General features: G+C 28.0%; 3 protein-coding genes across 6 annotated transcripts in view; 2 read left to right on the forward strand and 1 right to left on the reverse strand.

Moving 5' to 3' along the window:
* Window positions 1-7,792: 7,792 nt before the first annotated feature.
* On the forward strand, window positions 7,793-101,884 carry LOC124806626 (receptor-type tyrosine-protein phosphatase S). Of its 4 annotated transcripts, XM_065801290.1 has the most exons (17): window positions 7,825-7,968; window positions 17,879-17,963; window positions 24,850-24,920; window positions 37,954-38,136; window positions 49,711-49,803; window positions 50,148-50,214; window positions 66,453-66,655; window positions 66,868-66,999; window positions 67,208-67,363; window positions 67,693-68,033; window positions 69,459-69,746; window positions 75,043-75,304; window positions 89,182-89,513; window positions 92,452-92,583; window positions 95,054-95,211; window positions 101,139-101,274; window positions 101,412-101,884. In XM_065801290.1, exons 3-17 carry the CDS (start codon window positions 24,875-24,877, stop codon window positions 101,754-101,756), a joined length of 2,874 nt encoding a protein of 957 aa, XP_065657362.1. In that variant the 5' UTR covers window positions 7,825-7,968; window positions 17,879-17,963; window positions 24,850-24,874; the 3' UTR covers window positions 101,757-101,884. The 4 variants fall into 4 exon arrangements, 3 of the variants coding, with proteins under 3 accessions (XP_065657363.1, XP_065657361.1, XP_065657362.1); XM_065801291.1 differs by lacking the exon at window positions 17,879-17,963 and having other exon boundaries at window positions 7,793-7,968; window positions 24,855-24,920; XM_065801289.1 differs by lacking the exon at window positions 17,879-17,963 and having other exon boundaries at window positions 7,809-7,968.
* Window positions 101,885-110,153: 8,269 nt separating this feature from the next.
* LOC136082611 (uncharacterized) lies at window positions 110,154-112,717 on the forward strand. Its single transcript, XM_065802026.1, has 3 exons — window positions 110,154-110,762; window positions 110,908-111,501; window positions 112,529-112,717. The coding sequence occupies exons 1-3, from the start codon at window positions 110,154-110,156 to the stop codon at window positions 112,715-112,717; spliced, it is 1,392 nt and encodes a 463-aa protein (XP_065658098.1).
* Window positions 112,718-140,650: 27,933 nt separating this feature from the next.
* The window catches only part of LOC136082337 (uncharacterized), a 4,014-nt gene continuing 485 nt past the window's right edge, over window positions 140,651-144,179 (reverse strand). The window contains exons 2-6 of the mRNA XM_065801292.1: window positions 143,288-144,179; window positions 142,915-143,127; window positions 141,697-142,724; window positions 140,972-141,234; window positions 140,651-140,815 (exon numbers count right to left, since the gene is read on the reverse strand). The exon at window positions 143,288-144,179 is cut by the window's right edge and continues 37 nt beyond it. Coding sequence (XP_065657364.1) covers window positions 141,727-142,724; window positions 142,915-143,127; window positions 143,288-144,179 — 2,103 coding nt within the window. The 3' untranslated portion in view covers window positions 140,651-140,815; window positions 140,972-141,234; window positions 141,697-141,726. The remainder of the gene's footprint in view (window positions 140,816-140,971; window positions 141,235-141,696; window positions 142,725-142,914; window positions 143,128-143,287) is intronic.

Below are 144,179 nucleotides of genomic sequence, written 5' to 3' on the forward strand. Positions count from 1 at the left end.
CATCAATAAAAATTTTATACTGAATTGTTTTTTAATTAGCTTATCATTTAAAACAAAGCAACTTAAGTGGTATGTGTAATTTTTTTGTTTTTTTTTAAACAAAGTATAGTTCGTTTTCTTAATATTAAGTGATAGTTTATTTTTTCTAAACCAATTATTTATTTTATTAAATACAATATTCACACCCGCACACAATCGGCTAATATTTTTATTGTAAAGAAATAGATTTGTATCGTCAGCAAACTTTTTTTGAATTCAGTTTTAATAAAACAATATAAAAGTTGGTAAAATAAGTTAAGAATACCAGCGATCAGTCCTTAGGGAAGCATAAGACATTTAGTATTCCGAATTGCACATTATGCACGTATCGTTTCTATTTGTGAAAAAATATCACGGTAACAAATGCTTTAGAAAATTTAATAAATAATCCTAAAATAAACTGGTTTTTGACAAAACCATCAGTTATTTGGTTGACTATTTCATTAATCCAAAGTTTAGCCAAATAGTTTTTTAAGTCCGATTTAAAAATACAGAAAGTTATGGTATTGGTCTAGAATTTGTCATTTCCGAATGATTATTCCATTTGTAAACTGGAATCGTTTTAGCTAATTTAAGACCATCAAGGAAAATACAATATTTTAATGATAGTTTCAGTATATGAAACAGAAACCTGCTTAAGCTAACTTTATTAAGAATAATTATACTGTAAGATACTTCATCATATTTTGGTGTTATATTTTTCTCTAAAGAAGAATATGCTCCTTAAAATTCTTTTAAACCATTCTAATGTTGTATTATTCTAAAAGCATGTTTTTAACCAACATTTACAAAATACTTGTTGAACTCTTTTGAGTTTTTTTTTGTGATAGAATGTATCAATCTTGTCGATATTAATTTTCTTAGGTTGTGAAAATGGATTTATTTTATATTTTCCCATTATGTTATTAATTAAAGACCATGTTTGTTTAAGGTTAGATCTGCTTTTTGAAATTAGCGTACTTTGACACATTTTTTCCTTCCAGATATATAGCAAACTCCATACGTTTATAAGTTTATACTTGTTGTATATTATTGTTATACTTATCAAAAAAAGATGTTTGCAAAATTTTACGATGATTTGAGCCTGGGAACAAAAAAATTCTAAAACTTTGACTTTAACTGCCCCAATCGTGAAAGCAAAAAGATAATAAAATATTTTTATTACTTCTCAACTTAATTTATACTTATCGATAAATTTGTACTTATCGATAAGTTTTAAAATTCATTTAACAAAACTCTTAGTGTTCAAAAATTATATTTAACTATTACCTTATAAAATATGTAGCCCTCTCATATTGAGGGGGTCGCTAACTTTAAATTGTATAGTTTTTGAACGCTAAGATATTATTTACTTTATTTACTTTTTCTTCGTAAGACTTTATTTTTTCATTGCATACGTCACAAATTTTTTTTAAACTTAACGACATAAAAAATAAAGGCAAATAATGAAATATTTGAGGAAATTTCTTGGAGAAAAGCAAAGTTTAAACAAAATACAATTACGTTTTCTTTTAACTCTCTAGGGACTCAAACCAATTTTATAAAGAATTCAATGATCAATTTAATTTTTTTAAAAAAATAAATAAAATAAGGTTTTACAATAAATTGTGAAAGCATAAACTGCCTGTCAACCTAGTTATATAATACTTGACAATTACATTGTTTAACTAATAGAAAATAAAATGTGGATTACTCGTAGAGAAGCCATTCATTTTTTAGATGATTGTCTAGAAGCAGCTTAAACGTTTTTAGAGATAACAATGTCATTAGGAAGAGAGTTCCATTTATTTATTATTCTTAGAGAAAAAAAGTTCAAATTTAATCGCGATGATTGTTTTTTGAGTTTATATATATGACCATGAGTAATAAATTGGCTATCTATTTCAAATAGACTTCTGTCACTATTGTTATCTTTGCACCATTTACAGACGTTGATTAGGTCTGCACGAAGTAGCCTTAATGATACTGGGCAATAAGAACAAAACTCACGATTCTTACTACTTTTCAAAGTATAGGGTGGCAAGCTAACTTGTAAAATTTACTAAGCTAAACCAAAGCTGGAATTTTTTAAGGCAAAACACGTTTCCAAAACACTGGGAAAGCAAAATGTCTTAGTACTACAAAACTACAATTAAAATCTTAGATAAATCTGGGTCCTTGTTTAACATCCCCCTAAAATCAACAAAAAACTTTTATTTATAAGTGGCAAAAAACAAAAAGACAGTCGTGCCAGCCGAACTTTTTTGGAACAGTTCAACAAAAACAACAATGCCGTGGACCCAGATTTGGAAAATAAATTTTACCTCCCACGCATACGGACCGACGCAAAACCCTACCTCGCAGCTGCTGTTGACAGTCACTCAAACCATTATGAGTGAAATATGGAACAGCAGATGGCACCATATGTTTAACAATTCAAATATTGACCCAACACACAGTGGGCCAGAATGCACTTTTACTGGACAAAATTCATAACTAATTTAATATTAGAGCTATATTCACTAAAATTAGTATGAGTACTAATATGATGTCTGCGCTTTTTATGAAGGTAGTATTTTTTTATTTCGTTGCTATGGATACCTTTATTTTGCTTAGCAACAACCTACTTTTGTTATCTGCAGATATTTTAAAAGTGCTATATTCACTATATTTGGCATAAGTACCAATATGAGATCACACTTCTTACAAAAGTGATAATTTTTTAAATTTAGTCGTTATGGATACTTATATTGCTTAGTTACCGGATACTTTCCTTAGTTACAAAGTGGTAAATTGATATTTGAATATCTTATCGGATTTTTGACCCACCTATATTGAATAACAATTGAGTATTTAGGTAAATAATGTTTTAGGAATAATAAAAGCAAAAAATAGTGCAAGAAAACGCTATCAATTTTAAATTACATCAAAAAATTATAAAACAATAATATCGTTTGAAGATTGTTTAAGTAATTGTAAAACATCTGAAGGAAATGCTTTATGATTTGTTTGGTGTGATGTTGATTTACGCAATGATGAAATAACAGGATCACTGGAAACTAGGAGTCTATTGATAAGATCAGTATTTGTTGCTTTTCTGGATGTTTTTCGGCTGAAATTTTCGCGATAAGATTTAAAGTCTTTATTTGTAGCCTCTTGAGCTTCCTCTGACATAAGTCCGATGGGTAATGTAAGGCTTTTAATTATGTCATGTCCATGTATCAATACTTTGTGAACTGATTGAGCCATGTAATACCATGGATAAAGGGACACATATAGTCTAAAAGTGTCAAAACAATAATCCTTGAACTTTAAGCAGTCTATTTCATATCTTGAAGAGAGCGTTACCAAGATAATGTAAAATCTGAATATAAGGTTTTGGTCAATACCCAGAATTTCAGCTGTTTGTTCATATGCTGCAAAAGCACGCCTTGAGGTATTGCCATCATTACTTGTTCCAGAACCACCACTTTTAGGGAAATCAACAACAAGTCCCATTTTGTTCATAAAATCAGTCTGAATCTTTTGTTTAGCTACAGATGCCTTTTCTTTGTGTTCTTTAGATCTTGCTTGCCACTTTCTTGTTTCTTTTTTATATGCAATGTGCAATAACATCTCAAAAAATCGAATCCATGCATGAAGACTGGAAGACCATATTTGAACTCTCTGTTAGTATAATCTATATTAAGGATATCAAGACTATTCATATTTTTGGAGAGACACCACACACTGAACAGCATTGGTATGAGTTATTTTTTTCAGATAATATTGTTTGAACCTTCCCATCAATCATTGTAAGTTCAATAACACAATTCACTTCAATAGAAGATCCGCAAACCTCTAATAAAATCACGTCCAAGCTTTCTATCTCACTTTTAATGTACTGATCTTCTTCAATCACAGATTCCTTGGATTCCATTTTGTATGCAAATCTTATGGGTCTACAATAGGCTGTGGAGGACGACTTTTTGATTTTTCCAAATAGGCACCTTTTCGTTGCTGTTGTTAAATCCAGTCAAATCCAATGGGACAAGACAAGTAATAAATAATGATTCTTAACGCTTTAAATCTCTGTTAATGTCGGGTTCTGATAAAACTTGTTTATAAATGCTTTGGCCAGTAGCACCATCGAAACCAGCCTTACACGTTAGTGTCATTGTTTTTATTGCTTTGTCGTTCAATATCAAGTGCCTTAGCACAGGTTCCTGAACTGCACAGATTCTTTGCAAAGTATGAGTCATTAAATCTTTTAAAGGAACTGAAGCTGAATAGTCCTCCACTGTTATGTTTGCAGGATAACATTTCAATTTTGCATCTCTGACATCATTGTAAGCGGGGTAGATGTTATATTCTTTCTCCAAGGCTCCGCTTCTAATCAATTGATAGGAAGCTTTTGTAAGACTTGCATCAGTTATTAAGGCCAGTGCTTCGTCTGCTGAATATTTAGTTGCTTTATCTGTATTTGATATATTTAAAACATTCTTGGCAGCAATAACAACAGATTCATCTCTAAATTTTTTATTAGCAGCAAAAAATAATTCATTGGATGAATGAGATTCAATTAAACAAGATACACGCCGTTTTTTAGTTTTATTAGAACTATTATCAAATGCAACTGGTTTTCGACCACGTCTACTTGCAGTTGGTTCATTGTCTTTTTTTCTGACAATTAAATATTCATTAAGCCAGTTCACAAACTTCTTTTCAAAATTTTTCACAGTATAGTTTGCAGATTTCCACTTTTTTTTATACAAGTAAACAAATCGTTGAACAGCATGTCTCAAATCAACGTCTTTAAAATCAGCAAATTTTGGCTGAATAAATTTTAATATATCTTCAGTAATATTTTGTTTTGAAATACTAAGATTGTTTTTTTGGAGAAAATTATGAATGTCTAAGTTTAACAAAACCATATCTAAATAATTATTGTAACAAGTATTTTGTATTTAAAAGTAAAATGTTATAATATATATGCCGCCTGGACTACTAATACTTGTTAGTAATTAAGTTACTACAAGTGTTAGTAATTAAAATTAAAAGTAATTAAATTACTGTCAGTGTTAGTAATTAAATTACTAACAACTACCGAAAATATGTTGTTGCTATGTTATGCAAAGTAAGGTATCCATAGTAACCAAAAAAGTTAACCTCATAAGAATTCTGAATCTCATTTTAATACATACCCCCAATATTGTGTATTTAGCGCAAGTAAAATACTGTTAAAACAACGTTAATGTAAAAATGAGTTGTTGCTATGCAAAATTTAGTACCATAGCAACCAAGTTAAAACATACATAAAATCTGAACGGGGATTTAAGGGGACGAGCAATCAATTAAAACTCGATTGAAGCATCATATAGCTCAAATAAATATAAGACAACACATGGCAAATTGTGGTAATTATTAGTTATTGTGCGGCAAAAAATAAGTTTCTTAAGAAATTTTTTTTTTAATCTGTGATTTTCAAAGTATAACTGAGATAACATGCTATGACAAATTAATTTCACACATTGGTTTTTCTTATCTCTAAATACTCTAGAATAACATGTACTAATTTTTTGTTTCAAAAACGTAGATGTAATTGAAATATAACACAACGTTGATGTCACCGTTAATTACTTATTTATAATTTTTATTTTTTTTATTTTATCTCAATATTCAAATGCTTAGAGTCCTGGTAACTAAGGGATTTAATATAAATAAATTATCAATAGATTTCTCCTAATATATGTAGATACTAAAATTAAATGGGTTTTCAAGATTAGACAACTAAAATTTTTCCCATTTTGTCCACCTACTGGCCCACTTTGCAACGGCAGTGATCAGGATAGTTACCAGAAACATCAGAAATATTATTACTTTAAAATATAAATATCATGTCTGTAGAAATACCACGGACATTTTCTGTCAACTTTTTTGTATTAAAAACGTTTTTTGTCAAATAGAGAATGGGAACCTGAAACTAAACATATGAGCTAAACTAATACACCAGTGTATTAGTTTAGCTGATATGAAATAGTACTCATAGAAAGAATTAAATGTTTAGTTAAGTGTTCCTGTTTCCTGCAAATATATTTTTCTTTTTACAACAAAAATATTGTTAAATATGATTAGACAATCACTGCCAGCCCTTAATTTATGATATATGTTTTATTATTTGAATGTTTTCTGTAGATTTCGTATCGTGATGATTTGTGTAAAAGTCCTGTATTATTTTTTTAGTATTAATTAACAAAATCTTTCCTCACTAATATATATATATATATATTTATTTTAGCAAAATTAAACTTTTACTACTTGCCTGATGATTGTGATAACAAATGAAACTCAGAGTTGCAATATTAAATTATATTATAAACATTAGCATTTAGCTAATTCCTGGTACTGCGGGTAACAGTAACATATATATATATATATATATATATATATATATATATATATATATATATATATATATATATATATATATATATATATATATATATATATATATATATATATATATATTTGTATATATCAAGTCACGAAACTGTTATAAAAATTTTTGGCATACAGGGTCTAGAATTTTTTTGAAAAGTTCGGCTTTAAATTTATGTAAAAAAATTTATTTTTGTCATTATTAAACGCTTATAATAAAAATATTTAAAAGTTCGAAAATATATAAAAAGAGGAGCATATGTAAAACTTATTGTAATTAGTATATAAGTATTTTTTATGCAGAGTTGAAATATATGTAAATAATTATTATTTTGTAATAAAAAAAAAAAAGCCTTAATGATTAAGAGTTTAATGGTTTACTTTTTTTTGACAGTGCAACAACACTGTTTATAATATTTATTTTATTTAACAGTACCTTACTTGTATTATTTAAGTTATTTATTCACATTATATTTAAAAAGTAAAGAATTGTAAAACTAATGTATACTAATACAACAAAATAGTCAAAATGATAGTAGTAACTACAAAATTTTCACGTCACAAAGAGTTATTACTTTATGACAAAAATTAATTTGGTGTTCTGTAGACGGGTTTGGCACCTTTACAATGAATTATTGTAAAGGTGCCAAACCCGTCTACAGAACGTGGACGGTTAGACAGTTTTTGTGGAATAAATATTAACAATAAAATTTATTATTCAATAATAAATTGTATTGTTTTATTGTTGAATCAGTAAAACAATCCAATTTATTATTATTCAATAATAAATTGTATTGTTTTACTGAATTTTTATAAGATTAGTAAATTTTATTAGCAAAAAAATGCCACATTATTATTATTTATTATTTATATATTACTATTTATAATATTTATTCCACGGTCACATGTGTGGCAACAAAAACTGTCTAATCGTCCAGTCTTGTAGACTTAAAGCTAGTAACAGGATTATATTTAAAAACAAATGGCTATTTAAGTAACATAAAAGGTTAAATCGCATTAAAATGACCATGTCACAATTAAAGCTACAAGCCTATTTGTGTTGCTTTGGCGTCCCTAGCTGTTGCCTTAGAAGGTAACGCAAACCGCACTCTTTCTTAATCAAGTCTTGAATTCATGATAAAATCAGAGCGATTTTGAACGGCTAGCAATAATGCAAGTTTGAGCCAATAAAATTGGTAGTTAAACAACCATTATTTTCTAAACGAATATAAACGAGTGTTACATAACAATGACGAAAGTAACATTAAACGGTAGGCTTAGTAATTTATAAAAAAAGTCATTAATTACTGGTTATTATATTTTTTATAACCAATCGCAATTATTTTGTTTTATAAAGCGCAATTACCTACGTCACTCAAAAAGCAATACAGAAGTCAAATATAGCATGTTATATAAATCATATAAACGTACAATATAATATAGAAAGTATATTATTCAACAATATATACTAGAAATACTATATTAAAAATTGAAAACTTGAGGTTTTTGGAGTAACTGTTTTCTAAATTTAAGGTAACGCTCATTTTTCTTGCAGTTGTTTTATCTTGTATTTTAGTTATTCTAATTCTAATAATTCTAAAATAATATTGTAACAATAATATTATTTTATAAAACTATAATTTTAAATATTATTATAAATACTCATCAAATAAAAACATGGTAAAAACTTTTTTGATGCAAATGTTTAACAAATTTAATTTAAATTCTAATACATTAAAAAAACAACAACGTATAGTTGTCATATTTCTATGAAACCTTTTACACTAAAAGAACTTATTTACACTAAAAGAATCCTGGACCTAAACCTCATAAAATGAATGATTATTATTTGTTGTATCAAAAAATGCTTAATATCTTAGTAAATAAGCTGAAAGAATTCCATTAATGATACACAATAACCCCAAACATGCATTTGTAGTATGTACTTAATTCAAATATAAGCAGTGGTTAAAGTTTCTGACTCAGAATTATGAGATCTGTGGTTTGTTGCAGGCTCTGGCCAGATAAGCGACATTGGTAAAGAAGAAGGCGTGAACTTTCTAGTTAAATTCTTTTCCGCGGCGCTTTGAAATAAGACTGTAAGGAGCACAATAAATACCATATTAAAAAAAAAGTATAATTATAAAAAAATTATTTTACAAATGAAAAAGGGTTCTTTTTCATTGAAATGTATCATTGAAATTGAATAACAGCCGCATTATTGAAGAATGTTACAATAATATGATAATTAACAGTAAAAATAATTTAACAGTAAATTTGTGAACAAAATGTAATTAAAAAAAAAAGGATATCACAAATCTTTTAATTCAAAATATATATTTAAAAAAATGATTTTATTTTGAATTTGATAAAAAATTTATTAAATTTATATATATATAAAAAAAATGATTTTATTTTGAATTTGATAAAAAATTTATTAAATTTATATAATTTTACCAATTAATGATATCAAAGTGATCTTAAAGATTTAAATACCTTGAAAAAAAAATCTTTTATACAAAAAAACTAAAGTACTTTTTGAAACTTTATATTGATACGTTTAATAATCTAATTGAAAAAGTTATATAATATATATATATATACATATATATATATATATATATATATATATATATATATATATATATATATATATATATATATATATATATATATATATATATATATATATATATATATATATATAATATAAAACTTTTTCAATTAGATTATTAAACATATCAATGTAAAGTTTTAAAAAGTACTTTAGTTTTTTTGTATAAAAGATTTTTTTTTCAAGGTATTTAAATCTTTAAGATCACTTTGATATCATTAATTGGTAAAATTATATAAATTTAATAAATTTTTTATCAAATGTATATATATATTTTTATATATAAATTTAATATAATTTTTTTTTTAATAATTATATTATTTTTTATGTTTTCTATAGTCTATTAAAAGCGAGGACAATTGTTTTACTTCGCTAAACATTTGTTTAGGGCAAACGTTTTCTTTAGCCATGGAGATTCCATAATGTTTTTAATAATTTAATGAACATAGTTATATCATAGTCATAATGGCAGTTTACAGATTGACAACGTATTTTGTGACTATGACAACAACAAAAACAATTATAAAGAGAGCTAGAAGATTGGTTTTTTATTTTTTACGTTTTAATTTGTAATTTTTTTTTCTCTTAATATTTTTATTTAATTTGCTAATTATATTTTTCCTTTTTCAACATGATATTTTTAATTATTTATTTATTGTTAATTATATTCACTTTAGTTCTAGTTAGATAAGTAAGATTTATCCTATTTCAGTTGTATCTCTTATTATTAAAAATTTTTGATATATATTTGTTATTGATTATTATTATTATCTTTTTATCGTTATTACATATTTTTATGCATTAATTCATTGTAGATTGATACTATTTTAACTTGATCTATTGTTTATTATCGTTGTTATTAATTAAAAGTATAAATCTTTACTTTTTATAATAATATATATAATATATAATATAATCAACTAACTATTTTGTTTACTATTACTGATTACTGTTGCTATTTACTGTTGATTGTTTGATTGTTTAATCTTTTTTGATTATCTTTACTTGCTATTCTATAAACGGTTTTACATCTAAACCATGAAAAAAATTTTACTATTGGAAATTTTGCTACAAAAAATAAAAAATGATCATAAAGCCATCCAATGCAACTGTTGCTCCTTTTGGATTCATGCAAAATGTATTCCAACTGAAAAATATACTTACAATCTGCTATACAATAACACTTCTGAATGGTTTTGCGCTAACTGCTTATCAAACAATACGCGGATTCAGCAAACTCTCTGATCTGGAACCTAAATTAACTCTTTCCTGCAAGAATTCCAATTATAAAATAAAATCTCATGAACATGAATTACCTGATTACCTCAAAAACTTATTTAGAAATATGAACAATCTGTTTAATCCTACAACCAAATGCAAATATCTTAACATTAATAAACTAAATGAATCTATTAGTTTTTGTACAGAGATCTCCATCTTAATCTTCTTTCCCATTTCACATCAATGATCTCTTCAGTCTTTAAGCACCATTAATACTCCTCCCATGGTGATAGAAACTACTGAGTCTAACTTATACGCAGAAGATTCTAATATAACTGACATTACCATAAAAGGATAAAACGAAATCATTTAGCGATAACATTTTCATGAATTCGTTTTCTTCTGACATATTCTCTGGTAATCTTACAATTTCAATCTCTGATCACATAGCACAATTTGTTTGTATTCCTTATCATCTAACCATTGAAAAAAAGGTAAGTTAAAACATTTAAAAGAAGCTTTAAAAAGTTTGATTCCGATTCTTTTATCCAAGAAATTTCTAATACTAACTGGGAACTTCTTATAAAAAAAAGATAATAACATAAATGAATCTATAATTTTTTTCCTTAAAACATTTGAAAAAGTATTAGATTGGTACGCTCCCTACAAAGAATCCCTACAAAAAAAAAAACTAAACTTCAATCTAAACCCAAAATCTAAATACCAAACATCTATTATTTACTAAGTTTAGGTTATACAGAAATAAAGTTAGAGATTTGTTAAGTTATTCTAAAATGTTATACTATGCATCTTATTTTAATAACAACATCAATAATGTAAAGAAAGGATAGGAATTAAGGAAATCATTAACATCAAACCTTCTACTAATACCAAGTCTTTTAGTCTTAAAATCAATGTTATCTCAGATCATACCAGTGTTGCTAATATATTTAATAACTATTTTGCTACTATTCAAGGCAAAATTTTTCATAAAAAATACCTAGAATTAATACTTTTTTCGTTGATACCGTGACTGAAGATGAGGTGTCGAACCTCATACAAAGTACTCTTAAAAATGATAAAACCCTTGGTCCCAATAGTCTTCCGTTATTTCTTCTAAAACTAGTATCTCACATTATGTCCGAACCTTAATGTGCGATGATAAATAATTCTTTCAAAAAAGGAATTTTTCCAGAAGCTTTTAAGGTAGTCAAATTAATTTCTATACACAAAATAGGTTCTCTTATGGACTGCTCCAATTATTCACCTATCTCTCTTTTTTCCAACCTAAGTAAACTGTTTGATGAAGTAATGTTCAAAAGACTCGATCAATTTTTGGAGAAACATAAATTTCTATACAAACATCAATATAGTTTTGGCAAATTAACTCAACAACTCATTCATTAATAGAAATAACAGAGAAATTTATACAAGCGATTGGTAATAAGCACTTTGCGTGTGGAGTGTTTATTGACATAAAAAAAACATTTGATACAGTTGAACACACAATCCTCCGAGAAAAAATACAACACTACGGTATAAGAGGTATTCCATTTCTCTGGCTTTCCTTTTATCTTTGTTATAGAACACAATTTTTTTTCAGCAAATGGTATTAACTCAGAACTAGCTAAACCTTTTAAAAGTGTTCTACAAGGCTCGGTTTTTTTTTACTTTTTTTATTTTTATCAATGATTTAAATGTTTCACTTAAATTTTCTACTGCGTATCACTTTGCGGATGACGCTAACTTGATCCTAATTAACAAGTCACTTAAATAACTTAACGCAAATATAAATCATGATCCAGTTAATAGTGTTCAATGGCTCCGTTCCAATAAATTATCCCTTAACTCCAAAAAAACAGAAATTATTATATTTAAATCTGTTCATACAAAAATAAGCTATTAAATTTAAGATTAAGAGGGCAGAAAATAAATCTAGTTAACTTTATTAAATATCTTGGAATCAAATAGACTCTAATTTATCTTTTGCATTGCATCTTCAAGACATAGCATTGAAATTAGGCAGATCGAACGGCACATTTAGCTAAAATCCGTCATTATGTTTATCATGAAAATTTGCTTAATATATACCATGCAATTTTTTACTCTCATCTCGGATATGCTTGTCAAGTTTGGGGACAATCTAAGTAGCTTGCAAGACTAACTCATATCCAAAATTAAGCTCTAAAGTTAATTTATTTCTAATATACTACTTTAAACTGTAGCAAACTCTATTTTTTATCTAAAATCCTTAAGTTGTGTGACCTTATTCAGCTACCGAATTGCCTACTTGTTTGGAACCAAAATCACAATAACCTACCTCTTACATTTATCAACTTTTTTAATTATAAGAAAAATTGTAACTATATTCTACGATCTGCTTGGCCTTTAAGTTATCTGTACCAAAATATTGAACTTATCATTACGGCTATGAATACATGCAACATACAAGCATACAAACATAAACAATCTCCCTTCCCAACTAAAATCTCTCAAATCGTTCTAAAAATCTAAAACTGCTTTCTTTAACTATTTTTTAGTAAAATATTGTTTATAAATCTTATACTTTTATAAATCTTATACTTTTATAAATCTTATACTTTTATAAATCTTATACTTTTATAAATCTTATACTTTTATAAATCTTATACTTTTATAAATCTTATACTTTTATAAATCTTATACCTTTCTTTAACTTATTATTTATAACCTTAACTCTGAGCAGCTATTTATCTACAGCAGTTTTCATAAATTTAGACGCACTCACATTTGAGAATAGAAATTTTTAGTTTTTTAACGATAAAACAATAATGAAAAAAGATTTCGGTTTAGTTTTTTTTCTATTTATTAGATAAATACATACAGAATACAAAATTTAAAAAAAATTTACAAAAAAAATACAAATACTGAGTAATAATTAGGTACAACTACATGGTATTAAAAAAATAGGACGAAAAAAAAATTATTCATAAATTTCGACGCACGATACATTAGGAGGCGTAATTTATGAACCAATCAATATTTTGTGTATCAGCCTTTTGCTTTAATACAACTAAGAACTCTTCTAGACATAGACTCAGCAAGATTTTTACACATCGCTTCTGGGACCCTATACCAGATCTCCTTAAGGACGTCCTTCAGCTGGCCAAGTGTGTAAATTTAAACCTTTACCAATTCGCGCTCAAATTCAAATTCAAATTCAAGCCCAAATGTTTTCAATCGAGTTCAAATCAGGTGAGTATGGATGCCACGGTATTGTCTTGATATTATTATCGTTGAACCACTCCTTTGTGGTTCAAACATTCACCGGAAGAATCAACTCCAGAATATACGTAGAAGTACTTGAAAACAACCTAATTCCATCAATTGACCTGCTTATGCTCAATGATAAACCATGGAAACAAGTTTCCATGGTTTATCATTGAGCATAAGCAGGTCAATTGTCCAACACATACCAACACTTTTGTATTTGAAGCATGACCAGATTCCTATTGAGCCTCCTCCACTTTGTACAGTCGGTCTAATGTACCTGGCGTAATACTTTTCGTGAGCCATTCTTTTGACTGTTATGTTAGATTTGCGATTGATAAGCTCAAAGTTACTCTCATCACTCCACATAATGTTTTTCCATTTTTCTATTGTCCAATACCTTCTTTCACGTCACCATTTTTGACTCCTTTGTTTATCATATGGACGCATGAGCGGTTTCTTTAAAGCAGAGTAGACTCCAATCTCGTATTTGATAAGTACTTGGCGTACCGTGCTTTGAGAAATAGATGTATTTCGCGTTGTATTGAATTCTATGTTTAATTCTTTGTAACTAATTCTTGGATTAGCTCTGGCAGCTTTAAAAAGGGCACTATCGTCCTTTCTGGTGGTTGACAAGGGTCTACCTGACCTCGTTTTCTCGCTGGCACCACTAGTGTGAAGAAAGTTTTGCTTCGTTGTCCGAACGCATTTCTCAGAAACTCCAAATAACCTGGCGATTTCTTTATTACTTTTAGTTCCTTCTTTGATGTGAGCAATAATTTGTCATCTTTCACCTTGAGTGATACGTCTTTTGCCCATTTTTCGCGTCTTTTTAGTGCAAAACTAACTTAACTTTTGTTTATTTATTAAATAATGATTAACTAATTCCAGGTAAGTCATATTTATATAAGGTTTTTTGACAAAATCAATTAATTTAAGCCTATTAATGAGAAATATGGGAAAAAAACTATCAAAACTATCAAAAACTATACTAATTAACTATCAATTAACAAGATATAAGACTTTTTTGATTGTGCGTCTAAATTTATGAATAAAATAAAATCAAGCTTATCAATTAACTTTTTTATGTTAATTGGTATAGAATGAGTAATAAACATCCTGTAAATAAAAATTAAGGTACTCTATAATAGAGTTCCACTTCCTCTATTAAATTATATATCAAACATAGCGGTAGCACTTTTATTTTATTTTTATTATAAGTATTTTCTTACATAAATGTTAAAAAAAATGAGTGCGTCTAAATTAATGAAAAACACTGTAATATTTTTTTTCTTTCCTATTGTGTTGTAAAACTGATTATAATACCTTTTGTTAAATTTATTATTTTAATCTTTCTTAAACTAAAATATTTTTATTAGTATTCTTTTTATCACTATTATTGTTATTGTTATTATTTAAAAACTATTATTTTTATTATTATTATTATTGTTATTATTACTATATTTTTATCATTATAAATATTATTATTCTTACTGTTGTTAATATTGTTATAATTTTTTTCTAAATTAATGTTTTTTTGAACACTCCCCATCAAGATGGTTTTTTTTAAGCTACATATACATATAATAATATATAACTACATACTGCAAAACTTAGTTTAACAGGAGTGCTTTTTGACTGATATTAGTCTCTTATGTGGAAGCTTTTTCCTTATTTTGTATTAAGTTATATTAAAATTGATTTTAATTTAGTTGAAATAAAATTTTTTTCAATGAATAAACAAGGAAATTAATAACAAGTAAAAGAAATTTATCAAGAAGAAATTTAGAAGTAATAACAAGTAAAAGAAATTTATCAAGAAGAGTAAAACGAAAATGGAATGGTGTTGTTGCAAATAAAAAATCTAGCATTTCATCATCTTGTGCAAATCAAACAGATAGTAGCTGTTCTAGCGAAAGAAAAATCAAATTAAATTGTTCGAATACATTTGACTCTGAAAAAGATAATCATTTTGTTTTTATTAACTTTTCATTTCTCAAAGAATTAACTTTCAGCCATTAACTTTATCAGATGTTGATTCCAGTAGAAAAGGATTTCACATTTGTTGCAGTTAAAATGTGAACAATGTGGTTATATCAAAAGATTTAATTCATTAACCTAATCAGTAAATGCTAAACTGGATAAAATAAATATTGTCACACCATGTGATGCTAATGTTTGTGCAATAATAGCCTTTCAAAAAATAGGCTGTGTTTACGGAGCTATAAAAACATTTTCATCTTGCATGCACTTAAAGACCATTTCTGAAAATGGTTCTCAAAAGTTAAACAACTGTTGTGGTAGCTTATAAAGATGCTGCAGAGAAAAATAAGTTATTGGCAACTAAAGACTCTAAAAAGATTGACATTGCTCAGGATATACCATGTCTAAGAGTTTCAATTGATGGTACATGGTAGAAACGTGGTCACAATTCATTGCTTGGTGAAGTTACAGCAATTTCTGGAGATAAATGCATAGATATTGAAGTTTTGTCTAAATACTGCATGGGTTGTAAAATATGGAACACTAAAAAGAAAACTCCAGAATATCAGTGCTGGAAATTTGATCATCAATGTGAAATAAATCACAAATTTTCATCGGAAAGTATGGAGTCTGCATGAGCGGTAACAATTTTTAATTGCTCAGTTAAAAAAAATAATCTAATTTATAAAGAGTTTCTTGGTGATGATGACACTTCTTCCTTCTATGGTGTAAACTCAAATCCGTACAATGATTTTGATATCGCTCCAATTAAAGTGTTGAATGTGTTGCTCATGTGCAAAAACGATTGGGCACATGACTTAGAAATTTAGTCAAAGCACACAAAGGCACTAAAACTCCCTTATCAGGCAGAGGTAACCTAACAGAAAAATGTATAAATTCTATGCAAAACTATTATAGCATGGCCATTCGTCAAAATGTCAACAACTTGTATGCTATGAAAAAAGTAGTTTATGCAATTTTATTTCATTTCACCAATTTTGAAAACCTGCAAATGCAACATCAGTTTTGTCCAAGAGGATTGAAAAGTTGGTGCAAATATTAAGCTCTCAATCATAAAAATTACAAACCAAAATCGTGTATACCTATCTGGTTTAAGAATCTTCTTTTACCAATCGTCAAAGATCTTCAAGCTGATGATCTTTTAATTAAATGTTTTCATGAAACAACACAAAATGCCAATGAAGCTTTGAATTCAATTATATGGTCTCACATACCAAAGCACACATTTGTTAGTAAGTCTACAATTGAAATGGGAATATACTCAGCAGTGCTACATTATAATGATGGTGCTAATGGTGTACTAGAAGTTTTCAAGTACTTTGGCCTGAATGGAATTGTCACATTAGCTTCATCATGTAAAATTGAGAAAACTAGAATTCGACAAATGAAGTCAAAGTTTTTTAAGTTTTTTTCTTATTTTTGCTTTTTTAGCAATAAGTCTTTTTTGAAACTTTGAAACACACATTTTCTCATTAACCAAATTCTGCCTAATTATAAAATTTTCAGGACTTGTTTATTACAATAGAATAATTATTTTGACCCTCAGATTTTTAATGCAGAGCTATAAAAGATGAAATGTTGTAGTTTAAAGTGGTAAAATTATTGATATTTTCTATAAATGTAAAGTGATTTTGTTAAAAATGCAATATTTTTTGAAATAATTTGAATAACAAAAATTCCCACAGTCAAGCAGGATAAAAAATGCTTAGGAAACTATGTACAAAATTTTAGTTTGAGTTATGAAGGCAAAATTAAGTTATCAGGTTTTGAAGTTTTGCTTACAACACAGCTTTTACAATGTATTTTCAGCCATTATTAATTTTTTTTTCAAAAAAAAAAGTTTTATATTCTTTTTTTTATTTAATTTTTTTAAGTTTTTTTTCCTCAAAAAAAATTTTAATTAAAAAAAACCCTGCTTTCAGTTGTGTGCCATCTAAATTTAAAGGAAAGCTTAAAATCTAGCATGATGTAATCTATAAATAAAAAGAACCGTTTAGATTCATTTAGTTATCTAGACTTATCTTTTTATTAGCAATCTGAAAATAATTTTCATAAATACTGCCTCCGATACTTAATCGAATATATAATTTTTAGTGAAAAGAAAAAAAAATTGTATAGGACAGAATCGCAAAAGAAATTGCGATAAAAATGAACTAGTTTTTTTTTTCAAGAAAAGAAAAAATTTAAATATTGAACAATCTTTATTAAAATTTTTAAATAAAATTGGCAGTTGAGTTCAACTCAAGCATACACTTTATTATCTATATAAATATAAATAATAAAGTGTATGCATATACATTGTATTATCTATATAAACATTTATTTATATTTGCATTCTAAAACTATTTTATTTAGGACGCTTTCAGTATAAATCTTATATAGGTGAGGCGATAGAATAGAACCTTGCCGCACTTCTTGTGAGAGACTAAATTGATTTATGGTAAGTCCTTAATATGTTTGCAGTACCGGGTAGATAAAGCGATGAAACCGTGTGTACTACGAGCATTAGAATTTTCTTTGGAATAAAGCTTCTCAAATAGCAGATTCTAATTGCAAGTATCGAAAGCTTTATTGGTATCTAAACTGCACTTATATAGAGGCGTATTATTATCTTAATAGTGCTGTGTAGTTTCACTCATTAGAAACTCTGCGAGAAGAGTAGAGCTTTTTTTTAAACCCAAACTGGTGGGAATGGCTATTTGTTATACTAGAACATATAAGTAAGATTAGATATTCTAGAAGTTTAGTAAAGGTAGGTAAAATACTTATTCCACTGTAATTATTTGGATCATTAAGAGATTTTTTATTTAGCTTTAGAAGTGGAATAATTGTTGAAGTTGATAAATCCTTTTGGACCTTCCCATTTGTTAGAATACTGTTATAAAATTCAAAGAGTCACAAAAGGAGACGGTTGTTATGAAATTTTTTATGGTGTTCAACACTTATCACAAAAGCTATCTGGTGACTTGTTATTATTTAGTAGTGAGATGCTATTTATAATATCAGCTGTCGTGATATTTTGTCCACCATGGTTTGGAAGATTACGTGTTGTTCTAAGCACTGTTTAAAAGCTATTTGAGCAGCATTTTTAATTTGTTTGCATGTTTGCATTCATTCTTTTTTTGAAGATGTAGTTATTGAAAGCTAAGAACAAATTTTGATTATACATTTTAATAAAATCTTTGTTATTCGATGCATATTTTTGGAGCATAACTGTATTTTTGTGTTATGTTATTTAACACGTTTGATAATTTAGTATGTTCATTGGTGATTCTCGCAGCCATTGGTAAGTGATCGCTTAAGTTAAATGGCAAGGAAAGAATAACTTTGTATTTATAAAGAATAGCGGTGGCTCTTTTTGGTGCTGCGATGTAATCAATATAAGATGAGTTAGAGAGAGTTTTATGCTGAAAGGTGTATGTTGGACCAGCGCTACTGATTATATCCATACGCGAAAGTTTCGTTGATTTAATGAAGTAGAGAGAGAGGCTTATTTTTGATTATTAAATGCTATAAAACATAATTAAATTTAATAATCAAAAATAAAGCTAATAACAATTATATCAGAAGGACGCAAATAAAAAATACCTTTTTTTATGAATTCATATACACAAAGTCACAAAAAATATTAATTAAAAAAAAAACTGTAAAAACTACATTGTGCATACTTTTTTGTTTTTAATTCTTCAATGACCATAGTTACATAGCGATCATACTTAGGCAACTTTTTGGTAATTCATTTAAACCTTTGATTTACTTTACCACATTATAAGTCTATTAACTTCCCTTATTTACTTTTAGATTTAAATGGATTGAAAATAGAACAAGATATTTAAATATAACATAATTTTAAAACCTTAAAATTTTTGCTCCTTCTTTATTCTTGTTGAAATCTTCATTTTCCAATTACATAACATATTGGTGAGTCCCACTTAATATATCTATTAGCGATATCTTTTAAATATTACTCGTACCATTTATATATTCTAAGGCAGCTGCTCTATTAGTTCTTAAAAAAATAGTATTTCTATAAAAGAGTGCACAATTTACATATGATTTTAACTACATAAGTATTTTCTTTTTCTGTAATGGTTTCAATTTGAAAATCCTTGATAAACTCCCAGCCTTTAAAAGTCTTCAAAGTTGCCTTTTGAAGTACTATCCATACTTTAACTTTAAAAAATTTGTAAAGAATAGGAATTGTAAACTTTTTTATACCCTAGTATGTCTTCATTTATATAGAAATATAAATAGTCATTAGTGAAGTATAACAATTAAAATGTGCCTTGTTATTAATTTCATGGAGTCTGCAAGGTGCACCTTCATAAGGAAATCTCCTTTTTGATGTATTAGAAGTGTTAAGTGGAAATTATACCTTACTCTTGATTTTTATAAATTTAATAAAAGGTAAGTTTTCTTAACTATTTTATTGTTTCGCTCGTTGAAGAAGAACATCAACAGAACGTCAATTAAATGTTGCGAATAACAGTTAGTTGTCAGCATCCTTTTTATTACTTCTTAAGCATTTGCAATTAAAAATTTGTAATATTTGAGGTAATACAAAACTTAAGGAAATAAACATATATTTTATTAAAAAAAAAATACTTATTTAAATATAAAATATAAACAACAGATAAAAATCACCTAGTTTGAGAGCTAACTTTATTGGAAAGTCTAATTTTTACGCATACCTTAAACATATTAAAAATGAACAGATTAATTTAAACAATTTTTTAATCAAATTTTTTTTAATTTTAAGGACACTTTAATAGAATACTATAATGAATAGCGCACAATCCGCTATTAATATAATGGTGCTGTTAAAAATAAATAAACCTCGAATAAATAAATGTTGAATATAAAGTATGAAATTGCAAGACCTTATGAGTTTGCGTTTGAGTTTATGTATTTCAGAAATCAATTATATTTGCATATATTACATTTATATATTTTGATGAGAATGTGCTACACCAGGCACTTCCATGCTGAATAAAAGTCGTGTGTCCGATCATTCATCTATATTGAATTTCAATTTGTAAACACTATCTATGAACGAGTTGACTGATTTAGCACTTACGGTGTCTAAAAGTAGCGTATTCCATACATTGACGATGCAATTAGTGAAGAAATTGAATCTTTCTTTGCAGTCAAAGATAATGTCCACGCAAATTATCTTGGAAATCGATGGTGCATAGACTTAAGAGTTTTTAAAAATGATTTGATCAATATATTTTGAAAGTTTAAACTGTTGAATCAGATCACCTCGAACTCTACTTTCCTTAAGTGCAGTTAAGCCAAAGTCTTTCTTCATATGTCAAGCGCTTTATTTCCGTGATTGTTTTAGTGGCTTTATGCTGTACTTGCTCCTGAATAGCAATATCTTTTTCCTTGTGCGGTGACCTAGCCTAGATAGCAAGTTTTAACTGGGGTCTTATATAGGTTTTGTGGAGTACTTTCCACAAAAAGAGTCCACGACTTCTAAATAATTTTTTTAGTCTACCAAGTTTACTGTTGGCTCTTGGTGCTGCTCGTTCGACTTGATAGCTTACTTTAAGATTGTCTGATAGAAGTACTCCTAGATCATGTTTGTGTTTAGTGACGTCTAGTTGAATTCTGTTTTCCCCCAAATCAAGCATCGAATAATTTTGAATAGATTTGGAATTATTACGCCTGACGAGCATAACTTTACACTTATCGAAATTGAGAAGCACATTCCATTTATGCGACCAATCTACTAGGTTATATAAGTCAATTTGCAAGATACTTTGGTCCTCCTTAAATTTTATAACGACAAGTGTTTTGGAATCGTAGGCTTGAATCTTTATGTGATAAGTAATATAGTCCGGCAGATTGTTTATATATAAGATAAAAAGAAGAGAACCAAGCACTGACCTCTGGGGTATTATATTTATGAAATTTTTTGTATTGGTTTGCTTCAAGCTTGTTTGCGTTCAATATTTACTTTTTTCAAGCCAAAAACAAATCATTACCTTAAAACAAAATAAAAAATAAAATAACATAAACAGTGATAAAATAAATTTTTTTTTATTATAATAACTTATATTATTATATTAAACTATAAAAACTTGTTTAAATAATTATACTTGTGCTTTTATCTGAATTTTTTTTATTTGTAAAAAGCACTTAATAGGAGGCCACTTAATAGTGGTTTATAACCCTCTCTCAACTCTATGACTCCGAAACACGAACCTTGACGAACAAGGCCGCTGCGCGGAGAAACTGCGGTACTACCAGGGATGTGGTGGGGATCGAACTCGGAACCTCTCTGAAGCGAGCGCTCTACCACTACACCACTACCGCATTTATACCACATACCACAAACTTATATCTAACATAATTGTTATTCAAACTTTGTAACTAACTTTTTTACATAATCAGTGTGTTTTTTTTTTTTTTTTTTTTGTAAAATTGATTATTTCTATTATCTTGCTGCTTATAGAATAATTGAAAAAGTTAAAAAATGATAAAAAGTTGTTTAAACAAAAATAGCTTAAAGTGTACGCAAAAAAAGCGTAAGTAAATTGCCGCCAGCATAACGCTTTAAAACAATGTGCGTTAAAAAATATATATTTTTAAAATTTTAATATATAATATGTAATATATGTTACATATTTTATAGATAAAAAGGGTGAAAGAGCATAACTTATATTATGAGCATAATATAAGTTAAGTTATGAGCTTGAATTCAAAAACTTTTGTTAATCTGATACAGGATTATGAAGAAATTTCAAAGAAGCACAAGCTACTGGATTTCTTTAAATAAAATTCCGGATCAAAATATTGCAGACAAAGATTTTAAAAAATAGAAAAAAATGATAAAAACATATTTAAGGTACTGCTCTCTGAACTATGTTTCTTTCAAGTTGAAAAATGGTGAAATTGAAAAATATTTATTTATTCACCATCCACTAGAAAAATGTTTTGTTTCTTCTGCTGCTGTTTCAAGATTCAGATGAAAACTTCAGAACTGGATTCAATGACTGGTAACATTGCGAACAGTCTATACAGAGGCATGAACAAAACAAACAGCTTACTGATGCAGTCCAGTGCTACTTCGGAAAAATCACAATAAAAGGAAATATTAACGCTTATTAGAAACAGCAGTTAAACGATGAGTTTAACCATTGCAACCGAGGTAATGGCAAAAAAGAGTCGCTGCACTTAATGTTATTCCTTGCGTTCCGAAGTACATTTGACGAAGTAATTCCAAAGAAATTTGGCGTTCTTGCTAGTCTTATATATTATTGTTGAACTTAGTAGTAGTAATGCCCACTCATGCGGGTTTGACACGAAGCTTATGGCAGCCATTAAAGCCGAGATAATGGCGAGAAAACATCTCTTAGCACTTTTTATCAAGAAGTATAAGAAATTTATATACAGATATGTAAATACACAAATATAAAAATTCTATTAAAACTACACAAATGTAAAAATTCCATTTGTATAGCGTTGCATAAAAACTTCTGTAAGCGTAAACGATTTTAGCATAAGTTAAGTTTGTGAATGGTATATGGAACGATCGGGTATAACATACGTATAGAAAATAAAATAAAAAAAGTTAACAATCTTTTTTGCTATACATTTTTTTGTTTACCATAAATATTTTATTTTTACGCTTATTTAATATTTACTAATGCTTTCTAAATTTTTAATGACTTCAAATATGCAACTTGACATACTAGTCACAAGGTTTTGATTAGCTTCTCTAGATATTTCATTCCAAGCCTCTTATTCGAGTTCTCAGCTCCAATGTGGATTCAAATTGTTTACCATTTTCATAAACCTTTCTAGAAAGTATTTTCCTATAGATTTTCAATTGGGTTTAGATCTGGACTGCATGCAGATCATTCCATTACGTAAATATTTTTTTCTCTAAACCAAGCTTTTGTAAAATTTGAATTATGGATAGCAGCGTTGTCTTGTTGAAAAGTGAAGTTTTCACCCATCAGTTCTTCACCAATGTTACGACTCATGAGTTTCTTCCTCTTTTTAAAGATCGTGCTAGTTATATTGATAGCCATCAGGACCCAGGGCAGTCCTATTGAGGTCCTCCATGGGGGAGGGGGTGTTGTATGTATTTTTTGCCAACTAGTGACACCAAACAAAGAAAAAAAAAAAGGTGCTCAATATTTGCAATTTGCCAACTATAGTTCAAAACTTGCACAAATGATATATGACATCTTTGGGGGAGGGGGGGGTGGAACACCGCCTACGACCCCCGTTCGGGATGGCCCTGTCAGGACCATCTAGATTGAACTTTTTTTCATCACTAAGGAAAACTTAACGCCACTCTTCCTGCCATGAAATGTGTTCTTTTACAAATTGTAACCTAGCTTCTTTATGACGAACAGTAAGTTTTAGTTTTGGTTTACGCTTTTTCCAAACTGTATTTAGATCTTCATGTAAGATTTGTCTCACACGTTGAACAGTTACAGGTAATTGTAAATCGGCAGGAATTTGAGATGCAGTCATGTGCTGAGCAGCAGTAGGATGTACAATAGCTTGTTTAGCTCAATTATCAATTTTACGTTTTCTATCACTTCCCTTATAAGCTCCATAAATAAAGCCCATCTTAAAGTAGTTATTAACCACTTCTGGAGATCTTTAATTTTCTTTGCAATTTCTAGATTAAATAAGCCTCTATCTTTGTATCCATTAATTACAGCTTATTCTTCATTGGTTAAACACTTACCACGTCCCATTTCAAATTCATGTATCAAAAACCAAATGTTTAAAACTTTATGAGCACTGATTTCACAGACTTTGTTTAACTTAAAAATAATAATAAAAGAATAAATCACAAATGTGTATCACCAGATCAAAATATACAAGTAAACTGAAAATAGTTATTGATGAGGCTAATTCTATTTGTTACCGAAAATATCAAGTATTATACATTTTATGGTTTTTTGAAATGAACCACAATTTAATTATGCTATATTATAATCTTAAAAGTTGTTGCTTGTAACAATAATTATATGTGTGTGGATACAAAAGATGCATCGCGCAAATTTGCTAACAGATTTACAAAGTATTGGGTTAAAACATGGTGGAGGCTAATTCTATTTTTCTTCTGTATACGGAAAGATTGGAAAAATTTTAAAATATTGAAGTAAAAATGACAGCTAGTATATAATAATAATTATAATGATGATATACTAATATATATATATATATATATATATATATATATATATATATATATATATATATATATATATATATATATATATATATATATATATATATATATATATATATATATATATATATATATATAATGCATAGATAATTTTTTTTTAAAGAGTAGAAGTTGGACAAGAGTATAAAATGTCTAAAAGATACACAGTTTATTTGGTTATATTAATCGGTATCGGTATGTACATTATATTTATTATTCACATATGTTATTAATTACATAAGTCTCAATGAAAACTGCATTATAAGTTATCAGCTGTATTTTCCGTTTATTTGAAATGAAAACCTGATGATTTTTTTTATAAAAACATTAAAAAAAGAATAACTACAGTTGAAAATGGTCTCTAATAATTTCAAAGGTTGTCTCTATTATTTTTAAGTGAGTTATTAAGACTAACTAGTATTAAAAGTTATTTAATTTGACGAGAGGTGAAATTGTAGAGTTAAACCAATCAAGATTACTGAAAAACAACATTTTTTTTTAGATATTAGAAAGCAAATTTGATCACAATTATAAACTATAAAAATATTTTTTTTTAAATCTCCGGCGTTCAGCATTGTGTAATTTTGTAAGTTTCTAAAGTGTCAGATAACTTAATGAAATCTTTGTAATATGCGACCATGTATTGATGTTTTTCCATAATATGATGGCACCATGTAAAATACACACATGATGGCACCATGTAAAATATTTTTAGCGTGTTTACTACTGCCTTTTATTTAAATTTTAGTTTTTTGTTTTCACGTAAAAGACTTAAAAGGGTTACACGCTAAAGAGTTAAAAAAAAGTTAAAAAAAAAAGTAAATGGGCTGAAGCACCCTACCATCCCTGTTGAATATAAGTAAACCATATTTTGAATTGTGATTAATTTGTTCGTTTTTACTCTTTATGCAACCGTGTTAACAAGGTTGGCGCAAGTAGGTGTTAAGTGGGGTGGTGTCTTACGACAAAAAGACTTGCTTGAAATTTTTCAATTTTCGGACTATTTTTAAAGGATTATTTATAAAAAGGGTTCCAATTGGCCGACTGAGGCTACAAAAAGGTCCAAATTTGCCGACTAATAGTGCAAACATTTATTGAATGGGAGTGGGTCACATATATCATACACCCTTCACGCCAGCCTTACGTGTCAATTATTTTTAAAGTTTTTAAATCAAAAGAATATTGTTTTTTTTTTATTTATCGAAAATCAATTTTATTAGAAATATTACGTAATTAATGTTTTATACCTAAATAAAAATAAATAAAACAAAAATAAGCAAAAAAAAAAGGACATTACATACTACTTGTTAAGAACAGTTTAATATTTGTTTAAGATTTTCCGTTTTAAATTACGTCTCTATTTCTCCGTGTCACTTATTCGATCTACAAAAACTTCAACCTACTAAATTGATCTACAAAATTAAGCATCTACTAAAAAGTGAAAGTTATTCTCCGATATCCTACTGAGGCTTAATTTATTTTCAACCGATTAATATTTTTTTAAATTTCGACCAATTTATGACATTCTCGTTTTTGACCGATTTATTTTTCAACCGATTTTAGAGATTTTTATGTTCAGCTATTTGAAATAATTTAATTTTCAATCGATTATAGGCAATATTCATTTTAACATACTAGTTTGTGTTTTTTAGCCTTTTTTCTTTTCGCTTTTAAGGTTTTTTTATATAAAAAAGCAGGACTGGAAATGAAGGGGGAGGGATGCGTGGGGGTGACACCCTCAAACACTAAACCCTAGTCGGCAAAGAATCCGAGTTCGTTTCTCTTTTTGAAGATCGTGCCAGTAATATTGATAGCCATTAGGACCATCAGGATTGAACTTTTTTTCATCACTATGGTGAACTTGATGCCACTCTTCCTGCAAAGACGTGTTCTTTTGCAAATTGTAATTTAACTTCTTTATGACGCGCAGTAAGTTTTGGTTTTGGTTTACGTTTTTTTCAAACTGTGTTTGGATCTTCATATAAGATTTGTCTCACACGTTGAACAGATACAGATAATTGTAAACCAGCACGAAATTGAGATGCAGTCATGTGCTGAGCAGAAGCACGACGTACAATAACTCGTTTAGTACGATTATCAATTTTACGTTTGCCACCACATTCCTTATAAGCTCCATAACTAATGCCAATCTTGAAGTAATTATTAACCATTTTTGGAGATCTTTAAATTTTCTTTGCAATTTTCCGATTAGATGAGCCTGTATCTTTATATGCTTTGATTACTGCTAATTCTTCATTCGTTAAACGCTTACCACATCCCATTTCAAATTAAGGTATCAAAAACCAAATGTTAAAAACTATTTGAGCACTGATTTCACAGTCTTTGTTTAACTTACAGATATTAATAATAAAGTCGCAAATGCGTTTCACCGAATAAAAATATGTAAGTAAACTGAAAATAATCATTGATTAGGCTAATATGCGGTAGTGGTGTAGTGGTAGAGCGCTCGCTTCATAAGCGAGAGGTTCCGAGTTCGATCCTCACTACGTCCCTGGTAGTACCGCGCTCAACTTGTTTCTCCGCGCAGCGGCCTTGTTCGTCAAGGTTCGTGTTTCGGAGTTAAAGAGTTGAGAGAGGGTTATAACCACAATTAAGTAGCCTCCTTATCTGTAGTGGCCTTCTGGGCCTTGGGGAGGTGAAGTAACAAAAAAAAAAAAATTATATTTGCTACCGCAAATATCAAGTATTATACATTTTATGGTTTTATCAAATGTACCTCAATTTAGTTATGCTATATTATGATCTAAAAAGTTGTTGTTTGTAACAATACTTATGTGTGCGTGGATACAAAAGATGCACCGCACAAACTTGCTTACAGATTTACAAAATATTGGATCAGTACATGGTGAGGCTAATTCTATTTTCTCCACTGTAAATAAAAATTATAACTTTAATCTAACAAAAAAAACTATTTCTACTAATCAACGCAAATGAAAACCAAGAAATCATGAAAAATTACTTTATACTTCCTTATGTTAGTAATATATCTGATCAAACGAAAGTGAGTTTAAACTCTATCATTAAAAAACATTGTAAACCTATAAACTTTAATTTAATTTTTACCTCCTCTAAAATTTCTAATATGATTTAACCAAAGGATCCTCTTTCTGTAGAATTCAAACCATCCGTGGTTTATAACTTTGTATGCTTAGGATGTAATTCCTGTTATATAGGCGAAACTTCTCGCCACCTTAAAACACGAATGATTAAAAACTACAGGAAAGACAAAAACTATACAACACACATATACAAACACATATGCTAACAACAGTTGTTTTAATAATTATAATAATAACTGTTTCTCGTTATTGAGTTCTACCTCCAATAAATTTGAGCTTATGATTAAGGAAAGTTTGTTGATTGAATGGAAAAATCTAGACATGAAAAAACAGTTAAACCATCATAAAGTATCACTTTTCTTATGAAAGTTACCATTTTAATAGTCGTTAACCTTTTGTTAAATAATTTAATAACTTTTTTATTGTATTTTTGCTATTGCCTATTTTGTCGCAATTGATAATAAAAAAAATTGTAGTTTATATTTTATTACCTTATATATTATAATATTAGCATATATCTAGGTGATGACATCCATCATACATCAGTACATCAAGAGCCCTTTTGGCATCCTCAGGTTAATTAAAATCTTTGTCTTTTCCCTGACTCCTGCTCATTCTGGTCACCTTAGTATCTTAGCTGAAAAGCATTTTCATCATAAGACTATAGTTTTTTTGGGACCTGGAGAATTTCATTGTGTAATGCTCTCTGTTATTAAAAAAAAAATAATTATTGGGTGTATGAAATGACTATTTTTCACAAATATTTTACAGTTTTTTATTTTTTGGGGCGTTATTTAAATGAACAAAAAATATTTGTCCCATTTAAAGCACAATTTTCTAGATGAAAATGACATTAAGAAAAATTATTTAGACGACATTGAAACGAAAAGTACTAGATGATGTAGTTGTCTCGCTTTCAACACAACGAAAAATAAAAATCCTTTTTTCTCGTAAACAAACTAATTTCTTTTTACTAAACTATACTCTTCTTTTTACATAAATAAAAACTTTTTGCATACATAAATACTAGTAATAAATTTTCTTTTCCATAAATCATCACTTTACATATGTTCACATAAAGTAAATACCATAAAACAATATACAAAAAATGTACATTAAAAAACCGCTTAAACATAACAATAATGATAACTAACAAAAAAAAAATTAAACTTAAATCACTAATCGTCATAGAATGTTCCATAACTTTCCACAACAACATTAAAAGTGCTATTTAAAATAGATTTTAACAAGATTTAAATGATTAAAAATGCAAAACCGTTCTTTATGCGTTTTTTTTCAGTTTTTTTTTAAAACAAAATCTACGATTGGATATCATTTATAATAAAAAGCCTCCCAGTGGGCGCGGTAATGTTAGGAAAACGTTTTTTAAACGTCTATTAAAAACGTTTATTTTTGTTGCTTTCTCAGTCTCAGAAAAAGGTTATGGGACGGTTTAAAAAAACGTTCAGAAGGCGTTTTTTAGACGTTTATTTTAGATGATTTTTCAGTGTTAAGGAAATGGCGATGGGGCGATTTTAATAAACCTTCATAAAACGGTTTTTGGACGTGTATTGGATGCGTTTATTTTAGGAACTTTTCCCGCCCAAATGTAACGGTTTGACAGTATCAAACCATTTGTTTTTAACCCATTGTTTCTTATTGCCTTAGTAAATATGAAATACAGGTTTGAAAATAAATGGTTTGAAACTGTCAAACCGTTACATTTGGATGAAATATAGTTCTTAAATAGGAAAAATATTTATAACTTAATTTTTATAGTAAAGTTTAATAAGTTTTGCAAATAAAATCGATGTTTTAATTGCAAAGTTTAATAAATTTTACTAAACAGACAAATTTATTATTTAAATCATAATAGCATTATAAACGAATCGCAAATTTAAAAGAATACAACATTTATTTAAATTACATATTTTATGTTAATGAGAATTACGAAATGCTTTTTTTTATATCTCAAAAGAATTAGACAAATAAGAGTTTTTGAAACACCTAGAAATAGTTACAGAAAAAGGATAACCTTAATTGAATGACGTGTTACACACTGATAAATGAACTTTAGTAGAGGGCACAAGAGACGCTAGCTCTTTAGAGCAGTGCCCGTTGTAGTATTTGTAGAAAAGAAAAAGAGAAGCAACATCACGACGATGTGATAAAGATTGGAGGTTGGGTGCAAGAGAAGACCCAACTAAGTTTACAATGCGTTTTTGCACCTTGTCTAAAAGAGAAAGGACATCATTAGAAGATCCGCCGCAGATATGGCAACAGTATTCCATTCAACGCCGGATTTGAGATTTATAGAGATTAGGAATAGAATCCGAAGTATGAAAGTGTCAAGCACGATAAAGAGATACAACCTTAGCAGATGCTAGATTTGATTTATGGTTTCCAAGGAAGATTGAAAGTGAGAGTTTATCCTAGAAGATAAAGAGCAGATGACTTGTCGAGTACATCACCATTCATAAATATAGGAAGATCTAAATTATTGCAGAAACGATTGGCTGAAAAAAATTGGATTTTATCTGAATTAAAGTTCATTAGCCACTGTGAGCCCCATGCTGTAGCAAAAGTAAGATCTTTTTTAAAGTTCATAAACCCCCTCCAAGCTATCAGAGAGTGTTGGCTTCTTATCATGGTAAAAATAAATGGGAGTATCATCAGCAGATAATGCCACCTTAGATGTGAGAAAATCTGGAAGATCGTTAATGTAAATTAAAAAGAGTGTAGGGGGAAGGATAGAACCTTGAGGAACCACTGAAGGACAACTTTTATTTAACCCGTCGAGGTACAACTTTTATATTACGATTGGAAAGAAAGGATTCAATAATCTTAAAGATATTATCTAATACACCGTAAGAAGAAAACTAACGGAGAGCTGGAGTAATACAAATACCAAGCAATGGATCAACCTGTTTGTCAGCAATATCAGGTAAAACGCAACTAGTGGAATCAAGAAATGATATTGATGAAAAGTTCTTAGCAAACAATTCAGCTTTGTCTTTAGGTGAGGTGACAAAATCTGAACCGTACAACAGAGTTGGAATAACAGATTTGCTCTTATTACTAATACTGTCAAAGGTTCTCCAGAAGTTACAAGTGCTTAATATTTTAGATAAAATACGAGATTTCATGACCTGAGAAGTGGGCTTCGGCGTAATACAAAACCTTTTTACAATGGTTTCTAGCAATAGCAAACAGTTTTTACGAGAATTATTTTGCTTATAGATATGGAAGAAATAGTTTTGATTGGAAATTGCAGCAGCACAATGCAAGGAAAACCAAGGGAAAGAGTGAGGTTTGACTTGGAATCCAGAGAGAATAAAAAATTCCATGCAAGCCTGAATCTAATAGGTTATGTAAGTAGTACATTTGTCAGCAGGTAGACGTAAGATTTCTACCCAAGGGCCATCACAAAGAAAATCACGGAAAGTGTCCCAGTCAGCTTTCAGGTAGTTGTAAGAGGTACGGTTATAGAGAGATTCTCATGATGAATAAGAATGAGATAATAGTTTTAAAAAGATCAAACCGTGATCAGAAGCACCTAAGAGTAAATGTGGAGAAACTGAGCACTGACTAGGATCAGAAACAAGACATAAGTCGAGTAGCGAAGGTAAATGTTTCAGGTTGACTGGAAAGCAAGTTGGAAAGTTGACTATTTGAGTTAGAGATTGAGAAATGCAAAAGTTGTGACTCTAACGCCTGCAGATTCTCTGACACTAGAACAAAGCCATTCAGTGTGATGAGCATTAAAGCCACCAGCAATTTTTGGTCAATTTAATCAAAAATAACATCAAAAAGAGCGCAGTCTTAAGATGAACTAGAGCGATATAGAACAAAGAGAAAAGTGATAGAGTGAAGTAGTGCTAAACAAAGTTACATACAAACAACCTAGTTTCCAGACAAATGGGTGAATTTTTACGAATGTATATGCCCAGGCCAAGCATGTGACTATTGAAGTCTTTTAAAATTAAAGGAAGATAACCATCAACACTAAGATCACAGGATGAGACAGCCAACCTCAAATTAGTCTCACAAAGAGCAAGTAGGTCTGGTAAACTTTGCAAGAGATAAAACTCAACAGAAGTGTTACTTCGAAGACCACGAATATTAGTAAAATATAGGTTTAAAGAACTCAGTGATGACGATGGTTTTTTGTGTTTTTTAGCTTTTGGTATTTTTTTCATTTTTAAATTTAATAAAGAACTTGACTCAAAGCATAGATAGAACTTAGTATATTATTTAATAGTGTACTGAGCAAGCAGTTGCCTTATTACTATTAATAAACCCTAGGTCGTAACAAAGGGCTCCAAATAAGGCCTCGACAATGCACAACAAAAGTATGAACAGAGATACCATCCATGCGCAACATGGCACTGTTAGTACTCTGATATTTTACAGCTGTTGATGGAATCAGCCTCTCTGAGAGCTACCATAGAGTTTAGTAAACCTGACTACCAGCCGGCCTCAGAACCATAAAACTGAGTTTTAAAGCTGTACTCTCATAAGGAGATAATAAAATGAGTTGCCTAGTCATAAAAATAGAGACACAAGCAAAACCCATGCATTGAGTCAAGAAGATCCAGCATTCAACATCCTAAAATGAAAACAATGTGTTATAGATACATCTGTGCCAGCCTAATAGATGAAGAAGGGGTGCAAGGCTGGTCAACAAATAGAATCTGTTTACCCCATCAGTCTTTGGCTAGAATGTATTCTACAAGACAGTAGCCGGATACATTTAACGTCTGCCCAAGATGAGTATTTTTATGGAGACACCATCTCTAGCCTTTACTCTACCAAGACCCCCAAAGCAGGGGATGTTTTAAGTCAAAGTTGGCAACGTATCCTACAAGGCAGCAAGACATGAAGCAGGTTGTACTGGGTTACATGTTACCAGTAGCAGGATAACCTGACCTGACGTTAATTTGAGCCTAAACATTCTTGACATTGTCTCAACTAAAGCCTTATTTATAATTGGTGCTGGTATATTGCTACAAACCTGTTTCAGTCGAATGAACTAAAAAATTACAGTAAAGCAAAATTAAAATAAAAATGTGATTAGTAAGTCACCGGGGCCCCGGCCCCGCCCCCGGCTGAAAATAAGACTTTTTGCAAATCCGGCTCCGACCCCGGCCCCGGCAAATTTATAGGATTTAGCAGGGGTTGATAGCAGGGGCTAGAAAAAAATTTTATAATACTTTATATATTATAATTTTATGCTTACTATTTATTTTACATTTACTATTTATTAAATACTGGCATATATTTATATATTTTTAAACTTTTATTTACTTCCAACAAGATTGCAAGCAACCACTATTAAGTTATGAGTTACTTTAAATAGAGATTAAAAAGAAGTTAAAATACTAGGAAACGGTTAACTGAAGACTTATATAGTTGTAGATTGTATAAAATAGGAAAATAGGTTAGAGTTATAAATAGGTTAGAGTTATAGGGTTTTTTTGATGTGCAAGGAAAAAAACTGGATTAATAAAAGTTTTTATAGCATGAAGGGGCAGGTACTATAAAAAGATGCAACTTGTTGAATAAAAAGCCAAATAACAATGAGTTTTGGTTTATGGTAATAGCTTATTTGACATTGACCATGATTACTGTAAATACGCCACGAGCGTACAAACCTGTTGTTGGGACAGGATATAAAAAACACAGTCTTAAAGCTATTAAGAATGTCATATATGACAGCTTACAAAAAACCGCGGAAAAAAACGTTATACATCATCGCATATTATATAGACAATAAAAAAGAGACTCGAATATGAAAAACAAGGTAAAAAAAAACAAACTGTATTAAGTTCCGAAGTAGAAAAATTAATGAAAACTTGCCTAGTCGTGGTTTTGCATATGGTTTTTTTAAAACAACACAAAGACATGTTGGTTGTCAAAATGTGCCAAAATATTAAGCAGTCAAGAAACAATCAATGCTTACATTGATAACTTACATTGTTTCTACTCACTTCGCATTCTGCGGGGTGAGTAAAGACTGGGGGTTATTTGCATTCTCTTTTTTTCGAAGAAAGGTAGCAAAGCAAGAGCTATACCTGCTTAGCTTGAGCTATTATCTCATCATTTTAAGATTGCATCTCTTTCCTTTTGATACAAATACTAACATGATTGCTGCTCAAGTAAGCTATTATATTTAGTTCGATCAACCAAAACTCCATCTCTCAAAGTCATTCAGCTAACTGTATCTGTCCTTTGTTGTACTGTATCTGTTCCTCCATGCTATAAAGTTTTATTTATTTAGTTTTTTTTCTTGTACATCAACAAACTCTCAAAACTTTCACCCATCTTCATGTTTACCTGACTCATACAACCTACAACTTTTTAAGTCTTCAGTTAACCGTTTACCTTCTTTTTACTCTTACCTTTGTTTTCTAGTACCTCATAACTTGATAGTGGTTGCTTGCAACCTTTTTATAAAAAAATTATAAATATATGCCAGTATATAATAAATAGTAAATGTATACATAAATTTATAATAAATAAAGTATTATAAATTTTTTCCTAGCCCCAGCTGTTGACCCCTGCTAAATCTTATAGTTTTACCAGGGCCGGGTTTGTAAAAAGTCATATTTTTAGCCTGGACTGGGGCCAGGGCCGTAACCCTGGTCACTTACATTAATGTAGTCTTTTTTACCTGGCATTGTATTTGTCATCTTTGTCGTAGTATTTGTCATTGTATTTGTTGTCTTTGTCATAGTATTTGTTGTCTTTATAAAAACCTTGATTAGATTTGGTTCAATTTGTTTTCTAATTTTGTTTGATGAGAGTGAAAGTATACCACTGTCACATTTAAGTTGACTAACTTTCCAAATAACATTTAAACTTACTTCAAAGTAGTTAGAAGCATACTCTCTTGACCAAGATTCAAGAGTTAATGTGAGAATTTGTAATTTATTTTCGCATTCTTGAACACATCTTTTCTTTCATTAATAGTGTCAATGTATCCAGATCAGAGGCTTTATTTTGCTCTGTTTTTTAATAAGACTGTGTTGTCATCTATAATATGCGAGTTACTTATTTCATAATAGTCTGCTAAATTTTGGCTAATCTTTTTTATTGATTTTTTTTCGGCAAAGCTAATGCATTGATGCGATGCAACACTATGCAAATTAATTGAAGGTTCTCCTAAGCTCTCCAGGATTAAATTAATGTGAATAGCTGGCTCATCTTCTTTTGCCAATTTTTGCCTGCTTCATTTTCACTTGTGTATTTTACTAGTACATCTGTTTTTGCTATTACATAACTTACACTCATAGAAAACTCTTACACCTAATAACTCTTGAATATTTAATTCCAACATTCAAGATATCATAAACCTGCCTAAAAATAAAAATGCATGTTTAAGATATTGGACATTTTTGCATCTAGTACTTATATATATGTACAATTAACTTACTTTTACTTTTTTTTAAAAAAACATCACAACAATTGTCTTTTTTTTTCAAATCATTTTTCAAAGTAATGAAAATAGTGATTCATATGCTGAATAATTCTTTGCAAGCATGCAACTCAGATCTCCATTTAATTGTTTGATGATTATTAGTGTCTGTGTCACGTAATAAAAAAAATTTCTTTACTACTAGCAAAAGAGGTTTTATGGCACTCTGACTTCAAAACTCAACTAACATCACATGAAGACATTTTCAATATCATTAATGTTTTTTCTTATAGCAGATCGCAAGTCAACCAACATGTATAGAGACCAACTAAAAATAGAAATATAAAGCTGGAGTCCTTTTGGGACTCTTATATTTCCTTGTCTAGGTTATTTAGTAAATGTAATAGTACTGTATTGGTAAAATCAACTCAAAAATATATATTTTATTTATAAAAAAAGAAAATTTTAATATGATAATATCTTTTTTATTACATCTTATATAAGTTTTAAAAGTTTAAAATAAATTTTTTTTTTCTGTGGCACTAATGAAATAACTCATTTACTTTTTTCTTAACGCCGTTTATTAATTGTTTGTGAATCAGACAATTGAACCTGTCATTCAAAAAGGAAAGTCCAAAAAAATGATTTTTTTATTAAAAAAATGTATATGGTGCAAAAGAAACTAAACTTAGAGGTAGAAAAATAAAAAAACATGAATCATTCAGAGGTTTTTTATACTTACATCTTTTTCAAAATGTCAGGTTCAATTATTTAAAATGGCCATATGTCAGTAAATTTTTTTCACCAAATTTTTTCACTGGATCCAGCGAAATAATGGGCAAAAACTATGAGGTCCAGCAAAAGGAAAGGTGACCTTTTTCTAAAGGTCAAATGGTTCTTAGTTACTTGCAAATCAAACTTCATTTATTTTTACACAGGGAGTTGCGGGAAACAGGGAACACCAAAAAGTTACAATCTTAATTAGAGCAAAATATTTAAAAACGTTGAAAATACAAACTAGTTGGTTGAAATTAAAATTGCTTATAATCCATTGAAAATAAATGCAGTGATGTTAACAAGGTTTTCAAAACCTTTTGTCTTTAGTATTATTTTTGTTTATACTTTCTTACTTGATTCTTTGAGCCAAAGAAAGTAATAAGTTAAACTTATTTAGCTTGATGATTTAAAATAAAAATTCAAAAAAATTATCTGTAAAACTTTATTTAAAATCTGCCTTTAACCTAAAGTTCTTTGAAAAACTTTTCAAGCATTTTTTAAAGACTTTATGTGTTTAAATGTGTTCTTTTTAAAGTTTTAAACAGACTTTATGAACTTAAATCAAAATCATTTAAAAAAAACAACCCGCCTTTTTCATTAAAATTGTCCCAATTAGGCAAATAAGAATATTCCAGTTATTCCAGAGCTAGATGTAAACAAGTTTGGTGAATTTAATGTTGAAAGGGATATAATTTTTTGATAGACTTTTTGCTTATATTGACTTTTCAGCTCATTGACATAAAACGCACCAGTATTTTAATTCTCTAATTAATATTTGTGCATTCAAGAAGCTAAATTTGATGTTAGCTTATTGAAATTCAGGTTACCTAGTGCATTTACAATTTCAATTAACAAGTTTTCTAGTGCAAAACAATTATTTAATTCTATTTTGTTTTCTAATTACATACTACAATTTTATATTTATATGTTGCCCTCGTACTTAGAAAAACATTTTGCTGACCTTGTTTACATTTACACCTATCCCTATCAGTTGATTTAACGCATTATTTCTTTTTATATATATTATATATAATATTGAATCCATTAGACAGCAATAAACCAATAGCACCATTACATCTGTTGAAACAGACCAATTTTAACAGAATATTTTTTATATGTTTGGAATTTATATGTTTCTGTAAGTAATCAAGATATTTAAGTTTAAGATCCAGGCAAGACAAGTGTTTGATACTGCTTCAAATATTATAACAACATCAAGACCAAGATTAAGAATAAATTTTAGGACTGACAAAAATATTATGATCAAATTAATAACCATTAAATTAACTTTGAAAACAAAAAAGATATTAAAAAAAAAATTATCGTTTTAAAAGATTGTTTTATATATAATATGATAAAAGTGTTTTGTTATAAATAGTATTACTACTTATATATATATATAAAAAAGCGCTTGATATATGTTCACTTTTATTGTAAAAATTTTAATTGTAATAATTCTTAAAATGCCTACATTCTATTACAATAAGAAAATATAAAATATTTTTATAAGCAGTAAAAACTTTTATAGCTATTTGTCAAATTTTTTCATCAAACAAGTAATGTTGTAAATAAATAAATGGATAGGTAGTGTGAAAACCCAAAGAAAAAACTTGTCTAAAAAATATTTTTGCAGCGCAATAAATGACGCTTGTTATCTAAATTTTCTTGTAACGTTGTTGAGATTTTTACTATTGCTATAAGTATTATTACTTCTAAAAAGTAATAAAATAAATTTTTTGTTCACGAACTCAAGTTTCATGAATTTTATGATTAAATGCTTATATACTATATATTGGTATGGAGCAAACCATTTTAAGCAAAGATTTAAGTCAAAACCCAAAGTTTTTGACTTTTTATTTTTATGCTTTTCCTTTGCGCATCAAAAATGACTGTTTTTTAACAATCCCAAAAATAACAAATGTATATAAAAAATGTTTTACTTTTTATACTTTAGTTAAAGCAGAAAATATTGAGTTTATTTTAAATCCATTATCAAAGCCTATTGCAGTAATCAATTGGAATGTGACCGCTGACTTTTACACAGTTTATTTTAATCAGTCAAGATCTTACTATACTAATGGAGGAAATACTGAGTTTAAAACAAATACAAATCAATCCGAAACAACTATCACTCTGGGTATCATTTTAGCATGTTTATTTATATATATTTCGATTTTTGTATATGTGTGTGTGTGTGTGTGTGTGTGTGTGTGTGTGTGTGTGTGTGTGTGTGTGTGTTTATATATATATATATATATATATATATAATATATATATATATATATATATATATATATATATATATATATAATATATATATATATATATATATATATATATATATATATATATACACACACACACACACACACACACACACACACACACACACACACACACACACACACACACACACACACACACACATTCATATATATATATATATATATATATATATATATATATATATATATATATATATATATATATATATATATATATATATATATATATATATATATATATATATATATATAAATATATATATATATATATTATTTATATGTGTGTGTATGTGTTTGTGTGTGTGTGTTTTGTTTGCCTTTTTAAAAAAGTGCTATTTTTTATTTAACTATTTTTTATGTTTATTTTTGCACTATTAGGTAATATAAAAAACATAAAAGTATTTTAATTAAAATGCTTTGATAAAAATCATGAGAATAATAAAAATGCTAAAGTGGGTAAAACTACATAAAAAGTGGATCATCAATGACTCCAAATGTGGATCGGTTTGTCGAAGTTTTAAATCTTTCATTTCAAAAAAATAATTGTTGAATGTCCATGACAATTGCGAACAGGAAGAGACTCAGGACTGATCCCTGATGTAGTCCTACCTCCACTTTAAACCTGTCTGTCATTCCTACTGCACATCTCATTGCTGTCACACTGTTCTTATACATATCCTGCACCACCCTCACATACCTTTCCGCTACTCCTGACCTCCTCATACAATATTAAAGTTCCTGTCTCGGAACTCTATCATAAGCTTTCTCTAAGTCCACAAACACACAATGTAACTCCTTCTGTCCTTCCCTATACTTCTCCATTAACACTCTCAGAGCATACATAGCATCTGTGGTGCACTTAGCTGGCATGAAACCATTTTGCTGCTCACAGATCTCTATTTTCCTCTAAGCCGAGCTTCCACTACTCTTTCCCAGATTTTCAGGCTGTGACTGATCAACTTTATTCCCCTGTAATTACTACAACTCTGAATGTCGCCCTTATTCTTGAAAATTGGCACCATTATGCTATGTCTCCACTCCTCAGGCAACTTCTGGCCTTCCAAGATTCTGTTAAATAACCCTGTCAAAAACTCCACCGCTAACTCTCCCAAACATTTCCATGCCTCCACTGAAATATCGTCCGGTCCAACTGCCTTACCATACTTCATTCTCCGAATTGCAGCCCTTACTTCCTCCTTGCTCACCTGTGGAACCTCCTGATTCACAACCTCTGTCTCTTCTAACCTTCCTTCCCTATCATTCTCTTGATTCATCAGTTCCTCAAAATACTCCTTCCACCTTCCCAAGACACTCTCCTCACTAGACAACACATTTCCATCTTTATCCTTAATCATCCTAACCTGCTGCACATCCTGCCCATCACGGTTTCTCTGTCTGGCCAATCTGACAGATCCTTTTCCCCTTCCTTAGTGTTCAACTTCTCATACAGATTACTATATGCCTTTTCTTTAGCTTTTACCACTGCTCTCTTTGTCTTGCCACACATCTCCTTGTACTTCTGTCTTCTTTCTTCATCTTGCTGGAGATGCCAATTCTTTTTAGCGAACCGCTTTCCTCTTAAACTTTCCTGAACTTCCTCATTCCACCACCACGTCTCCTTGTCTATCTTCTTCTGTCCTAATGTCACACCAAGTATCTTCCTAGCCACATCCCTCACTGTATTTGACGTCTCATCTCAGGTATCCAGAACACCACCACCCAGTGCTTGTCTCACCTCATCCCTGAACTTTACACAACAGTCCTCATCCTTTAACTTCCACCACCTGATCTTAGGTTCTGTTCTCACTCTCTGCTTCTTCTTCACCTCCAAAACCATCATACATATCACCATCCTATGCTGTTTAGCTACACTCTCTCCTGGTCCCACCTTGCAATCACTAACCTCTTTCAGGTTTCTTCTCCTACAGAGGATATAGTCGACCTGTGTGCTTCTTCCCCCACTCTTATACATCACCCTGTGCTCTTCCTTTTTCATAGAATAAGTGTTAACTACAGTCATCTTTATCCTTTTAGCAAAATCTACCACCATTTATCCTTCTGTATTCCTTTCTTTAACCCCATACCTACCCATCATCTCCTCATCGCCACTGTTCCCTTCACCAACATGTCCATTAAAATCTGCTCCAAGAATCATTCTCTCTTCTATAAGAACCTGCAGAACAACTTCATCTAACTCTCTCCAGAATTCTTCTTTCTCCTCCATATCACAACCTACCTTAGGAGCATAAGCACTGATGACATTCGTCACCACCCCATCAATCTCTCTTTACCTCCACTACACTTTTACTAAACTCCTCTTTCAGAATTACCCCTACTCCATTTCTCTTCCTGTCGACATCATGGTAGAAGAGTTTGAAGCCACCGCCAATGCTCCTGGCTATGTTTCCCTTCCACCTGGTCTCCTGTACACACAGTATGTCTAACTTTCTCCTCTCCATCGCATCAGCTAGCTCTCTCCCTTTACCGGTCATAGAGCCCACATTCTACGTACCAAATTTAACCTCCACCTTCCTGCTCATCCTCTTCTCTTTCAGCTTCAGAGCTCTCTTCCCCTCTTCTCTCCCCTCTTTTTCCTTGTCCCAACAGTAGCCCAATTTCCACTAATGCCCTGTTGGGCAACAGCACTAGAGGCGGTTGTTGTTAACCCGGGCCCAAACCAATCTGGTTTGAAATTCCTATTGTTGATCCGCATCATTTGATTTGGCGCAGTTTTTACACCGAATGCCCTTCCTGACCCAACCCTCCCATTTTATCCGGGCTTGGGACCGGCACTAAAATACACTGGTGTGTGCATCCTAGTGGCTAGGTTAAACAAGTAACATAATATTAAACAATAAATATGTTTGTATGGAACTTATTATTATTAAGAAACAAATAATATAGTCATAAGTAATGGTAAAAGTGATCAGATACACAGAATGTTGTCTTTTCAATCAGCTTTTACATATGATATTAGTACTGTTAGTATTAATAGTTCAGAAACGGGAGGTTCTTGTTCAAAAACACAAGCATTTGCACTCGTTCCGGAGTTAACCGGCTTCTTTTCCGATTGCAGATAAAACCCGCAGTACTAAACAACCGCTCCGAAAACACTGTACATAGAGGCGTCCCTAAATATTTCTGTGCTAGTTTTTTGATGTTATGAAATTTGGATTTCCTCCAGTATTCAAAGACGTCCTCGTGACTTGCAAGTAGAGGTTCTTTCAAGTACACTGCTATTTTGTCTGACATTGTGCAATGCGCAGTATAAATCTAAAACATTAAAACAATTTATAGGCTTGCAATATTTAAAGTACAATACTAATATAGAAGCACAATACTTACTACAGAATTTGTGTTGATTAATTGGTTATATAATTTTCAGCAGTTTTAATTTCATGACCCTCGTCTATGTCCAATGCATTTAACTCGCCAATTGATAAAGTAACAGCTTTCTCAGCCATCTTCCTGCTCCTAAAAATCTTGTTTTTAAATCTGGGATTTAGTATTGTTGCAAAAGCATATATAGGTTCGTTCTCGCAGTCTCTGTAATGTCGATGCAAAGCTTGACACAGAGATTCTTTAAAATTTCCGTAGTCCTTGATGCCATCAATTGACATGTTAACTGCATTTATTATTGGGATAACTTCTGATGTGGTTACTTTTGATGAACTTGCAGTAAGCGTGACCTCTTCAAACACTTTTAAAGCAGCAACGAGAGGAACCAAACTATCCCATTCTCCGGTTGACAACTCCTTGTTTTGCCGAGTAGCTTTTGGGAAATGTGGCGTTACCAACAGAATCGCATCTTTTTGTTTAATTAAATGGTTCAGCATGTGGAAGGTGCTATTCCATCTAGTTGGCTCATCTTGAATAATGCTGTGTTTAGGCAGTCCCAGAATCTCCTGAGATTGTCTCAAAAGTTTGTATGACTCAAAAGTTTGTATGACTTAACCGAATGTTTAAAGTGTCCTACTATTCTTCTACAGGTAGCAGTTAGTAAAGATATGCGTTCATTGTCGAGGCAGCCGTCTTTGACAACCAACTGAAGTGTATGGGCAAGACAAGGAATATTTGTAAACTTCCCGACTTTCATAGCAGAAACAATATTTCTTGCATTATCTCTTACTACTACATTGAGTTTTTCAAGTAGTCCCCAACGCTCAAGTGATTCATTTATAAAGTTAACAAGATTGGTTGCGGTGTGGGACTCATAAGGAAAAGGTACCATGTCAAGACAAATGTGAATTTGTTTCATATCTTCTGTGAGGAAATGTGCTGTTAGGCTCATGTAATCAATATTGGCTGTTGAGCTCCACATGTCGGTAGTTATACTACCGACATGTGGAGCTCAACATGATTAGCTTTTTTTGTCAAGAACTGAATTTTTTTTGATACCTTCTGATAAATGCTGGGAATTTTAATAGTCGATAAGTATTTTCTGCTTGGTATCGTATACTTTGGCTCCAAAAACTGTTTGTTACAAAAGTTTGAAAGAAGTTACATAAAAAATAATTGTTGTAACTTTTTATCACGATAATACTTCTTATCTTTTTATAACATTTGTATTCAATGTAATTTTACGCTAAACTTTTTATCTAAGTAATTAGCAACATGAAAAAAGTTCGTCAATCTTTAACTACAAATTGTTTGCAGATGTTTTTAATAAAAATTCTGTAAAAAGCTCTATAAAAATCTATATTACAAAAAATATTTATATTCTGTAATCTTTGATAACAAAAATATTAAGACATTATTTTGAGATATTAAAAAAAATGTGCCAATATATGAACAATTTATTTTTATTGTACTAAAAATTACTTCTTCATTAGTTATTACTCTTTGCTTTTCTTATTAGTTAAAGGTATATGGATATCTTTAACTTTAAGATATATGGGGGGAGGGGGGCTGGAGCAGAAGAAAAAAAGTTACCTGTTACTTGCAAATTTTGATTAAAGATAATTTGTTAAATTTCTTCTGCGTGCTATTCAATAAATTTTTTTTATAAAGCAAGTTATATTATAAAGTTAAAGAAATCACGAGTACACTATATCATCCGCTGATGCCAATAATATTACATTAAAATTTATATATATAGGAGATTTCATTTTGCACGCGCACGTTACAGACTCTATTAAATTAATACTAAGGCACATTTTAGTTTAATGACAATCTTTAATCTTTACTAATGACTATGTATTTTTCTATATAAATAAGACAAACTAGTATATAAAAAGCTAGAATATTTCTATTCTTTCCAAATTGTTTAAAGTTCGAATATTGATTAAATTTTGAAGGACAAAAGAGTTACTACTTTGAAAACTTTTAAATCCTGGGACTTTGCCGATGCTTTTCGAATTGAAACTATCACAGAAAAAGAGGAGACTTATGTTATTAAAATATATGTAATTTGTGTGATCTTCATCAAAATAAAATTTTATCCAAAACCAATGACACCGTAAGGGCAACTGCCCTACGGTTTAGAAATGACACTTTTTTAAGTTTGTACACTTAAAATATTGTGTAGAAGTATTTAAAAAGTTTTTTGTTTTAAGAATAATTAACAAAAGAGATGCATAATTAAGACTTTTATATGCAATTTAAGTTTCTTTTTTAATAATAATAAAATTCAAAAAAAATTAAATTAAATTAAAAATCTAATCGTTAAAAATGATTCTTCTCTATAGCTCTGTGTTTCTTTGTGATTTGTTTAAATATAAAACATTTTTACGATAACGTAAAACATTAATGCATTAAATTCCTGGCGAACGCGTTCTAACTATGTATCGAAAATATGCTCAAAACTGGCATTAAACTTTTAAATATTTTTATATAACACAAGCGAAAACGCTAAGCAACATAAATTTGAAAAATACTTAAAAACCTAAATTAGTCTTTGGTAGTAAAAATTTAAAAAATAAAAAATCTTTTTTTTTTTTTTTCAATAACGATTCAATAACAATAATTGTTCAAAAACAAATTTTATAAATAATGAAAAATATATATTTTTTTTTACTAAGTAAAATTGAACTAAAGTTAATATTAGAATAACAATTGAAAACATAACAAACTTTTCATAATATATACACATTTACAATATTTATACATTGTTTTAGTTATTTGAGTCAATTGTTGGATTGAACTAGTTTGCAGTTATTTATTTATTGCGGTAGTTAAAACACTTTATGCCTATAAAAAAAAAAAAAGATAATTTTATGGCATCAAATATCTCATTAGGCTAATGTATTAAGTATTTTTTATTTAAAATAAGGCCTTATATATATATATATATATATATATATATATATATATATATATATATATATATATATATATATATATATATATATATATATATATATATATATATATATATATATATATATATGTTTATATATATATGAACTTCAATATAATAAACTCCAATGTAATAAGCTCAAGAACCAAATATATACAAACTTAAATGCAATAAATTTAACTTAAAAAATATACATATAAACTCTAACATACTCTCAAGTAACAACCAATATTCTTGTCTTTTTCCTTCTGACTTTACAGTTTTTTCACTCGCATTTATACATCAAATGTTTCTTCTTACTGAATGTTCTTTTGTTTTCCGCAACGGACTATTGCATACATTTGCACTGGCTAATGGATTTACAGAATGTTTTGGAACATTTGACAATGCAGTTACAAATGCATAAAGCAAACTGAGAAAGAAGTAACAAGTTTATGGCAAAAAAAAAATTAAATTTTCAGTTCAAATCGTACATGCAAAACTGGATCAAGTGCTGAAGACGATATAATAAATGTGTAAACCAAAGAAAAAACAATAGAATAAAGTTTTTGACACCACAAAAAAAAGGTGAATTGCTCTGCAGTGAGGACAAAAAATTGTATCATCTTCAGGTTGAAAGCAAAGGGTAGGTCAAGTTTACAACTGGGAAGGCTGCTGGTTCGAAAACTATCCATCCATCCTAAAAAACAAAAATGTCCTTAAAGCCTGCTTTAACAGTTATAAGAGCTATTGCTATTTGATTTTAATGATTTTAAATTGTTATATATGATATAATTTATGATTTATATATTATAATACTTCTATTTTATAAATACTATTATATTTACTTATATATAAATTCGAATTTGTATTAAAGTATATAATAGTATTTATTAAATAGTTATTTATTATATAATAGTATTTATTAAATAGAAATTGATTTAAGGATTATATATAACAGTAAAAAAACAAAAAAATTAAATACCAGTAGTTCTTTACTATATAATAATATGTTTTCCCTTGAATACTCATACAGTCAATTTTACATGCATTTTCACATTGTGAAAACATTATTATAAAGTTATAATGCAATTTATGATATTATGATTCTCTTTAGGTTAAATATAATGATTCCTGTTAAAATAATGTTAAATATAATGATTCCTATTAAAATAATGTTAAATATAATGATTCCTGTTAAAATATTGTTAAATATAATAATTCCTGTTAAAATAATGTTAAATATAATGATTCCTGTTAAAATATTGTTAAATATAATGATTCCTGTTAAAATATATGAAGACCTCAGTGGAAAAACCGGCGTTGTCACATTTAAAAAGTATTGAGAAAGTATTTGTTGATCATTAATAAAAGTCTTTATTTAAAGCAAATGAAACTAAGCAATTTAAAAAAATTTATATTATAATTATTTTATTTAAAATTTATTCAAAACAAAACATTTTGTAATTTTTTATACAAAATTTTTTTTTTCTTTGCTTTAAATAAAGACATTTATTAATGATCAACAAATACTTTCTCAATACTTTTTAAATGTGACAACGCCGGTTTTTCCACCGAGGTCTTCATATATAATGTTATATATAATGATTCCTGTTAAAATAATGTTAAATATAATGATTCCTGTTAAAATAATATTAAATATAATAATTCCTGTTAAAATAATGTTAAATATGATTCCTGTTAAAATAATGTTAAATAAAATGATTCCTGTTAAAAAGTTCTATAGGAGTTTTGTTTCCAATACATTGACAGAATTTGATAATAGTGATACATCTGATTTTAGTGATGATCAAAACTTTATACCAGAAGCTGATATTGACACTGATTGCAATTATAGTGTTTATGAATCATCTGAAACTGATTCAGCTGATAGTGAAATAGATGCTGATATAAATAAAAATGAAGACTTTATAGAAAGAAAACAAAGTTCAAGAAACATATCAAGCCATGATTTTCTTGGAGATCCTTTTCCAGCTCCACCTGAACTTTGTATGACTCCATATCAGTATTTTAAACATTTTTTTGATGATGAACAAACAAACATTTACATTCTTCAAAAAAAGGTGCCACAATTAGTGTTACTAATAGTGAAATAGAACATTATATTGGAATACCGTGTATGATTGCTATTATAAAACTTCCCTGTCAACATATGTATTGGTCTCATAACAAAAGCGTACCTATAATTGCAGTTATTATGTCTATAAAAAGATTTGAAAAAAAAAAAAAAAATGGCATTTTGGCAATAATAGCATTTAATTACAGAAGAATCGTCCAGACAATAACAAGTTGTTTAAAATTAAGCCAGTTTTAAAAAGTGTAGTATCACATTGTAGGTCAATTGCAGCTGAGGAAAGTTGCTCAATTGATGAGCAAATAATTCCAAAAAAAAGAAAGATCATCACTGAAACAATATCTACCTGAAAAATGTATTAAGTGGGGAACCAAGGTCTGGGATTAAGATGTGGTCAAGATGTGGAGTGTCTGGAATCATTTATGATTTTAAAGTTTATACAGGAAGATCAAATAAGGTTGTGGTTGATAATGACAGGTTATTGATGGTTAGCAATGTTGTATATAAATTCACAAGGACATTAGAAAAAGATAAAAACTGTCAACTTTTTTTTGACAAACATTTTTCTACAATAAGTCTGATGTTGAAACTCAAATAAGAATGTTTGTAGGCTATAGTAGAGCTAAAGAAGCTTTATGTCACTTAATGGATTTAAAAAAATGAGGCAGAGGTAGTGTTGACTATGTAGTAGATGCTATTTCTGGAATTACCATAATCCAATGGTTTGACAATAACATTATACAACTTATATTAAATTACATGACGCAAGATTATGGAATACTTGCAAAAAGATGGTGTAAAAAAAGTAAGAGTTTTAAATATATTATATGCCCAAAAACAATTAAAAAATGCAACAAAAATATGAGTCTTGATCTTTTTTCCTTCGAAAAAATTACCATTACAAAAAAAAAAGCTAAGTGAAGACCACCAACTATAACTGATCCATCAGATGATATTAGACAAGATAAGATCAGCCACTTCCCAGTTTTTACAGAGAAGCAAAATCGTTGCAGATGTTGCAAGACTGGTCATACAACAATTCTCTGTACAAAGTGTAAAGTTTATCTTTGTCGTATGAAAGAATGTGTTTGCTATTGTGGCATTAAATGAGGAATTTTTAAATTTCATGTAATTTTTTTTTATGGCTTGATAAAGATACTTTATATATTTGATATTTCAGCAAATATTATTATAACATATTGTAACATATTGTCTGTTTTTGATTTTTTTTTTTCCCTTCCATTAATGGGCATTGTTGCTATGCAACAACAATTTTTTATTGGTCACAAGGGTCTATTTTTGAACAAAATTTAATTTATTTCAATTGTAAGGTCAAATGCTTATTATCAACACACACAAATTTTTTTTTCAAGTCACAATAAAAATAATGCATGAAAGGGTTAAGATCTTTTTGACATCTGTAAAATGAAAGAGATCTTTCTTTTTGGTTTGAGGGTGACCTTATTCAACTAGAAAATCGAGTTAATGTTTTTTTATTACTTTTGTACAAATATTCATCGATTTATGAACAGGAACATAAGGTTACAAAATAGTCATAACCCTAATATATATACTACTTTTTGTATTAATTTTGTATATATATGTATATGTATATATATATATATATATATATATATATATATATATATATATATATATATATATATATATATATATATATTTATATATATATATATATATATATATATTTATATATATACATATATATATATATATATATATATATATATATATATATATATATATATATATATATATATATATATATATATATATATATATATATATACAGAAGTAGACTAATACATTTATACTCTATTAAAGATATAAATTATGGACGTCTAAACATACCCTTTTATAAAACTCAAAAGTATGGTAAGCATTCCGTTTTTTATCAGTGTATCTATGAATGTATGTTCAGTGTAATTAGAACATTCTAACTCACTATTAGAACACTTCTCTTCATCGATTTATATTTTTCTAAAAATTAATTAAATGTCCTTTTTAAATGGCTGCTATATATCATCTTCTTTTATTTGAACTTCTTCAGATCATGTTTTTTCTGACTACTTTGCTCAATTGCTTTTTTTTTTTCTTGCAATTTCCTTTGATCTTATATTAAATAAAGCTTTTTTTCCTTCTTTTTCTTTCCAACTGACATTGTTAAAAATCTTTTTGATCAATGGACTTATCTGCAAAAATTACTTTACTGGAGATGTAAAGTCTGAGTTTTCTTTTTTTCATTGTTTAACAACTTGCAATCTTGTCTTCCTAACCAAATCATCCAATAGTTATATTATCTTTTCTGACTTTTATGAAAATAACTTTTTGAAGAACAGCATCAAGAGTTGGTAGTTCAGATTGCAAAAAGTCTCTTCAATATCCTTGAAATGAAATTTCGTTACATAATTATCACTATTCATTATATTTTATATATAATACACTTAACGATGTGTAATGATATATGCAATAATGCAATGAGAAGTAATAATAATGAAACCATATATATTATATATCATTTTATTATTATGTTGATAAAAATTTTATATGAAAAAGTATATTATTCATGACAATATTGTGAAAATAATATAATAACAATAAAATACTATTTATAATGCAAAGATGTTTTTCAATCACAAATCACAAAATAATATATTTACAAAAATATATTTATGCTGCACTATATTCCCAACAATTTTACATGTAAATTAGGCACTGTTTCAACTCTTAGTAAAGCTATGTATAGCACAAAGTTGATACCTGGAAAATTTAATCTAATCTAAGACTGGTAAAAACAGATAGCTCTTCCCCTATGACACCATATTTAGTTAAATCTGCATATATATATACACACATACATGCACACACACATACAGATGCACATACACACACATACACATACACACACACACACACATACACACACACACACACACACACACACACACATATACACAGATTTAACTAAATCGGTTTCATTCTAAATTTTAATTTGTAGTTTTATGTGTACAATATTTAATTTTTAATTAATAGATTTTGGCACTGAATACAGCTTTACAACAACTTACACTCGCAATATGTCAGAAAGTTTTCGTAGTCCTGCAATTTTACTGAAAACACCAGATAGTAAGTTTTTTATTTCAATTTAATTCATAAATATATATATATACATACATACATACATACATACATACATACATACATACATACATACATACATACATACATACATACATACATACATACATATATATATATGTATGTATGTATGTATGTATGTATGTATGTATGTATGTATGTATGTATGTATGTATGTATGTATGTATGTATGTATTTATGTATGTATGTATGTATGTATGTATGTATATATATATATACATATATATATATATATATATATATATATATATATATATATATATATATATATATATATATATATATATATATATATATAAACTTTATTTTAGCACCTCAACCTGTGCCCATTAAAAGTAAATCAGCAAATGTTCTACTATTAGATTTTCCAAATGCTAAGTATGCTTTTTATGTAGTTTTTAAAATACCAGGTGTAAAAAATATTTTAAAAATTTGCTTTTGTTGCTGTTGTTATTGCTTATTGTTTTTTTGTTTTTTTTTGTTTTTTATGAGACTAATCTCAGAGGCATTTAACATTTTTGATGAAAAAAGAGATAATTTGTTGTCCAAAACTGGATAGCAACTCTTTTTGCACCACGATATTCCTAAATTTCTTGAAATCCTTACATAATTGATTACTGCCAGTGACAGGGTGGGGTGATAAAGTCAAAGGGATTTTTCATTCTCAGCCTTCAATCATCGCAATTTTTTGCAAAGCCTCATTATTTGACGTAAGTATAAACATACAAATGTTTGCAGTTTGCTCCATATCTGGTAGTTAGCTATCTCAAACACCAAAAAATCCTGGATACAAATTTACTGCAAATAACATTGCATTGTGTTTGTTAAGAATTTCATATTTTTTACCTAGGTTTAATTTTAGTTCTTCATTGCCCTGTAGGACAATGATTTTTTTAATTTAATTTACACAATCTGTGTCACATGTCTTAAAAAAAAGGTAAAAAATAAATTCCAGCATTCCAGCCTGAAATATTGTAATTCCAGTCGGAACCAGATTGACCTAAAAATCGCAAATTCCGGCCAGAACAGAATTCCAGTACATCTCTACTCATGATCAATATCCCATTTGATAGAAGCAGTAACATTCTTTTTATGAGGGTATAAAATATCAGCAACAAGAGGAGTTGTTTTAGGCCTTTCAGAACTGGTATTTCTAAAAAGAATGTTAACTTTAGTATATATATTGTGATGTTTGGATGCAATTAAGCTCCCCTTTCTCATTTAGAACCAGGTAATGCTTTTTGCTTAATTTCTTGTATTGTATTCTATGTTTTAATTGTTTTATCTGTCAATACCATTTTTTCTAAAAATAGTTTGCCTAAAGTTGTGCATAAATAGTACCTTGCATTCATCATTTCATTCACCTTGCATTCGTTTTAAAATGAGTATCAAAACGTTGTAAGTTATGTACTATGTATCTTCAGTTTGATAATCATTTTACAACATCATCTTGTAAAGTATGGTACATTAAAACTTCAATATCATGTAATTCAAAAAATATTATTTATTTTCTATCATGTAATGGAAAAACAACATACATCGGTAAAACTAATAACCTAAGGTTAAGGACTAATCTACACATCTACACACGCAGAACAGGTATTGGTTCATATAAATTTGATCAGCATCTTTTCAATTGCCATAATAATGAACTTTTTTAAAATTATTTCCAATGTTAAAACTCTCAAATAAGAATTTACTTCTTATTTATGAAGCTCACCTACATAAACAGGGACATGACACACTGAACATATAAACAGAAAGTAATTGTTTTCACATTACTTTTAAAGTTTCCTTACCAACAAAAATAAAGTTACACTATATTTTGTTAATTATAGTTTTTTTTATATAAACCTTAATTACTTCCTTTTTAAACTTTTTATAAGAAGTTCAATATAAAGAGTTTTTTATAGTTTTGTAAATCTCATACACACATGAAGATTTTATATAAAAGGCCTTCTGTGTTTGAGAAAAATTTAAAATATTTGTTAAAATATAACTATTAAATATATTTTACTCATCTTAGTTTGAAAAGTTTTTTTTTTGTTACCTGGAACTCTGACTCATATTTGTTAAAAAATTTTTTTGCTATACATATATATATATATATATATATATATATATATATATATATATATATATATATATATATATATTTTTGAATATAAAGCATAAAAAACAGCTGCGTACAAACTAAATTTATTCTTCGTAATATTTCGATCTGCTTTTGCACAGATCGTCATCAGACGTAAAATATAGTACAAAAAAAAACCGTTACAAATATTACTTAAAAACGTCAAAGAAGACATTAAAAAGAAGCCATAAATGATTACATAATAACGTAAATATAAAACTAGCAAATATTATTTGACTCCTTTTTTTGGATAATTTTTTGAAACAGAGGTCTCCAACTGTTTGTAGAAATTTTAATGCCATTGTCACGGTTCAGAAGTATTGGAGCATTTTTTATTTCTTGGTATGTTGAGGCGTAATTAATTTCAAGTGATTCTCTAACTTTGCGTTGATCGTACTCTGATTTTATTGCTAGAGTTTTCGGATTTGACCAATCAAACATGCCATTACATTCTCGACCATGTTCGGTTGCACCAGATGCATCCCATTTACCTTTTAAATATATATATATATTCACGTACAACAAGATATGACATTGAAACACAATATATATATATATATATATGAGTTCTAATTCATTCCTACTAGATGAATAAAAAAGCATGCAGGGACAGGTACAAAAAAAAATGTGAATTTGCTGAATGACAAGTCAAGCAAGAGTTTTAGTTGATGGAACTAGAGATAACAGCTCCTTTGAGCGGTGACCGTGATTTGTCAAAAAGAGAAAGAGATGCAACTTTACAACAATGGGAGAGAGGCTCAAGCTTGACAGATATAGTAGGTTCAACTACATTTACAATGCATTTTTAGACCTTGTCTAGAAGAGAAAGAGCATCGTTAGAAAGCCCCAGCCCAATTATGACAAAAGCATTCCATGCAAGGGCGAATAAGACATTTGTAGGGGTAGAGAATGGAATCAGGTATAAGATAATGGCAAGCACGATAAAGAGATCATATATATAATTGATTGCTAAATTAGCATCCTTAATAGATGCTAATTTAGCAATCAATTGTATATATGGTTTCCATGAGGGTTCAGTAGTAACCTATAATCCAAGAAGATGTAAAGAAGAGGTCTCAGTGAAAGGGGAGCTATTCATCAATATAAGAATGTCGACAGTATTATGATAGTTGTTTGCAGTAAATAACTGAGTTTTGTTAAAGTTAAAAAGCCACTGCTTTTGTTAAAGTTAAAAAGCCACTGCTTTTGTTAAAGTTAAAAAGCCAGTCTGTTTTAAAAGTGAAATCAGATTCAAGATCAGCAGCCTGTTCTAAACGATCAAAAAGAGAGTATTTTTGTCAAGACAGAAGTTGAAGTAAAGTTGAATCATCAGCAAATAGAGCAACTTTAGATGTAAGGAAGATTATTAATGTAGATAAGAATCAAAACAGGACCAAGGGTAGAACCTTGAGGTACCTCAAAAATTACTGGAAAAGAAAAAGAGTGTTGGCCCTCGAGGATGACTTTAATAAACCAATCAGAAAGAAATGGTTTTATAATCTCAAAAACTTTTCCAGATATACCATAGGAAGCAAGCTTATGGAAAAAACCAGCATGTCAATTTTTTTCGAAATCTTAAGATTTGTCAAGAGCAATAGCTCTTGCCTTGTTGTCTCCATCTAATGCATGATAGAATTTTTCTGTCACAGTAGTTAATAAGTCAGCCATAGAAATTTGTTGATCAAAGACTCAAAGACGCCAATAACAGATAGGACGATAGTTGGAGAGGATAGAATTTTCTTCAGAGTTATTAAAAATTGGAACAAGAGATGCCGTTTTCTAGCATGCAGGAAAACAAGATTCAGTCAAGCACTTAATAAGTAGTTTGGAGAGAATTAGCGAGTTCTGGAGAACATTTTTGTAAGACTATTACAGAAATGTTGTCTTGACCAAAAGTTGTAGAAAAGTTTAATTTAGATATGACTTCAGCAACAGAAGCTGGAGTGATTTAAATGTCTAACAATTGATTAATATGTTTAACTGGAATGGCAGGAGAACAAGGAAAAACTGACAAGACACAAATCAAGAGGTGAAGTTAAGTGATAAAGGTTGTCTGGTAAATGAGTTACAAAGTCGACTATCTGAGATTGAGAAAAACAGAAATTAAAGGATTTAGTGTCAGCAGAGTCAATGGTGTTAGAGCCAAACCATTTAGTGTGATGAGCATTAAAATCACAAATAAAAACAGTATTAGCAGAGTGGTAAAGAAAAAGGGCATGGTCAATTTAATCTGAAATTACATCTAAAAAAGTGCAGTCTTGAGAAGAAGGAGAGTAATAAAGAACAAAAAGAAAGTTGATAGAGTGAAGAGGTGCTAAGCGGAAGTACATAAAAGAATGTTCAGAAGATTCAAACTTGATTTCTCAACATTGGTGCTTAAGTAGATGACCAAGTATGTAACAAATAGAATCTTTGTGAATTAAAGGATAGTATCCGTCAATATTGAGATCTAAAGAAGGAACAGTCAAATTTAAATTAGTCTCACAAAGAGCAAGCAAGTCTGGTGAATTTTGCATGAGGTGAAATTTGACTGATTGAAAGTTACTTTTATATTTGTGAAAGATATAGTGAAACAATTGGCTGGTGGGGATGGTTTTTAAGTTAAATATTTTTAGTTATTTTGGGCATGGTTTAAGTTTAAAGAGAACTTGGTTCATTTATAGATAGAGCACGCCATCCCAAGCAATAAACAAAGTTGTAACTTAATGCTCCTTATGAGGCCTCAACAATGCGCACCAAAAGCATTATCAGGGACACCATCCATGCGCAATATGGCACTATTAATACTCTGATATTTTACAACTATTGATGGAATCAACCTCTCTGAGAGCTACCACAGAGTTTGGCAAACAATACTACCAACCAGCCTTAGAACCATTAAACTGAGTTTTAATTATGTATATATATATATATATATATATATATATATATATATATATATATATATATATATATATATATATATATATATATATATATATATATAATTTACTATATACGTATGTTTGAGTTCAATGTTTTAAAGTACTGCTTTCAGGAAGTAACTTCTATTAATTATGCACATGCGTTACTTTAAAAACAACAACAACATTGTAATTTTGATTTTTTTTTTTTGTAATGGTCTTTTACCAAAACATAATAAAAAAGGTCATATCATTGCTTTAAAGATGTATATACCAGATATAAATTCATAAACTGATAAAAGTGTGGTCAAGGAAAACACATTTCTTTTGAAATATTTAAATTTATTAATTTTTATATGATAAAATACGCTGGAAAGTCAGAAATTATTATATGATTATCCATACTACTAAAACAGAATAATTTAGTGTTTATTACAATTTTTAATGCTTTAAAGCTATATATATTTAAAAAAAAAAAAGGTTTTAATTTTGTAATAAAAAAAATCAGAGTCCGGTTACTTAAAACACAAACTGGCTGAGTCTCATGATGTAAAACTAAAAACATTATACAGAATATGCGGAGAATAATGGAGATAATGATAGTGTTTTTATAACAAAATGTATTGTTAGAGTAATTTTTTTTTTTTTTCTATCCAAATTGATAAGGAACTCCCAAATATGCATCCTCAAAAAATGTGTTACAGATGCTTTTCGATGTTAAAAAATATTGAAAAAGTTTCAAACACTAAACTAAAATTAAGATCTTGGACTGAAAATTGCAATCTGACTGAATATGTTTGCATAAAGAAAGAAAAAAAAAAGAAAAAGATAGGAAGACCTTTATATTAGTTATAGTAAAAATATTTGGACTAGACACAATAAATAACATACAATCTAAACTTTTACCTGAAACAAAATTTAAATTACAAGATATTAACCACATCTTAAACCCTCAAATGCATCTTTGTGTGTGTAGTATTTGCAACTACATTATGCATAAACCAATTATTTTTAAAAACTGTCTTCATTCATTCTGTGCACCATGTCCATTACCACTTATCATTGGCAAACTAATATCAAAAACAAAATGCCTTAAGTGGACCAAAGGTAAAACTATTTTTACAAAAACAGACTCTCAAATTACTAAAGCAAAAAAAAATTGCTATAAATTTTAAGGAAACTATAGTTTGGTTTTAAGTAATTTAAGTAAATTACACAACATTTTAGCCTTTATGCTTCACATCAACACCGAGTTTTGAAATCTTTTAATGAAAATAAAATAGAATCTATTCTAACCAAATCAAATACTTCAAAAGCCAAAGTATCTGCTAAAGAAATGATCAGTTTAAAAGCAAACATGAGCAGTACTTATTTCAACATGAAAATATTATCTAGTTACACAAGATTGCAATTATTATATTGCAATAAGATTGCAATTATTTAAATTTTAAAACAACAGATTCAACACTTTCAATAGTTATTGATAATAAAAAAAACATTTTAGGTGGTAGCCAACAATGTAATATGTGCTTCTAATGCAAAATAAAAACATGTGGCTTAGAAATGGTCATAATTGGTCAGAAATGGTACTTATGGAGAGCAAGGTGGAGAGAGTATTGAAATCAACCGCATTAAGACTGGCATATAGATATGTAGGGTATGTAGATTAAACGCATAATGGATGAGCATTTCATAAAAAACAACCCAACTGTAAAAAAAATACCAAAAAAAAGCTCAGCCTAGAAAAAGAAAAATTGTAGATATTGAAAATAATTTGATAAAATACTATAAAGAGGTTTAAAAATAATAAATTTTAGTATTAAAGCCTACATAATATTTCTGTCAGTATTTGTAATTAAAATAAAAAGAAAACTTACTAGTCTTTAAAAGCATAATATTATCACAAAAAAAAGTAACCGATTTATGATTTTTGCTTTAAATAATTAACGAACTATTATATTTATATTCACAAGCTACTATATATTATATATATTATATAAAAGATCAAGTTAGTCACTAAAAAATTTACAACTTTAGAATATAGACTATAATGTAAGCACAGGTTAAACTTCACCTGAAAAACAACCAAATTTCACTTTAGCCCCATTTTAGTCCTATTCTATTCGGAAATATTGTTTTAATATTATTTCTTATAGACAACCTAGTATTATCTACAAATAAATTTAATTTGAAGTGTAGATAACTTTATTAATAGAACTCTGTTTACTCGCAAACATTGTTTACCAACATTTGAGCAAAATATGACACATGCACATAATAAATCTCCATTATTAAACCACAGTGCAATGTTTAAGCAGCTTCTTAACCTACATTTTATTGTCAAAAAGTTAAAACAATCAAAATAATGCAGAATAAATTAAGTTTTATCATTTTTTTTAAATCGCAATAATGACTAGAAAGTTTTTTTAATTGATAGAGTTTTTTTTTTTAAATCATATTTTTTAAAACATGCGGAGAGTGTTGCGACATTGACTATCTTATAGCCTGCTGCTACAAGAGAGTGCTACTACATTGACTGAGGGTTTGGTTTGGGCAGGCAATCTATCAATTTAAAAAAAAATTTTCAAGTTTTTAATAATCATTTATATAAAGATTACTAGTTTACATTTTGTCTTAAAAACTATTGTTTTTTTAACAAAAAATAAAAAAGTATATATTTTCATAGTTTTTTCAAGCAAACTTTTTGAATTTGTGTTCCGTAAATTTTTTTTTTTAATTTTTCTAAAAATGTAATAAGTGTATTTTTTTAATTATAATTCCCAAAAAAATCTTAAATAATATTTTTTTTATAAAATGATTGTTATTTTTTAAATTTTTATATAATTTCACTTCTTTTGAGACCCAACATGATATGTTTTTAAAGAACTTCTTTTTTCGAAATATTAGGGACCCGTCTGATGTTTAAGGGTCTTGAGTGACCCCTAAAAAATTTTTTTATTTAAAATTTTTTTAAGTTTAGCATTAATTTATTATATAGAACACATTTAGGGGTATCATCAAACATTTTCAAAAAATGTTGTTTTATGACACACCCTTTATTTTTATATATATATATGATTTCAGTGTAGACATCGTGTATAAGAGTGTATGTTATATTGATAAGAAAACATCAAACAATACGAATTCTCTTAATACAAATAATAATTTATTTTGAGAAATTTTCACTGGGTTATGGATACCAGCATTATCAGCTCGTAAAATATTACAAAATTTTTGAACGTTAAAAAACAGTTTAATAAAAAAAATTTTTAACTGACATCAGCAGTTGAATGGCTTCTTTTTTCGTTACGCAAGAATATAAAAAATGGAGTCCAAAATTTAGTTTTAACAAATTGCCCATTATCGAGATTTATTCCGCCATTCGATGGGAAACATTGGTGTATTTCGAGTGCTTCTCGTACTTTACGGTCGAATTTTTTTGTTTCAACTTTAAGAGTTTTAATTTTCTCCCAATTTATTTTTTCAGAGCAAAACTCGCTATGTGTTGCAATTGCTGACTGATGATGTTTGCCATCATTTAAACTTTTTTGGTGTTGTTGAATTCTTGTTTTAATTTGTAATTTTGTTTCTCCTACATATTTTTTCGAGCAATTGCATTCAACTAAATATGTACCAGGCTGGCTATTTAGGGGCAATCTAGATTTGTTTTTACATGTTAATATTGTTCTTAAATTAGGATTTGATTTAAAAACTACTCTATAGCCAACTTTTCTAAATATTTTCCTTAACTTTGGTGATAGTGAAGGTATCCACGGTAATGATACTGTTTGGAAAGCATTGTTCTCGGATTGAATTCTATTGTTCTTTACGTAGCGTTTTTTCCTAATTTGATTTGCAATACTTTTTAGTTGGCTTTCAATGTACCCATTTTCATTAAAAACTTGAATAAGAAAGTTTATCTCATTTTTAAAATGTGTAACACTGCATATGGAGTGCGCCCTGTGAACATAACCTTTAAATATTGCGCATAAAATTTTGGGGTCGTGATTTGATTTAAGGCTCATAAGCCTGAAAAAGCTTACCCTATGAGAACAGTTATATCAACTGTCGACACACCTAATTATGGAATATCTAACTACTTAGTTAAAGCAATACAACCTATCTTAAATAAAAATAAAACATGTTTGAAAAATTCTTTTGATTTTATTAACAAAGCAAACTCATGGAATGTAGACGAAAACGAAGTTCAAGTTTCATTCGATGTGATAAACATTTATCCATCAATTCCACTTAAAGAAGTTACTTTAATTCTTATAGATCAATTAAATAAAGATGATTCCTACAGATGTTTTACCAAGCTTACTATATCAGAAACAAAAACACTTATAGAGCTTTGTTTACATCGTTGCTATTTTTTGTGGAACAACGAGATCCATGAATTGGAGAATTCCGGTCCTATTGGTCTTTCATTCATGGTTGTATTGGCAGAATCTTTTCTGCAACATCACGAAGAAAATGCCTTCAAAATTGCAAAGACATTAAATCCTCCTCTCGACTTAAAATCCTATCTAAGATACGTCGATGATAGCCATGCTAGATTTTCAAACATCCAAGAAGCAGAGAAATTCAAAATAATTTTAAATAAACAACACCCTGCAATACAATACACAATTGAGACAAAAAACCATAACAAAACTCTGAATTTCCTAGATATAACAATAATAAATAACAGCAAAGGTAAGTATGAGTTTAAAGTCTACAGAAAAGAAGCCATTACAAATATTCAAATAAAACCGCACTCGAATCATGACCCCAAAATTTTATGCGCAATATTTAAAGGTTATGTTCACAGGGCGCACTCCATATGCAGTGTTACACATTTTAAAAATGAGATAAACTTTCTTATTCAAGTTTTTAATGAAAATGGGTACATTGAAAGCCAACTAAAAAGTATTGCAAATCAAATTAGGAAAAAACGCTACGTAAAGAACAATAGAATTCAATCCGAGAACAATGCTTTCCAAACAGTATCATTACCGTGGATACCTTCACTATCACCAAAGTTAAGGAAAATATTTAGAAAAGTTGGCTATAGAGTAGTTTTTAAATCAAATCCTAATTTAAGAACAATATTAACATGTAAAAACAAATCTAGATTGCCCCTAAATAGCCAGCCTGGTACATATTTAGTTGAATGCAATTGCTCGAAAAAATATGTAGGAGAAACAAAATTACAAATTAAAACAAGAATTCAACAACACCAAAAAAGTTTAAAGGATGGCAAACATCATCAGTCAGCAATTGCAACACATAGCAAGTTTTGCTCTGAAAAAATAAATTGGGAGAAAATTAAAACTCTTAAAGTTGAAACAAAAAAATTCGACCGTAAAGTACGAGAAGCACTCGAAATACAGAGGCACCAATGTTTCCCATCAAATGGCGGAATAAATCTCGATAATGGGCAATTTGTTAAAACTAAATTTTGGACTCCACTTTTTATATTCTTGCGTAACGAAAAAAGAAGCCATTCAACTGCTGATGTCAGTTAAAAATTTTTTTTATTAAACTGTTTTTTAACGTTCAAAAATTTTGTAATATTTTACGAGCTGATGATGCTGGTATCCATAACCCAGTGAAAATTTCTCAAAATAAATTATTATTTGTATTAAGAGAATTCGTATTGTTTGATGTTTTCTTATTAATATATATATATATATATATATATATATATATATATATATATATATATATATATATATATATATATATATATATATATACACACTCGGGTGTCCCAGCCGCCCTTTATATTCTAAAAAAGATCTGTTCATATTCTTAAAACTTTCTCGGTTTTTATTCTTAAACTCATATTTCTGTTCATATTCTTAAAGCAACTCGGTTAAAGTTTATTGCAGAAAAAAGACCTTTTATAACTAAAAATGAAAGAAGTGTATTTTTTTGGTTATAATTCCCAAAAAAATCTTGAATAATATTTTTTTTATAAAATGGTTGTTCTTTTTGAAATTTTATATGATTTCGCTTCTTTTGAGACCCAACATGACATACTTTTGAAAAACTTTTTTTTTTTTATAATATAGGGACCCGGCAAGTGTTCAAGGGTCTTGTGTTCCCCCTAAATCCAATAAAATTTCGAAAAAATTTAACCAAGTTGCTAGGGGCAGCTGGGACACCGTAGTATATATTAGGGGTGTTCAAAAAAATTTTCAAAACGCGAATACACAAGAAGCCAAATTTGGGGCAAATATTAAAAAATATAATTACAAAAAAAAAGTTCCAAAAATATTGGCATCTACCTTGTGTTTAAGCGGCAAAATACCCAAAAAATGCCCCAAATTGTTCTTAAATTGTTTTACTTTAAGCGCAAGGTATATGTCAATATTTTGTAAAAAAAAATTTTCTAATGTGATCTTAATGGTCCATATTTTTTTTTTAGATTGTTGTGTATCCTGGTTTTTTCATAATCGTTGTTTAAAATAAAAATGATGTTGCATAATTTATTCAAAAAAAACAACATTTTATTGCGTATTTGCGCAATATTATTTTTTTGCGAAATCTTTTGTTAATTTAAACAACAATTATGAAAAAACTAGGATACACAACAATCTAAAAATAAACTTTAGACCATTATGATCACATTAGAAAAAAAAGATTTACAAAATATTGGGATTTACCTTGCGCCCAAAAGCCAAATAATTTAGGAACAATATTGGGGAATTTTTGGGGGGTTTTGTCGCTTGAGCACAAGGTAAATGTCAACTCCTTTGGAATTTTTTTTTTTATAATCGTATTGTTTTAATATCTGCCCCAAAATTTGGCTTTTTGTGTATTCTTGAAAATTTAATTTTTTTGAACACTCATATATATACATATATATATATATACATATATAAATATATATATATATATATATATATATATATATATATATATATATATATATATATATATATATATATATATAATATTATTAAAATATTTTAAATGAGAAAATACAACTTTATAATGGAACTTGAAGTTTCATGCCATTCGGCAATCATCAGCCATATTATTCAAATATAAAATAAAAACCGTTATAAAAAATACAAATTTAGCGTTGCAACGGCATCTGACGTCAAGTGTACGTGATCCAATATTTGCTAATCGCCGGTATCAAAGTTAGAAAGTAAAAATTTTTTCCTATGTCTACAAGCAGAAACCAATTCACTTTTTTTATTAGGTAGTAAACCACTATCAAAATTCATAATAAAATATTTTTCACTGATGCAAAGGTTACACCTTTTTGTAGATGGATTATAAGATTGGCATCTTTTAATTATGTTCCACTTAATTATAGGCATGTTACCTGCGTCTTTGTGTTTCCAGATCTCTTTGGAAAGTTCTGTATCATTTCTATATCTGGTTGCATTAAATGATTTAGGGTGGTTTGCAAATCTGAGCTTGAAAGCGTTTTCACTGATACCGATGTAATATTTTTCCGTAAGACTGGGATTAGGTGATGATAAAGTGGCTTTATATACAACGTTTTTTGATAGACATTCGTTATTTAACGGGCATGCAGTTTTCTTAATGCAATTGCAATTTATATCATTAGTGGTGAGTTTGTTGCGCAAAATTTGTTGGTTGTGTGAATTAATAATAGATCGAATATTTGGCATGCAGCTGTAACTAACTTTTATTGTGTTTCTGTTGAAAATTTTGTGGAGCTTATGATGTAATGGAAAATGTAAGTCAATTAAGTTTAAGAAAAGGTGTCCAATTTTTGTTACCACATTTTTACTAAAAGGGGGATTAAACCATATTATATTTCTTTTTCGTTTATTAGTATTAGAAGAATTTAGATTTGAATGATATTGGAGATTGGTGGGAAATCCAGACTTTTCTAATGCGTCTTTATAAATAGGAGCAGACTTTTGGAAAATTTTTTCGTTTGAAGAATTGGAAGATAATCTATGTTCAATTGAGGTTGGTAATTGTTTTAAAATGCTTGGTGGATGGTTGGAACTAGCATGGATATAATTTAGCGTACTATCAGGTTTATGGTAAGGTTGAAAAGTGCAGTTATTAAGATCAAATGTAACATCAAGGTAGTTAACAACTTTCATATTAGATTGAATCGAAATACAGAGGTTGTATTGTTTAAATATTTGAGTAAAATGCTTCTTAATTTTTTCCATTTTTGGGCCGCTTGCGTTTTTAAACATGGCTAGGCCATCGTCTCTATATAATCCAAAATCAGATTTTTTATAAAATTGCGAAATCCGGAAGAGAAGAAAAATACCAACTAACTCACACACTTCCGCTCCATCAAATGCACCCATGGTAACATCAAACAAACCACTTGTTTTCTTAATCCAAACTTGATCATTGGTAAATAATAAAGACTTACGCGCGTGGAGAATTAAAGATTTATGATCAGCATCAATGGAAACGTATTGTTCTGCAAAGTTTATGGAGTCGATAAGTAGCTTTTCATTTATAGAAGGGTAAAAGTCAACGATGTCGAAAATAAGGAATTTATAAAAAAGTTTGTCATTGATGTTTTTGAACCAATTTATTACATTTTGTGTACTATTCCACTGATTTAATTGCAAAATATTTCTTAGGTTGGTGATAATATCTGATAAAATATGCTTACTTATTCTACCAACTTCATTCTTAGCTGGGTTAATTAGACAAACAGTAGGATTATTTAAAAAATTAGGTTTATGGTATATATATATATATATATATATATATATATATATATATATATATATATCCTTTTATTGTATTATTGTTATATTAATAGTCCTTTGTTGTTGAGCACTCTCTAAATAATATTGGTGCTTTTAAATAATAATAATAATTATTTAAGCAATTTTGGAATATGGAACAACATTCCTTTAACTACTCAATGAAGAACATACCAATACCAACAAAGAAATTTTAACTTAAATACTAGATTGAAAAAGTCGGATTAGTGATCAAATGAATGAGATGGAAAGCTCTAATTTGGGAGAAAAATCTTAACCAAGAACCAGATTACCACAAAATCCTGATCTAGTAAATTTCCAAAACAATCTACTTAGAATGATATAAAAAATTTCTTTTACTTATACCTACAACCACTTTCAAAAACAACTAAATAATGACATTTACAAAATTAAATCATCAGAAAAAATGCTTCTTTTTACAGAAAAATCACATAATATTTATGAGCTTGAAAAATCTTCTTACAATAAACTTTTTAATGAAAACGTAACCAGAACTTACAAAAAATCTGATAATTTGCAATATAATATCTTAATAGTGCGGCTGAAGTAATTGCTTAAGACTTAGGTATCGACAATGTCTTGGAATGAATACCGCGTTTATAAAAATAAAGAATCACAAAGATGATTTTGTCAACAATACTAAATGTTGATTAATTAATCCATCTAATTCAGAACTTGGAAAGGTTAGTAAAATTTTACTGGAAAACATTAACAATAAAGTGAGAAAAGCCATCCTTGTAAACCAATGGCATATTACGGATGAAGTAATAAATTGGTTCAGCAATAATAAAAACAAACACAACTGTTCTTTCATCCAGTTTGATATCGAAGAGTTTTATCCTCCTAACTACAAAGAATTACTTCAAAATTCGTTTATTTATGCTAAACAATTTACAAAAATTTCAGAAAATATATTAGATATTATTAATCAAGAAAATCATTACTATTTACTGAACGATAGTATCTGGGTCGAAAAACTTGGAGATTCTAATTTTGATGTCGCTATGAAAAGTTTCAATGGGGCTGAAGTATGTGAGTTAGTTGGCCTTTTTATTTTTCATACTATAAGTCAAGACTATGGGTTGCAAACCGTTGGATTATAAAGAGATGATGGCCATTGCTGTTTTCATGGGATTAATGGACCACAATCCGAGAGAATTAAGAAAAACATTTTTATTATTTTAAGGAGAAATTTAATTTAAAACTTACAATAAAAACCAACTTGAAAATTGTAAATTTTTTCAATGTTACTTTCAACTTGTCAGAAAATACTTTCCAGCCATACAGAAAACCAGGTGACCACCCATTATACATCAATGTAAATTCTAACCACCCTCCTAGTATTATTAAATCCATACAAACTAAGATATCTAACCTTATTAGCCATATTTCATCTAGCAAGGAAGTTTTTGATTGAGCATCATCATTTTATAACAATGTGTTAGTAGCAAATGGGTATAATGAAAAGATTGATCTCATCTCATCAAAACCGAAATCAAGATCATGATAAATTATTTGGTTTAATTCTCCGTTTTCGCAAAATGTAAAAATCAATGTCACAAAGTATTTTCTAAATCTAATTGAAAAGCATTTCCCAAAAGCACATAAGTTTCGCAAAATTTTTAATAGGAATAATTTAAAAGTCAGTTATTGCTATCTTCCAAACATCACCGATATTTTTAATTTAACACAATAAAAAAGTATTATCTAATGTTTCCAACACAATTGTTTTGACATGTAACTGTTGACAACCTTCGCAATATCCTTTGCAATGTGTCTTAATAAAGATATAATTTATGTCTTCAATGTAAAAACATCACCACAGGATAGTGGTTTAAATTATATTGGTTTAACGGAGCACACCTTTAAAGATCACTGGTACAAACATAAAAACTCTGTTCTATATGAAAATAAAGCTAATACCACAGAACTTTCTAAATATATCTGGGAAATAAAAAAAAAGGGATTTTCAAATCCTATTCTTGCGTGGAAGATTATTGATAGGGCGGAATCATTTAAACCTGGAGGAAAGTTATGTAACCTTTGTTTAACCAAAGAATACCATATCAATACATCATTTCAATTTTTATTTTGTTTTTCAATTTTTATTTTTTATTTTTAAAATTTCAAAGAAAAAAAAAAAAAAAATTGATTTTATCAAATTTAATTCAAGTTTTTATGTTTGATATATATTTAACTATTTTGTTTATTTATTTATAGTTTCAAATAATAATAACTTTTTTCATCCCGATATGAAAGTGAATGCACTTTATGCTTATAACTGTATATAAATGCATTGCCGGATACGCCATAATCAAGCCTGTAGGCAAAACTATTTTATAGAATTTTTTTAGTAAACTTTATATAATGAAAAGATGCTTTTTTAATTTTGAGTCTGCTTTTTAACAAAAGTTTTTTTATTGTCATTAATTTTTTATATTGATCATAGAATGAACGTCAATTAGAAATGATTAACTAGCTTATGAGTAGTAAAAAAAAACAAAAATGTGTGTGTTAACAAGTTTACTACTTACAAGGCTCCAAGCAAATTAAGTTGGGACAAGAAGACATTTAAGAGAATAGACTTTATATGCATATATATATATATATATATATATATATATATATATATATATATATATATATATATATATATATATATATATATATGTATATATATATATATATATATATATATATTTATTTATTTAAAAAAAAAGAAATGAAAGCACTCAAGTATTCTAGCTATATGGTTAGAATACTTGAGTGCTTTCATTTTTTTTTAAATAAGTATGTATTCATGTATATAAAAGTGCATTAGAAAAATTTTAATTTTTTTTTTAGGTACCATCAGCTTATAGTGTCAAAAGTGCAATCAACAGAAGTGCTGCCATCAACTTCATCTATAATATCTTCTCGAAGTATTTCAAGCTCCATTCTAAATCATCCATTAAAAAACTTATATGTCACATTGGTTGTGGACATGATGAAAGTACCAAACGTTTTTTTGGTCGGAGACAACTCAGTATTTGTGCACAATAATATAAGTACAATGCTTTTATATCCTTTTTTGAGAACCATTTATTTTGAGGATTTCTTACAATAACTTCTATGTGAGATAGGATGTTAATGTTGAGAATTACGGTTTGGGAGTAAGATTCATAATATTTTTTAAAAGAAAAACTAATTTTTGTTTTTAATATGGCCTTTTAAAAGTTTTTATTGTCCTTGTGAAAAAGTTTTTGTTTAATTGTTTTAGAAGTTCAAAACATTCCACTAGAACCTAATTCTACCTATGTATTTTTCCAAAGAGCTTTTATAAATGATACTGATTATTTCTCTTACAATTGGACAGAAGCTATTCATACTAAACCAATAGAAATACTCAATGGTATGTTGTTATAGAATGAATTTAAATTCATTGCTTTAACTACAATGATATTTATATGCAAAATTATTTGTTAAATTGAACAAAAATTAATTTTCTTATTAATTTTTGTTCAATTTTTTTTTTTTAATTTATAAATAATTTTTTTTTTCATTTATTATTTAAATAAATGCTAATGTGATATGATTTATTATACTTTTTTGCATTCTAGAAACTGAGGTTGTTGCAATAACAGTTGGAATCGTGTTTAGCATAATATCTATTATATTTATAATTATTGTTTTGTGTCATTGGAAGTATTCAACAAAATATACACCAAAACCTCCAAAAAAATCAAAGATAGAGCATTCTAAAAGATTAAAGACAGGTAGATTTACAAAGTTATATAAGTTTTATCATAATTATTATCATCATCATAGTTGTATGCTTTATTACATAGCGGTAGTAGTGTAGTGGTAGAGCGCTCACTTCATAAGCAAGATGTTCTGAGTTCGATCCCCACCACGTTCCTGGTAGTATCGCGCTAAACTTGCTTCTCCATGCAGCGGCCTTGTTTTCCAAGGTTCGTGTTAAAGAATTAAAAGAGGGTTATAACCACAATAAGTAGATTGTAATGGTCCTCTTGGCCTTGGGGAGGTAAATAACATTAAAAAAGATTTGGGTAGCACATATTTGCTAATATAAAATATTTTTTAGATCCCTGTCTTCCCATTAAAGACTCTGAATTTCAAAATCATATGACGCACATGAAGTTTAACAATTTTAAAGCATTTAATGATGAATTTTCTTCCATGCCTGTGGAGGCTTGCAGCTATAGTGAATTTTTAAAGCTATCTGATAAGCAAAAAAAACGATTTCACAATATTCCTTGTTATGATAAATCTCGTGTTACATCTGATGATATCTATCTTCATGCAAATTATATACCTGGTTTTATTACTTCAAAAGATTATATTATCATGATGAGTCCATCAAATGAAGAAATAGATGCATTCTGGAAAATGGTTTGGGAAAATAGTGTCAGACATATAGTAATGGTAACTCTTACTATTAAATGATTTTATTATATTGTTATTAATGTTGGTAAATAAATAATAATTTTGTAAAGTTATACTGTGTTGTAGAGGGCTTGCTTTTTAAGCAAAATGTTCATAACCTGCCATATCTCTTGTAGTACTGTGCTTAACTTTTTTGTTAATTTAGACCCTTTTTTTTATCAAGGATTGTGTTATGTAGGTATACAGTTAAAAATAGGGTTATTACATCAATTTTCAAAGGTAGGGTACTTAACTATAGGGATACCTCTAACCTTGAGTAGGTAAGTACAATAAATAAATTTTAAATAATTTTTATATATAGTGGCAGTGTTGGTGTTTACATCCTATATTGAGATTCATATTACAGAAGATATAAAAAGTTTAAAAAACATAATTAGAAATTAATATAATAAATTACAAAACCTAAAGTTTGAAAAAATTATAGTAGCTTCAGTATTTTCATCCTCAAAATATTAGAATAATTCAACTTATTATCCAGCAGCTCTTTTATAACTGTAAAAATAACTCTGCAACATCACAGAATCATATAAACTTTGTTACATAGCAAAATATTCATATACTTTAAGTATCTGAGACATATAAAACTACCCATGTATACTTTTTTCATCATATTAAAGTTATTAGATTCATAAGAATCTCTTTATTTTTATTATAATATAAGATTCATGAAAAGCTCTTTGTTCTTATTATAATATCAGATTTTAGCTTTGTTCTTTAAGTCTAATTACTCCAAGTAAAGCTGATTTTATTTTCATTAATTTTAATTTGGTAAAGTTTAATTTATTTATATATTTGTTTATATATTTATTTATATATTTATTATTTATATATTATTATTTATTTAAATATTATATATATAATTTATTTATATATTTATATATTATTTATTTATATAATTAATTTTATTTATTTATTTAATTTGTTAAAGTTAAAGATGAAATATTATTAATTGAAAGCTATGCAACATTTTCAAGGCATTTTTATCAACTATTTAAACTACTTTTTTGTTAGTTAGACTTACACAAACTTTGTCAAACTTTAATTTAATATTTTAAAGGTCTCTATCTCATTTATCATTTTACCATTTACCATTTGAGTTTAAAAAGTTAGTTAAAAGTAGCATAAAACCAAATATTTATTTAAAGTTAAAAGATAAGAATGTAAATACATTAACATAATTTGTTATGTGTTAACAATAAAATAATTTATTATGTGTTAAATTTTTAGTCAGACAACTTTGTTGTGCTGTCAAGGCCTAATATTATAAAAAGCCATGGGTTTTCAACATTATTAACTTTTAAACATTATTTAGCTTCCCCTTTATGTAGCATCTAAACTTGTAAACAATTTTTTTTTTCTACTCATGACAAGAGCTCAACTTGTATAATGTATTCTTCACTTTAGATTGGAGCTATGGTTGAAAAAAATAAAACAATTTGTGCGCAATATTTTCCAACCAACACGTATTCTCTAGATGATTGCTCCATTAAAATCACTTTATTGGCTTCTCAGGAGTTTGCAAATATGATTTTAAGAAAATTTTCTTTAAAACTCGATGATGAGTCTCGTACAGTTTTTCATTATCAATTTCTGAGTTGGCCTTCAGTGCAAGTAACCCCTCATCTGCCATCAACATTTCTTCAGTTTATGATGATGGTTTTTAATGAGACAACTAAAAATACTACACCAATAGTAAGTATTAAAATAAACTATAAAATTATTATGCAAACGATTTTTGTAATGTTTTATTTGACCAGGCCTTTCAGTGGTTTTAATTATTGCAGATCAGTTAAATGATAACAATAGCAACTGTACTTGCTATTGTTATCATTTATACTTGTTTCATGATCAATTGGGTGATACATGATACAATAAGCAATACTTGTTATATAATTGATTTGATGATACAATAGCAATTGTTCTTGTTAAATAATTGATTGTATATATTTACTTGTTACTACAATTATTGTTCAATTTTTTATTATTTTTTTTTTATTAGCTATAAGTTATGATTTTTACATTTTGTACATTTTTAGTAGACCTTTTCATAAATGAATGTCTGTATATCAAATCGAGGCTTAGGTTGTACAGTTTAAACGAAACAGTGTAAACGAAAAATTATTTCATCGTTTAAACTTATCTATTTCTTTAGCTTTATCTGTTGTTTTAAAAAAAGAGTTTAAACATTTAAAAAAAATTTTCACAAAAATTTTTTTTCTTTTTCAAAGTATTCTAAAATTTTAAAATTAAAGTAAAATATTTTGAGTATGTAGTTGAAAATTTAATTAAACTGGAAACTTCAAAATAAACTTCAGTGAAGGAGGAGGCTGAATTAGTGCGAATTTCATAACTGCGAATCTGCATAAGTGCGAAGCAGTTGCAAAGACTGGCATAAGTGCGAACTGGCACAAGCGCGAACTGGCATAAGTGCGCCGAAAGAATTTGCAAACATTGGCATAAGTGCGAACTGGCATAAGTGCGAACTGGCATATGTGCAAATCAATTGCAAAAACTGGCATAAGTGCGAACTGGCACAAGCACGAACTGGCATAAGTGCGCTGAAAGAATTTGCAAACATTGGCATAAGTGTGAATCTCATAATAGATTTAAAAGTTTGGAATACAATATTGCCTATGGTGACAAAATAAAAAAAAATAAAAAAATACTTTACCATTATTATTTTATCCAAATTAATTCAAAAATATACAACAATAGACTAATTTGAACATAAATACTTTATTGATATGTACTCAGTCTGTTGTATAAAATATAGATTTACAAATTTATGCTAAAATACAATGTATATATATTTACATAAAATTTTTCTGAAAAAGAATCTATTTGTAATTATTTATGATTGTATGTAAATAAACTCAATTTTAATGCTTTTTTTATGACTTGATACATATTTTTTTCTATAAGTTTCTGTGTTTTTTATTACTGGCTCATAAAAGTTAGTTAAAACTCCACAAACAATAACTATTTGATTGAGAGAAACAATCATGTTTAGCAGAATAACACAATATATGAAATACATGAAAACATATAAGTCTTTGAATCATTCTAATAATGTAAGTTCATTCACCTCCAATTTGCTGACTTATTTTTAATTTGCTGAATTACCTTGGTTTTAGTGAATTATTTTTAATTTGCTGAATTACCTTGGTTTTAGTGAATTATTTTTAATTTGCTGAATTACCTTGGTTTTAGTGAATTATTTTTAATTTGCTGAATTACCTTGGTTTTAGTGAATTATTTTTAATTTGCTGAATTACCTTGGTTTTAGTGAATTATTTTTAATTTGCTGAATTACCTTGGTTTTAGTGAATTATTTTTAATTTGCTGAATTACCTTGGTTTTAGTGAATTATTTTTAATTTGCTGAATTACCTTGGTTTTAGTGAATTATTTTTAATTAATTTAAACTAGCACAAAGCGCGAATTATTTTCAACTTTAAAAAATGGTAGAATAAGTAGTTCAACTCCTTAAAAAATTTAAACTTAAAAAATCGTGGATTCAACTCCTAGTGGACTTGAAAAATTTTGTATTCTTAACCCTCTGTCTATTATAAATTCTTCTCTGTATTTGTATAAATCTTGAGAACAGATATAAATGTACAACTACCACCTTGGGCAGTGCCAACTAAAACCTTTACAGTAGTGTGACTTTTATTATCAGAATTTATGCATTATTAATGAATGAGGTACAGCTACTTTTTTATCTACACAATCAATAATACTTAACATTTGGAAATTTCTGATTGAGGCATGTTTAATTTGTATCTAATTTAATAAAGGACATAAGCTTAGGCTGAACAGCTTTATCTATATAAAACTCAACCAAGTTATAATAAAATTGCTCATAAGTCCTTTACATACAGGAAAAAGAAACATTACATGATTAATATTTTTTCTTAATTGTGCTCGTTATAAATCATGCATATAGTGGTAACAGAGTTCAAATTTCTACTACTTTCATTCTCTTGTAAATACTTTCTCCATTTTCTTTGGAATCAAGAAGTATAAAAACTGCACTAAAGGTCTTTCTATTAGAAATTCTGTGTTATGTCAATAAATTTATTGCCTTTATTTGCCATTGTTGCTTTCTTTTTTGTTTTCATTTTGAAACTGTTTTATTTCTAATTTGTTGTTGATGAACAATTCCCCTATTTATACAACTACTTGTTTTTAGGATCATCTAGCCAGTCCACACTTTTTTTGGGTGGAGGAAATTGTCTAAAAGTCAATAGTTTCCTTTCTTTTCCCCAGCTTTAAAGTTATTTCTGCTACAAAGAAATAGTTTAATACCTTTTTATAAAAAGCATTTAGTAATTTCAGCAGCTTTTTAACTTCCTCTTGCTTAAAATACAAGTACAAATGATATAATGATCCAGTAACATTAAAACCATTTAAACTGTTTTTTTACTTTATCAAATTGCGCTAATGAGAAACTTCAATTTTTATTTTGGAAAATAAAAAATTCAATGCCAGAAACCTTTAGTTTTTGGCATTCAATATTATAACTTTGATTGCAGCAGTTAAAGGCAGCACAATGTTTTTCAGAAGATTTTCTTACGCATATTTTTTATTAGAAGCCATTTGGTTTGTTTATCAACGGTACAACTTAAGCCTCGTTTTGAGTTTTTTGGACGTTTATTTATGAAAACATCTATTATGTTCTATGTGTCTCTATATGCTTGTTACTTCTCATGTTATATGTCTCTATGCTTGTTACTTCTCATGTTATATTTAATAATCAGTATCAAGTCTTTTATCAGACATCTGTGGCATAATTCTTATTAACTATTGTAATTTTTCATTATTATTATTAAGAAATACTGTTATGCTTATAATTATTATATTTGCTATTATATTTAGTATTTGTCATTACTTTATTATCTTTTTACAGTTGCAAATGTTATAACCAATATTTTTATTATTGTTATTATTTTTATTGTTTAGTGATTAATTTGAAATAATATATATCTTGTTGTTATTTATTACTTAAAAAAATATATATATTGTTGTTGTAGGAAATGAAATTTGTTTGTTGTCTGCATACAGGCCCTGTATTTAGAGCAGGGCCTCAATAATGTCCCGTGGCTACGTTCCGCCCTCAGTGACTATTTTCTGCCCTTTATATTATAACTCTCCATTATACAATAAAATAACTGACAGAGATTAATTAATAAAGAAATGTAAAGTTTACAAATTATTTACAAAATATTTATATTAGTTTTAGTCTTTAGAAAATAATTTTGAACATTTAATCATAATAATGTTTTAAAATTTGCGAATTTAAAACCAAAATGGCATTTTCATCAAATTAGTGAAAAATTGCCAAGGAATGTCATGTATTTAACAGTGAATGAACAAAACACTTTTTTAGTGAATTTAATTAGGTGCTAGTATATTTAATATGAAATGAATTTCATTGTACAAAGAATATAATCAAGGGGGGCACTATGGTTCAAAACATTAGAAAAATTAAAATCAACTGATATATCACTAACTGCTCAATTGACTATTTTTATTTGTGGTATTTATAAAGATTATTTTGTAACTGAAGAGGTATTTTACGTCTATCCTATGCAGAACAACAGGAAATCATTTTGCTGGCCATTAAGAAAGTTTAAAAAAAGTTTAACTTGACTTACAACAGATTAATGATTGTAAAAAATATTGGTGTTGTTTCCAGACTGAAATTAAAGAATACAACTTGTCATTAATTAAGCTGCATTGTATTATTCTTCATCAAAATTCAAGCAGCCTTGGCACAGTGGTAGCGCACTTGCCTCAGAAACAGAAGATCTGTGGTTCAAATCCCACCTCTGGGCGACATTGGTTTGGAAGGAGACATGAACTTCCTATTAAATCCTCTTCCGCAGTGCTCTGTGATATGATCTTAAGGACTTGTTTGGGCACCAAAAATAAAAAATTTTACAGCAAAGGCTGTAGGTGTGAATTATGTCATGTTTTCAGTAGTTAAAATAATAAACAGCATTAAGTCTAGTCCTTTACGAAGTAGGCACTTTTAGGCATTTCTCGATGAAAATGGCTCTGAATAGGGTGGCCTGCTTTATTATACTAAGATAAGAAGACTTTCTAGAGTTAATATGCTCAAAAAACTTATTTAAGACAAAAGATAATAAATTTTTTCATAAGTATAAACAAAATTATCTACTTGAGTTAGAGGAAAATGAGTTGATAAGATCACATTTCTGGTAGACCTGAACAGAAATGCAAATTTATTCTAGCTTTTCAGTTGAAATTAACTTTGTGGGAGCAGCTCACAAAGTTAATTTTAAGGACTGGAAATTTCAGTCATTTTCTAGCTCTCTTTAACCTGTATTTCTGAATTAAAAACAATATTTTCAAAAAGGTATGCAGACATTAAAAATCAAATTGTTCACAGTGTCATTCTTTGTTGAAATTGAGACTGTACCAGAAAAATTCTGAATCGAGTTAATTGATGTTGTAATGATGTTTTGAGAGAGACATACAGCAGTACAGTAACTTAGTTGTAAATGTAAAAGTGATGGGTATCATGTATGGTAGCACATACTTGTGTGAAAGTGTGTTTTCTCGTATAAAATTTGCCAAGTCTAAAACAAGATCTGTACTGATAGATACTAACTTAATACTTTTAGAATTGCAACCAGTCTGTTGCCAATTGAAATAAAAACATCGTGAAAAAAAGGCAGGTTCATCATTACTAATAAACTATTATTTATAATGTACCTAATAGGTAGCTAGAATATATGTGCATGGTGTTCCATTGCAAGTCCACATTTAATAAATTTAAAAAAATCTTTTTCAAATAAAATATTTTCAAAAACCTCCAGTTAACAGCTAAAAACCAAACTTTGGCCTTCATCAAAAAGGTTGTGGCCACCCCTGATTTAGAGGATTTTTATTATGTTACAAAAAATCTAACACTTTTTTTAAAATATTTTGATATTTAAGCTTTTTATGATTTTTTTGTTTAGGTTGTTCATAGTTCGTACTCTAGTGGCTCTGCAAGTATATTTGTATGCGTTGATACTCAAATGCATCGCATTGTTAAACAAAATGATGTAAATGTACATAGTAATGTTTTAGAAGTAAGAAGTTATCGTCATGATGGAGTTCAATCTTTAGATGAATACATATTTATTCATGAATGTATATTAGAGTTTATTCTGACAAGACATTTTGAAGATATACCTATCCGTTATTTGTCCTCCTACATTCAAAATGTTAACAAGTCAGGTAATCAGTTCTACTTAATTTCACCTAATTTGTCCTTTATATATATATATATATATATATATATATATATATATATATATATATATATATATATATATATATATATATATATATATATATATATATATATATATATATATATATATATATATATATATATACAGGCCTCAGCCTGAAATGAGAGCTTTAGCTCTCGCTCTTGCCCACACTCCCTAAAGTGGTTTATGGGAGCAATTTACGGCTCTCGCAAAAGTATAATTTTTTCTCTCAAAAGTATATTTATTGTTGTAACAAAAATGAAAATCACAAAGTCATTTTTATATTTAAAAAAAAAAACTGCAATGCTTTTTAAGACACAGTTGTTGCACAAAAAAAAAATTAAAAAAGAGCGCCAATTTAAATGCAAATGTTTTTAATTAGATTGGACTATTTGATAAAAAATAAAATTATTACAAATTATTGCATAATAATTTTTATTTTATGTAATGAATTATATATTTTATATATTAATTACTTAAATATATTATTCACTTTTATTGTAGATTTCTTAATTGTTGTAATAATTCTTAAAATGCCTGCATTCTATTACAATAAGAAAATATAAAATATTTTTTATAAGCAGTAAAAACTTTTATAGCTCTTTGTCAAATTTATCAAATTTATCAAATAAGTATTGTTGTTAATAAATAAATAGGTAGTTAGTGTGAAAACCCTAAGATAACTCTTGTCTAAAGAATGCTTTCATGACACAATAAATGACGCTTTCTATGTATATACTCTTGTAACATTAATATTACAAACATATGCTTGTTACAAGTGTTAAACTAAATTTTTTAATTTAATAAGCAATTTTTTTAAAAATAAACAGCTAGCTCGTTTTAAAACCAAAAGCTCTCGTAAAAAGCTGTTTAGAGGAGCTTTTCTCTGCTCTTGCACTAATTTACTCCTACCGAGGCTTGTATATATATATATATATATATATATATATATATATATATATATATATATATATATATATATATATATATATATATTTATATATATCTTTTAAAATCATATTCTTGTTATACGATATTTATATTTGTTAAATTTGATTAAAACGGTTGCGTATAAACTTTTTGTTTTAAATATATTTCGATGTAATTATATATTTACAATATTGTGAAATATTGTGTAAATATATAATTACATCGAAATATATTTAAAACAAAAAGTTTATATGCAGTCGTTTTAATCAAATTTAACAAATATATATATATATATATATATATCAAGTCTTCTCAGTAGATTCTTCTGGTTGCACACCTTATATAATCATGCATACAACTTTTTTTTTGATAACTTGGCTACAGTTTTTTGCACATATCGATAATTTGCATGTTTAAAAGAAATGCACTGAAAAACTAATTTAAAGAGAGAATTAAAAATAAATGAACAATAAACTTAAAAGAAAAACAAACTTAACAAATGATAAACTAAATAAAAGATAAACCTGAGAAAATAAAAGCATAAAACTAATATTTTTTTTAATTTAGAAGCAACTTAATTAATAGTTCAAACTTAACTAATTTAAAAGCATTTCATTTAAAAATTTAAGGCTAATAATTTTTTCTGTATCACATGTTGATTTTGCCTATAGGTTGATTAATTGTATCATTTATGAGTCGGTACTGTTATATCGGCATTAGTCAAGGGTTCACTAAACCCTACCAACAGATATTTTTTTTATGTTTATTTGCTTTATAGTATATTTTTTATAGCACCACAGTAGAATTTTAAAAACGTTGAAAAGAATAATTATGATAATTAAATGTTTTTATTTCAGGGGGTTGTTCCTAAAGTATAATACTAAGTTCTCCTAATACATAAATGTAGGAGGTTATTGTTTGAGACTTTTAAAGTAATATAGCGCTTTATGTTGAACAAAAATCTATGTGCAATAGAGGGAATGATCTTTTACCTATATTTGAAAGTTAATTTTAATGTTACATACTTTATGGACAAACGCCTAATAAGCAAACAATATATAAGAAAAGCTGTTTTCTTATAGCAACTTATTTTGAAACTGCTTCAAAAAAAGTCTTTTAATAATAGTTAGGTCCCCAACCATTATTTTTGAAAGTTTATTAAGAAACCTTGATTTGAATTACTTTTTTGATTTGGTTCGATTTGAATTTTCAAAGCTTCATACATCATGTTTTTCTTATCGAACGACAAAACTTATTGAACAACCTGGTATTCTAAGTTTAAAATTGAACATGCATAAAACACTTATTGAACATACTATGTTTCATTACTCAGTGGCGAATGGAGGTCATAGCAGTTAAAGAAGGTTACTAAAGTAATCAGGGTTACTGATTTTTAGGGGAAGGGGGGAAAGTGATCCTTCTTTTGAGGGTCACAATAAAGAGGGGCTGTCACCTCTCCACCCGCTTTTCCTACGCGTGTGGTGTTACTGATAACCAGAGTCAACCCTGTTGCGCTAAGCAAATTGTCATTAACGTAAATTGTTTGGATTGGCTGCTTATATAAAATAATTAATGTCCCCCTTGGGAATATGTATAAATAGCGTGATTATCAAAGCCTCGCTCTCTTGAAGTAACCTTTCAAACAACAACAGACTTGAGCAACTCTTTTACTACTAGCTGTAATCTACGATATCTTCTTTGTGTTTGTTGCGTATTTGTATATACTTATTAATTCTAATAAATTGAACTCGTTTTACAATACAACTCTTACGTAAAATAACATGGAGCCCACAAAGAATATGGAAAGAATATGAAGTCCTGAAGAATATTTTGAAATCTGAAGTCCTTGGTAGAGACTAAAAACAAAATTAAAGAAGCAATATATACAGAAAGAGTTGTGATCAATTAATCAGCTAAGTGAATTTATTATTTGTTAATGAGAATATTCTTTAAAGATATACGTTAGGATTTATTTAAAACTAAATTATAACTTTTGGATTGTTTGTCGATCGTTAACTACAAACTATTATTCCTTATTATAGTTGTTTATGTGATAATTGCATTTTGTTGTTGTTTTGAAATATTTATTTCATGATTATTAAGAAATTTATTTAAGATACTAAAGGAATTTAGTTAAGATATTATTAAGAAAATTATTTAAGATATTATTAAGAATTGAGGTTCATAAGATTTATTTATTAAGTATAATTGTACACAAAGTTATTTAAGTTAATATATAAAGTTAAGGTCAATGGTAATATTATTATTTATCATTATTTTTGCTACGAGGGTTCAATTTGACTGGACATTTTGTTGATACAAGGTTTCATTGATTCATTGATCGAGGTCTCAATTTGAAAGGCCATACAGTTTTATTTAAAACCATATACCATTTATGTATATAGTTTATTTATTTTCTTAATCTTATTATGTCTAATCTTGCTAATAAATGTAGAGGACAAGCAGTGGCCGTCAATTCAGTCAGACGAATTTTCGATCAAGCTAACAATCTTATGGTTGGTGGTTTGTACGGAGATTGCTTGAATGAGTTGATAAGTCTGAAAAAAACAGCCATTAGTAAGTATTTAAAAATTACACAGTTTGATTGCGATATATCATCTTTGATTAAGGTGGATGAGGCATTAGAACAAGAAGAAATTATGAGTACAGAGGTTTACCATTTTTTATAACTGATTTATTTTGTGTATAGAAGATTTTATTAATGAAAATAATGTTGATGATATAAGTTCGAATAAGTTTATTAGCAAGACAGATTTCTAATTTAAAAGCTTCCTGCTTTTAAATTAGAAATCTTTGACGGTAAACAAGAAAATTGGCAAACTTTTTATGAAAATTTTGATTGCGCTATAAATAAGAATATGGAATTGTCTGATATGCAAAAAATGACTTATCTTAGAAATTTAGTTAAAGATCAGGCTTTATCTGCAATTACAGTATTAACCTTATCTAATGAAAACTATTCAGTAGCTTTGAGTATATTAAAAAATAGATTTTCCAATAAGTGATTATTAATTTCAATTTATATGAAAAAATTCTTATCACTAGGAAAAATTAAGGATGTTAGAAATACAAGTGAATTAAGGAAAATTTTGGTACAATAGAAATAAAAATTTGGAGTTTAGAAAATCTATTATTAGATGAAAGTATGTACGGATCAATTTTAATTTCTATCTTATTAGAAAAATTCCCAGAGAAATTAAATTTAATTATAAATAGAGAATTAAACGGAAGTCAAGCTTGGAATATAATTAACGTTTTAGAAATATTAAAAAATGAAATAAGCGCCAGAGAAAATACACGTAGTAATTATGAAAATTTTAGAAATCCTATAACTGCAAATACTTTATACACTAACGGAACAGATAATCGATTTAGTAACAATTTAAACCAGAATTTAAGGCAAATTAATTTCCGTAATCAAAATATTTCTACAAATTTAATTTCCTGTTTTTATTGTTTAAAAAATCATAAATCTCATTATTGTAATTTAGTGACTGATGTTTTAGCTAGGAAAAGTATTTAAATGGAAAAAAGATGTTGCATTTGTTGCCTACGTAAAAGTCACTCAAGTAAAAATTGTAGATCAAATTTTCAATGTTTTAAGTGTGACCAGCCTCACCATATATATATATATATTTGTGATTTGAGTTTTAAAGAGAATAATAAATTTGATAATGGCTCTAAAACAGGACAGTTAACAGCTGTTGCTGATGTTTCTTCTAAAATTATTCAACGTGTTTTACTCCAGACATTAGTTTATAGTTATTGTCGTCTTATCTTTGATAACTTTTCTCAATTAAGTTACATTATGCCTTCATTATGTAAAAAATTAAATTTAAAAACAATAGATTCTAAAGAAATTGTTATCAAAACTTTTGAAAATAATAATACAAATGAAATTTTAGATAAAGTTAAAGTTTATGTTCAAGGTAATGACAGGGTTGATATTAAAATTATATGTTTTGTAAAAGAAATTTGTTCTCCGTTAAATGGCCAGATTATCATAGAGATAATGAATATTTATCAGAATATAGGTTGATATTTTAGTAGGTGCTGATTACTAAAGGTCAATAATTGAAAATAAGATAAGATGGTTTGAAGGCCCGATGACAATAAAATTAAAGGTAGGATACTTAGTCAGTGGTCCTATCACGGTTAAGAATAATAATAAAGTAGATTATTCTGTTCTGTCTTCGCATGTTTTAAAAGTCGAAGCAGAATTATATAATGATAAAACAGTTTTAAAAGATAAGTTTTCAACTATTTGGAAAAAAAATGAAGATAATATTAGTGACAATTTAGTTGTCGAACATTTTCGCAAAAGCAATAAATTTGAAAATAATAAGTATACTGTAGAACTACCCTTTAAGGAGAATCATCCTTTGTTATGTGATAATTATAATTTATATTTAAAGAGATTCAAATCATTAGAGAAAAAGTTTTTAATTGATGCAAAATTATTTGATTCATATAATAATATTATAAAAGAACAATTATTTAATGGAATGGTAGAGCAAATTTTAAGTAATAAATCTAAGGTCGACTTGTTCATCATTTACCTCATTGACTAGTTATAAGAGAAGATAAAGTTACAACTTAGATGCGCATTGTATTTGATGCGAGTGCGACAAACTCAGGTCCCTGGCTAAATGATTTTTTATCTTTATCTTCTCTTATAAATAGTCAATTCAGGTCCTTCTTTAACAACTCTACTAAATGGAGTTTTGATACAATTTTGTGTAAATAAGATAGCATTTATTGCAGATATTGAAAAAGCCTTTTTGAACATTTAAATATCTGAGAAACATCGTGATTTCATACAATTTTTATGGTATGAAAATATTAATAGTTTTATTTGGAGTCACTTCTCCTTTTCTTCTTTCAGCAACTTTAATTAGCCATGCGGAGCATTATTTAAGTTCTGATCCAATATTTGTAAGTCGATTACTTTTTTCTATTCATGTTGGCGATTTGAGTTTTGCTCTGATTCTGTAATTGAATGTTTTAAGTTTGATGAAATGTTGTTCCTGGCTAGGTGAAGCTGGTTTTAATTTTAAAAAATTTGAATCTAATTCAGTCGAGTTTGATAAGTTAATAAATGAAACGAATTTTCAGAGTCAAAATATTGCTAAAGTGTTAAGTTTAACATGGAACAAGAAATAAGATTTTTTTTTTTTTTCGTGTTTTGAATTATTTAAGATTGCCATCCCTTTTGCAATAAAAAGAGACATACTTAGTTTTACAGCAAGTTTTTTCGATCCCTTGGGACTAATAAACCCAGTAATTGTGCATTTAAAAATTTTATTTCAACAAATTTGTATATTTAATTGTAAAATTAATAAAGATTTATTAAAATTATGGCAAGATATTTATAAGGATTTAGGTTCTGTACAGTGGATTTATGTACCTAGATGTTATTTTTTTTTTTTTAATCGAGTGCAAGTTGCACTTAATTTGAACTTTATGGTTTTAGTGATGCTAGTTTAAAAGCCTTTGGGTGTTGTATATATTTAAGATGTATTTTTAATGAGAAAAAAAAGCGTTCCTCTCTTGTCACTTCAAAATCTAGAATAGCCTCTCTAAGTAAATGTACAATACCTCGATTAGAATTAAAAGGTTGCTTACTGCTTGCAACACCTAGTTCAAAAGTATTTAATTTATTTTCATCAATCATTCTTATTTCTAAAATTAAATTATTTTCAGATTTTTATATTTGTTTACATTGGATCAAAAATTCTAATAAAATTTTTGAAACATTTATTCAAAACCGTCTTGAAAAAATTAAGATTTATTTGACTTTTCTTTTTGGGATTACATCAAAACAGATCGTAATCCTGGGGATATTATATCACGAGGTGCTAGTATTGAAAATTTAACTAATAATCGGTTATGGTTTAATGGACCAAAATTTCTTTATACTCCAGAGATTATGCCTTCCTTTGATCAAAATAAATTAATAACCTCGAGAGGAAACAAAAATATTACTAATAACTAATGAATTGTTCATAGATTTAAAATTTATTGATATAACTTATTTTAATTTATATTCCCGTTTAATATGAGTAACAGCTTATATTCTAAAATTCGAATCTTGCTTAAAAAATACGCAAGTACGAAAAGACAATCTTTTGCTTTCTTCTTTTGAATTAAAAAACGCCAAAATAATTTGGATTAAATTTATCCAACAAAATATATATAGTTCTAAGAATTATAAACAACTAAAAAATGATTTAGGATTTTTCATTGGTAGCAAAGGAATAATAAGATGTAGGGGACGATTGGGAAATGCTCCAATTAGTTACAATATTAAATTTCCAATATTTCTTCCAAAAGAAAGTCTTTTTACTGAATTAGTTATTTTACATTATCATGAAAGTGTTAAGCACAACGGCGTAAAAGAAACACTAAACCATTTAAGAATGGAATTTTGGATTCCAAAAGCTAGAAATTTAATTAAGTTAAAAACTTAATTTAAAAATGTTTTTTGTGTCAAAGGTACTAAGGCAAAACTTATAGTTATCCTGATGTTTCTCCGTTACCTTTAAGTAGAGTAAACGATGATTATGTTTTTAAATACCCAGGAATTGATTACTGTGGACCATTATTTGTGAAAAATGGATAATGGATCATGTTTTACAGCCGATAAAACACAACAGTTTGCATCCTCAAAAGGCATTTTATGGCACTTCAATGTTGCAGCTGCTCTGTGGTGGGGAGGATTCTTTGAACGTATGGTATGTTCAGTCAAGAGAATTCTCAGAAAAATATTGAAAACTGCAAGATTATCTTACGAAGAAGTACTCACAATTCTTGCAGAAATCGAAGTCGTTACAAATAATCGTTTTCAAACAATAACGGACGCAAGCAACTCTTCTACTACGCGTTGTGATCTACGATATCTTCTTTGTGTTTATTGCGTATTTGTATATACTTATTAATTATAATAAAATGAACTTGTTTTACAATACGACTCTTACATAAAACAACAAACCTACATTTTCAAAAAGTAATAACAGTTGTAAATTAAAGAAAAAGAAAAATTGACAATTTCTGTATTTATTATTTTTTCTACTAAATTTTTAGCTACTTTTAACAAAGTTGTTAGTTACATGAGAAAAATCAATAAGGATTTTTTCAAATATATAAGTAATAATATTAAACTTTATAAGAACAAAAAGAGTAATATCTATTATCATCAACTGCTATGGATAAAATTTGTTTTTCTAAATGTTTAAGTCATGTATTTATGTTTTTTCCCACTATTTTCTCTCTCTCTCTCTCTCTCTCTCTCTCTCTCTCTCTCTCTCTCTCTCTCTCTCTCTCTCTCTCTATATATATATATATATATATATATATATATATATATGTATATATATATATATATATATATATATATATATATATATATTTATATATATATATATATATATATAAATATATGTATATATGTATATATATATATATATATATATTTATATATATATATATATATAAATATATGTATATATGTATATATATATATATATATATATATATATATATATATATATATATATATATATATATATATATATATATATATATATATATATATATATAGGCCTTGTTGCGAGATTTCGCTGCGTAATGAAAATGCGTAGCGCATTTCTAAGTAGTTCAACTCAGCGAATATATTTTTTATTGTTAGGAGTTATATTGCGTCACTAGGGTCTTTTCAAGTACCGCGTTGTCATTAAAGTTATTTTATTAACGCATTAAAAATCATACAGTTTTTTTTTTTTCTCACTATAACAAAAGTTACAAATAAAATCTAAGTTCCTATTTGAAAAATCATTTTTATTATTTTTTTCAAATATAAACTAAATTTTATTTTGAAAAAATATTTTCTCCATAAAACATAAAATAATATTTCTTTATTTTCTTATAATTTTACAGTTGGTTTTTGGTTATTTAATTAACTGTTAATAAATTTTTTCTTATTTATTTTGTGAACTCTTTTTAATGTCTTTAAACAATAAAGAGTTTTTTTTTATTATTTATCAGTTACTGATAACATATTTGTGATCATAATTTATTTTCATAAATTAAACGAACGTCATTAAAACTTTACGTTATTGAATTAACAATAAACAAAATATCTTATTGATAAAATATTTACATCAAAATAAATCATTTTTTAAACTATTATGCCAAAAAATAATTTTTATATTTAAAAGGAATTTAGATATTTAATTCCTTAAGATAAAACTTAAAACATTTTATTTTTTTTAACTAATTTTTAACAACAACAAAAAAATTATTAAATAAACTGTTTCTTTAGCAAAAAATCTATTAGTTTAAATTGCGGTTAAATGCTTTTACTTATGACTTTTTTTTTTTCTGAATAAACGTCACGTTAACAACATCAAAAGATGATTTAAATATTCTTAAAGATAAAAGTTTTTGCGTAGCGCAAAACTGCTGAACCCGTAGGCAAATCGCCTTTTCGCAGGCAAAATGCAAGCTGCGTAATGCTTCTTAACAAGGCCTGATATATATATACATATATATAAATATATATATATATATATAAATATATATATATATATATATATATATATATATAAATATATATATATATATATATATATATATATATATATATATATATATATATATATATATATATATATATATATATATATATATATATATATATAACCCCTAACTGGTTGTCAGAAAATTTTCCGTATTTTGTTGACAAAAAGTAAAAATTAAAATGCAAGACCGGAATTTTTTTTTTATTACTTGATAAACTGCCTGCCCCAACCAAACCCTCAGTCAATATAGCAGCACTCCCTTGCGAGTCAGGCTCTAAGATAGTCGATGTAGCAACACTCCATTGTGAGTCAGGCTATTTGTCAGTTGATGTAGCAGTACTTTGTTGCAAGTCAGGCTATAAGATAGTCGATGTAGCAACACTCCGTGCATGGTTTACACTAAAAAAATAGAATTAAAAAAGTTTTATGTAAAAAAATAAAAATAAAAACATTTAATTAAAAAAAATAAAAATAAAAACATTTTATTAAAAAGAATAAAAATAAAAACATTGTTTATATTATTAAAAACATTCAGAATGTTTTTAAAAATTAAATTTGCGTTTTTGTGGTTTTTTTAAAAAACAATTAATTTGTAATTAAATTTATTGGTTTTAACTTTCTGGCCACATGAAAATGTTGGACAAAAGTCAAAAGTAATTAAAATTGACATATTTGTTAACAAAAGAATCATTTTTATCCTCTGTACTCCCAAATGCAACAATTTATATAACTATATATATATATATATATATATATATATATATATATATATATATATATATATATATATATATATATATATATATGTATATATATATATTAGGGGTATGACTAAGAAGCACATTTCCATTTCTCGGAAATGGCATAGCAACAAAAGATGAACTTTTACTTGTATTAATCAAAAAAATCAATACTTTTTTCCAAAATCAAAAAAAAACTCCCCACCAGCGCACCTGAAAACTTGGTCCCAGCAGTCTGAAAATACAAAAAATTCAAATCTTTGCATTTATGGTGGGGACAGGGTGTGTTACCAGTGTACCTTGATCTATAAAATTTTAGATTATATTTTTTTTTTTAGTAAAGATGACGGTAATGGTTGGTCCTACCCATTTGAAGTTATGATGTATATTTTGTGATTGTTGATGATGGGGGGGGGGGGGGGTGAGAGGGAGAGGAGTCAAAAAAGAAGTTTGTCAAACTTTTAAATTTTTTTGTGTAAATAAAAATAATGTCAACAAGCAATTGTTGAAAAAAAATATCTCATTTTGAAAAATTTCATTTTAGAAAAAAAATTAAAATTAGTTAACGCATAATATATAACCCATAACACAATTGTTTATTAATAAAACTGTATTACAGTAGTTATGCTATGTGTTAATTTTCCAAACATTTCTACAAATAATATAGCTTCAAGTCTATTTTTTTATGGCTCAATGTATTGAAATAAGAGGTTGTTTTATGGTAAAAAAATTTAACATGCGCCTAAGAAAATACTGACTAATATATCAGATGTTTACTATATTATAGTAAAATTTACAATTCAGTCCAAAATTAAATTGACTTAATAATATAGTAATATGTTTTCGAGATAAAAATATCAATATATAAATGTTTTTAGTTACAATAACTTTAATATTTTTGATTTGCCATTTGGAGACAAGATTGTTTATTTAAAAAGGAATAGAAAGAATCAAAGTAAAAAGTGAAGTAAGAAAAAAATTTAAAGTTTATAAGAGTTGATTAGGAAACAAACAAAGGTTGGTTAGTGAAAAATTTGAGAAGAAAATAAAATGTTTTGATATTTGCGATAATGGAGATAATAAGATAGACAGTATCTCCAATATCTTTTAGAAAATTTAAATAGCCTGGTATTGTTCCTATTTTCCCAAAAGCGTTGAGAAAAATTTACCTCCAATAAAATATTATTGCAATAAGGAAAGCTGATTCATAAAATATGTGCTGAAGACACTTTAAAAACACAAAAAACACAGTTGGTATTTAAATGAAAGATTTGTGGCTATGTGCTGATATATTTCTATCTGTAAATTAATTACATAAATTAACTCTTGAATTATAATATTGTGCAAAAGTAAACAGACAAGCGCATAATTTGAGATAACTTTTGAATGAAAAATCCACATTTCTTTCAAATTTTCACTGGAATGTCAAAAAATTGATGACAATTCTAAAAACAAATGAATTTTTTTTAATCTAAGCAACCTAATCTTAAAAGTTCAAAAAAAAATGTTTAAAAAAAAATCTACTTTATGTACTTTTTTTTGCACGGATACTTTTGCATGCGCATTTTTCAATTTTTTTCATTTTTCATTTTTCATTTTTCGAAACATCATTGAAAAATGCGCATGCAAAAGTATCCATGCAAAAAAAGTACATAAAGTAGATTTTTTTTTTTAAACATTTTTTTAATTTAAAATGTTGTGATTTAAAGTAAATTTTCTTTACTACTTTGTTAAGAAACCTTTTAGCATTGATTACTGCTTGCATTGATAGCAGCGACAAAGTATTGAGTCCAAAAGCTTCATAATCACATTATTGTTAATTTTTTCCCATTCTTGATTTATAACTTTGAATATATCATGTTTAATTGTTGATAGATGTTCAATAGGATTAAGTTCAGGACTTTGCGGAGGCCATTCTATTAATCAAATTTTTTTGGTATTGAAAAAGTCTTTCACAAGGGTTCAAGTGTGCTTTGAGTCATTGTCCTGCTGAAATATCTATCCTTGAGACATTTTGTCTTAAGCATGTGGTAGCGTAACATCCTTAATGGTATTTTGCACACATTTTTGTCTATTATGCCATCAATCAAATGGATAGGATCAACACAACCACTATGAAGCAACCCCAGACCATAATGTTTCCTCCACCATGCTTTACTGCTGTTAGCTGCTATTTAGGATTGTTTCTATGACCTTTTGGTTGACCAACATATCTAATACCATCAGATCCAAATAACATAAATTTAGATTCGTCACTTGACCAATTCAAATGTTAATTAGCAAATCTCAAGCGTGCTTTTCGATATTTTATAGAAATAAAAGGTTTTTTTTGCAGGACATCTTCTAAATAGATTTGCAGACCTCCAACGACGCTAGGTTGTGTCAACACTACATTTTATATTACAAAATTCTTTCATTTCAGCATTTAACAAGACAGGATTTTTGCGTGGATCATTTTTTGCGGCACAAATTAAAATTTTATCTTGTCTTTTATATGTAATTCAAGGCTTTCCTAACTTTAGAGAGATTCTATTGTTATTTCTTTCCTTATATCTTTTATATATATTCGCTACTGTTGATTTTTCAATATTAAACTGATCCGATATGTCTCTTGTAGTTCTGCCTTGTTCGATTGCTTGCAATACCACTTCTTTGACAGCTAAACTTGTAAATTTTCACTTTGTTATTTTTAAAATTTATTTAAAACAATCTTCTTTTTAATTAAAAATACTTTATATTTTGTTTAAAATTTTTAAACATTAAATAAAAGCCAACAAAAGTATTGGAATTTTATTATTTTAGTTCTGCCTGGATACTTTTGCACACATATTTCAATAAAATGAACTTTTAAGGTTAGATAGTTTAGATTTAGTAAAAATTAATTTGTTTTTAGAATTGTAATTAGTTTTTTGGCATTCCAGTGAAAATTTGAAAAAAGTTAGACTTTTCAAAAGTTACCTCAAGTTATGCGCTTGTCTAGTTACTTTTGCACGATACTGTAGCTCAAACAGCAAAGCTTGCAAGTTGTATAACAATTAAAGATTTATTGGACCTGAAAACTGGTTTTTCTTTGATTTGTCAATATGACATTGCATTAGATAGAATGACTGAAAACTATTTCAGTCATTCTATCTAGTTAAACTGAGACTTATTGTTGCTATGTGCTATGTGTATATATAATATATACACATAGCACATAGTAATATGATATATAAGTATATAATATATATACTATATATTATATACTTATTTCCAGATTAAAAAAGATTTTTAAAAAATTTGACACACATTTTTCATACACGTGATTGCAAATGGGTAAGATCAACTATTCCCGTCTATATATAAATATATATATATATATATATATATATATATATATATATATATATATATATATATATATATATATATATATATATATATATATATATATATATATATATTAATAATCCAACATTACAAGACTTAATAAAGATTTATAGACTTTAATGAGACATTAATTAGACTTATTGAGTTTAGAAATTAGATGCAGTTTTTATGATTTTTTATCTGTTTGGTTTAAATTTTAGTTCCTCGCTTTGCTGAAGAGTTTGATTTCATTGTTAAGAATCTGTGTAACAACAATCGCAAATCATTAGTTGCCAGTCTGCCATGTAATAAAGCTAAGAACACAGATGATTGTGTTAAACCATTTGACTATAATAGAGTAAAGTTAAAAAAAACTAATGAAGAAGGTTCGGACTATATTAATGCAAGCTTTATTGATACCTATTTGGCAAAATCTTCATTTATTGTTGCACAGACTCCAAATATTGATTCTCTTGAGGTATTTTGGCGTATGGTGTATGAAATGGAGACCTGGGTCATAATTATGTGTTGTCAGGAGATTGAGCAAGGAAATGTAAGTAAATGAATCTTAGGTTTTTTTCATTAACTTTATTTGATTTAAAAAGTTACTTTATATAAAATATGACAGAGTAATATAAGTCATTTTTTGTTTTGTTTTACATTAACTTGAACCTGATGCTGCAACCTTTTTTTGTAATTGGACTAATTTCATTTTTTGTAAACAAAATTTCAAATATCTAGAAAAAGAAAAAGGAACTTTGTACTTGGAGCATGTAAAGTTAACATGAATAAAAATGAAAAAAAAAACTTTTTTGGCTGATGTATTCCCCTGGGCGATAAGTAGGTAAAAAAGATAATTAAAAAAATAAAAACTATTAAATGATTTAAAAAAATAAAAAGTAATTAAATAAAAGAAATTAAAAAAAAAATAGTTATAAGTAGTTTGCATGAAACTAACAATATTAAGGTATTAATTTTGATGTGCATTTAGGAACACTGGGGACACCTTTTATGCGGTTATGATAGTAATAAGAGTAATTGTTGTTGGATCAAAATCTTCCAGTTTTAAAAATTAGAAATTACAGATTCTGCCTTCATTCAGGCAGGACTGAGACAGAATTGTTGTCTTGACTGCAAGTTGGAAAATAATTTATACGAGAAATAACTTAAGCCGCTGGAAACAGAGTGATTAGGATGTCTAACATTGGATTATCCTGTTTGCCATCAGTAAAGAGTGTGCTCATTAGAATTAAGAAATGGATTGGAAGATAAGGAATATTGCATTTTTGATAATATCTCAAAGATATTGTTAAATGTTAAGTAACACTAAAAAGCATAATAAAAGTATGATTCAAAAGCAAAAAGAAAGCCTACAAAAATATGAAAACAAATGTAACAACAAAACAAATATAACTACTAATCTAATAATATCCTTAACAAAAAAAAAATTGCACTACTAGCTTATTTTGTCTTTTGTTTCCTTTTTTTCTTAATGTTCCTCTATCATGTATATCTAGCAAAGTATATTCAAAGTTTGCCACAATGGTTATGATATGAAAATAACAATAATAAGTAATAATCGTAATTATTATTAAATGATAATGAAAATTCAAATACAGTTGTTAAAAAGAAAAAATATATATAAAGTATCAAAGCAAAAGTTTAAAAAATTAATACAAAACTTTTATTATTGTTTTAATTAAAAATATCATCAATTGAAGAATGCTAAAAACAATATTTAACAGTAAGTTTCTGTTAACTCGAATCTCCAAGGAAAAAACAAATTTTATAGTTTTACTTTCACTCGAAAATATAGCATTTATTTCTGTTTTATAAAGTCTTTTATTTATTATATAGTTTTAAAATTATCATTAGTCAACATGCCAGCGTGGCAGAGTGGTTTGCTTATTGTTTGAATCAAATTTGAAAGTCGTGGTTTGAATCCTACCTCTGGCAACTTTTTTTTTTTTTAAATCTGTTTTATAGATATTACATACATAACATATGTAAAGATATTATACACTATAACAAACAAAAGTATATTTATAAAGCTAAAAATTCTAAAAACATGAAAACATCAGTAGAAATTTGTTGTGTATGTGTTATGATTAATGTGCTCAGGTTATTAGTTCTAATAAGCTGCGGATGGTCTGAAAAATAATTTTATGGTCTGAAACTTAATAAAGAAAAGATCTCATAAGACAGTCCTGCTACTCCAGAAAGTGTTGCTGTAGAGGCAGAAAAAAAAAAACTTTTAGCTAGAAAAAATTTTAAAATTTTGTTTTTAACTGACATCACTGTGCCTAATTTTTTTGGCTTAACTTTTAGATTAGCATTTTATAGCTAAGGCCACATCTATAGCTTTTATTGGTCTAAGATTTTAGTTCTGCCATTTGTATAGCATTACATACAAATGTCTATATGTGTAAATGTCTTATGCATATGTTAAGTTTGCAGGCAGTATATGGAACAATCCTGTATAAAATAAAATATAAAATAAGAAAACTTTAAAATTTTATTTAACAATTAGAAATCTTTTTTTTCTATATTTTTGATTTTTTGCTATAAATATATAAGCAAGATTAAAAAAATTTCAAAATTTATTACGCTAAGTGGAGGTTTTTAAACACCAAAATGACACTAATGACAGAGCACTAAACCACTGAGCTATCAATGATATCCGTTTAGGAGAAAAACCAACTTAATTAACCAACTTATAAATCTCTTATAAATCTCTTCTTTTTTTTTGCTCTAAAAGCAATTTTTCAGAATGAATTATTTTACTAAAAAATATTTAAGTAATTAAGGAATAGGTATAGAAATGATTGGTGTGGAATAGATACGTATAAAAATGATAGGTTTGGTAAATACTTGCATTTTATGGGTCTAGAAAGCAAGAATATATATATAAGGAAAAGTATAGAAAAGGTTGGTGTGGAATAGACTTACAAAGACCCATATTTTTACAGGTCTGGTCAGCCAGTTATTATTATTATTATTATTATTAACATTATTATTATTGTTGTTATTATTATTATTATTATTATTACAGCTATTATTGCTATTATTATTGTTACTACTATTATTTATTTACATTTATTGATTTTATTCTTAGCCATTAGTCTGTTTATAAGTTACAACCCTTGGAATTAGAAAAAATGAAAATCTTTTAGAGGTTGGCATCAGGTCAGCAAAAAAAATTTGATACAAAAGTTTTACCATTAGTCATAGAAACAAGGTCGGCAATTTTAGGTAAAAATTGCTGACCTCAAAGTGTTTAAGGCCGACCTCAAACACTTTAAGGTCAGCATTTAGGTCGGCATTGCCTAATGCTGACCCTAATTCCGAGGGCTGAAGTTATAATAAATTTATATTATATATATTATATATAATGCTAGTTATAAATAAATTTGATTTGTTTATAATATTTATTTTTTTTTTTTTTTTTTTGCCTATTCATTAAAGTTTTTGTTTCTTTTGTTTTCGATAAGTTATGTTCAGAAACATTTTGGCCTGAAGAAGGCTTTATGATGGTTTTTGGTAATCTCTCTGTGAAATTAGTATTTGAAGAACTTCATATAAAAGATGTGATATTTCGTCGCATTCAGATTCTGAATAACAAGGTAAAGAAAGTTTTTTTATTCAAATTTCTCTTAAACACCCTGAGTGGACTCTTCCTATTTTGAAGATCAATTTTTTAAAATTTTGTGTTAAAGGAAGACGCTTATCTGATCGACCTAAATATCTTTATATTTATATTGTATTCATCATAAATATCTCTATTTTTGTATTGTATTTATCAAGTTTATACTATTTTAATTTTTCATAAAGACATATTTAATAAAACTATTTATTTAAACTATATTTGTTTTGTTGACTTTTCTACTGATGCACAGTGGGCCGGATATTAGACATATGGTGGACAAAATTATTTTGATCTTTTTTTTTTTTTATTAAAACCCTTTATATGTCCAAAGAATCACTTTGTATTAAGATATATTTACTTTTATTATAAATTTTAGTTAAATAGTTGCTAATTCTAATAATTATTTAACAAACTTGATAAAACTTTAAAAGCGCGGATTTGCAATTTTTTAGTTTCAAATTCTATAACTTCTTAATATTGTGGAACTGAATAACAGACTCTTCTGGTGGAATAAACTAAAAAAAAATTGATGCAACAAACTTTAAAAATAAAAATGCGCACTTCAGAAAAAATGAAAATTTATCACTAGATTTGAAACTCTATTATCGATATTGTATAATAGATTTGAAATATATAGATAAATTTATAGAAATATATAGAGAATATAAATGAATATATAGATTTGAAACTCTATTATTGATATTATTATATGCCCACGACGTTTTGAATAAGTCTGTAGATTATTTATCATCTTTGTATATAAAAATGCATTTTTTTATTTTTAATCTATTAGCCGCACATTCTGGATGAATAATATTACAACGTTTTTATTATTATAAAGTCTACTGAGTTCTAAAGGTACTATGCAAATAATCAACAGGCACTCTTCATTCGTCAGTATTTTCATTTTAACTTACCTGTTTGTAAACACATTATCCTGTAGCACCATTAAAACCAGTTTTGCATCTAAACGTCAGTTTAGTTAATTCCTTAGCATTATGTTTTGTATACCACATAGCTTTTCAAGAGTGTGCTTTAGAAAATCTCTTAGCGGTATTTGTACTGAATAGCCATCCATTTGAATGTTCTTGGAATAGCATTTAGCTTTTGAAGATCCTATACTATTATACAAAGGATATATGTTGCAGCTGTTTTTTCAGCACCATATCTTAGAAGCTGGTATGTTGATTTTGATATATTAATTATGAATGCTAAAGCTTCATTAAATGAATATATCTAAGCAGGTTTAATAGGTATTTATTTTAAATAATAGAAATTTTTGTGCCAGTTTTGTACTTAAACTCACTTCTTAGTTTCAATTTTGCTGCATGTTGCATATGCATGTTGCATGTTGAAGTAATTTATGGCTAAATAAAATATTAAAAACATTGTTAAGCTTATTCTTTTTGTTTTGTTACAAGCTTTTTCAAAAGAGCGACATGGTTTCCTAACTTCATTAACTGATGGTGTAGGATTTAATGTACTGTAGGTGTATTGAAAATCTTGAGCTAGCCAGTTTTCATTACTTCTCTCAAAATGAGTAATATTATTTTTTGCAGCTATCAACTTTTTACATTGTAATTTTATAAAGTTTTTCACTCAGAATCCTCTAGTTTAATATCTTCAGAAACTAAAACAGTTAATTTCAATGAAAAGAATGGTATATCATAAAAATTAGTTTATTTTGTTGTATAAGTCCGTAAATGTCACCAATTCTTATATTATTACTATATAAAAAAACAAAAAAAATGTTAGGTTATCAGTGCAATTTGTATTGAATAAAATAACAAACAAAATAACATGTATTTTTGTTTACGAGAAATAAAAGTTGATTTCAAGCAAATAACATAAGCTACAAGTCATTATTTTAAAATGTTAAAGAAAACTAAAAGGGGAAGTTAGGGGCAATGTATATAGTTCAAATAGTTTGTATACATATTACATTTACTAGTTCAAGTATTTAATATAGGTTCTCGTAGGTTCCCTAAATTATGTGAAAAAAAAGTATTAAATGTTAAAAATTTACCACGTTATTTTAAAGCCAGATTATAAGTGTATTATAAAAGCTGATCTTTACTTTATATTTTTTTTTGAAAAGCTTTACTGTTAAATATTTTAAATATATAAACTAATCGCGTAAGCTCATAAAATTTTAAAACTTACTGTTTACTATAGCTATGCATAAAAAATAAAAATTTCACGCTTTTTAAAAAAAAATTTGATTTTTGTGGTTTTAAAATATACTATTATACTCAAAACAATTTTTAAAATTTTAAACGAGAGTATTACAAATATGTTTTATTATATGGTTTTGAATATAATAAACATTTATTTTTTTAGGTTTTGTCCACCACCTGGCCCACTGTGTGATGGAAAGTTTAAGAAAAGTTTTGTTTTATTATATATATTCAGTATTGTATACTATTTATATTACTATATTCAATTAGAGTGGAGAAGAAAAACTAGTTGTTTTTTATCAATATCTTGCTTGGCCAAATGATGAAAATATTTCATCCAGCTCTATGTCAAGTCTAGTAAAAATTGTTGAACAGTCTAGTTCCTGGAAGGAGAAGTTAAAAGCAAAAAGTATTGCACTGGTTTCCAGGTTTCTAATTTAATCTTTATAGTTTTTTTGTTTTTTTTTTAGTCGTCTTTGTAAGTTTATTTATTTAAAAATAATGTGCGTAAAAGGAAAAAAAAATTCTATAATTATGATATTTTTTTTAATCTACTATTTGTTGCAGTTTTCAAGTGTTAACTCATGCAACATTGTTACATGAACAACACTTAAATTTAACATATTATATATAACATATTACATATAAGTTATAACATACTACATTCAAATTATAACATACTGCATATAAATATAATGCTTAAATTTAACATATTTATTTTGTAACAAAATAACTGTTAAATTTAAGCATTAATACCAGTAGAAAATCAAATTACTTACCAATTTAAATATGTTTAATTAACAACCAGTTTTTTGGAGTTTTTAACAAAAAGTTTTAGATTTTTAAATGTTTTTGTATTTCACTAATTGTCAATCCTTATTTAATAACAATTATTTTTTCTTAAAACTATGGTTTATACTTTACATTAACTTTATGGCTTCTCAAAACTATATCTAAAAATATTTTTTTTCAACTGTTTAAATAATCTTATTTAATTCCAAACTGAAAAATATGTTTAAAATGATTGAAAGTTGATTACATACTTTTATAGCTTATATAAGATGTAATTTTTTATGGATAATGTCATTTATTTTTCTTTATTTTTTGTTTTTTTTTTGTTTTTTGTATAATAATTTATTATTACTTGAAATAACTCTTAGTTCCTGTCTCACTAAGTTCATCTGTTTGTTAGATGTCCTATCTGTAAATTTGTCTGTTTATTGTTAAATAATTTGTATATACTTCCATAATGAACTAATACTTAAATTTATTACAGAATCGATTCTAACAGTAATGACCCATTGATTCTAACAGTTATGCCACATTAAAATGACACATTGATCCTAACAGTAATGACAAATTAAGATGACACATTGATTCTAACAGTAATGATTCATTAAGATGACACATTGATTCTAACAGTAATGACACATTAAGATGACACATTGGTTCTAACACAAATGACACATTAAGATGACACATTGATTCAAACAGTAATGACACATTAAGATTTTTTGTTCATATATTTAAAATATCATTTAAGGAATCAAGATTTTAACCACATTTTTCAAGTTTATATTTGTCAAAATATGCTTTTTGAAAACCTTGTAATATAATCATTTAGAATAAAATGATTTTATACACGCTGCAGAAAAAAATTACCTGCGTAATGCGTAATTTTAAATCTACCCTGGTATACTAAATAAGTTACTTTTTTTCAATATTATAGCAACCAAAATGTAAGTTTAGACCCCTCAGATAAAAAAAGAAAAAAGTTTTAACAGAAAAAAATTAAAATGTTTTATAACTTTTGTCTTTAGGCATTTCTTTATAAAGTTTTTCATAGTAGTTAAAATTAGAGCATAATGGGTATTGTTGCCCAGTCAATTTCTTAATTTTGTGGCAAATAATCGCATGGCTGAAAAAGGTTTGACTTTATTGATGGTGGTTTAATTATTTAAGCTTTTCAGTAATTTTAAGAACTTACACAGCTTTAAATAAACTCGAAAACTTCAAAAATTTAAGTCCATTTTCATCTACAGAGTTAAATTCATACTCTGTCTTTTAAATGAATAAAACAAAAATTTCTGAAGCAAATAATTTTATTTTTTTTAATTTTTAACATACCATCTGCTACAAATGCTACCTCAATTTCCAAATTAACTGGTAGTTCTTCACATACTTGCTATAGATACAATCTGTTTATAAGTAAAGTATCCAGGGATATATTTTCACATCTTTTTATTTTTAATCCAAACTTTTGCTTTGCCAAACTGTCAGGGAATTTTAAACAATTTATTAAGTTGTTAATTAACAAGATTGTAATTTCTTCACTCTTGAATTCGAAGTTTAAATTATTCCATGAGAGCCAAGCTTATTAATGTCAATAACTTATTAAAGCTTATTATTTTGATCTCTTAGCTTCTTACCAGCAAATTCAGAAATTTTTCTGCAAGTAAAATGTCAGCATTTTCTCTATATAAATATTCCTTGCTCTTATAAGCAGAACATTATTTGCAATTTGCTTGAAACTTAGGCCACCAACTGCAATCAATTTGCTTATCACCACACCAAGTGGTTCTAAGTTCTTTTATCAATACAGGAAACCTTTGGTGTTGATTGGTTTTCTAGTGACCAATCTTTTTTGCTGCACAATTTAGCTTTAATCTTTTTTTTTATTTCTTAAACGTGGTAGATAAGGATTTTTGTTTCTAATACTTTCAAAACTGCTGAACAAATCTTGCACTTTGAACTATCTTCTGTGTTACTATACAAAAGGTATTCCCAAACACATTGTTTTCAATGAGAACTCACATCTTCAAATTCGGTCATTTTCAAAAATTTAACTTTTTTCTGTTAAATATAATGATATTTATATTACAGACAAAATTACATGTTACATGATAAATATTAAAAATAGTTTTTTGTTAAGCAATAGTGTTGATAATATGTAAAACAAAATTTTATATGCACTTATGTACAGGTAACGACTAGGCTATAAACCTTGTCAGATGTCATAAAAGTGGATTTATGTTATAAAACTTGTTACATGCAGTTTAAGGGGTTCCACTAATTAAAGTTGATTGCATCGAAAAAGTTTTATTTACAAACATATTTAGGAAAAAAACTACAAAGTTTAAAATTACCCAAAATTAGCCAGGTAATTTGAAAAATTACCTGGAGAGATATTTTATGCTGGCTATAGGAAAATATAATTTTTTTATAATTATATAACTTAGTGGACGGTGTTTTAATGACAATATATAGGCATTTTTAATAAATCAGTGTTTATGAAAGCTAAAAACATAATTTATTAAATTTACTTAAAGAAAAGAAAATTTAAAAGGTTTCTAAATTTGGGGGACTGGTTCTCAATGTTTATTAATTAGAAAAGATGCCCTTTGGCATTTAATTTTTTGTGCATTATCAGTCATTGGGACAATAAGATCTAGCAAGTCTTGGTTATTTTCTGTTTTCCTTATCAAAAACACAGGGTGTTCTATAAAAAAATTTCTTTGTTTTGATGGGAGTAACTGTTACTTCATAAAAATATCTTTTGATGCTTTTGTTTTGGTGCTAATTTGTCTTAGTTGCTCTTGGAATATTTTAGAAAGTATAAATATATATCTGTTTTTATGTTGAAATGTTTTTTTTCAGGCTTTATATTTCTCATTTAGTTTACGAGAGTTCAAAAATGTGTGTAACACATTTTTGAACTCTTGTAAATTAAATGAGAGTCCACAGTTTTTACAAAATATTTCTTCAATGGTTTAGTATGTTACTGAGTTTGACTTAATGACTTTGTACACTTTGATAAGTTTTGTAAAAGAATCAGTTCATTGATATATTTTTGTTTTCCTCCGTTACATTAGCTTTTCCAGTTTACCTAACTTTTGCTGAAGGAGAAACAAACAAACAAAAAAGTAAATAAAAAATTAAATTTGTTTCTTACTTCCAACCGAAAATAAATATTTTTAAGGAAAAAAGAATAGTCACTGTTCAACTTTTTTAAATCATATGAATATAAAAAGTGCTAACTTGCCTCAGTTGTCCTTAGAATGTTTAAGTAGAAATGTTAAATATTTTTTAAATGTATGACACAGTAGAGGTAAGTTTTGCCTCTACTTCTACCAAGCGCATTTGACAAAAGTTAAAATTTAATCTGGTTTTTTGTTTTAAAAAACCTGCAAATTTACAATAAAATTTCTTTTAAAAGAACTCAAAATAATATTGTTTCAAAAATTTGAAAAAATTCACTTAATTTGTTCAAAAAAAAAAATTTTTTTAATTCAGAAGCTATGTTTGTTCTAATACTAATTTATTAGAAATATCAAATATAAATAAAAACAATAAATATTTATAAATAAATATGGAAAAATATTAATAAATATGAATAAATGTTAAAATTTAAACTAGATTTATTATATACCAAATATTATAAAAGTAACTGACTGTGTGTGTTCTGGTAAAGCACTTGCCACTTTTATATAAAACTTTTAATAAATTTGAACTATCAGCTTTATAAGCATTTTGTATTTTGATAATTTGTAATATAGTTTTAACAAGTTTTTCAACCTAGCAATATTTTCCAACATCCAATGGTTGCAAAATATGACTTAAATGAGCTAGTAGGCAGGTCATTCAGACTTTGTTTTCTTTTTATATTTCAATAACTTTCAATGACACATGTGTTATCTATCAATCGTTTTAACTGCTGAGAGGTACCAGATCAGATTCGTATGTATAGAACCAAGAGGTCCGAGGTTCAATGCCGACTCTGGACAAATAATTGACTTTAGTAAGTTGCTTTGACAAGTAAGCAATAAGTGTTTACTTGTCACTTAATACAACAAATATTTTTCACTTATTGCTACACATAATTTATTGTTTTATTAATTATTTAGTAGTTATTAAGTAGAATGCTACCATTTTTAATCTTTATTAAACGTCTTATTTTACAACTTATTAAAATAAAAACGTTACCATTAAGTTCAGAATAAAAATATTACCATTAACTTCAGAATAAAAAGCGCCATTATACTGTATTTTTTAAAGTCTAGATAATTAAAAACTTGGTTATTAAAATCTAGGTTATCATTTAAAATTGATGATTTAAATTAGTAAATTATGGTTTTTTCAAATTGATGCACAAAAAAATCCTTTTACTCTCACAAAGACGCCACCAAACAAAAATAAACTTTACGTGTTCTGTTAGAGTTAGTCCTACTCTTTGTTGATCTGTCTTTACGTTATGAAAATTCTTAAAAATTTTTAATCAAATATAATTATTGTTTAAAAGTGATATACACAAAATAGTGATCAAAAAAATTTAACTTATCGTATTAAATATCAAATTAAAAACAACTTTTACATAAGCTATTTACTTTTATGTTGTAAATTAATTTTAAACGAGAACCATCCTAATTTACAAACTTTTTAAAGGTCTAATAAAAAATTTTGGAAGTTTATTAACTTCCTAATTCTGGTAAGAACAAAAATTGCATAGATTTGCAGTTGCGTAGGCAGTTGGGTGGTAAATTTGTTATGTCGATTGATTTCTACATTTCTATTGTACTCAAATTTTTTTAAATCAAAATTTTAGACATACAAAATCTAGTGAATTGTTTACACATTTATTATGGAACTTTTATCTATTTTGGAACTTTTGTATGAATGTATTCCAGAAACTGAATCTTTTTATTCTTCAGAATCGTGGTTTATTTTTGAATTAATTAAACTGTATTAAGTCATCAAACAAATCGTTGATTTGTTTAAAGTTGCATTAAAAAATATATTAACATATATCACAAAACATATATTTGTTACATAGTTTTGTGAAGTAAAAAAAAAGTGAAAATAAATTTTCACCATTAAAGTGCGTTTTATAGTAGGCTTAAGCCAGAGGCGGATACAGCATATTTTTTTTATTTGGGATATCTAACTTCCAGACATGGAGCTAACTCCAAACATTAATATATTTATACTTATATCAAATAAAGATGCTTTGCAAAAAATTGTGGTTATTGGAGCCTGGGAACAAAAAAGCCTCAAAGTTTTATAAGATTTATAAGTGTCTTAAACAGAGGTATAAGTGATATAGAGTTCCAAATGTAATAAATATTGTAAACATTAGTGTCTCTTTTTACCTCGCTTACCTCGCTTATTTTATATTTTGGTTATTTCAAAACACATATTTTTCCACCAAATTACATAAATAGTTCAACTAAATTTCTTGTTTTTCCGATGCTTCGGTCAAACCGTTAAAACAAAGTCTTAATCTGGCAATAAAGTTTATGAAACCTTTAAGTAAACGCTTTGTTTTGTTATAAAAATGATAATTAATTTTCTTTATTAGCACTGGATCTGGACGCCCAGGTGTCATTATTGCTCTGAGATCTCTCATTGAAGAAAGTTCAATTACAGGTAGTGTTAACATTGTTCGAACAGTGTATATGTTGCGCCAACAAAGATATGCCTTGATCCAAACGAGGGTATGCTATTTATTGTCTAATGCTGTTGCATACTTATTTTTTTCTCTTATTACATGGAACATGATATTTATTGTTGTATTTATTTTATTTTTAAATAGTCGCTTATGATTATGATTTTTTTTTTTTTTTTTAATAAGGAGGAATATTCTATTATTTACTCTTGCACGTTGGAACTTACTAAAAACATCCGTAGATCTGGTATTATTTCCAGCCTAGAACCTAATGTTAATACTTCCAAGATTGGCACAAATATTTTTCCTGATGGATATTTAAATGTTCCACGAAGAGCTTCTTTTATCTCACTTAATACTATTGATTTTCAAATGCAACAATCTTGTCCCACTACGGATCAGGTGTCTATGGTGTCTTTGTCTGCCGAGTCGCCTACAGATTTTTCGTACGGAGTTTTAGGTAATTCCAATGAAGGTTATGTCAGTCATGGAAGCGATGATTCCAAATCTTCAAAAGATACAAGTTTTTAAATGATATCAGAAATATTTTTTTCTATAAATCATTTTTTAATTATTGTTATTTATATTTTTAGCATAACGTTTTTCTTATTTATATTTAGCGCTCATTCTTAGGAAATATATTTATATATTTATTAAAATTAATTTTTTTTACTTAACTAACAGTTCGCAGATTTAAATTACATTAGAAATAAGATCCAATGATGATGCCCTATAAACCGACCCGACCCGGCTTCCCCACCCACAGTTGTTTAAATGGTGGACATGAGTAAAGTATTCAATGTTTTGAAATTAAAATTCGCTAAATTTTTGTAAACTTGAATGACATGCAGATTTGAGTAAAAAAAATTTGAAATTTTTATCTATATAAAAAGTTACGGCGATGCAAAGATGAACAATTTAGAAGAAGAAAACACTTTAAAACTCAACAGAGTTGAGTATACTCGGAAAAAAGTGATGAAAAAAAAAAGATTGATCTAAAACTTGGAAAATTATTTAACAATAAGGGATAAAAAGCCTTCATAAAAATACATTTTTCTTGCTTATAATAATAATCGAATTTCAGGAAGAAAATTGGATAAAACTTTCATGAAAGTGGTATAAAAACTGAATTTTTGCACATGATTTTGAGCATTTCAGTCATCTTTTTTTCATTTCAAAAACTGAATTGGGCGCCAAACTAAAGCTTATATGGTTTTTTTTTGTTGTTTGTATCCATCAAAACACTAATGGTATATATGAAAACTACTTTTTTTATTCGTTCGTTTGTCAAGCGATTTCTCAATAGTAAATGAATTAATCAAAAATCGACCGAGTTCTCTCTGCTATTGCTGACGAACTATCATTTCAACTATAAGTTTTGCAACTTCAAAGACTGCTGGGTATTTCTGACGACCAACAATGTTCCAATAATTCTTTGCGCTCATTTTGAAAATTGTCTCTTTTCTTTTTTCTGTCAGTGTTGTTATTTCTCCAACAAATCCAATCATTTCACTTTCAACTGTCTCAGCAATTGTTGGATTTGTTTTGGAGGCTGATTCTGAAATTGAACTGACTATATCAGTCTTATTCTCACCAAAATAGAATCCTTCTGCATTAGGGTGACCATTATTTTTGAAGTTTTAAAATTGTACTGCCTTACCCCCTAAACATGTTTCTTTATATGTAAAAATTACTCAGACCAAATATTGACGCAATTGAATTATATTTTGAGGTAGCTCAATGATATCAAAGTATCAACGTTGTACTGTCACTCGCGAGTACGAAACACGCTCCTCTAACTCCAAGTAGTTACTGAATCAAACACAATTTTGAGATGATTTCCAAGCATGTTATTGTTTCCATAATTGCAAACAATGTTCTATGCTAATTAATAATTTCAGAATATATATATACAAGATAACCAAAATAGTCAAACCAAACTGGAAAAAAAATTTGAAATATGGCGCCTTATAAAAAAGAATAAGGGGCGTCAGAAACCGACGCAGAAGGCCCGAAAAAATAATTTCATTTTAACTTTAGACAACCTGTTCGATGTGGCGCATGCTAACGCCCTAAAAATTATGACGATTGTAGATGACAAAGATTTTTTAATAGGACAGAGAGAAAAAGGCAGGCTAGGTTGATTAATCGTGAGATTGTAGTTTTGGTGTCATCGACCGGTGGCTCGGATAATTACACTGATCAAACAGAAGCAGCACTGGAGGGCAGTGAAGAAAAAGCACTTTAAGAAACTCCAGCTCGCCGAAAAAGAGGTAGAAATCTTGTTTTCACGCCACAACTTGCAGTTACCTTAAACCGAACGAAGGTTTCAAGCCGTAAAGCAGTTTTTGTTATCGCAGAAGCAATCAAAAGCGTTGGTCACAGCCTTGATAACTACGTGTTCAACACGGAATCTATTCGACTACAGCGGCGGACACATCGCTCTTTTCAATCAGCCAAGCTTGAGGATGAATTCAAAGGAGATTCTTCACTTATCGTACATTGAGATGGCAAACTCATATACAATATCGGACAAAACATGGTAGACAAACTCAAATTTACAACAAAAGTTGAACAAAAACTAAAAAAAACTAGTAAAACAATTGAACATATTATTTTTTATGTAGTTTATTATGTTGTTAACAAAATTTAAAACTTTTGAATCATACTAAAAATCACTAAAACACATTTTTCCTAACAAACTACATTTTTCTTTGGACAAAACAAGGTGGACATTCAAAAAATCGACTGAAAATTCAAAAAATTTCAAAAATTAATTAATTATTTTTCGAAAAACTTCAAAAATTAACTTAATATTTGGTAGGACCTCCTTTACTTTTAATTAGTGCTTTCATTCTTTGAGGTATAGACTCAATTAATGAGTCAACAATTCTCATATCAATCTCTCGTCAGGCCTTCTCGATTTGTTTAAATAATTCCTCACTGGTCTTCACATTTGCACGCTCAATCTTATTGTTAATTATTTCCTAGAAATTTCTATGGGATTCAAGTCAGGTTTGTCCCATAGAAATTTTCTATGGGATTCAAGTCAGGATTCAGCTTTGTTCAGGCCACTCCATTATGGTGATATTCTTGTCCTTGAACCATTGTTTTACAATTTTTGACGTATGTTTGGATCATTGCCCTGTTGAAAAAAATCCATTTTAGGGGCATCTCCTATTCAGCATGTGGTAACATTACATCTTCCAATATATCTTTGTAAACAAAAAGGTCCATAATCCCATTAATTTTGTGAATAGCACCAGTTTCTCCTAGCGCTGAGAAACATCCCAAACCATAGTAGACGTTCCATGCTTAACACTCTTATTGGTATATTTAGTATTGAATCTGGTGTTCTTTGGTCTCCAGACTCGCTTCTTGCCGTCGCTTCCAAAAAGGTTATATTTTGATTCATCACTAAAAAGTATGTTTTTCCACTGGTCTACAGTCCAGGTGTGCGTTGGCAAATGCTAGTCTTAGCTTTCTATTTTTAAAAGAATTTAGTGGTTTCTTGTCAGGCATTCGAGAAAACAACTTTGCTTCGTTAGCTAATCATCGCACAGTGCGATTAGAGATTTATAGTTCAAGTTTTTTGGTTAATTTTGTGGATGACAAAAATGGATCTTTTTGAAGCTTTTTAACAATTATTTTTTTGTCTAAAAATCAATTATGTGATTTTAAGTTATTTTTACGCGCAACAACCAGCAAAACCTGCGCGTATCTAAAAAACACGCGCGTATGAAATTTTACACGCGCAAGCAGATTTTGTTTTTTAATTTTACTTCTCGAATCAAGTAATAGTTTGCATAATACATAACTTACTTTTAAATCTCTTTTTAACTCACTCCAACTTGTAATCAGGCGTGATCACACAGTACACTACCATCCAAATTTAAATCATAATTATTGCCGGACCCCTCCCCTTTTGCTAAAAACGACAATTGAAAGAATCTAAAAAAAATAATTATTATTATAATTTAGTCATCAACAAAGAGTATATAATAGAATGCTCTGAGCATTACTATTATAACTATTGTAAATTTTAATTCATAGAAAAATTTAATTTTTGATGGCAAGTTTAACTATAAATAAAAAATTTCATAAAAGAATCACGACTGTTTAAGAAGAGAAAGAACTTCTACTGGAAGCAACTTCCCATTTTCACATCTATGGTTAGTGAATTGGATGCTCGATATAACTGGATCACTCCTTACCATAAGATAGTTAAACTGGTTTTTCATAACATTTATCCTTGAAATTTTGCATGAATGGTTTAATCTTGCATTTCTAATCTCTTTGTTAAGAGCCTCTAGTGATTCTTCTGAATAAACTCCAATGGGAAGTTCTAATGCATCGGCAATCTGTAAACCATGTTTTAAAAGTTTGTGAACGTTTGGAGGAATAACATACCAATTATATTCAGAAAGCATTTATCTGTTGTATTATTACAATAATTTTGAAAAGAGCTTGGATCTAAATTATATTCTGAACAAACTGCTTTTAAAATTGTTTTAAGTCTAGAAATGATGTCAACATCTACACCAGTTATCTCAGAGAAAGTATTCGATTCCTCAAAGGCTCTTCTGGCAGTATTACCATCATTAGCGTTTCCAAAACCTTGTTTTGGCATGTCAACAATAAGACTTAGTTCTTCCCTAAACTTCTTTTGGATAAATGCTTTTCTTTCTTTAACTGATTCTTTCTGCTCAGAGGTTTTAGCATAAAATGACCTAATTCTCAATTTATATCCAAGATGAAGAATGTACTCAAAACATCTTATCTAAATGTGAAGAGGTGAAAGGCCAAAAGATAAAGCTTCTTTATTGACAAGTTTAGATCTAATCAATTTAATGTCATTCATCTCTGTTGGCTTTGCTGAACATACATTACAGCTTTGATAAGAGGTAGTACTTGTCAGTGCATTAACAACTTTTCCATCAAACATAGTCAAATTCAAATTATACTTTACAATTGCTGTCATCATAGATGAATCAGCCGTTTCTTACTACAAATGGTTCAAGTTTCTGAATCTCAATTCGTAATTGTTCCTCTTCTTTAATTAGCATATCTGTTTCCTTTTTGTACTGCAAACATACTGGTCTGCAGAAATGTGTACTAGATGGTTTTTTGTTGTACCATATCACTGTATCATTAACAGTCAATTTAAGAGGCACAATAGGTGTTTGGAAAATACTCTCTTCATTTTTAATAACTTCATCTAGAGTTGTATCTAATTATTTTTGTTTATACAGACTCTGGCTAGACGCTCCATCAAAGCTGCCTTTGAAATGCATCATTCCATGTTGATTGATATCTTTAACCAATAATTCAGAAAATATTTTGTTGCAACTATTTAGACTCAAGATTCTACACAGTGTGTGATTAAAAAGAGATTGAAGGGAACAAACTGCAGATGTTTCTGAAAAAGTTATATTATCAGGATAGCATTTCTTTTTTTCAATTAAAATTTTATGAAGAGATGGATAGATGTTTGCATTTTATAATAAGGAGCTATATCTGATTATCTGGTATTGTTCATCGGACAGATCACATTGAATTTTTAGGCTGAGAGCATCTTCAACTTTCATTTTAACAGGTTTAACCATAGACATGTTTTTCCTAATTTCATTTGCTTTATCTCGGTCCAAAGCCTTCTTTACTATAAAAATAAAATTGTTTCTATTAATGTTGGATTCAGTTGTTGCACTTTTTAAAGAAGCTAAGGCCAGTGCTTCGTGATTGTTTTCAGCTAAATGGGCGATTTTAGCTCTTTTGCTTCTTTCACTAAGATTTTCCCAAACTTTATTTTTTTCTACCTGGACCTTCTTTAAACTTAATTATTTTAACAAGATCGGGGAAAAACTCCTCCTGTAAATAGAAACTTAATTTAATAGAATGATTGCATAAAGAAAATTATTAACAAATAACTCTGTTTCTTTACCTGCAGCCAAACATCTTCTTTTAAAATCAATCTGTCAAGTTTCTATTATGCTTATCTAACTTACCTCCCACTTTTGCTTTAAAAATAGACAACTTATTCTTTAAGTTGTCTGTTTTTAAAGCAACTTTAACTCTGTAACTTTAACTCTGATTTATCGAAGTCATCTTCATGAAGGTTATAAACATTTAAAACTTCAATAAAAGTTAACTTTATTGAAACCTAGCTCTTTAATTTTTTGAAGAAGATCAATTCTTTTCATGTTTTATATATTATCTATAACAACACACAAAAGTTATCAATAGTTTAACAATCTTAATGTCATTTACATTTTAGCTTAATAGCTACAAGTATTTTGAAAATCCATATACATATATATATATATATATATATATATATATATATATATATATATATATATATATATATATATATATATATATATATATATATATATATATATATATATATATATATATATATATATATATATATTATTTTAAAACATCAAGAAATACAGTTTCTCTCAATACAAATAATATTATTATATAAGAAATTTTCTGCTGATATCCATAACCCAGCGAAAATTTCTTATATAATAATATTATATGTATTGAGAGAAACTGTATTTCTTGATGTTTTAAAATAATATATAATATACTCTCATACAAGATGTCATCTTTCAAATATATATATATATATATATATATATATATATATATATATATATATATATATATATAGGGGAGAGTGGGGTAATGGCGAACGCGGGGTAACTCCGAACATGGTCAAAACAGCATTGTAAAAAAATAAATTCGACAATTTTTTTTTACCTGCTGAGAAGGGATCCTATGCTCAGTTCCAGACGTGCAGTAGTGTAATGAAGCTGCGGATGTTGTTCACTATAATTTGATTTTAAATTTTTCTGATAATTTTATGCAACTTTTTTCTTGAGTAACACTCTGTTGTAGCTTCTATGGAAATAAAGTCACTCCTTTTTTTTGTTTTTGTTGCATAATATAGTTTTTAGACTTAGTTATTACAATTAGCTTTTTATTTGCTATTACACAACAGTGCTTGTGATTGCCCCCCAATGTGTTCGGAATTACCCCACGTAGGCAGGGTAATTCCGAACACCAATGGTTTTATTTCTGGCATAAATTTTTATTTTATAATAAGATTTTTAAAAATTCCTGTTGAGGGTTTGTGACTGAGTAGTTAAACTAATTGATAAGCAATAAATATGATCAATTTTGTATAACTGGTGTCTTTAATTCGCATTCCCGCTTAGGTGTTCGCCAATACCCCACTCTCCCCTATATATATATATATATATATATATATATATATATATATATATATATATATATATATATATATATATATATATATATATATATATATATATATATATATGAGTTATAAAAAAATTACTTATCAAATTTTTTTATATTTTACATTGTGTTTGGATCTCTAAAAACTCATCAGGATTAAAAAAATTTGATAAGTGATTTTCTACTAATTTATAATAGCTCTGTTTTTTAAGAACATTGAGCATTCTATTTTGTAGAATACAATTGAAACTATTTGTACAACCTTTTATCGTATACTCGCTGAATATAATATTTAGCGAGTAAAAGATAAAAGCTCTGTTTTAGATTGGAGCAAATTGGAGCAGGTGAATTTTATTCCATTAAATGGTGTATTGCTGACAGTAATCAAAAACACTAAAATCAGCGTGGAGTTATACGGAACATTCAGTGGCGGATCAAGGGAGGAGGGGGGCTAGGGGGCTATAGCCCCGGGCCCCACATTTTAGGGGCTCCGACTCAAAGTAAAAAATTTTTTATTAACTCTGAAAATTAAATCTTTTATTAAGTTAAAAGAGCCAAAGTTAAATTTACTAAATTGTCTGAAAATAAAAGCACAAAAATAAAATAACTGTCAACAAAAACGCTGCACTATATATTTTTTCCGGTCTTTGACAACGATGGAGCGCAGCTACTTCTTCAAAAAAAAAATTACTAGATTGGTAGCAGCGCCTTATAGCAATAATTGAATGTAACATTTGTACAAATTGCTACAAAAACAATTCCCTTCGGAAAATTATTAATGACTTGAATAATTATATTGTTATTGAAAATGCATTAACGATTGCAATTCTACAATTCTTTTGTACTTCCGCACAAAAGAGTTCTTGTGTGAATGCATTTAATAGCTGAAGCGCTAAATTCGTGAAAGAGAAAAAAAGAACAGTTTAACAATTTTCAGGTTATACAGTTATAATTAAAATGCTAAGAAAATATGAAAGTGGAGCTTCTAAAAGAAGATTGAAGAAAGAGAAAGAGGAAATGGTAGCTAAACTTCCGGAAATGACAAATTTTTTTTTATCAAACCAAACTAATATGCAATTTCCACAAACTGTAGATAATAATAAAAACAATGAAAGAAAAGATGAAAACAATAACACGGAAAATGAGGTAGCCTGCCAAGGTCCTTCAAATAAAATTCAAGAAGTTGAAAATGTTGAATCTACAATGCATAATAATGAGCTTGATTCAGGTACTCCAATTTTTACTATCTTTAATGACACCTCTAACATCTGCTAAACAAACAATTTACTTTTTAGACAGCTAATATTTTTATTCTATAAATTGTCACTTATTATTTTTTTATTAGGCTTATTTATCATGATTTTTTTTCCTGGATACCATTCTACGCGAAGACCCTGCTTTATGGCCATTACAATTAAAGGAAAATGAACGTATGAAGTATTTAAACAAGGGGTATGCTTTTTTTCAAAATAAAGACTCTAATTTCGAATCTTCGAAGCGGATGTTCAAAAACCAGTGCAGATATTATTCGGTTAAATATTTTCAAAAAGTGGTGAATATTGGCGAAAAGTGTGACCGAAAAGTGGCTTTTACAATTAGAAAAAAGCTAAACAAACTATTTTTAGCCACGAAAACAGCAAGGAACATATTCAATGTATGATTAAGTGGATAGAATTCATAAAACAAAATACTCGTGTCGATGAATGTATGGTAAGCCAGATTAAAAGAGAATTTAATTATTGGTCTGCAATCTTAAATGGAATAGAAGTGGTTATTCGTTTTTTAGCCGGAAGAGGTTTAGCATTTCGAGGCCATAATGAAGTTATAGGATCGTCAAATAACGGGAATTACTTAGGCATGTTAGAACTGTTGACTCAATTTGATCCAGTTTTAAAGCAACACATTGACACTTTTGCAAATAAAGGCAAAGGTAATGTAAATTATTTGTCTAAAACTATTTGTGAAGAGCTAATTGATATTATGTCTCAAAAGGTTTCAACGCACATTATTACCGAAATAAAAAAAGCAAAATACTGGGGAATTATCGTAGATTCGACTCCTGATATTTTTCACGTGGATCAACTTTCTGTGATATTTCGTTATTATCTAAATGGCCACGTGTATGAACGATTTTTTTGTTTTCTACAAATTAAAAGCCACGACGGTAAATCTTTGATTACTGACATTTTAGATCTACTGGAAAAAGATGATATTGATATAAGAATTGTCGGGGACAGGCATACGATAATGCAAGCAATATGTCTGGTAAATATTCTGGATTACAAGCACGTTTAAAAGAGCGGAGTGAATTAGCTTTTTATATCCCTTGCGCTGGACATTTTTAAATTTAGTAGGGCAGTGCAGTGTCAGTGAGTGCATCAATTCTATCAACTATTTTGGCGTTCTCCAGAGTTTGTATTCATTTTTTGTAGCTTCAACATATAGATGGGATTTATTAAAAGGAAATCATGCTACACTCAAGCGCCTATCAGATACACGATGGTCAAATGCTTCAAAAAGTTTAGTAGAAAATTTTGATGGGATTCATGCAGCGCTATGTCATATAGCTGAGGATACAGAAGAAAAATCTGATACTCGTCATGAAGCTTTGTGTTTATTAAATAAGATCACTAAGCTTGAGTTTGCATTCATGTCTGTACTTTGGCATCACATACTTAAGAGGTTTAATGCAGTTAGCAAATTTCTTCAAAAAGTTGAATTAGATTTGCATACAGCAAGCAGTATGTTACTTTCACTAATTGACTTTGTAAAAATTTTACGAAACGACTTTACGAGATTTGAGAATGAATCAAAAAAACTTAGCTCGTTTATTGAAAAAGACTATTCGGATAAGAACAAAAGAAAGGCAATTAAAAAATTAAGCAACGGAGAAAACCAAGTTGATTCTTTAAGCGTATCCGAAAAGTTTCGAGTGAATACATTTTTTGTCATTATTGACAAACTTGTGACACAATTAACTATAAGAAGTGATGGTTACAACCACGTAAATAAGTTATTTGGATTTCTATCGAAGCTGTTAACTATTAGTACCATGGAATTGCAAGTTAGCGCGAAAAAAATTGTAGAAGTGTACTCAAATGATTTAGGAGTTTCATATTTGAAATAGAACAATTTGTAACATTAAAGTTGCAGCCTCCGGGTTTTTTTTCGCATAAAAAAGATAAATCTTAGACTGAAAACACATTGATTCCTCTGCATGTTTTAAATTGGATTGTTAAAACCGATATTATTGATGTATTTCCAATTGTTTATATATTAGCAAGCGATATAGCATATCGCTTGTTTCTAACTATTCCCAAAACAAATTGCGAGGCTGAGAGATCATTCTCTACTCTTAAAAGAGTTAAGAACAAGCACCAATCAACAATGGTCCATAGTCGTTTAAGTAATATAGCAAGATTAACTATTGAGTCAAAATTATTAGAAACTTTGGATTTCAGCGATGTGATTGCAGAGTTTGCGGGGAAGAAAAGCAGAAAAAAATCACTCAACTTAATTCAATAAAATAAATATAAAATTTGTATATAAATAAATATCAGTGATAGCGTTTTCAAGAAAGTCTTTGTTTTACTCATATTTATCGTTGTTAGCGGAACGGGGCCTCCTACTTTTAAATAGCCCCGGGCCCCGAAAAGTCTTAATCCGCCACTGGGAACATTTTTGTTCTTGTACCACAAAATGTTTTACTAATAAAAAAAATTTTTTTTTACTAATATTTTTCTTTATGCTGAGTAATAGCTTAAATCTAATAATCTTTAGAAAAAAATCATTCATTTACATTGTGAATTGACACAATTTTAATAAACTAATAAAAAATACTAACACTTTAACTACTATGTCTCCATAAAATAAATTTAATAAACCTTGCAATGGCTTCAAAAAAAGTTTTAAATTGGCTTCAAAAATGGCTTCAAAAAATGTTTTAAATATACATCTGGCCTTACCATCATTTAAAGTTATTTGTATTTAGAATCTAAAGACTTTTTTTTCCTTTTTTGCCACTTTTTAAGGATTTTGAACCACTGTGTGTCGCCAAACTGCCATCTGTAACTGGCCAAGCCCAAATCTCTACTGTATTCAAAGCTCTGAAAAGTTGGGATGCTGATTCTATAGTCAATGCCATGTGCTTTGACACAACAAGTTCTAATACTGGCAGAAGCATGGAGGCATGCGTTCTGTTAGAACAAATGCTTGGCTAGGAGTTGCTTTATTTGGCATGTTGTCACTACGTTCTGGAGCTTGTAGTTGGTACAGTTTTTCAGGCTTGTATGGAATCAACTTCAGGTCCTGAAGTTCTGTTTTTTATACGCTTACAAACTCGATGGGTGTTCATTGATCAGGAAAAATACGATTCTAGCATGTCTGATGGTAAAAATGCATGCTTAATGCATGACGTAAAATCTGACATCATAAAGTTTGCCAACAAGCAGCTGGAAGAGCAACTGCCAAGAGACGACTACAGAGAGTTTTTAGAACTGGTGCTGATCTTCCTGGGAGAAAACCTACGCAAAGCAGTGTGTTTCATCACACCTGGCCCAAGGCATATTGTAAGGTGCTGTCGATGTGCAGCACCTTGTGCATCGACAGCACCTTACAATGATATTCAATTACTACAATCACTCATCAAGTAAACTTGTTTCGTTTCAAACAAGCTATGCACAACAAATCTGATTGAGACGATTGACACCATTATATACAAAACAATACAAGCAGCCGTAGCGCAGTGGTTAGCAGAAGCTAGAGATCCGTGGTTCAACGCAATTTTTTTAAATTTATTTATAAATATCTTTTGTTGTTTTTTTTTTGTCAGAATTTTTAAGATATCTTTAATTCTACGTCAAAAAAGTTTCACTTTATTTAAGTCAAAAAAAACTTTTAAAAATTACTCTGAAAAATGATTAAAAAACTTTTTGTAATTTTGAATTCGCTGTTCATTCAAAAGACATCCTATTCAAGCTAATCAAACACAACCTTTATTAAGTTCAGGTTATGGTATTATCTCATTAAAAAATTCAGCTGCATATGAAGGGCTCAGTGGAAAAAGTACTTAAGTGTATTTTGAGAGTTTTGAGAAAAAGTAGGTCAAAGTTTTTAAATTGAAGCTGAAATACCTTTTATTCATTTTACTCAACTGTAACATTTTTTTTTATATCCAGCACACACAAAAGGTATTTCAGCTTCAATTTAAAAACTTTGACCTACTTTTTCTCAAAACTCTCAAAATACACTGCTACATATCTAAACCAAGTTTTATACTTGTTTTGTAAAAAAATAATAATTTTGTGATAAATAAGATGTTTTGCACTCAGGTACTTTTTGCCCTAAATTTTTATTTTCAACTTAATTTTTAAATTTACCAGCAATGTTTTGCACCAATAAATATTTTTGTCAATCTATAATAGTCCCCTTCTCACACCCTGTTTATTTATAATTCAAGCAGCTGTTAGTATGATGTTTAATTAATAGGTAGATAACATTTCTGTTGCCAGTGTTAATTTCATCAGTGATCATCTGCCTATTAGTGTAGGTTACATAAGATGGAACAATCTACTGATACTTGTTATAGTTGCTATTTGAATAATACCTACTGGAAAATCATTTTATTAAAAGACTGCCTTTAAAGTAAACATCTAATGGCAAATAGTAATATTCTTTAACAACAAACAAACTTTTTTGACAAGATTCTGTTTATGATTATGTCAAAATGTTTATTTCCATTCAAATTTTAAACAAAAAAGTATAAACACAAAGTGAATTTACACTATTGGTCAACAAAAATAGTAAAACAAATGTGATATGATAATTATTTACAATCTTGATGGTAACACTATTTACCATAATAATTATCTATACAAATTTAAATTAAATTAATGCCCTATTCAAAACCATCAGCTTACTCATCCTCTTCTGGAGACATTTCTATAGGTTTGAGGGAAGTGTAAAAAGTTACAATCTCTGGAAGATGGACAAGCGACAAAAGTGACATAATGTCATTAAATTTTGCTTTTTTTATTGGAAGAAAATCGTTGAATGCCAAAGGACAATCTTTAATTGCCAATTTTAAGGTGCTCAGTGATTTTCCCCTTTTTAATAAATTTAAAGTGGAAGTGAGGGGGCCAGTCATTGAGCTTCTGCCTACAGGGTTCTTCAGCCTTTCAAATAAAATCCCTCTGAGACTGGCAATACCCTCTGGCGCTTTAATTACTTTATCCAGGCTAGATTTAAAATCTTTAATCCTTACAACAGGTCTACTGTCCATTTCCAAATTGTCAGTAAATGGATGTTCGACATACACAATTTTCCATGAACTATTAATGCTTGATTTGGCAATAAGATTTACCAGGTCAGAAGGCTTATGAAACTTACCTGTTTTAAATTTTTTTTTTTCAATCCTGCCAAAGTCTCTGTCACATGGCATTCTGCTGTGACCAGGAATAGGGTACTTAATAACAACTTCACTGAGTTTAGTATTACATAAATTTTGCAAAAAAGCAACAATGTATCGGTTCTTGTTTTGTGAAAAACAATTATCTGTGAAAATGACCAGTTTCCTTATCAACTCTGGCAATTCATCTATATAGTGTTCCAGACATGAAAGAACCTCATTGGGTCCTTTGTGAGCAAAGTTTTCGGCATAAATGTACATCGAAGCACTTCCAGAGCAAACATCATGAATGCCAAGGTTATGCACAGCCAGCTGTCTTTTGTAGTATTCCTGACCAATCCCAATAACAGGTAGAAACAGGTTCTTTTGAAAATCCATAGCTATAACTTGAGTATCATCAGTAGAAAGAGCAAGATGCTTGTCCTCTCTTATCTGCTCGTAGAAGGCATCCCCTTTTATTTTGTGAACTTCATGTTCAGTTCTCAGTTTTAACACCAAATCATTATTTATGTTGACAGTGGCAGATTTAATATCAGCATTAGATTTTTCACATGTGTCACACACATCTGTGCGTGGAAACCCAAAACTAATATTAAATTCATAGTTGAAAATATCTCTGTAGATCCATTCTTTGGCGATAGTTTTCATGTCTGGGTGTTGTTCTAAGAACAACCTAAATATCTCAGAAATGTTAAGGTTAGAGGTTTGGTAGATCCTTTTTCTATTGTCTGCTCGAGAATAGTGGCTTTCTCTTGAAGGAAATGAAGAAATATGTTGACGGATTGCTTGGCGAATCTCATCATTAAGTTTTTTGTGATGGCCATGCTTTCCTCTTAAGTCTTGAAGGGGTTCTTCAAAGTCAAGGACTTTTTTTTTCAGGCGTGATTCCTTAATACCGTGCAGAGCACAAAAAGCATTTTTGCACACAGGTATAGGAGAGCCAGTTTCTTTTATTGTGTAGCTGTAGCTGCTACGGAATGTTTTGGGGACTGCCTGACTCTGTTTTTGCCTAATAGTGTTTTCTTTTTTTACAGAAATGCAACCCCTTAAATAAATGTTTTGTTTCTCATGTTCGGCAAGCTCATTAAATTCTTTTAAAATATTACTCTTTTCTCCATCGTTAAACTTCTCTAGGCATTTGCACCTGCAGTCCACATAGTGCTGGCTCCTTTCATCAACATCCTTTCCCACGTGGTTTTTGTGCACATCGCCTGCAAATATAAAGTTTACATTTTACATTGGGCTACAACATAAAATGAGTGAGGTGAAGAGGGCGTAATACTAATAGTATAGATAGGCTAATACTAAATCTAGTAACTAGATCTATAAACTATAAATTAAAAAAAAAATCAAATTAAGATAGGGCCTACTATTTAAAAATAGAACTGAGAACTGTTTAATTCAATAGAAATAAATAACTAAGGCTAATATACGTATAATTTAAAACAGACTAGATCTAGATTTTACATAGTATTAATAACAAAGTCCTCAAATCGCCGAAATTCTGCAGTAATAACAGTACTGTGTACAGTCTGTACAGCATGGAAGCCGAAATTATAGCATCATGCCTCATGGCATGATTTAAAGTAAAGTGATTTTTTTTTTTAATATAAGTTAGTATACATAGCTATCTTTAATTTCATTATTTTGATTACTCAATAAACAACAAACCTGAAGCTTTAGCACGCTTTATTGCAGTCTTTGACCATTTATTTGGTATAGACTTCCTTTTTTTCCCAGTTTTGTTTTCATTTTTCTCAACTACGGTGTCAGCCATTGTTGTTGAAAGTAACAGGAAGGCTGTGACTCTTTGGTGCATTCTTATTGGCTGGCAGTAATTTTGTGATTGGTTGGTAACAGTTAAGAACTTTTTTCCCTAAAGATCAGTACTTAAGAACTTTTTCTTCAAAATTTTACCAAAACAGTATAGTATTCGATTTAAGCTACTTCGGTACTTTTTCCATGGCCCAAATTTACAGGGATGGTTTAGGGGAGTTAATCAAATAATATACCGGTCTTAACTCATTTTTGAAAAAATGTAACTTAAGTACTTTTTCCACTGAGCCCTTCATATATTCAAGCATTATGAATATTTTCTAGCTGCTAACATGCAACTTTTTTTACGCACTAATTTACGTTAATTTTCTCAAAATTAATATTCTCAAAGTTAATAATTCGTTAATATTCTCAAAATATATAATTCGTTTCAAAAGTATATAAATGCAAAAAATTTAAAAATACCAATACCCAAGTCACTTTATGTGGTTAACTTTACTTTTTTGTTAGAAATTTTGTTTTTGTTTTGTTAAAAAGATATTTTTTCATAGTTTTTATCTGATTTAAAGTCGAGAGCTGTTGACGCATTTGGTGGTTTTTAAATCGCTTATATTTTAAAACAAAAAATTTTTAATTTTTTATTTATCAAGATAAACGAATTTGTTTCGCACACTTCCCCTTAAACCACTACAAAAAAGATACAGATGGTAATTTTCTGTAACTTTTACTTATATAATATATACTTATATGGAATATAATATACTTTATAATAAACTGAACTTTTTTTATGTTATGTAGTTTTTAAAAATGTTAGTAAAATTGACTCGCTTAGAAATACGAGAACTTATCAAAAATGACATACATTTACAAAAAAGTTTTATAGCTTTATATAAAACTTTTTTGTAAATTTATGTCATTTATTTGAATTTTATAAAAAATTCAAAAAAATAAATCCATCATCTCTAAATTATTTAATTTTCGGAACAAAGATAGTAAACTACGCTGCAAAAAAATTCCCTAAAGCTGTTTTAAACAAATCGGAATGTATTGGATCGGATCGCATCTCTTAATCGGAGACCTATCTCATTAACAAATGTGGATAATAAAATCTTAACAAAAGTTTTGACAAATAGACTAAAAAATATTTTACCAAACATAATACATAATCAAACGTTGTGTATTAAAAACAGAACAATCTATTTTAATGTCAGTTACACAAGAGACATAATTAGCATTGCTAAAAAAAGTGATTTAGATGCTTACATACTATAGATCAGGCGAAAGCTTTTAATAGGGTTGATTTTTTTTTTTTTTTTTTTGGATAGTTTGAAGCATTTTGAATTAGAAAAGGTTTTTACATCTTTTGTGAAAATAACTTATAATAAGATATATTCTAAAATTAAAATAAATGGTTTGTTATCAGAAAAAATAGATATTTTACGAGGGGTAAGGCAAGGTTATCCTTTGTCAATGATACTGTACATCATTCAGGCACAAATTTTTTCAATCTATGTTAGACAAAACAAAAATATAGTTATAATTAAAGTTATACATATTTAAAGGAGAGAAATAAAAATACAACAATACACCGACGACATCAATTTTTTCCTAAGCGAAGATGATTCCATTAAAAAACTTGGGGACGCTTTAAAGCTCAATCAAAAAGCCGCAGGCGCTAAAATAAACCTTGCCAGATGTCAAGGCATATGGTTAGATAAAAATATTTTCAAAGACAAAAATGAGTTTTTAAATTTTAATTGGAACGAGAACTCTTTTAAAAGCTTTGGAATACTTTTTTCAAATAACGGAAACTCCCAATGCAATAACCAATGGAAGGAGCGTTTTAACAAAATGGAGAGCTCTTTGCGAAAATGGGGAAAATACAAATTATCTTTAAAAGGTAGAAAAACAATTATAAACACTTTATTAATCCCGCAATAAATACGCTTAGCTTTTATAGCACCCCTACGGAGCAAAGGAATTTTGAACAAAAAATAAAGGCAAAAGTTAATAATTTTTTTGGGGGGAGGTAAAATATGTTGACTTAATAAAAAAAAACAAAGCAAAAAATAAAAAACGGTGAAGCAAGGCATTACAAGCTTAATCTATAAACTTGGACCTTGAAAGGATGCAGTGGTTTACATACTAAACCACCATGAAATGCAAACCAAAGCAAATACATTTTTGAAACTATCCCTACTAATAATATGTTACCCCAATTTTACTCCCAGCTGTTAGTCAATTAGCATAAATTAAAAAAAATATATGTTTTACCTTTAACTGAAATTGAATAAATTTTCAATCAACTTCTTTTTTTTTAACACAATGATTAAAAGGTTCCTTGAAAAGCTTTTAACTCCAAACAAGACAAATTGACAGCACTTTTTCCATAAAAATAAAACGGTTTCTGTAGTTTCTATTTTCCGTAAAAATCAACAGAAAAAGTCCGCAGAAAAAGATACAGAACTTTCTCCGAAAAATTCACGGTTTCCGTATTTCATTTTTTCCGTACAATTTAACGGAGAAAGTCAGGCAGCAAAGAGACAGGGTGCGAATTCACAACTTTTGCGTAACTCTTGCGTAGCTGAGCAAAAGATACGAAAAACTTACGCAAAATATTTTTTGCGTAACTATTTGGTATTCACAACTTTTTCGCAGCATTTGCGTAAAGTTAAGGTTGCGCATGAGTTACGCAAAACTTAGGCAAAAACTTACGCAAAAACTTATCCAAAATTTAAGGCAAATATTAAATAACTATTTGTATAAAGGAAGTAGTTAGTAATCCTAGTTCTTTTTTTATTAAGACACACAGGGCAATATGACTAAGCAGTGAATGTTTCTTTTTTAAAGACGGTTTTAATTTACTTACAATTATTTTTTTTTGTTGTTGTTGCTATATTTAAAAATGTAGCAAAACCAAATATTACATGGGAGAGGGGTGGTTAGCCACAGTGTGACACGACAAAATTTTCAAAATTTAAATTCTAATTACAGCGGAATAGTTAACCTTTACCAAAAAAGTACAAGCTCTAAGATATATTTGTTTAAAAATAATGTCACGTCACAAATAGGGCGGAGTTACATATACAAAGAAGGGAGTCTAAAAACAGCAAAAAAGTGCTTAGTATTATTTGACAAGCCCCATATAGCATATACGTGCAATTACTATTAAAACTAATAGCATTTATAGCATAAACATTCTTTCAATCTATTTTGAGTATCTATTAGCAAAAGAATCAAAATAATTAATAATTGGATTAAAAATGGAACAAATAAGAGTCGGTTGGTTTTTTAAATGAGATATCGATTATTAACAAAATGCAACACATCTATTATTTTAAATATAAACATTACAAGAACTCATTAAGAAATAATTCGGGCACATTTATTCAAATTTAAATGGGTAATATAAATTGTATTATCTTGGGCTATTATAAGATAATTATTCGGCTTCCTGTATGATGCCATTAGTGAATGTCTGTTGGTTTTATTTAACCCTGACTCTAAACCTGCCGCGAACCTTATTTGTAAACATTACCGGCTAAAAATAAATAAATAAAAATAAATAAATAAAAATAATAAATAAAAATAATAAATAAAAATAATAAATAAAATAAACTTACTAAAATATACAGAAAACTAACATATGAAACTTTTTTTTCTATTTTTAATATAAAAAGAAAAATAACTTGAAATTATTATTTCGAGGCATTTTTTATGGCCCAAACCGGTCCTATAGAACCAAAAAAGGTCTAGGTTCACCCTTGATCAGATCATGCAACTTGTCTTGCATTGCTTCAGGAAGTTAAAACAAAATACTTTAGTTTAGCATAAAATTTCACGTTCATAAAATAATGAAAGTGCTAAACTAAAGTGTTTTTCTTTAACTTCTTGTTTTCATTCTTACTTCTCATACCCTAGGGTATAAGAAAACATCATGATAATTGTTAAATTTTCTTTTCAGTGGTCTTGTTTTATCATATAATTGACTTAAATCAAAAACACTTTTATTTGCAATAGGGAATGACAGTTTCATTAAATAAAGAAATTGCTTCAATAAATTCAAGAAATACATTTGATTGCATTGTATCATATTTGAAACTATTTATACACAAAATTTCTATTGTCAGAAATATAAGGAACATTTTGAAAACATAAGCAAAAGTTCAACAACTTTTCCATAATATATTATGAAAAATACATTGTATTTTTCATAATATGTTATGGAAAATGTTTCAATTGTATTAATTAATAAAAGTTGAGTTTGAATTAAAACCCACTTGTTTTTTGTAAGTTTTTTTCAGTGATATTTCAAATTGAGACTTTATGGTACCATATTTGCACGAATAAAAGCATGATTTTTATATTTGATGGATATACTAACTGGTGGATCAAGGAATTTTTTATGGAATTTCTGCTCTTTGCAATAAGAAACTACAACAATGACATTTCATATAGAAATACAAAAAAAAAAAGATCTACCAGAACAATTTAAACTATTACAGAATATGTTTATTATTTACAAACAACAATATTTTTTTTTTTTTAATAATTTAAATTATCTATAGATATTAATAATATCTCCTGATAACTGAAATAATTAAAAACAGAGCATTATTATTCAAAATAATCCTAATATTGTTAATACCTTTGAATAATTGAAATTATTGAAAAACATAGCATCATAATTCAAAGTAAGTTTAATATTTAGGTTATAATACCTTTTTACTTCAATAGCCTGATTACTCAGAGATAATTTTAGCATTATTGAATTTTGAAATATTCTTGTTCTCATTAAAAAATTGTTATTTAAAAAACTAATAAATTAATTACATATTTTTGTGAATATTGTATTATATTAGCACAAATATTTTCTCTCATACACAGAGAGAACTCTCTCTTTATGATAGTTATGCAAGTTAAAGTATATATTTTAATAATACTATTGTATATATTTTTGTATAACATTGTATAGATAGTATAGTATAGATACAACTATAAGTTAATATAGTATGGATACATCATATAGTTTTGATGTATGTCAATAACTAGTTATTAAGTTAACTTAACTTATTTAATAAGTTATTGACATACAACAAAACTATATGATATATCCGTACTATGGTCGCTCTCCTTGTTATAGTTAGGCTATGAGAGAGTGAACTATCCATTAGATAGATTGTGTGTTTATTTTTTAAACCTTAAATTTAAGGTAAAAACAAGTTTTATAAAACAAGTTTATATAAATTATCTAAATTTTTGGTAAATATACTGCTATTGTTGTTGTTGTTAAAAAAAAAACTATAGTATTATTATTTAAATAAATAACTTAACGTATAGCAGTATAAAATTAAGATAAAATTATATTTTATTGGCAATAACAAACAAAATCTGAAATCTTTTATAATCATAAAAACGCCATTTTTAAATATTATTACATGATTTAAAGTTACGACAAACCAGTTAAGCCAGAAAATAGCAGACGTAACTTTTCTTGCGTAAAGTTTGCTGAGCACTTTATAGGAAAATGTTGTGAATACCGTTTTTTAGACCTTTAGCGTAAGTAATAACTTACAAAAAAACTTAGGAATTTCGTAAGTTTTTGTTTACGCAAGGTTTGTGAAACCACTTAGCGTAACTTTGAACTTAAGCAAAACTTACGCAAACTTTACGCAAACTTTACGCATATTTTGGACTTACGAAAGTGCTTTGAATCCGCACCCACTTCCTTACGGAAGGAGCGTTTCGGAATGTGCGCTTACAATAGACTCAAAAGCATTCATTAAATTGTTATACAAAAAAATGTTATTATTTATTATTTAAATAAAACAATGTTGTTAAATAATTCTTCAATAGTTTTTATATATCTATATCTATATATATATATATATATATATATATATATATATATATATATATATATATATAATATATATATATATATATATATATATATATATATATATATATATATATATATATATATATATATATATATATATATATATATATATATATATATATATATATATATATATATATATATATATATATTATATATATATATATATATATATATATATATATATATATATATATATATATATATATATATATATATATATATATATATATATATATATATATATATATATATATATATATATATATATATATATATATATATATATATATATATATATATATACATTTTTATGTTTCCAGATAAAAACGCAGGTAACATGCCAATAATTAAGTGGAACATAATTAAAAGATGCCAATCTTATAATCCATCTACAATTAAATGTAACCTTTGCATTAGTGAAAAATATTTTAATATGAATTTTGATTGTGGTTTACTACTTAATAAAAAAAGTGAATTGGTTTCTGCTTGTAGGCATAGGAAAAAGTTTTTACTTTCTAACTTTGATTCTGGCGATTAGCAAATATCGGATCACGTACACTTGACGTCAGATGCCGTTGCAACGCTAAATTTGTATTTTTTATAACGGTTTTTATTTTATATTTGAATAATATGGCTGATGATTGCCGAATGGCATGAAACTTCAAGTTCCATTATAAAGTTGTATTTTCTCATTTAAAATATTTTAATATTATTTGATCTATTTTTTTCAAAAAGATATTGATCACTCTTAAACAGGCAAGAGTTGTATTTCCAGCAATATACAACATTTATGAATAAATAAATATATATATATATATATATATATATATATATATATATATATATATATATATATATATATATATATATATATATATATATATATATATATATATATATATATATATATATATGTATATATATATATACATATAGACATATATTATAACACTTGGACACTTGGATTTTGTTTAATTTTTAATTAAAACTCCCATAATTATTTCAAAAAAAAGACAAAAAATGAAATCAAAAAAATACTAACAACACTATTATTATTAAACTGTCTTTTCGTCAAAAAATAACCCACGAGTTTTTGTCATTTTTTTTGCAATCCGTGGCATCCTATTTAATAATTTATTTATTATTTCGGGTGTAATTGATAACCAGAATTCTTCTAATATCTGTCACAGATGCTCTTAGGATGTTGGGCATTTTTGTCTGACCTTTCTGTCCAATTCTTCCCACAGTAACTCTATTGGGTTCAAATCTAATGATTGGGCAGGCCAGGTCATGTTTTTAGGACACCATTATCCTCTTGTTCCTTTATATAGTTCTTACATAATTTTGAGGTGTGTTTAGGGTCATTGTCCTGCATAAAAATACAACCACGATCAATAGTTCTTAAGCCAGAAGGTATAGCATTGTTTTCTAGAATTGTTTTATATTGTTCTTTTTTCATAATACCCTCAATTTTAACTAGGTCACCTAAACCAGTTGAAGAAAAACATCCCCATACCATAACTGACCCACCACCATGCTTGATTGTCGGCACTAAAAACTCTAGGATCATTTTTTCTTTTGTTGTTCTTCTGATGTAAATTCTGCGTCTTCGCCCAAACAGTTCAAATTTAGACTCGTCGGTTCATAGTACTGTTCCCCAGTCTTTTTCTGTCCAATTTTGGTGGTCTATAACCCATTGTAACCTTTTCTTTTTATTTCCAATCCGTAGCAACGGTTTCCTGACCGCTATACGGCCAGAAAGTCCTGCTTGTCTAAGACATCGTTTCGTAGTGGTTAATGAAATAGATTTTGAATGACTCCTATTAAAGCCTGAAGTTATTTCCGGGGCCGTAAGTCTTCGATTTCTTTTACTCATCAATATTATACTATTATCTTCTGCTTTTATTGTCTTCCGTAGTCTACCAGATCTTTTTTTGTCTTCAAAAATGCCTGTTTCTTTCCATCGTTTGATGGTATCTTGTACAGTACTTCTGGCAACTTTTTTGCAATTTTAGCGAACTGAATAACTTTCTTTATGTAATGTAATTATTTCAGAACGTTATGAAACCGTTAAAGAAAGTTTTTTACCCATATTTTTAATTAAATAGTCGAATTATAAAATTTTAAAATTTTTTTCAAGATTTTTTAATGCAACCGTCATTACCGTCAATACCAAATGAAAACTAAACAAAACTAAACATTCTTAATCATTTTAGTCGCCTATCATTATATTATAAATATTTACTTCATGTTTCAACAAATAAATAACTTTAACAAGACCAAACTCTTAAGAGTAATGTAACGCTATATATCAAGTTAAAGTAAACAATTAAAAAAACAAACTTATTTATGTAAGTTTGAGGTTAGTAATACCCAATTACTGACCTCAAACTTACATAAACACTTAAAATTAGTAAGTTTAAGTATTATAAATTAATATTATTGATTAATTTAATGATGCAGGATAGATTTTAGCTTTTTATATAAAAATATCAAGTGTCCGGAAACTTATGGCCTTCAGTGTATATATAAACAGTGACCTAGAAAAGTTAAGATAGTGAGGACGGAGGGGGTGGGGGTGGCTGAAACAGAAATTAAGGGGGCCTAACGCAGGTAAAATTTAAATAGAAAAAAATGAAACTTTGAGTTAGTTTTGAGGGAAAGGAAAACGCTCCCTCTGCAACATATCTTTATGCCAGTGTTTATATATATTGATATTTATTAAGTACCAACTTTACTTCCGACTTTTGGTTGTTTATTGCCTTTGGCTTAGCAGAAATGGAGGTTTATTATTTATCTTCTCATATATAAAAACTTAGTAAAATATTTGGTTCCATTACGAAGTTTCTTTGGAATTTAAGTGTTGTTTGGCCGTTGTCATTTCTTACTGAATCTTGCAATTAATTTTTTACTACCTTTCAGACTAACTACAGCTCTGAAACTTTCAGCGCTTGTATAGTCCTGGTGAGCTTCTATATTAAAATTGTTTCCAGGGGCAAAGACCTGGGGAAGGATTGCATTGTACATGCCCGCTTTTTTGCTGCAAAATCTTGCAACTAAATTTTTAATGCTCTCCAAAATAGCTAGAGCTTTAAAACTTTTAGAAGTTGTATAGTCCAAATAAAGTTGGGATATTGAAAATTAAAACATTATCAGGGCCAACGACACAAAGGGCAACAAATACCCTTCGCACCCTGACTTTTTTTTTTTTTTTATAATGGAAAACATTTTAGAAAAAATCATTGCAAAGAATGTCTTTAAATTTTTCTAAATTTACTTGTTGTTATTGAGGTAATAAAGGTGAAAGCGCAACAGGGCACCTCAAAAATAAAAAAATTGAAACTGACTAAACATAAAATTATTCTATTTGAAAACAAGTGAGAGTTACTTTTACGTATATTATTACATAATTAAGTTTTAGCATTCATCATTTAAATTTGGTCTTTTTTTGATTTCAACATAGGAATTGTTTCCCGATTACGCAATTGCATTCGTATGTTCAAGTTATCTTCATTATTTAATTCTTATTCATTATATGACATTCTAAAAAGTGTATTTTATGAAAGTCTTGATTTTTTTATAAAAGGTTAAAACTGAAACTTATCAATAACATATAAAAAATTAGTATTTTAATTACTTAGTTAATTATACGTATTTGATTCATAAAACGTAATTAAATATATTTATTATGCCTCATTTCGTAAGTTTTTTTCCATTAGGAACTGGGTGCGGATTCACAACTTTTGCGTAACTCTTTCGTAGCTGAGCAAAAGTTACGAAAAACTTACGCAAAATATTTTTTGCGTAACTATTTGGTATTCACAACTTTTTCGCAGCATTTGCGTAAAGTTAAGGTTGCGCATGAGTTACGCAAAACGTAGGCAAAAACTTACGCAAAAACTTACCCAAAATTTAAGGCAAATATTTTATAACTTTGTATAAAGGAATTAGTTAGTATTACTAACTTTTTTTTTATTAAGACACACAGGGCAATGTGACCAAACAGTAATTATTTCTTTTTAAAAGACAGGGCTTAAATTTACTTACAATTATTATTTTTGTTGTTGTTGTTGCTATATTTAAAAATGTAGCAAAACCATATAGGGGCTATAAATCATACGTGACATTCTTATATGGGGTGGAGGTATTTGAAAGTGTCACCAAATACCACATGGGAGAGGGGGTGTTTAGCCACAGTGTGACATGACAAAATTTTTAAATTTTAAATACTAATCACAGCGGAATAATCAACCTTTAGCATAAAAGTACAAACTCAAAGATATTTTTGTTTAAAAATAATGTCACGTCACAAATAGGGCGGGGAGAGATTGTTTAAAATGTTACATATACAAAGAAGAGAGTCTAAAAACAGAAAAAAAAGTGCTTCATTGTACTTGAATAGCCCCATATAGCATATACGTGCAATTACTTTTAAAAGTATTCTTTCAATCTATTTTGAGTATATATTAGCAAAATAATCAAAATAATTAATAATTGGATTAAAAATGAAACAAATAGGAGTCGGTTGGTTTTTTAAATGAGATATCGATTATTAAAAAAGTAATATAAACATTACAAGCACTCATTAAGAAATAATTCGGGCATATTTATTCAAATCCAAATGGGTAATATAAATTGTATTATCCTGGGCTTATATAAGACAATTATTCGGCTTCCTGTATGATGCCATCAGTGAATACCCATTAGTTTTATTTAACCCTAACTCCAAACCTGCAGCAAACCTTATTTGTAAACATTACTGGCTAAATAAACTAGCTAAAATAAACAGAAAACTAGCATTTGAAAGAACTTTTTTTTCTATTTTTAATATAAAAAGAAAAAGAAAAACAATATGAAATTAATATTTTGAGGTATTTTTTTGGCGCCCATACCGGTCCTATAGTACTAAAAAAGGTATGGGTTCACCCCTGATCAGATCATGCAACTTGTCTTGCATTGCTTCAGGAAGTTAAAACAAAATACTTTAGTTTAGCATAAAATTTCACGTTCATAAAATAATGGAAATTCTAAACTAAAGTGTTTTTTTTTTAACTTCTTGTTTTCATTCTTACTTCTCATACCCTTAGGTATAAGAAAACATCATGATTATTGTTAAAATTTCTTTTTAGTCGCCTTGTTTTATCATATAATTGACTTGAATCAAAAACACTTTTATTTGCAATAGGGAATGATAGTTTCATTTCAAATAAAGAAATTGCTTCAATAAATTCAAGAAATACATTTAATTGCATTCTAGTATATTTGAAACTATTTATAAACAAAATTTCTATTGTCAGAAATATAAGAAACATTTTGAAAACATAAGCAAAAGTTCAACAACTTTTCCATAACATACTATGAAAAATACATTGTATTTTTCATAATATGTTATGGAAAATATTTCAATTGTATTAATTAATAAAAGTTGAGTTTGAATTAAAACCCACTTGTTTTTTGTAATTTTTTTTCCAGTGATATTTCAGATTGAGAATTTATGGTACCATATTTGCACGAATAAAAACATGATTTTTAAATTTGATGGATAGCGTAAAGTTAATTTTGTGAATCAGGTACATGCAGTATAAAAAAGTTTGACTCTTTGACAGAGCAAGTATTGACTAAATCACAACAATGAGTCTTGTAGTAGGTTTTCAAGACACCAAATACAGTACAATCTAATAGCTACAACCAATGGTGAGCAATATACTGTCATCTCAAGAGTTGTAATGCTATTTTCAACAGCAACAGATAATAATTCTACTGAATTGTGAAAAGCACTATCACTCCATTTGGACTAACTGGTGGATCAAGGAACTTTTTATGGAATTTCTGCTCTTTGCAATAACAAACTACAACAATGAGATTTCATTTAGATATACAAAAATAAAAAAGATCTACCAAAACAATTTAAACTATTACAGAATATGTTTATCATTTGCAAATAACATTATTATTTACCAAGAAATTAGGCTTTAAAAAACAATGCTCTTTTTTTAATAATTTAAATTATCCATAGATATTAATAATACCTCCTGATAATTGAAATAATTAAAAACAGAGCATTATTATTCAAAATAATCCTTATATTGTTATACCTTTAATACCTTTGAATAATTGAAATTATCAAAAAACATAGCATCATTATTTAAAGTAAGTTTAATATTTAGGTTATAATACTTTTTTACTTCAATAGCCTGATTACTCAGAGATAATTTTTGCATTATTGTTTTTTGATAGTCTTATTCTCATTTATAAATAAAAAAAAATAGATATTTGAAAAACTAATGAATTGATTACATATTTTTGTGAATATTGTATAGAAAGAGAAAATATTTTTTTTTAAATTTATAAAGTGAGAGAGAGACTCTCTCTCTCTCTCTCTTTATGCTAGTTATGCAAGTTAAAGTAAATACTTCAATAATATTATTGTATATATTTTTGTATAATATAGTATAGATAGTATAGTATAGATACAACCATAAGTTAATATAGTATGGATACATCATATAGTTTTGATGTATGGCAATAACTAGTTATTAAGATAACTTAACCTATTTAATAAGTTATTGGCATACTGCAAAGCTATCTAATATATATCCGTACTATGGTCGCTCTCCTTGTTTTAGCTAGGCTATGAGAGAGTGAACCATCGATTATATAGATTGTGTGTATATTTTTTTAATCTTAAATTTAAGGTGAAAACAAGTTTTATAAAACAAGTTTATGTAGTACATCTAAATTTTTGGTAAATATACTGCTATTGTTGTTGTTGTTTAATAAAAAAAAATATTGTTGTATTATTTAAATAAATAACTTAACGTATAGCAGTATAAAATTAAGATAAAATTATATTTTATTGGCAATAGCAAACAAAATCTAAAATCTTTTATAATAATAAAAACGCCATTTTTAAATATTTTTAAATGATTCAAAGTTACGCCAAACTTAAGTCAGAAAATAGCAGACGTAACTTTTCTTGCGTAAAGTTTGCTGAGCACTTTTTAGGAAAATCTTATGAATACCGTTTTTCAGACATTTTGCGTAAGTAATAACTTAAGTAAAAACTTAGGAATTTCGTAAGTTTTTGTTTACGCAAGGTTTGTGAATACCACTTAGCGTAACTTTGAACTTAAGCAAAACTTACGCAAACTTTACGCAAATTTTGGACTTACGAAAGTGTTGTGAATCCGCACCCTGTTTCGCAAGTTGCGGTGCGAAAGAGTTTCGTTTCGAAAGAAATTTGGTTTTTTATCATTATTTTAAAAAATAAAACCGTAAATTGTTCATATGTTGCAATACTGAAAATAAAACTTTATTATAAACATTTTAGTATATAAAAATTTTCTTTTTTACAATTATATCCGTTTGACCAACAAAATTTTTTTATAGACATCAAAACGTTGTTTAGCGAAAGAGCTCGTTTCGCAAGTGCGACTTCCGTAAGCACTACTTTTGTATGTAGCAAAATAGTTTTATTTCGTAATTCAACTTGCGAAAGGATACATTTCGTAAGTAGCATTTGCGAAATGAACATTGACGGGTTTTTTTGTTTCGTAAAATTCGGTACGAAAAAAAAAAATCTTGATTCTCAATATCCTTTCAAAAGAATTTTATCTTTCCAAAATTGTATGAAATCTCCCGGTTAACAACTCTAGTATATATAGACAATTAATTTTAAGAAATGTCTATATATTTTCATTCCGTAAATAACGCACGAGAATCAGCGGTTGGAAGTTAAATGTTAAATCTATAAAAGGTTTTTACGATACCTTCTGCGAGTTACACACGTTCTAAATAAGATTTTATTTTAAAAAAAGAAAGAGGAAGTATATATTGCTACGTTTTGCTTTTGATCTAAAATGAGATTTATAACGAAAAAACAAACACTTTGTATATTTTGGGAAATGACATTTTTTAAGTGTTTATCAAAAATATTTATTATACAAAATTATTTATAAAACTTTTTTGTATAAAAATTGTTTACAAAATATTTGACCGTAAACATGCTTATAAGTATTTTTGTTAACAAGAATACTTTTAAGCATGTTAAGATGTTAGAGGCAAAATTCTATAAATAAAAATTAATATCTTTAGTCTTCTAAATACTTTTCATACTTTATAGACGATATATAAGAGACCATGTATCTTTTTGCAAAAAGTTAAGACCCCTTTGGTTACCCACTGCCACATGGCCCCCAAGTGAGGCCCTTTGTGACAGTGGGTAAACGAAATCAAAGACTAAAAAAACAATAATAAAAAAAAGATCCTCGATTTTACTGTGGGGCCTCTTATGCGTGAGGGCAACCAAACATGAGGGGCCCATAATAAAATTGCGCACCCGTTGCTGGGTGTGCCCTGCCGATAATACAGAACTGACGGTATATTTGATTGCTTTTTTATTACAGTAGTTGTTTTATTACGGTAGTCAACACCTTTATCACGTTCACTGAAAAATAACACAGAACAGAAACATGACAAAAATAGTTATTTTTAAATAAAAAGTAAATTAATACGAGTGTTATGATAAGTTATATATGTATTTAGTATTATAATCATAATAAATATTTTGGTTTTATCTTAAGTGTTAAGCTATATTTTTTTGGAAAGAAATTGAACTTTCTGAGAAACAGAAATTATGTTCTGACATACCATCAAATAAAAAGCATAAAAATAAAGAATTTCTTAGCGGTATACACGACAACGCTCTCAATAACTTAAAGTAAAAATATGATATTGAGAGTCCTTTTCTAGCAATAAATTATATTATTAGTTATTTTCTAGCAATGAATTATATTATTAAAATAAAACAGGAAATCTAATAAAAAAAAAAAAGAGAAGCATTGAGTATATTTTGTACAATTACGGAAAAATAATTTTTTTTTTTTTTTGTACCGAATTTTACGAAACAGAAAAAACTGTCGATGTTTATTTCGCAAATGATACTTACGAAATGTAGCCTTTCGCAAGTTGAATTACGAAATAAAACTATTTTGCTACATACGAAAGTAGTGCTTACGGAAGTCGCACTTGCGAAACGAGCTCTTTCGCTAAACGACGCGTCGCGACGCGTCGTTTAGCGAAATTATTTCGTTTACCAATTTAAAAAAAAATAATAAAATTAAAATTACAAATTTCTGTTTTTTTATTAATAGTATAAATTTGAAAATAATTTTGCAATGTTTTTGCTCTAATTTAACTCCTGAATCATTAGCAATGGCCTTGAAAACCAAACTACAGTTTTGGCCGCCATATTGGAGCCGCCATTTTGAATTTTTTAAATCTGACCTCAGATTCCTAAGAAGCGACCTCGAAAACCCTTATGCAGGTAATTTGGGACTTTTTGCCACAAAATCAGGATTTCGTCCCACTGTGCGACGTTTTGAAGTCTATAAAAAAATTTTGTTGGTCAAACGGATATAATTGTGAAAAATACAATTTTTATATAGCAAAATATTTATAATAAAATTTTATTTTCAGTATTGCAACATTTGAACATTTTAAGGTTTTATTTTTTAAAATAATAATAAATAAACAAATTTCTTTCGAAACGAAACTCTTTTGCACCGCAACTTGAGAAACAGTTCTTATTGGAAAAAAACTTACGAAATGCGGCATAATAAATATATTTAATTACGTTTTATAAATCAAATACGTATAATTAACTAAGTAATTAAAATACTAATTTTTTATATGATACTGATAAGTTTCAGTTTTAAATTTCTATAAAAGAATCAAGACCTTCATAAAATATACTATTTAGAATGTCATTTAATGAATAAGAATTAAATAATTAAGATAACTTGAACAACGTATGAATAACATTACAAACATACGAATAATTTTTCATGTTCATAAAAAACCGGAGTACCTTTACGACTCTCGAAAAAAAAATTGCTTAAGATCAATTCTCTGGAACGCAGAACGGAGATGAAATAGATGAAGCCATAATAAATTGTATTATTCAAGATAGCCACCCTTTTAACGATTTTCATAATACTGGTATGCAACTCTTTTTAAACACTCTTGCTCCGCATTACAAGCCGCCTCATCGAAAAACAATAGCTAATCGATTGAGAAAGCGGTACTATCAATACAAGAATGATCTTAAAGCTAAGCTTAAATTAGTTACCTACATAGCACTAGCAACAGATTTGTGAAAAAATTGAGTTGGATCGTATTGGCTTTGCATAACAGCGCATTAATAACAAAAAAGTTTAAATTTAAATCAAAATAAATTTGCTTTTTAGGTTTTACGGAAAGCAATTAAGTAATAGACCTACAGCATTTATACAAAAAGAAAATTGATAAACTTGAAATTAATTCTAAAATTATTTCAATTATAACTGACAACGCTGAAGATACTAAAAAGGCAATGGGATCTATTGCTTTACGACTTTCATGCATTTGTCATAATTTAAATCTTGTTATGAACCATGGAATCAAACTGTGGACTAAACCATCACATAACTTGTTATATAGAACAGCAGATGTAGATGAAGATTTTATATATTACAACAATTATAATGAAAGTGATATCGAATCTAATGGAAATATTTCATCGGATGATCAAGAAAAAATTGCATGCACTTATGACAAAAAAGACGTTAGCTCAGATGATGAAGAATGTAGCGAGGAGGAGGAGGCATCAACCGATGAAACTGTTGATCAGTTATTTATTTTTTCATCCTGCATATTATTTAAGTTAAGAAAAACGATAGCTCTTGTTAAACAATCTTCTATTTTGCAATCATTTGTTTTTAGTGAGATAAAAAGCAGAGACTGGAATTAAAAAATTTATCGTCAGATTTTCAAGTACGTTGGAACTTAACGTTTTTGATGATTAGTAAGATAATAAAAGCGAAATATGTTTATAATAAAATTACCATAGATCCTGGCACTATCGATGGATTAACAGAAAAACAGATTAATAAACTTAAGAAACTAACTTTGTTATCAGATGACTGGAAGTTCCAAGACATTTTACATTATAATCTTCTTCTTCTTAAAAATTTTCCAACACTTTCTTTGGCAAAATTCGCCCAAATTACGTTAATGAACTTTCTTGAAAATGAATCTTTAGCTAAATGTTTTCTTTTAAAACTATCTCTTACGATGAAAAGAGAGAACATGATACGAGCTAGTCTTCTCAAACTCATGAAGGTATTCTTTGTTGAAAAGATGTCTACGAAACAAAAGCTGCAAAGTTTGCAAGCATGTTTCTTTGATCCGAGAACAAACGAGTGTCTTACATAAAAAGAATATCAAAGAGCAGAAAGCAAACTTATGAAAAAATTTTCAAAGTCAGCACTCCGACAATATCCTTGAAGATCAACACATACAAACATTTGTTTGCAAAATGAACAAAATTATTCGAGAAGTGGTTAGTTATAAACCTAAAATTTATGTTTGTTAAAAAACATTATTTGTTTTTAAATTTATATATAAATTTTACTTTTTTTACATTTTCAGTGTTGTTAAAAAATAAATTACATTTTGACAAATATAAAACTTGTATTCATTTTTAGATGTGATTGATTTGTTTTAGATGTGTTTCACCTAAAGCTCCTGTTAAACGCAAAAATGGGTTTGCTAAGCTTGCAACATTGTGTGGTTTTAATCTATGCGAAGAAAAAACTCACTCAAGTGTTATATAAAAGAAGAGTTATCCTTTTTCAATTACACTATAAAAGCAAAACGAAAAAAGTTACAAAAAAAGTTACAAAAAAAAAAGAAAAGATTTTTTTATATATGGAACCGTTAAAAATAAAAGTTATTGATACTTAAAAAAAATAAAGTTATTGATATAAACTACTAAATCCTTATTTTCTGGTGCGTAGCCACGGTAGGGGACTAGAGTTACATAAAGTAACATAAAAAGAACTGTTTTATTAACTTTGTTTTTTCTCAAAAACGAAACACTTTTATGAAAAAAAAATTTAATTATTTGTCCTTGATATTTGTTATACATATGTATATATGTATATAATATTTTATCAACTTGTTGCTCTCTCGTTTGGGGCAGGTGTTGCAAAAATTTGGGGGCTTTTTTTTTCCCAGCCTCCAATCATCACAAATTTTTGCAAAGCATTATTATTTGACGTAAGTATAAACGTATAAATGTTTGGAGTTTGACCTCAAACATCAAAAAATCTTGGATCCACCTCCTACATTACATTGATTTAACTTTTTACAATACATACTACTTATATTACTTTACATACCTCAAGTTAAATTAATATATCACAATATATTGATTTAACTTTTTTTATATATCCAACTCGTTACTTATATAATATATAAGCCTATTTAATATAATAAACTTATTTAAAAATAAATGCATTTGCATTTAACTAATGGCATCGGTTAATGTTAATTAAAAAAAAAGGATGGCAGAAGAACTTTGACGAGACAAAGGGGTTGATGATTGGGTTTAACTACGCGCCTTAAATGTGAAACCTTCTTCGAAGTTTGAATTTATTCAAAACCAATCAGATATTTTTAAAAGGTTTAATGACCTTAGCAACTATATTTCTTTTGATCAGTCAAATTTATTTGAGGAAAATACAGATTTATTTAGAAGCTTATGTGAAATTTACAGTAGCGACAAAGATGCTAATAAAAGACGCATTTCTATTTTTAGTTGAGAAACAGATGACACCATGCATTCCTAATCAGTCTATACTCTACAAAACCTACTTGAATCTTCTTGTTTTACGTGCTAATGATTAGAGATGTTTCAGTAGACTAATGACTACCAAAAACTATTTGCGATCAACAATGACATTGTGTTTCCCTGGGACCCTCAGGGTATATTTTGGTTTAGTCCAAATTTTTTTGCTGGCTATTATTATTAGGTTTGAAAATGATGTTCTAGACTATTTTTTAAAATCAAAACTAACTGCTAAGCATAAAAAATGCTGATTTATTGCTTTAAATATCTTTAAAAAAAGTGACGTTATTTACGCAATTTTTTTCAATAAGTATTTAAAGTAAATTGTAAAAAAAATCATTTTCATGATTATTTTTACCGTAAACGGGAAATTAGGTTTTTAATTTGTGCTGGAAGATTTTTGCATTTGTTGGAAATAGTCAAGTTTTCCATTATAAATTCCAAACCTGACAAATAAAAAGTGAGAGATATTTTATCAGATAAGATAAAATTTTGCTTTTAATAAAATATAATAAATGATTTTTTTTTTTTTAGTTTTAAATTATTAAAAACTTTTTGGTAACTTTTTGTTTTGTGTAAATTTTCTATACTTTAAAAAATTTGATAGTAGTTTTAAAAATCAGTTTGGTGAGAAATGGCAGAATATTCAAAGATAATATGTGCATGCTGCTTGGAGATATTTGGTAAAAAAACTGACCAAGTTTTAAAAATCACTTCTGGGCTTGAAAAATTTAAATTACATAAGCTTACATTTTATATAACTTGTAAAGTAAATTGAAAGGAATCTATATAAAATAAGTAAATTTACTTATATTCTACAATAAATTTGAGAGGGTCTTGTACAACAATAATGCAAAAAATTAAAGTCTAGAATTCAGACAAAGCTGAAACATAGCAGTGAGAAGGCAAATATATACCCATGGGAGACTCAAAAAGGTAGATTATTTGAAAGGCATAATTGACATAATTATTAGTTCTTTTTACAGGTTTTTTGCGTGAAAGTTTTCATTATTTAAAAACTAAGGAGGGAAAGTTTAAACCAGTCCTGGATTATGGGGACTAAGAAGATGCTTTATTTTTGTAAGATTTTTTCGCCACTTTAGTGAGAATAAAGGCTACCTGCTTAAAAGTATCCCCAGACCCTGCAAGTCTTAATCCGGCTTTGGTTTTAAGAACTACAGTGTTTTATGGGCGAGAAAAATTTGGAACTGTTTATGTAAATATCTTTATCTGCGCTTAGTATCAGTGGCCTAACTACAGCAAGGTTGGTGTAAGCAACGTTTACTGTCCCTCAAACAATTAGGCCCAGGGTCGAGAGGTTTAGGAGCCTCAAGATGTATTAAAGAGTTTTTTTTTTTTTTTTTTTTTTTTTAGTAAAGGTTATTGTTCCAGAGAAACAGAAATTGGGCACCTGGGCCGGTATGCCTATTGGCCAAAAATATTTTGCTACGCCACTGTGTAATATACATACAACCGGAGCTGTAGGAAAGCAATGATTTATACGTAGATTAAGAAAAAAACTTGTGGTAATTGGAGCCTGGAAGAAAAAAAACCTAAAACATTTACCAGCTTTACCCCAAATGTGAGGGCATCAAATTAGTAACTTTTATTTTTTATTTTCTTACACTAAATTTGAGTCAACATGTTTTAAAATTCATTCACCTTATTCGGTTTTAATGTGATATAAAAAAGAACATGCTAAGGTTTGGCACTTTAGCATATTTTATTTACCAAAAGTATATTTATTAACCAAAATCATTGGTTTTTCATAATTATAATAATGTTACATCTCAGAGTTTACGCAAGTAGGCATCATTATATTATTGGCTACCATTAAAACACTAAACTATGAGTTTATTATGGTTTTTAACAACACATTAAAAGATCTTATTTGTACGTAGCTATTAATAATACTACACTCAAACCTCTTTTTGTGCGGTATATAGGGACCGCATAAAAGAAAACGCATTAAAAAAATCACATAAAACTTCAGGAGTACCTATAAGAAATAGTTTTCGAAACAATATTAAAAACATTTTATTTCTGCGGTTAGATACGGACCGCATAAAAAAAATTTGATTTAGAAAAAACACATACAAGCATTTTTAAATATTTTATTTAAATACGTATTTATTTTATACATACAAAACTTATCAAAATGTATAACAATTATCCTTCGTAGTCTGATAATGTAACGCAATTTGTGGTTGCATGTTCATAACAGTAACTATATAATGACGTATGAACATACATATTACACGTTTTAATCCTTGAGATTGAAATAAGTGTGCGTTCAAAAATTAAATTATATGAGAAAAAAAAACAATCGCAGAAAAAAAATCGCTTAAAACAAAACGCACAAATAAAGTATCGCATAAAAAGAGATTTGAGTGTATTAGTTAAAGGTGCTGTTAATTAAGTAATTTTCATAGGTTTGGCGATAAAAGGAATCACCGCATTTTCAAATTATAAAACCATTTTACATCGCTTTTAACGTGGTATAATACCACGCAATACTTGTATTTAAATCAATTTAAAGTTAAATCTTGTACTTTGTTTAATTTATATTTTCATGGATAATATTTTTTTAAACCATTTTATTTATATGTTAAAAAAAACTATTCAAAATTTCTGTTATTTATGCAATATTTCTTCTGTTTTAGTATGTTATTTTAGAAAAAGATTCACCTTTTTCTAAAATAACATACTAAAACAGGAGAATTTGGTATTTCAGATACATATATATTAATTTTTTTAGATATATTCCCAAAAAATACAAAACTATAACTGTCAACTAAAATAAACTCATTAAACTCAAACTTCAGAAAAACACATGATCATAAATTTTTAATGACATATTTTTAATGACTTAGTTATGTACGGATATTTAAGGGCTTGACAATAAGATTATTTTTGTCTTTTTCTTTTACCCGCCTTTCGTATATTTTAGAAAAGAAAATTATTAATTTGTAACGACAAATTTAGAAAAATAAAAAACTATAAAAATTAAAAATCCATCACTGCATTAAAGAATGTCTTTATGTAATAAAAAAAAAATCAATGACGAAATTATATTTGAAAAAAAAATTAATTTGATAATCATCAAATCCCCTTTTAAATCCCCTCAATTATTGGGGAGGTTGCTCAAAATTTATATGGTCATAGTTTTTGAACGCTAAGAAATTATTGCTAATTATTAATTATTATTATAATAAAGTAACAAAAATTTACTGAAAAAAAAGAACTTGATGTTATTTCATCTGTATGATAAAATAACATCAAGACACTTTTCTTCATAATCGACCATATAATTTTAAATTTGAAAGTGTGCTTTTTTGAATCATCCTATTTGCAATTTTTAAATTTTGTATTTTGGCTTCTTATATTCAGCGTGGTTCTTATATTCATAATTGTTGTCTGGAATAGATTAATTGAAATTAGTTCATCCCAGGCAACAGTTTTATGAATAGCTTAATAAATAAATAAATAAAAACTTTTATTTCTGTTAGAGTGGTTGTTACAACCAGGGTTGACCAGGGCCGATTTGAACGGAGGGTGAAAGGGTATCCTCCTCCACCAAGCTGTTATTTATGCATTTGAGTTAGCACATTTGTACCTTTAGCATTTCAGTTGGCAAGTTTTATTTTAAAAATGTCAAATATCAAGGACCTTTTGTGTGTGTATGTGTGTGTGTGTGTCTAGTTTGCAGACCTCTTCGGGACGGCGCTAACAACAACCACGCTGATTAAGAGAAGCGAAAAGCAGCAGCATAGCTACAAATATGCCCGGCTCCTTTACGGTAAATTTTTATCAGGGCCAATAACTTATTTTCTCCCGACAAAAAAAATAATAAATCAAAAAAGTGCCTTTTCAGAGCCTTTTTGCAAAAACTCTTTCTTTTTAAAAAGTTGTAAACCCCAACTTTAAAGGAAAACAAAATATTAGAGAGAAAAAAAAGGGTACAACCCCCTTGCCCAGAAAACACATTTAACATGCATGTTCATCGGCACTACGCAAATACTGTCAAGATAAAGTAAAATCAAAGTAAAGTTTGAAAGATAAAGTAAAATAAAAAATAAATAAAAAAAAGAGATTCAAAAAAGTGGAGTTGTCCAGTTGGCTCTGAAAACAATTATAAGATGTACTTTTATTAAGTTTACACAAATGCTGGAAGTTTCAGAGCTTTAGCTAGTCTGGAAGGTAGTGAAAAATCAACCGCAAGATTCCGGGACAACTGATAGCTGACAAACAACTTGTGTAGTCAAACTAACGTTTGAAAAAAAATTAAAAGTTTATTCTAAAGCACTATTTTAATTGAATAAGATTTTATTGTATCCTTGTGCGGGTTAGGCACCAACGCAACAAAAAGTAGGTTATAAAGGTTTTTTTTTTTTCTTTTTTTTTTGGCGAACGGACGCGTTTGTGAACGGACGTGTTTTTATCAATCTTATTAAAAAAATAAAATATGGATCTAATAGGTACGTGTGCAAAATTTTTAAACTATTCAAATATTCAATTATTATACATCATTGTAAAGAGCTTTAATTCAGTATTACAATGGTGAAAATTTCATAAAAAACAAATGATTCTACTAAAAGTTATGCCCATTTAAGTGACAAAAATTCATTATAAGGAATGCTTAAGAAAACTGCAACCAACTTAAAAAATTAGCGTTCGGCTTACGGTAGTTTTATAATAGAACTTCATTGTTTAGTTTTTAGCGCATAACTTTGCCTCGCTTATATTTTTATTCAAGTTATAACAAACAAAAAAAATTAAAATTGCTTAATTAAAAAAATTATTTCTATTAACAAATTAAAAAAATTATAAATAATAATAAGATAAATCAATTTTTAAAAGATTAAAAATTTTATTCATAAATTAATTTATTTTATAACTTTTTTTTTAAAGATAATACTTATTATATTACACTTTACTTTACATATATAGGCATATATATTAAAACGCGTAGTTCATTCGTTGCGTTATTATATATGTACATAGCCTACTAGAAGATAAACAGTGAACTGAGAGAAAATAATAACCTCTTTAATTATATCTATTTTTTGCGAGCGAAAAATATGACTTAAAGAAAAAGTCGGAAAAGGATGTGATTTGTGTAAGAGCAATAGTTTTGGGGAAAAATAAGGCCTGTTTTCCCAACCGTACCATTGTTATTACTCAAGCCACATAATTTTCCACTTAATCCATGATAGATACTAAAAAATATTATAATAAAAATTGTTTAATTACTTTGACAATTAGCGATAACATTTCATGTTAATTAGTATTTAGAGAGATGAAGACTTGTATTTAGAAAAAGCGCTTCAGTATCCTTTGTGTATCGCCTCGATTAACATCGAATAATACGCCCACCCCAATAAAAAAAAGAATTATTTGTTTTAAAATATACTTCATAATATAAAACTTAAACTAAATTAATTGTTTTCCATATGCTTATTAATGTTTTTAACAGAATTGTGGCTATGAAAATAGCCTAGTTTTGAAGCAAATCTAGCACTGACATCCAAAGATAGAAAAAGTCGATCCTTCGAGAATATCTAAAAAAAAATAACAGATTTTCAAATAAATCTATAGATCACCCTAGCACAACCATTATTAATAGAGAAGGCATATGTCCTGAAAAATAAATTATTATCTAATATGATACAAATATGTTATTACTGCATAATTTAATCTTATAAGTATAAATTAACCTCTTTCCTGACTTGTTAAAGATCCATAGAAGCAATAGTCTATTTTTCAGTTTTTATACTGTGAGTTAAAACCTAGCAATGATAGATAAAATACATCAGATATTTAAAATAACTACTAAAAAAACCCATCAAAAATTAGGAAAAAAAAAGGTTTTTGTTTTAGGTTAAAAATAAATTAAAATAACTTAACTTCTGATGTATAACACATTATGTCATTAAAACAGAAATATCAATGGAACAAATTGAATTCTTCGATTCGTCGCCTGAAAAAGAAAAGATATTATGTATAAAAATAATAATCAAAAAAACTGATTTCTATACTGATTGATTTAAACTACATAACACTAACATCTTGGTGTCCATGCATGCAAAAGGTCATCTTTTTAAGTTAAAATAGTATATCAAAAGCTAGGTGATTGGCTCAAAGCCAATAGTAAATGAGCTATGGTTTCCCATAGCATGTTACAACCAAGTCAACCCTGGTTGTTGGATGTCGGTAACTACCCGACTACCTAAAACAAGATCTGATATATAAAAATAATAAATGAAAGAATTATAAATCTTTTCATAATCTTATCAACAACAAAAAAAAGAGGGTGAGGGGGCATAATATACACATTAGGCATTTTAAAAATATTGCTAACCAAGGCACTTACCTAATATCTGTAAATAAAAAATATTAATGCAAGTATATAAACCATATTATGATTTACAATAACACATACCTTATTATAATCAATCTGCACATCATTTTTTTATGATATTACCATATTACCACTAATGATGTCTGCAGATAGTTGATATTTGCTCATTTCATACTCAACAGCATCATCATCCTCATTCTCATTTGGTTTCCAATAAGAAACTATGTATATACCACTGTTCTTCTTTTTAATGCTAAGAAGTCTGCCATAATATACATCTTGGCTGTTAGTGGCATTATCAAACCACAAGTGGCAAATACATTTTCCAATAGCAGCTCCAATAAGAATTTCTTCAATATTAGAAGCCTCATTATTTTCTAGGTCAGGAAATATTTCTTTTATCTGATTAGGCATACAATTTTTTAAAATTTTTTCTATTTTTCTCTGTTCTTTAAATTTTTTATTTTGAATTTTGTCAGCCATACGCTTTATAAGTTCTGACGTCATTTCTTTATGAGATTGTGCATTTGCAAATCGAGTTTTTCTGGCATTAGAAATAGCCCATAATGTTAATTTGTTTTGAATATCAGTAGGTTTTTTGGAGAGTAGAGCAGTTGTTTTATTTTTACAAGCACGAAGTTTTGAAGAAAGAAAGCAAAGCGTGGCATTTGGAGCTTTTTGCTTTGCAGCACTAAACATACCCATAAGTTCTTCTGAGTCAATGTTGTGAAGCCTTGCTGATTTAGTCTGGTTCATAATTTGATCATTAGAACTCATGTTGAACTGCCGCTTGTACTGCCTGTCAATGACACTAACAACAGCTTTCAGACATTCAGCTAATGTTTTACTCATTTCATCAGTTACTGGGCAAAAGCTGATTATTGAATCAAAAACAGGATCTTTAATAATATTTCCGAAAAAATCAGTTTTTTGTTTAATTAGATTTAGAGGATCCTTGCTGCTTTCAATAAGAGTATTCCGAACATTTTTAACTACCTGAATGCCAGATATGTAGTCAAGTCCCTGACCTGGTTGGATATAAAATTTTGTCATCCAAGGACCAGTCAGTAGCTTTCCAATTAAAGCTAGAGCACATAACTCACGGATACCTGAAACAAAAAATTTATAAATAAACCGTAATATTAGTCTCTAATAATCTAAAATCCATTAACTATTGCTCTTAGTATCATTACTACTGGTTTTAAAGGCTCATCCCAAAGCCTTTAATATTGCACCCTTTCCTATCAATTTAATATCTGAATGTGTCCAAGAATGGAAACAATCATATAAAAGATTCACCTGTTTCAGATGTAAAATCTTGGTACAAACTATATCTCAGACCTCCGCATAACGCTAAGCCAGAAAACAGAAATGTTTTCAATATTTCATAGTGATGAATCAAAATACCACATGTGTGAAAAAGAATGTGTAGTCTGTTACCTCTGTAGCGTGGTAGCAGTCCTCTGGGCAGCTTGTGTTGGTCCAAAAAGGCTACAAAACCCTTTGGGTCACCTTTAAATAACATAAAGTAATTGTTTTAAAGAGCATAAGGAGCATGTGAAATAAGAAGCATTTATATGCTAATAAAAAAAATATTTTAGATTTATATATCATAATTCACAAAATTATGTTGTGTTAAAGTAAAAAAGTGGGATTAAGATTATAGATCTACCTTTTCCATCCTTATAGCGAAGTTTGTTCAGCTGTAAAACAATATTTGCTGCAATGCAGTCTCTTCCAAAAAGTTTTCCTTTAGAAGTCTCTACATCATAAAAAGGAAGGCTTGAAGACTGATCTGATGCACAAGGATTACAATTAAGTAAGATTGGATTAGGAGTAATATCAATACCTACATCTACAATTTTAGTTTCATTATCTATGCAAAACTTTATGTGAGATTGAACTAATGATTTTTTATTTGAAAATAGATTTTTAGGAGGTTGACAAGATAAATTAAGAACCTTAGTGGTAACAGAAGAATGCGATAGAACACTTAGCAAAACTGAACACGATCCTCTTTTTAAATCACTTTTAACAAATTTCTTTAAGCCTAAAACTTCTCTTTTCACAATAGGGACAAAATGATTTGGTGACCACATATCTTTATTCTTGGAAACAGAGCGACAATCAGTGTTACACCATAAAATACTCAGAATTTCTTTATTTTTTTTATGATCACCACTTGGGTATATACTCACATTAAATAACTTTTTATATTTTTCAAGTCCAAATTCAAGATAAACAGAACGAATTTGCTTATTTAACACTGTAGATAATGCAATTAAACAAAGAAAAGAAGCAAATTTATTGTTTCTGCAATTGTTATAGGCTTCTTTTTTTATAAGTTCAGAAATATTTATATCATTTAATTCTGTAAAAGAATCAGAAGACTCAAATGAAACACATGCCATGAAAACACTAGTGAGTGAAGAAAAACTTTTAGATTCCACTTGGTTTAAGATTATTGGGTATCTTGAATAGAAGGTTGCTTTCTCAAACAACTCAACAGAAGTTAATAGTCGAAGAATTTCATGTGTTTTATCTGATGAATTTATTAATAAAGC

The sequence above is a fragment of the Hydra vulgaris genome, chromosome 07, assembly GCF_038396675.1.
Source record: "Hydra vulgaris chromosome 07, alternate assembly HydraT2T_AEP".
Taxonomy (NCBI): domain Eukaryota; kingdom Metazoa; phylum Cnidaria; class Hydrozoa; order Anthoathecata; family Hydridae; genus Hydra; species Hydra vulgaris.

Coding starts and splice junctions, on each gene's coding strand:
- LOC136082611 (XM_065802026.1), top strand. CDS start 110,154: ATGATTAAGTGGATAGAATTCATAAAACAAAATACTCGTGTCGATGAA. Junction 110,763..110,907: donor TAATGCAAGCAATATGTCTG/GTAAATATTCTG, acceptor GGCGTTCTCCAG/AGTTTGTATTCATTTTTTGT. Junction 111,502..112,528: donor GAAGTGATGGTTACAACCAC/GTAAATAAGTTA, acceptor CCACTTTTTAAG/GATTTTGAACCACTGTGTGT.
- LOC124806626 (XM_065801291.1), top strand. CDS start 24,875: ATGTCTAAAAGATACACAGTTTATTTGGTTATATTAATCGGTATCG. Junction 68,034..69,458: donor GTGTCAGACATATAGTAATG/GTAACTCTTACT, acceptor TCTTCACTTTAG/ATTGGAGCTATGGTTGAAAA. Junction 95,212..101,138: donor AGTATTGCACTGGTTTCCAG/GTTTCTAATTTA, acceptor TTTCTTTATTAG/CACTGGATCTGGACGCCCAG.